Source organism: Monodon monoceros, unplaced genomic scaffold, assembly GCF_005190385.1.
Source record: "Monodon monoceros isolate NGI ecotype Baffin Bay Population unplaced genomic scaffold, NGI_Narwhal_1 Super_Scaffold_3, whole genome shotgun sequence".
Taxonomy (NCBI): Eukaryota; Metazoa; Chordata; class Mammalia; order Artiodactyla; family Monodontidae; genus Monodon; species Monodon monoceros.
Genome location: NW_021703780.1, coordinates 15,104,313 through 15,213,478, shown reverse-complemented (window position 1 = coordinate 15,213,478; position 109,166 = coordinate 15,104,313). Strand labels below are relative to the sequence as shown.

Sequence of the window (109,166 nt, the reverse complement as noted above, 5' to 3'; positions counted from 1 at the left end):
CCTGTCAGGTTGGGAAATGAACAGAAAAAGGTATATATAGATTAATATGTTACCCCTAGAAACATCTATATTTTAAATGAGAATGGTAACCAAAAAGACAGTGTTTCATCCAAAGGAATAAATCTCTAATGGTTGAATGTGAGGCACTGTGGAGAGATTTTGTTATCTCTTTGCACCAAAAAAGTCATCTCTCATAGCTTTTAACAGAAGGCCCAGCCAGCTTTTTCTCCTTCTGCTCCCCCACCCCAACTTTTTCTCTCTGGTCTATGCAACTGACCACACTCTGAAATGCACCTACTGTGCTTTCCTTTCCTCTATGCCCCTCAGCAACCACACTTTTAAGTTTACAGGATCTTTCTTTCTGACCCTAAACTCAATGATGACGTTCTCCTCCCTCCCTATACATACATGCTTAACAAAAATCAAGCTAGCCACCATGTAAGTACCAGAATTATAGCTCTTTACACTAATTTATAATTGACAAAGTGTTCCCATCCAACAGGTAACGGGAGGAAAATGAGATGCAGTAAATTACCTGAGGTCACAGGACTAACTGGCAGCAGGATTCAGACCCAAATACAGACCCCTGGCTCCCAGCAACCCAAGGACTGTTCTGAAAACTACAGAAGAAGAACCTGAAGACCAGAATGACACTGCCATGGAAATGCCCTAAGGCCCCACACCTACACCTCCAGGCCCACAGACTTCCCAGGGACCAAAGGCAAATCATACCTACAGCCAGCACTGGTACCCTCACTTTCACTGGGGTTGGGGGAAGGAGATGGAAGACAGAAGTACTGTACTATCTCAGGCCCCGAGATAGCCCCTGATTTAAGGGGACCTTAAATACTTCAGACAAATCCCACCCTGAGCAGAACAGGACCCAGAGTACTGTTTCCACATCCAGATTCAACCTTGAAAAACCATGAGATAGGGGAAGAAAGAAGAGCCCAAGAAAGCAAAAAATTGGGGCAGTAAAACCATGTTGTTTCCAGATTTCTTAATCCTCCCTGAAGACAGCTCACATAAAAGAGCATTCTAGGCTGCTGTGAAAGAAGGGGAACCACCACATAATTTTTGGGTTTTCACTGAAATCCCCTACTATGATTTAACCATACACCCACCAACATCCTTTCCTCCCATTAGACCATCCCTACTAGGGCTTCTTCTTTGGCCCACAACAGAGCTGCCTTGCCCGTCCTGGGCCAGCCCCTCCTGACACCACACAATAAAGCCTTTGTAAGAGCTGGCACTCCTTCCCCGCTGGGGAGAGCCCAAGACCTGGGAAGAGATTCTCTGCCCTAAACCAGGAAGGAAGCACCTTTCAGCCCTGAGTGCTTCACCATGGAGGAGGAAGTGGTAAAGGGGAATAGGAGAACTGGAAAGAGTTACTGAGAAGGGCCACCCATTTCTGAGAGTGCAGTCCTGTCAGTGGCCCCTCTTAAAACTCTTTTCCACATCCATGTGAAATGCTTTCATCTGAGAGCTGGGCAAGTGGCCCCAGCTCTCTAGGGCACCCCAGTGCCCACACTACCCTCCCCAGTTACACTGCATACCTAGAGATAACTTCCACACAAGGCATCCAAAGGCAGAAAAAGAAGCAGGCCCGAAGCTTATTCAATTACGATCATATCCAGAAGCCTTGTCAGCACAAAGGTGAGGCTGTGGTCGCTGCTGCCCTGGGACAACCGTGCTTTAGCGGTTTCTTTCCGCATGGCCTACCGCTGCCTTGGCATAGCCTTGCTTCCAAAGGCCCGAACAGACATATATGTACCCGTGTACACCGGTATACATATATTTATATACATTTCTGTGTATATATGCACATATATACTTACAGCGTCGGCTCTCGGTATCCTCTGGGGACTGGCTCCAGGACACACACGAATACGAACTCGTGGACGCACAAGTTCCTTACATAAAATGACCGTGGACGCACAAGTCCCTTACATAAAATGACCGTACCGTCTCCGGGTTCCGCCCCCGCGGGTTCCGCCCCCGCGGGTTCCGCCTCCCACTGATCCGAAATTGACGCGTAATCCTTCAAGTGTGTGGCTAAATGGGACTACAAAGGAAAGGAAAAATAACAATACACTATACTTCTGTAAAACTTTCTACCTTTATCAAAAACTTTTACACCTATTACGGTATTGTTTCATTCCTAACTCATGAGGTAGATTGGACAGATGTTATTAGGAGCCGTATTTCACAGATAAGGAGATTAAACTTCAAATACAGTATGTTGGTTTGAGTCATAACTAGAATCCAGGTTGAATGACATCCATGTCGTCCTGCACCAAACAGATATTGCTTAGTAACTGTACAATTAAATATGGTGCAGTTTGAGATATAAAATTCCATGTTTTATTGATATAAACCCATTTTAAGAATTATTGTTGCTGATAATACCCCCTGCAGATCACTTTTTATCTCTATAATTAAAATTGGAGTAGAAGTGAGCAAAAATTATTTGGATACTACCTATCCTAAAAGAGCCATTTGATCTATTACTCTCAACCCTACCTGCATATTAGGAATCAACTAAGGATCTTTTTAAAAATATCAGTGCCTGGGCTTCACAACCCTGAGCATTTGAAGTAGACTATCTGGCGATGGACAGAGCAAAGCAATTTTTTAAAGCTCCTTGTTGGATGTTAATATGCAACCACAAACTTAGTTGGCACGGGAGTATACAATGTCAACCAATGCCAGATCATTTTGTACATTTTGTGCATGTACATGTCCCAGGTCTATAATCCAGATGTCCCCAAGTTTACCGGCTATTCAGGGGTCACCCTTTTCATCAATACTCAAATAAAATGACTAGAGCTACCATCTAACATATGCTGAGAAATCCAATCATCTCCCTGATATTTTTAAGGAGTCTAGGAACCATGTTCTCTTGGTTCATATCACTCCAACTTCCTGCTGTTGCTGGTTTCTCAGTCCTACTTACCATCTTGCTTTCTGCAAATGCTGACCTTTTTCCTCATTCTATCCCCTCACCTTTGGCCACCACCTTCCTACCTCCTTTCAACACCCAAAGCAACTGTATCATTACAACTTCATGGAACAAGCCTTTACTAAAAGCTTAGGTTTAATAGAAGAACACTACCAATGCTAAAGAAAAACTTATCACCGGGTATTAGGCATTACTCTTCTTGAAGCTTCTCCATCCTGTCACAGGGGATTACTGCTGGCTGTTTTTTTTCCCTTAGCCAACAACAACTATTATGTTACCATATTCAACCAGACTTTTCTATCATCCTTTGTCTTCTCTCAGTCCCAGGGGTCCTCACCATTTTTCTACCAAGCTACCACCCAAGCAAGCTCACATTCACTTAATTTTTTTTTTATTTTAACCGAAATGATCCATCCAGTATTTTCCTAAACAAAAAATTCATTACCTTTAACACCTGGCAGAAGCTTCGAAGTTACTGTTTTTCTTTGATCTGTCACAGACTGAGTTTGTAGACTGTGATCCCTTCCCTCACCGCTTTCTTATGTATATATTTATATATGTAATTTATATAGGTGTGTGTGTGTGTATATATATACACATATATATGGGTATATATATGCATATATGTGTATGTATGTGTGTATATGAGTATATGAGTATATATGTGTGTATGTATATGCATATATATACATATATATGCATATATATGTATATGTATATATGTGTGTGTGTGTGTATATATATGTGGCAGGCAATCATTGGCTGTCATGTGGAAGACTGGTTAGAACCTTAGGAAACAAGGGACATGACAGGCAAGTTTTGGAGAGTCCATAGGAAGAGACAACTCCAAAACATGTGGAGACATCTTGAGAGAATTAGGCAATTTCAAGGAGCAGCCAGAAAAGGCTAATTGGTGGGCCAAATGTGAAGTGCTTGAGCGCTGAACCATTAGAGAATGTCCCAAGGCCAATTTCATTTAAGGCAACCTAAGATCTTTCCTCAAGCAATCAAAAATATTTACCAGGAGGGGACCTACGCTCCCAGGGAAGCTGTGCAGTACCAGACACTGAGCTGGGTAGTTTTATCACAAGCCTTCAAGATAGGGTATGATGGAATTCTCTGGCCAAGATGCCTTCCAGACATCCCATCTATCTCCAAATTACAAAATCGTCCTAATCGGTTTTTGGCAACGAAGGAAGGCAGCCTCCTACTCATGACCTTCAGGGTATTAACTAGCAAACCTGGCAATTCTGGACTGTATGCAGTAGTATCTATTGCACTGCTTGGCAGAGTACATAACCAAATCAGGACGATTTCAGAAACAGGGTGTCTTGCCATGAGGGATGACCTAGAATTGGGGAACTACAAGAGAACTAAATAAGTCATCTACTTCACCGCTTCATGAAATAAAGGAACTGGGGTCTTTTGGACGCTCTTGGATTCTTAGTTGCAGAGTTGAGGCAACTTGTCTCCTGGTTTCCTGTTGTGGGATGTTTTGTGAACACACAAGCTGTCATAAAGTGTACCTTTCATTAATCTTTATTCTCCGCAATAGTAGAAGAAGCCTTAAGATGTGAAATGAACTATATTTCAATAACAAAATCATGATGGAAAAGAAGTATGTTTCCTGACACAAGTGCCGTTTCCTTTCTGGCTACACTGCCATCTTCTTCTCTCTTTCTCCCTGATACCATATCTGTCTACCCACCCACCCCCTACCCAATATATATCGCAATGCCTGAAAACAGAGCCTCTCTTCTGACAACTGCCCATGAAAACTGCCTAGAAAAAGGCAATGATTCAGTCTGACCCCAGGATGAATTAATAACAAAACACAGAGCCGTGAACAAAACATGGCCTTAGTTTTGTTAACTTAAGAGATTTTATCCCAGCATATTTTCTAAACTTTATCACCTCTAGATCTGCTACTTGCTCTGCTAAAAATGTGAAAAAAGGTAAATCAGTGCCAACCTTACCTATTAAACCATAAACATTAATTTTCCAGCATTTTTTTTTTTTTTTTTTTTTTTGCGGTACGCGGGCTTCTCACTGTTGTGGCCTCTCCCGCTGCGGAGCACAGGCCCCGGATGCGCAGGCTCAGCGGCCATGGCTCACGGGCCCAGCCACTCTGAGGCATGTGGGATCTTCCCGGACCGGGGCTTGAACCCGTGTCCCCTGCATCGGCAGGCGGACTCTCAACCACTGTGCCACCAGGGAAGCCCATAATTTCCAGCATTTTGATAAAATACCAGGCAATCCTCCAAGGAAGTTTACCTCAAACACACACACACACACACACGCACACGCACACACACAAAAGTATAAACTTTCCAAGCTGGGCACAGTGAAAAATGACAGTGAATTGAGTGGGAGTCAGGAGGCCTAGATATAGTGTCAGCTCTTTTGCTGACTGACATAAGACACCATCCCAGTGGGCCTTGCTTACCTTACCTGAGATCAAGAAGCAGACTAAGAATCCCTAAAGTTCCTCCATCCACAAGTTTCTTTGACTCCATATAATCATACAGATATCCTCTGTGATATCCTGAGTGATGTGACTTAGGTTAGGTCATCAAAAAGGATGGACGTGCCTCCCTGGGTTACCCTGGCAAAGCATATTAAGAAACTGAATATTGATAAGAAAAATTAATGTTGAAAATTAGGGTCACCCTACTTGCCCAGGAACCTGCTTTACTTGGAAGGAAAACCTCAGAAGCTCAGTGGCCGTGGGTCATTATTGAGGCTGTGGGATTCTTCCCTCACAAACCAAGTGTTGCCTTGCCCAGCACATCAGGGGCCTCTTCTAATACTGGCTCAGAGGGCACTAACCCCCTACACTCTGTTTTCCTTAAAATTTTCTTTATAAACATTTAACTACATCCCACCTCTGCTTATCTTAAATGAATGGACCAGGTATGGCTCCTCTTGGTCCACAGCCAGAAAAATAAGGAGACAAACAATTCATGGCTACTTTATGTCTTTCTGAGGAAGGAAGAAGCAGCAGAAGAGAAGACTCAAATAGGAAGACGGCATTGGAAATAATGGAAGAACCAAAGGGGGAAAAAAAGTACTCATAACTTTTGGCTATTACTAAGTCAGGAATAGGTAGTCAATTGGGAAGGAACCAAGCAGTGGCCTCTCTACTATTTATATGTCAGATTAATTATGGAAGCTGATGGGTAAGTTGTATGATTTGCCTAACAGAGTACACACTTCTCAAGTGCATGCATTCAAGAGGCCCTAATACTCAACACATAATTTGGTGCATGGCACTCTGGCAGCCTTCCAACATGCCTCAACTTCAGATATAACAAAAATGTTGAAATCAGTGAGGCCTTAAAGAAGTGACCACATCACTGATAGTAGAATATTTAGGATGTGTTCTTGCTACAACAAAGCTCAAAGGTGGCAGAGGAGGCGGAAGTTCTGTTGTGCTTTTCCCTTTCTCCCTTTCATCTCAGAACTTGAGCATACAGAGTGTTGTGGACGGAATGTTTGTGTCCCCCGCCCCGCAAATTTATATGTTGAAGCCATAACTCCCAATGTGATGCTATTTGGAGGTGGGGTATTCGGGAGATACTTAGGTTTAGATGAGGGCACGAGGATGGGGCTCCCATGATAGGATTAATGTCCTTATAAGAAAGGGAAAAGAGATTAGCACTCTCTCAAAGAGGTCATGTGGGGCTTCCCTGGTGGCGCAGTGGTTGGGGGTCTGCCTGCTGATGCAGGGGACGCGGGTTTCGTGCCCCGGTCCGGGAGGATCCCGTATGCCGCGGAGCGGCTGGGCCCGTGAGCCATGGCTGCTGGGCCTGCGCGTCCGGAGCCTGTGCTCCGCAACGGGAGGGGCCGCAGCGGTGAGAGGCCCGCGTACCGCAAAAAAAAAAAAAGAGGTCATGTGAGTGACAGCAGCTTACAAGCCAAGAGAAGAGGCCTCAGAACTAAACTTACTTTGCCAGGACCTTGATCTTGGACTTCCCGGCCTCCAGAACTATGAGAAATACATTTCTATTGTTTGAACCCCCCAGTCTGTGGTATTTTTTTATGGGAGCCCAAGCTGACAAATACACCGAGACCCAGAAGTCACAGTCCTTCAGTTAAATTCTTTACCAAGGCTTTGGTGCATGACATAGAGCATGGGATGTCTTGAAGCCCGAGTTTAATCAACACCACAAATCAGGTCAAATAAATCCCAAGAGTTGCAGGTTACTGAGTAGAGTTTTCCGGATAAACAGACCTCTGCTGCCTTCTCATTCTTCTGTCTAATTTCCAATGTGGAGTTTCCTTCACAGACCATGAGGCAGACCTGGATTCCTCTGCCGAATCTGACCACTTGGCTTTTCTGTAGCATGCCATTCAGCACTGAGTTACACACCATCATGGACTTGTCATGTTTTGTTTTGTGCCTTAAATGTCTCTTCTCCCTGAAGATCAATTTTAAGCACCTAAAGTGCAGAGACCACATCTCATTTGGTTTCAGCCTCCACAAAGTCCAGCACGATACTTAGTATGTAATAGGGAATCAGTGTGTCTTGGATTTATTGGTCAAATAAAGAGTAACAATTTTTGTGGTCAGGCAAAGAGCAAAAATTTGCTACAAGCCTCACCTGTGTCAGGAAAAGCCCTGCCGGGGCTTCCCTGGTGACGCAGTGGTTAAGAATCCACCTGCCAATGCAGGTTCGAGCCCTGGTCCGGGAAGATCCCACATGCCGCAGAACAACCAAGCCCGTGCTCCACAACTACTGAGCCTGTGCTCTAGAGCCCGCGAGCCACAACTACTGAGCCCATGCGCCACACCTACTGAAGCCCACGCGCCTGGAGCTCATGCTCCTCAACAAGAGAAGCCAAAGCAATGAGAAGCCCACGCACCACAACGAAGAGTAGTGCCCGCTCACCACAAGTAGAGAAAGCCCGCGTGCAGCAACGAAGACCCAACGCAGCCAGAAATTCAATAAATAAATAAATTTATAACAAAAAAAAAAAAAAGACCTGCCATTTTTACAGACAAGATAAAGAGCTCTGCTCTTACTCAGCATCGCAACTAATAGCAATAGTTCCTCATATTTGCCTGGCACTTCATAGCATGCAAAGTGCCTTCAGAATGATTGATTCCTACAGGTTTCTTCCCACCAACCTGGCAAACATGATCCTCATATCAGAGCCCCTCCCGTCAGGGTGAATGGAATTGTAAAATCCACCTCATTAAATACCACCTATCTCTCTCCAATCCCCTCAACCAAATCTAGCAATATTTCCATGATTAAAGTAAAAGCGTGAGGCTTTAAAAGCTCTATTTACTCACAGATAGGAGTCATGAGAGAAATTCTCTCTACATGACCTGGACAAGGAAAATAATTTAAAAAGCAGACGTAATCAGCTTCCTCCCATTCAAAACTCCCTCTCCATTGAGGGCTGACTGGAGCCCTTTGTCCCTAGGAAGGTAGAAGCAGAATCTACCCTGCCGTGTAACCCTACACATGAGTGAAAGGTTCTTGGAGACAGGTACATGGTTTACCTATTTCTTTTATGAACAATAGAACCAGACAGCCTTTAGGGGAAAAATAAATCATAAAAGGGTAACATTGTATTTTTAGCCAGAGGGGTGTATGCAAAAGAGGAAAGACTTGCCAAAATTCCTTTGTCCAATGTTACAAATAAATCTCCAATTTGTTACCCCCAAGGAGTGCTTTCACTAAGCAGGCCACCCCCAAACTGAAGATTCAGGATCAGCATTTTTTTTTTTTTAAACTAAACGAATAGAACAGATTACTTCAACAGAAAACAGAGCACCTCGCAGTCAGAATGTAAGAATCGCTTCATAAAACTTTTGAAATTTTATATGTAAAACTGCACTGGATCTTCTTGTCAAATATATTTCTTACTACAGTGCTGAACAAAAAAAAGTTTGAAAGTTTTGCTCTAGCTGTAGCAAGGTTGCTGGTGGAGTAGTACTGTTTGCGCTCTCTTTTTTCCTGGTATTAGCCCAATAAAAGAACAGTATTGTTTGTTTTCTGATAGAGCAGCACTTGCCCTGAGAGCAGCCCCAGCAGGGTGGTGTAAGCCCTGGATTCTGGCCTATGAATCATCGCTGCATCATTGCCCAGTAGATAGGCCTTAGGCAAGTTACTTCACCTCTCAGAGTCTTTCTTCATCATTCTATAGGGATACCTGCTATTTCCTTCAAGAGTCTCAAAAAGTAATGAATATATTGCCTACAAAGTACCTAGCAAAGTGCCTACAAAGTACCTACAAAGATATTCAATAAATGTGACTTCCTGCCCTGTCCACACTTCCCACCCCACACCACCCCTTCTGTAGTGCTGTAGGGACTCTGGCCTCTGCATTTTCCCACTTTTCTTAGGTGGGGCTCTGTTGACCCTGAAAAGTGCTACCAAACAATCCATCCAAGTCATCTCCAGAAGCAGTCACTGACTCAAAATGAGGCGAACGCATAATTCACTCCAAGTGTTCGGAAACACATGTCTCAAAGAATATGTGAAACAAGACCTCCAGAAGGACTGTTATGTGTCTTGGCTTGCAGAGTAAAGGCCTAAGAGAAATGTTTTATTAGATGAATGGTTTCAGTGCCTTCAGGGGCTCTGAAAAACGTCAGTATCATATTCTAAGCAATAAAAACGACTTCTGTATCTCCTCCAACTGACTCCACATTCCTCGTAATCAGGTGGTTTCCACAGCACCCAGGAAGGACTCTCAATAAATATTAACTAGGGAAGAACAGACCAGGAAAAACTCTACTCTTCTCCTTTTCTGGCTGAGCCATTTAACTCTGAAAGGTCAGAGGCCTCATCTGTTCCTATGGAAACACCCCAGTGAGAATCCAACCCGATTTAGCCCGTTTCCAACACTCAGTGAGGTGTTAACTTTTCCTAACTATGAAAGATTAACTGTCCCAAATTCCAATACCTTGAGGGAAGCAAGTTAATCATAGATGGCCTCCTGCTGTGTCACCCATCCCAACAGTTTTTGCAGCTGTATTTCCTCTCAGAACCTTCTAGCTCCTCCTCAGCAAGAATACTGTCAGTTCTCACCGTCTTGCTGTCTTTCCCTGGCTCTCTCTCCCCATGTCAGTTATTTCCCGAAACCTTCCCCAGGTCTCTTGTCAGAATACTTCTACTTGTCTTTGCATTGCCTGCTAGTTTGTTTATACCTTCCCCAGACCCCTTACTACATTGGGATGTGTGTTACAATGACTTGAAAAGATGCCCATCCTCCCCCACAGACAGTGAGCACATTCAGAACGTGGACTGTGTCTCAACTGTTATCACCCCTCCCCTGAGCTCCATTCGTAACACAGTGCCTGACGCATCACGCACATTCATCGCAGGCTGTTGAACTGGCTTGACCAGAGTTCTCTGGACCGCTTCAGTTGCTCATTTGCGCCTAAAACCAAGTCCTGGGGACTTCTTTCTTCTCCATAATATCAGGAGAGAACATTTTAAGACAGGAAAGAAACAGAAGGGCCAGAGAAAAAAGGAAGCTAGAGACAAAACCAAAAAAACTTCCTTCTGTAACATTCATAGCTGTACTTCGCGGCTCTGTCTGCCACATCTGCCCATTTGCCCATTCACCACCTCCTCAGCTATGCTTGAGAGACTGGCTTTACCTGAAAATCAGCTCACTCACACTGGAGCTTTCAAAGGCTTCCTGGATTGCTAATGAGAATGACACTGCATTTCAATTTAGGGTCCTTTTTACCATAATCTCAGAGCATTATTTAGCTAAAGGACAAAACTTGATTAAATCACACCGTTCAGTTTGCCTCCCAGCCACATTCCTAACATTCAGGTCTTTGCAGGCAGGCTAAGCTGAGACCCTGAAGAAGGAGAGGGTGTCTTGCAAAATTGTGACTGCCCACTCAGCTCTCTCTGTGCATCTACCCTTCCTCTGGTCACTCACAGGCTGGCCTTGCAGCTGCTACTGTCACCAATGTAATGCATGATGTTGCCCGGGAAGCAGTGCTTTTTGCAGCGGCTGGAACAATGTTTCTGACATATGTTCCCATGGCCAGAACAATGACAAGGCTCCTTTCAACTCGCTTTCTTCCCTTGCAGGTTTGGAGAATGCTTGACACAGGGCTCAGGACTGCCCCCCTCCCATCCCTCCCCACCAGGATGCCTAAGGCATTTGCATATGGTGAATCCTCCTGCCAGGCTCTTTACAAAAGCAAAAGAAAGGCATTGTTTTCCTTTCAGGGCCAGGTGGCTTTGACAAGTAGTTTGTTCCATTAACAAGAGCAGCCTGAGGAGATTAGGCAGAAAGGTCAGTTTCCCTCCACAATGATTTCACCCAGCGCTTATTTGAAGAGGCTCAGTAGCCCAGGGGCTCTGTGGCTACATCTGATTTCAATCTGGCCAGCAGTCTGCACTTCTCAAAGGAGGTAGGAACCAAGGCTTTAAACTAGTTATAGACGTTTGCAGAGATCCCACCCTGGTTTGCGCAACTAGGATAATATCTGGGGATTGTCACCTCTATTAGGGTTAATATATCTGGAAAAATACACAATACAGCCCAGACCCCCACATACACGTCCTCAAAAACCAAGGCACAGGGATATGTTTATTCATATCCATCGCGGTTTATGGCACCACCTTGGGCCCAGCTGCTGAAATAGAAGCCCAGAAGTCATTCTGGCTGCTTCACTTTTCCCCATATCTAGTGGGTTAACTCTATCTAAATGGCTCTCTTCCTCTTCCTCTCTTCTCCATCCTGTTGTTGCTAAGCTCTATGCAGCTGGTTGTATTAAGTTCTCTGCTTTTCTTCCTGCCTCTCCCTGAACCTCCTTCCACAAAGCTGTCAGAATAATTTTTCTAACGTTCAAGTCCAATTCCATCACTCCCTTGCTCAAAATTCTTCAGCAATGCCCATTTGTCTTGGAGATAAAAGCTGACTGCTTCAGGTGGCTTCAGGATTTGGTTCTTCCCTACTTGTTCATCCACCTTTATATCCCAACTTCTACCTAGACTCCAGTGACTCTAAATGGTTTTGGGCTCAGCATCCCTGCTAGGCTCTTACACACCTCCAAAGGTGCTCTTTTCCCTAGAATGCATCTACTCTCTGGTTTGTTCCCAGTGCTCAAGACCGCCAAATATTCCATTAACTTACCTAATTTCATTCTGCTCCCCATGACCAAATGAGGACACGTTAGTCCATTCTTATCTATGTTGTTTCCTTAATCGGTCAAGGTTAGCAGAAGTTTGAGAAGTTCATTTTGCCCACTCCACCATCCCCAAACAAGACAACCTTAAGGGATATCCCACAGGGTGGAATCTAAGAGTGAAGACACCCAGGTGGCAGGCAGAACAGAGGCAAAGAGGAACTGGGTCCTTGGTAACTTTGAGTGACTGAGTAAAGCCTGTCGGGAGCCTACTTCACATCTGGACTTTTCAAGTTCATCAGCCAGTAAATTCCCTGTATTGTTTAAGTCTGTTTGAAGGCTGTTCCATCTATTACAATGCAGAGAAACTTATCTGATACAGCAGAAATGAAGAGTATTATCTTTGAACGAAGCAGCTTTCCTTAGAATAAATGATAAAATAATATGAAACCAAGGGAGATAAGCAAATGCAGCATTGAATACAGTCAAGAAGCTTGAATTCTGGACTTCCCTGGTGGTTCAGTTAAGACTCCACGCTCCCAATGCAGGGGGCAGAGGTTTGATCCCTGGTCTGGGAACTAAGATCCAGCATGCCCCATGGTGCAGCCAAAAAATAAAAGCTTGAATTCTAAATAAAAATTTGCCCACAACTTCTAGGGGCCCTAATTTCTTATACTTTATTCTTCTATCTATAAATTGAGTATTCCTACCAACTCCTTCCTTATTTTATAACACAGTTGATACTAATGAAGCCTTGGAAGATGTTTTAGTCTGTTCTGGCTGCTATAACAAAATACCATAGATTGGGTGACTTATAAACAACAGAAATTTATTTCTCAACATTCCTCAGGCTGGAGGTCCTAGATCAGGGTGCCAACATGGTAGGGTTCTGGTGAAAGCTCTCTTCCATGTTGCAGACTGCCAATTTCTAGCTGTGACCTCACATGGTAGGGAGGGGATTAGGCTAACTCTCTGAGGTCCCTTTTATAAGGGCACTAATCCCATTCATGAGGGCTCCACTCTCATGACCTAATCACTTTCCAAAGGCCCCACGTCCAAATACCTTCACCTTGGGCATTAGGTTTCCAATATATGAATTTCAATACATGAATTCAGACCATAGTGAAAGAGTTCTTCTGTTCCTTTGTATATGCATTTAGTCATTAAAAAAAAAAAGACAAAAAAAACTTTTAATGAGTACTTACTATTTGCTTGGTGGTAGGTATTATATACGTAGAAAAACCTGAGACATCCTCTAGGCTAGGGTTTGGCAAACTCCAGCTCACAGGCTAAATCTGGCCCCACTTGCTGTTTTTGTAAATAAAGTTTTATTGAAACACAGCTGCACCTATGTGTTTACATAATGTCTGTGGCTACTTTCACACTGCAACAGCAGAGTCAAGAATTTGCCACAGAGAACATAGACCTGCAAAGCCTAAAATATTTACTATCTGGCTCTTGACAGAAAAAGTTTGCCAACCTCTGCTCCAGGCTATTCACCACTGCTAAAACTTCTGGTTAAAATAAACCTCCCTTTTCTGAAGAGCCATAGTGAAGTATACTCCACCAACTTTTGTGTAACACAGTCCCAAATATCAAATTACACTCCTCCCAAAAAAAGCGTGGGGGAGAAAGAAAAAAATGTTTTTAAACATACATTCAATTGAATGCATTTTGAGTTTCCAGAATTAATTGGTACCGCAAATGAGATGCAGACCCCGTGAATCATCATTAGGATCCTCCTTGAGAGATGGGCAAAAACCACCCCAGCTGGTGTCAATGAAAAACCAAGTGTAGACAATATGACTCATTAACAAAGAAGAGAGGTTTGTTTGTTTCTCCTCCATCCTTTCCCCTGGTGTAGTTTACTTCTCAGAACAATGATTTGATTTCAAGAAACTAGCCCAAGTGTAGATAAGAAAAGTAAACCCCAGTCCATTTCTGAGTATGAATGCAAAAGCTGAAATCTAGAAATTAGGCCCCTGGTTTAATTTTTACTGTATTGGTCTATGGTGACCCACAGGTAAGCTTCTAGCCTAAATATCCCCCTTTTCATTATGCAATAGAGGCTTTTTCCAAGCTCTTTTCAGATGCTAGAGGGATTAACTCCATAATCACTAACATTGTTATACAGTGGAATAGAAATAGCACAGACTATTGAATCCAACAGATACCTGTGTGAATTTGTTTTGGCACTTATAATGTATGCAATAATGTATGCAATATTGAAGGAATATATTCTTCTATTCCTCTTCTCTGAACCGTGATTGCCTCAACAGTATGCAGACACTAACTCGTAGAACTGTTAGAGAACACGTGTGTGGTCACACGTGAAAGTATCTAACACAGTTGCAGGCACAGAGCTGTTTTCCAATAAATGCTGCTTTCTTTCCTCTTCCTTTCAACCTTCTATACCTCAGAAAATAAAAAGCATACCCTAATCTGAACAACAGAATCACAACCTCCTACTATTCTGAGTCTTTCCTGTGTTAAAGGAAAAACAGAAGTTAAAAGTTGAGAGATATAAAGAGATTTAATTGTGTTCTGGGATTTTCTCCCCCTAACCCCACCATTACCTCCTCTCCCAACCCCAAGATTAAACATGAGAATAGGTTTCTATTTCTAAATGAACAGAATGCTGCAGGCATCAATCAGTAGTAACCACTAATGGAAACTTGACCACCAGTACCCACTCCAAGGCTGACACATTTGGATCTAATTGGCAGTCTGCTTTAGAGCAGCCAAAGAATATAGTGTCATACACATCACAGATCAAAGTAGAGGCAAACTTGCTAGTGGCCACGGGGCTTTGATTGCCAAACTTAGGTAGGCAGATCTGTGGGTTTTGTTTAGGGACAGGTAAACGCTCACTAGCTTATTTAGAGAAAACCTCTAGAAGACCCTGATCTAGCTAGTTTGGACCCAAAATATGAAGGTACAAGAAAAAGCATTCAGAGTAGCTGGCCACTTGGGTGGTCAGAAGGAGAGACCAGCTTATGTTCATCCTGCCACCACGTACGTTGGAAATTACTTAATATTCTCTTCTGGGCTTCCATGTAATGAGTGACTTAGGCTTTTCAGTAAGAAATATGCCTCAGTCTCAAGCTCAGAAATGTCAACTATACATAAAAACACTCAAATCCATTATTTGTAGGAGAAAACAAAATTTCTCCTTTTACTAAAAACCAACAAAAAGAATGCTTTTTTCTAATTCCAGCATTATGCAGAAATACCTATCCACCAGAATTTAAATGATAAATGCTCCTATTGAATACTGTTAATCTTTTTAGTGTCATAGCCTCCTAAAAATTATGGAAACCTCTTTCCAGAAAATATATATGCAACACAATAATTTTACACACAATTTCAGTACTGACAGACTTCCTGAGGACATCCCAGGGACCCTCTTGGGCTCTATACTTCCTAGATAAAAGATTACTGTATTAAATCTATTAAACAGAAGAACAAAACCATTTGCCAAATGATAGTTTACCACTATAGGTCTGTCATTACTTCTAATTTATGACAGTCATAGCCAATTTACCATTCCTACAAGGACCTCCAGCTCACCAATCAAAAATTACTGCCTATCTAATATCATCCACTGTGAGAACCCCTAGGAATATCTGATCATTTAATTCATTCATCTAAATATGAACAGACTACTAAGAAACATCAAACATTTGAGAGAAGTCTGCAGCACAAAAGAAGTAAACCATGGCAAACTTTTTTAAAAGTACAGTTCTGACTAGTATCCTTAGATTAGAATAGATATTACACCTATAACAGGATGTTCTGCAAAAGGAGAATATGAATATTAAAAATAATTACTGGAGATTAAAAATATGATTGCTAAGATACACAATAAAATAGAACGGTTGAAAGGTACCAGTAAAGGAAGTCTCCCATAAAGGAGAACAAAAAGATGGAAAACATGAGAGGGAAGGTGAAACATGCAGGATTAAAACAGAGGATTTAATATATAATAGGAGTTTAATAAGAGAAAATGGAGGCAAAGAAATAATAGAAGGAAATTTCCTAGGGCTTAAGAAGAAAACATGTCTTCACATTGAAAAGATTTACCAACTAAGAGGAAGGAGGAAGGAAAAGGACTCATAACTCTAAACATTACTGTGAAAGTTAAGAACAGCGAAAGATAAATCCCCTACAGGCTAACTAAGATATGGAATTAATAATATCTTTAGAATTCTGAGGGAAAAGCATTTACAATCTAAAATTCAATACTCAGCCAAACTCTCTATTGTGAGGGAAGACTAAAAAAATTTCAGACAAGGAAGGACTAAGAAAGTTTGCCTCCCACGCATTTTAGTTGAAGATTTACTCCAGCAAAACAAGGGGATTAACCAAGAAAAAGAAGACAAGAGACACAGGAAATAGTAGATCAGAACCAGGAATAAGAAAAGATGTCTCAGCATGACAGCTATGGAGCTGGCCTAAAAGTATAAGTTGAGGCAGGAAGAAGTGGTGATCTGGGAGGGAAGTCACTGAGGGAAGAGTACACACCATAGAATAGACAGGATTTGAGAAGAGGAAGTACCTGAATATATGATAAAATTCACAAGTGCAATAAAAAAACATATAAAATATACTCAGGGAAAAGCAGAAAGTTATATAACAAAGTCATGTACCAATAGAAAGGAAATTAACCAGTTAGAACAGTACCTTGATGGATTCTGTAACAAAGAACAGAGTAAGTCTCAAGTAAAATACAGAATGATTAAGACTCTTAAAAGTGATAATGATCTAATGATAGATACATGTTTCTTTTTATCAATTAGAGAAAAAAAAGGCAATCAGAAACTCCAGGATAAACAAAAACCAAACAAAAAAGGTATGGAAAATGTAGCATTTTTAACAATTAGTGAAGTATAAGAAAGAACAATCCATTTGAGCATTCTCCTTTAAGTGGTTCTTTTATTAAGGAAATAGAATCATACCACACAGCTTGACTCTAAAAGAAAACAAGTATTTATAAAAATGGAAATATTTACTAGGTTTCAATTTTTAGAATCAATCTCTTGAAAGTGTAACATAAAAGACAAAATAAAAAATAAATATCTGTCTTGAAATGTATTGATAACAATAAAAATAACAGTAACAACAAATATTTAATGAGAATTTACTGTGTATCAGATACTGAACTTAGAATCAGCCTCTATTCCTATTTTATAGGTAGAAAAAGTAAGGCATGGTGAGGTTGTATAACTTGCCCAAGGTCATGCAGATAGTAATGTGTGGGTCAAACCTCCAGATAGCCTGCCTGGCTTTAGAGGCAGTCCTGCCACTATACTATACTTTCTCCTTTGTTTTTACTAAAAATGTTAAAAGTACAACTGATAGATTTTACAAATTAAAATTGGGAGAGGGTGAGGAGAAAAGGAGGAAGGAAGGATTAAGGATGTTAATAGCCTTTTTTACAAAGTAGGGAGTCAAGATACAGTCTAGTGGATGGAAAGGGAAATGGAGGTTTTAATTCTTAAGCTTGGAAAGGTAACCAAGAAAGGAATTAAAAGTAATGATGTAACAATATTGGGAGGAGGTAGGAAGGATAGGAGGGAGTTTGTATAAGTGAGCTAAATCCTCATAACTAGTAGCAAGAAATCAATTCATATTGTGGTTATATTCAAAGGAACTTCCCAAACAAGAATTTGTGGTGTATACATACTATTTAGACTTACAGAGGCACCACTAGATGAACACAAAACCAAACTCATTAAAGGTTGCCTGGGGAGTGGACTAAAGATGGAAAGAAGAGGTCAGAGGCTCTGTTGTTATTATGCTACTATATTTTTAAATTTGATGTTAATATGTGCTAACATGTATTAAAATATGAATTTTATTTTGACTTAAATAAAATAGTTTTAAAAACACATAAGCAAAAACCACCAGAAATACAAGGGAATTGATAAAAATGAGAGCATAGGGGAGAGGGAAACGAATACCTTCCTCTCATGTAGATAAAGTAGACTAATAGCAAACAAAGATAAAATGGAATTGTATAATAGTATTAAGAAGCAAGATTTGATATTCATATATCAAACTTTGTACCCTTCAGAAGAAGAAGATGGTGACACAGGAGGCTCCTGAACCTACTTCCTTTCACAGACATAGCAAATGTACAACTACACACAGAGCAATTTCCTCTGAAAGAAATCTAGAAATGAGCGGATCAACTCCTACACACCAGGCAAACAAGAAAACACCCACATGGAAGTGGGTAGGAAAGGCTGAGATATATTCTCACCGTAAACCCCACCCCTGGCACAGTGACATACAATTGAGGAGGAATGCACAACTCCCAGCTTCCCTCTAAGGAATCAGAGTTTGGACCAAACATCTAGCACACCTCAACTTTTAGGACTAGGACTTCCACCTGAAGGATGACCCCCAAAATAACCAGCTCTGAGAGCCAGTGAGGTTTCTGTCCACAAGACCCACAAGACTATAGCAAACAAAGAAATTGTTTTTTTGGCTTTTCTTTTTGGCCGCGCCATGCGGCATGTGGGATCTTAGTTCGCCAACCACGGATTGGACCTACACCCCCTGCATTGGAAGCGCAGAGTCTTAACCACTGGACCACCAGGGAAGTCCCCAAAGAAATGGTTCTTAAGTGGCATTTATTAAAATATTTTGGGTGCTGTCAAAGTTGTATTGAAAGGAAAAATCATAGCTTTAAATGCTTTTATACCTAAACAAGAAAGAACGAAAATAAGCAAAGCATTTAACCCAAGAAGTAAATAAAGACAATTTAAAAATTAAGTAGAGAAAATATATTTAAAATAAATTAATGAATTAGAAAGGAAAATAAAATTAATAAATCCAATAACTCTTTGTTTGAAAAAACTAAGAAAACAGACAAATATCTGGCTATTAAGAAAAAGCAAACAAACAAAGAAAAACCCCCAAAAACAAAAACAAACAAACAAAAAGAAACAACTGAGAGGAAGCCAGATAAAAACATCATTCTGAGAATCAGAGATTGTTTTTAATTATAAAAGATTTCTCTATATCACTCAATTCTTCACCCTCTCAATACAACAAAACTATTAACAATTGATTTACATATACCAATGTCTATGGAAGAACTTAGGAAAACTGTCCAAGCATTCCTCCAAGTTTTACTTTTCCTTCCTGAGCATCAGTTGATCAGCATGCAAGAACTATGCAGGGACTGCTGAGCCTGCGCTCTAGAGCCCGCGAGCCATAACTACTGAAGCCCACGCACCTAGAGCCGGTGCTCCACAACAAGAGAAGCCACCGCAATGAGAAGCCCATGCACCACAGCGAAGAGTAGACCCCACTAGCTGCAACTAGAGAAAGCCCGTGTGCAGCAACGAAGACCCAATGCAGCCCAAAATAAATTTAAAAATTTATAAAAAAAGAAAAAGAAAAGAACTATGGGGAGTGGGGGTGGGTGGCGGAGGCTGAGCTCTCCTGCTATTCGTTATAGGGATGGCCATGTTGGTCTCTGATCACTATATGCAGCTGTTCCTTTTTTTTCCTCCTGAAATAATGGGTATTGATTAACAAACCGCCAAACTGGCCAGATTTCAGTGTTCTTCCCCTCTCCTCCCTGGCATCTGTGTTCAGCTGTAGTAAGCAGAGCTCCAACAGCGATGTACAGAGAGCAAAAGATTTCCATGGGCAAAGGGCAAAAGAATATTCTAATGAGAAACGGGTTAATCATCCTTTGTAAAATAGAATCACTGAGCTAAGTGATATTGCTAAAAGCTTTAGTCCTTCACACACAATAAATACTAAAGTATATAACATAAGATTACATCAGCTTATCTTATTATCAGACAGAGTGGCAGCTAAGAAAGGGGAAAGACACACCTCACTGCACTTTCAAAGGGAATTCCTTTCCAAGTAAATGAAAACAACATGGTCAATTAACTTCCTCAAAGGACTTTCAGAACTCAGCTCCATTTCCGGTCTTTGTCAAGCTGGTTGTGTACTTTGTGTTCCCAGCTTTCCCTAAAAAAGGAGAAGGTAGCTTGGTTGAAAGCATTTCTTAAACCCTAATGAATTCATTAATGTAAGAAACTCTCCTGTGCTTTCTACTTTCTTATGAATTACCTAAAGCTATTACCTAAAACCAAGTAGAAACATATCCCCCATACAATTTTTCTATGTTTGGTCTGGCTCTTTCATCATGCCCTATGAGTAATTATTATTTATTCTCCGTTTTGTTCCAAAAATGATTTAAGGGAAAAATCCTATGAGTAAGCCTCACATTAATAAAACCTTTTCTAAACTGGATCTAGGTAAAAACTGATAGCAATTGTACGGAGGCTTTAAGATTCAATGTAGTGATGATGTTCAACTAAGAAAATGATAGTGTAATACTTTTTAAAATCACTTATTCTGTAGGTGATATAACCACCAAAATGCTACCGATATATATATATATGTGAAACTGCCATATGTGTGTGTATAAACATCTTTCTCATTTGCTTTTTTTTCCTTTCTCTGGACCAGGTCTTCATTAAATGATACCTCTAGACTAGTGCAGGGTCCCCCTAACTAGTCATGCTACTTCCAGCTTTCCCCCTTGCAATTCAACCAGCACAGTGCTGTCAGATTAACCTGCTAAAGTGTACCTTTGCACGTGTCACCCTTCAAGCTCAGAACTGTTACTCAGCTCCCCAATGTAATAAGAACCCACCAACTCCTGAGCCTGGCACCCAAGAGTCCCTTTTTCCTCGTCATTTTCTGGCTTTCCTCTGTTCTACAAGTGCTTTGTTTCGGCTTAATTAGGCTAGTTATCAATTCTCAAGCCACCTTGCTTTCATTATGCCCCCTCTCCATAATGCCCTTGTCTCCTTCTTTGCAATCACAATCCTAACAACCTTTCAAAGCCCTGATCCAGTACTGTCCCTGTAAAGCTCTAACCAAAAAGTTTCAGCAATATCTATCCGCCTCCACGTGCTCCCAACACATAGCTCAGCCACTCACCTGTCATCTATCAGGCATGACCTGATACGGTTATTCATCTTTCTATAGCCCGATGTGTTCTTTCTCCTCAACCAGACTAAGTCACTTTAGGCAACTAATCGCCACACATTTGTTTGTACAAAGACGGAACTGAATACGTGCTTCATAATGAGAATGGTAACCTAATAGACTTGCCTTCTTCAGTGTGTTCAACTACACATGGGCCATGTCCTGGAGGAAACAAGGCAAAGGTGAAGCATCTTTAAGAAGTGAATTTTACTTAGGTAATTTACAATGTTATCTTTAAAATGAAATCAAAATAATATGGAGCAGATTATAATTTTAGATGAATGTTAAAGACAAAATTAAAAAATAAACAGGTGATGTCAAAAAGTTTCTAGTCCTCAGCGGTTCACTTTGGGCAATGCTTTCAGGTCATTCTCTTCCTTCCAAGGGTGAGTTCGTGTTCTTATATCAGTTGAGGATGTTTATGTGGAAACATTCGAGAAATACCCTGTAGATTATGAATGAGCAGTAAGGAAATAATACAATCATTTCCCTTTTTTTCCCCATTTTTATTTTAAGATGCAATCAACACACATTTTTGTTTTCATTAAAATGGGTAATAGAAATTAAACCTGAAGATTTGTTTAAGTCTTTATTTTACTTGCTTGGTTATGATATATTTGTGACATCAGATTTAAATATTAGAAATGAGTTTTAGTGTGACCATTCTTAAAATTAAATCTCAAATGTTTAAAAGTTAAAATTTTAAAGCATTTTTTGAATATTGATTTAGCTTTTTAGTTTACTGTTTTTGAAATCCAGAAGTAGTTTTGTGTTCTACTTTTGAAAATAAAATTTATTAAGTCTGAATAAAAATTTCTTTGTTCCTAAGTAGATGTGCCCATCCATCCACCTATCTACTACACACACACACACACACACACACACACACACACACACACACGATATAGATAGGTAAATATACTATCATATATACTATCCTATAACACATCCATTAACACATGTACATATGTGCCGTAAATTTAATTCAATTCACAGAACATGCCATGTGTATAGGAAACATAGAGATAAATTAATCAATACCAAGCAACTGAATGTTAAAAAGACTCCTCAGACTGACGCACTCAGAATAAATAGTCCATTGTGTGTTTAAAATAAGGATACTGAGGTTCTGATGTTTTTAATATAAGTACTAGAGGAAACACATCCCTGAAAATTCCCCAAACAACTTTTGTTGTAAGTCTTTTCAGCCATCAACAGCTGTAAACAAACCAAGTTCAACCATTGTTCTTTGAATTTGCTTATTTTAAATAAACTTGTACTATATTTCACATGCTTCTGGAATTATCTATAATTTTATGCCTGGAAGCTTCTTCCAGTAATTACCAGTTCCTTGTCTAATAAGGAGAATTTCCCTTTTGTGTATTATTCTCATGTATATGAGGCTCACAATGGGTGCTAGTAATCTTTTCCATCTTACACAAAAGTTTAGATTTGAAGTGGACTTAGAAAATAATCACTTCCAATTTTCAAGATGAGGAAACTGAGGCCAAGATAAATTGTAAATTGTCCAAAGCCAAAAGGAACTAGTAGAGGTCTCACATCTCCCTCTAGTCTTCCATTTCTAGTCAGGAAAGTGGCCATTCTACTTTAAAACATCTAAAGTGTCTGCTCAGGGTCTGTATTCCTGCATTGGGGCAGGAAAATGGAAGGGGTGATGACCTTGACTTTCAGTGCAGGTCCTTCAACGACAGGCAGCAACTGGCTAACTGAAATCCAGTGCTTTATTGGTCTGACCTGGGTGGAAACACCATCCTGTATTTTAAGTCAACTCTTGAAAGGAGTTGTCCTTCCTGAATCCAACACAAGATTCAGTCCAATCCTGAATCTTCTGAAGGTTTGTTCAGAAAGATGAGATCAGGTTTTCTTCTAAGCCCATGTGGAAAAATCTGTCTCACGTAAAGACCAAGAAGACCTCTCAAGGACGCCAGCCAGAAGCAGAGTTACTGTTAAAACCTTGGCCATGCTAGGCTTAACTGAAAATTCAGATCAACAGTTCCCTTGTAGGAAGCTAGATATTGCTTTTAACTCTTCCCTGAGTTTGTGATTTCTTCTAGTTGATACTATCACGTCTGCAAACTGCTTGGCTTCAAGGGGCAGGGAAACAGAACGGTAAAAAGTTAAATTTCCTATTGAAAATGACAAACATGTTCCCACTGGCCACTTTATAATTTAAAATTATGGAAGTCAGAAAGATGCAGCCAAAGAGGATGTCAAAGAGATCTGAATTATAAGAAGGACTCGACGTGGCTTGAAGATGGAGGGCACCACACAGGAGGCATGAGAACGAACTGAATTCTGCCAACAACCAGTGAGCTTGGAAGAGAACCCTGAGCCCCAAATTAAAACACACTTGGGCCAACACCTTGATCTTCAGCCCAGTGAGAGCCTGAGCTGAGAACCCAACTACATCATGCCAAACTTCCGATGTACAGAAACTGAGATTAATGAATGTGTTGCTTTAAGCCACTATTTTAAAAATTAAAATAATGCTAAGAGGCCCTAGGCTGGCTCATGCAAGATGTGGGTTCAAATTCTAGCTTTGCCTCCAACCCACTTTATGAACTTGTGCCACGTCACCTAGCCCCTGAGTCTCAGCTCCCATCTGTAAATTGGGGGAGGGGCATATTAATAGCTACTTCCCAGAATAGTATGAAGAGCCAATGGAAATGTGATTCAAAATACTTTGCACACCATAAGAAATCTTGTAAATGCAAGTTTTTACCATAAACCTCCCCCCAAGAAAAACTTCTTGTGCTTTTATGAACGCATTTCTTTCTCCACATATCCTCCATTTTAATGGAGCATAAAATTAGCTACATGCTTGTGAAATATTTGTGAAAAAGTGACATGAAGGTATATATATATATATATATATATATATATATATATATATATATATACTTTTTTTTGGCGGTATGCGGGCCTCTCACTGTTGTGGCCTCTCCCGGTGCGGAGCACAGGCTCCGGACGCGCAGGCTCAGCGGCCATGGCTCACAGGCCCAGCTGCTCTGCGGCATGTGGGATCTTCCCAGACCGGGGCACAAACCCGTGTCCCCTGCATCGGCAGGCGGACTCTCAACCACTGTGCCACCAGGGAAGCCCAGGAATATTTTAAATCTAAAAAGACAACATATTTACTGAGGAGGTCATTCCTACCTCACACACATTCACAAGCTTGAAATATATTTTGGGGACCCCACCCCTTAGTTCTCTTTTCTCCTTTGGAAAGAATGTCTGACTACAAACTCATCACCCACACTCACAGCCACAGCACACACAGTACAATGGCTCCCTCTCCTCTCCCCTCCTAACAAAGAACACTTAGAAGCACTTTGACATTCGTGATCTCATCCTATCCTCCTAAGCCTGAGTTAAAATAGACAAAATGACACCATGTGATAAATGGCTGGCCCCAAACCACAGCACCAGTCAAGAGCAAAGCCAGGCCTGGAACTGAAGCCACTTATTACAAGCTGGGTGTCTGTCCCCCAACCCCACACCACCTGGACTAGCAGAAGGCAGGGAGAACAGAGGACATCGCCTGCTGGTTCTGTGCCTGGGGTGTCACAGATTTACCAACACTCTCCCAACTTTGTTCACGTACCCTTGTGGTGCCAAAGTCCAAGGGCCAGGCTGGAATTTGGGACACACCATGCAGGGCAGTGTGTGGATTTCTGGACTTGTTTGCTTTTAGTGAAACAAACTGGCTTGACTTCAAAAAAATCAGTCCAGGGCTTCCCTGGTGGCGCAGTGGTTGAGAGTCCGCCTGCCGATGCAGGGGGCACGGGTTCGTGCCCCGGTCCGGGAAGATCCCACATGCCGCGGAGCGGCTGGGCCCATGAGCCATGGCCGCTGAGCCTGCGCGTCCTGAGCCTGTGCTCTGCAACGGGAGAGGCCACAACAGTGAGAGGCCCGCGTACTGCAAAAAAAAAAAAAAAAAGTTAAAAAAAAAGATCAGCCCAGGCTGATGAATAATCAGATGTCTCACAACTCACCTCAAGAAAATCTTCATGTTTATTTTATCTAAATATGTTCAATAGCATTAATGTCAACCACCCATCCACTCCCTCCAAAAGAAAATATACCCCCTCAAATCACGCCAGGTCAGTAAGGAACCACAAGATAAAATGGCTAACATTAGACTTAATCCGCTTCTCATCAAAAGCCTGAACCCTAGTTATAACACACAGAAAAAGGAAAGCTGATAAAACTGAAAGACAAAGTTTATGCAGAAAATGGAATTCAAAGCACGTCTTTATACAGATCAGAAATTCATAAATTTCATTATTTAGAGCCTCTTTTCTTGCTTTTGAAACTGCCAATCGACTGATTTATTTAATTCTAGGCCACAAAAACACTTTAGAGTACAAGTTAGTAATGTTAATAGGGAAGAATCTGGATCTGAGTTAATCACGTTGAGTCTTGATTGTAAACATTAAAAGGAACTGATGACAATGTACCTCGTATTTGTGGGGAAGAGGTAAACACTTTGGCTTTTGGAGTAAGTACATGGACGCAGCTGTAATTCTAGTTCCAATAGCAAATCAGATACACACCCCTGCATTACTTCTCTAAGGAATCACCATCTGTCTCCTGTCTCCTGCCCTTCTCTAGATGAACCCCAGGGAGTGATTGGGGTCGATCTCAGGGGGTGGCCCTTTGCCCTAGGCGTGTTGTCAGACACACCAAAATACAGACTCTAAATGATTATTTGAAATAACACATTCTTTTATACATACCTCCATTGATGCAGGCAATTGGAAGAGGAGGACATTTTCTTGGAACTCACAGACCTGAGAGTAAAGGCAAACTCAGAATTACTAGCTGGTTTTTTGTTTTTGTTTTTTGGCCACGCTGCTTGTAGGATCTCTGTACCCCGACCAGGTTAAGATTAAACCTGGGCCACAGCAGTAAGCAGCCCAGAATCCTAACCACTACACCACCAGGGAACTCCTGTGGCATTCTTTTTCTATCTGTCACTTATAGTATGACCCCTGGCAGGACATGTACACAAAACTATTGCTTTCTCTATGAAGTAGATCCAATATCTGCCCCACTTATTTCATAATATTGTTCTCAAAAGTTCTTTAAAAAGCATACACAAAAATATATAAATAAAACATACTATAGTTACTATTAAATTGTTCAAAGAAATTCATTTCTTTCTCATAATGTAGAGCTGGATACTATCTTTAGGGTCCAAAAAATACCTAGATTATCTAACAAATGAAAACAATTGAATTACAGGAAAACCTAATTATAATTCTCCACCAAACTCACTAGATTCATAATTTACATTGCAATGAGTTTGCTGGTTAGGGGATTAATTAAAATCACTGCTGTATAAAATGGTTCATTCAATAATTCTTTGGAAATGCAAATTCAAGTTCTGCAAATAATAAGCACACTTTAAAAATGAAATAATGTTGACATTCTAGGAGGCGATTAAGCAAATTAAGAAACGATAACCCAAAAATGTTTTTAAATGATCTTATTTCCTCCAAACTGAATGCTTAGAAAATGAAAATTGAATTATAAGTCAGTTGTAAACCTTTGTGCTCAGGTATCATATTAGAAGCAAATAACATTCAGCAAAAAGGCATCAACACCAGTATAGGAATGTGAGTTTCCAGTTTTGCAGAGACACAAGTCCTAGTTGTTAAGCAACTTCTGGCACTCAACTTCAGGCGAGTCCTGCCTTGAATACTAATCAAATGGAAATGACCTGAAGTTAACCCTCTACCTGTAAATCCTTTCTTTAAAAATCATAACAAGGAAACACATTCCTCCACCATACTTTTGGGAGGTTAGAACTGACCTTAGAGCACACGGAGCCCAACACGTATTTTATAGAACTGATAGCTCTGATGTCTGGCATTTTTTATTAGGATGATCAAAGACCTAAATTATTGGTTATTTTTCTGGATAATGATCAATGCCTATGCAATGGCAGAGTGAAGTATCACACACACAACAGAAAGTCTGCAACAAGTGAAGGCATCACACTTGATCCTATTTTTTTTTTTTAAAGAAGATGTTGGGGGTAGGAGTTTATTAATTAATTTATTTATTTTGGCTGTGTTGGGTCTTTGTTTCTGTGCAAGGGCTTTCTCTAGTTGTGGCAAGCGGGGGTCACTCTTCATCGTGGTGCGCGGGCCTCTCACTATCGCGGCCTCTCTTTTGGCGGAGCACAGGCTCCAGATGCGCACAGGCTCAGTAGTTGTGGCTCACGGGCCTAGTTGCTCCGCGGCAGGAGGGATCCTCCCAGACCAGTGCTCGTCGAACACGTGTTCCCTGCATTAGCAGGCAGATTCTCAACCACTGCGCCACCAGGGAAGCCCCCTCCTATTTCTTTTAAGAAACAAGGTAGCAAGAGTTACTTCCATATATGGTATTGCACATTAGGTTACTTTTTTGTCAGTTCCAAACCTAAGATTTAATAATGACTTGGTTGGCTCCTGGATGATAAAACTGAACGTGTCTAAAAACATGCAGCATAACAAAACATAACACACTTGATTTCCTGCTCCACATTTATTGGGGCCAGAGAGACTAAAACAGCTATTTTCCTCTCAAATACTTGGAAAAATATAATACTACAGCAATTTCTTAAATACATAACAAAACTTTCTGGATGATGAATCAACATGAGATGTAACAGCCTATAGATATCAACCGTAACAGCTTTATAAAATGTCATTCATCAAAGGCATTCTGAAACTATCTTGAAAGCTACACATATACACATATTCTATGTACATAAAGGCATCTGTTCATGAACAGAAAGTCTTTTAGAAGTACTGCATAGGGAAGGCTAAAGTAATACATATCTAGATTCTGTATAATTTTTTTATTTTTTCTTATTTTTTGCGGTACGCGGGCCTCTCACTGTTGTGGCCTCTCCCGTTGCGGAGCACAGGCTCCGGACGCGCAGGCTCAGTGGCCATGGCTCACGGTCCCAGCCGCTCCGCGGCATGTGGGATCTTCCCGGATCGGGGCACGAACCCGTGCCCCCTGCATCGGCAGGCGGACTCTCAACCACTGCGCCACCAGGGAAGCCCTAGATTCTCTATAATTTTTAAGAGACAATTGGGGTTCTAAGAAACGGTGATTTACATTCAAATAAACATGTAGATTTTCAAACCTGAATAGGTGAGATTTTTGTGATGCCAGCGACAAGAAAATTCACACTGTGAATTGTTGGTTTTTCAAAGGTCTCTTTCAAACTAGGGATTTCAAGTGGGGAGCAAACATCCATGGCATGAACAAATAGGATACCTAAGATTCTAAAACTTGGTTCCATGTGGTTTTCCTCTTCACCTCCCTGCCTAATAACAATGGAAAAAATCCCTAGAAGGGGCAACAGCTAAACGTTATGGAATTACATCCAATAGCTTTTCTGGATGGTGAGTTATCCCATCCAGATTACAATGTGACGAAGGATTTGTTTAATTTCTATTTCAAATGGACTACACTACTTCAAACAAAACGATCTTCTGCCACAACATCCAAAGATAATTAGATAGACCCATATTTCTTCCTAGGACGGACAGAGAATCACTAGGGAAGGACAGAGCTGACAAACAGAGGAAGGCGACAAGGGTAAAAACCCTTTCTCTGGCCAGTTATACAAAATGAAAACATCAGTCTCTGTTATCAAAGTTGCCAGCTTTCCCCATTATAAACACAATCTCTAGACTGGCTTGCATCTCACCCTTTGATGCACTGGAGATATAAGTGGGTTTTAACCAACCAACCTATTCCTGTTGATTCCAACAATCTCACACAGGCCAAATAGTTGAGCGCTTTAAGGAAGAAATCACCAGTTTTCAGGCACTTTTCAACATTTAAAAACTTAAATCCAGTTATTTTAAGCTATTCTCTACTTCAGTTCTTTTTTTAAATTATTTTATGTTATATATATTTTTTGGCTGTACTGCATGGCTTGCGGGATCTTGGTTCCCTGACTAGGGATCGAACCCGTGTTCCCTGAAGTGGAAACACGGAGTCTTAACCACTGGACCACCAGGGAAGTCCCTCTAAATCCAGTTATTTTAAATCTATTTGACAAACACTTCCCACTGCCCACAAAAAAAGTAAGCTTTTTCTTTTATAGCATCTCTGTGAGAAGACATAGTCCTTCAGTTTGTCAAGGAAATAATAGCATAGATGCTTTCTTCCACTTTTACTCCAAATTCAGGAGCTCTGCCTCAGATAACATAGAATTTTAGGTTACTTGAAATCAGCCCCTGTTTAAAGATTCTTTGTGGAACCCAGCTTGAAGACTGTATTAATATGGGGGAGTACATTGCCATGACTGACATTCTTGGTACAAAAATTCAATTTCAGTTGAGTTCCTGTGATCCCCTGAGCAGTTATAAATGCCCTGTACTATAATAAGGCAGTGTAAGAAAAAGCAAATTACTCAAATATATATCCATTTATATTTGTACTAATATGAAATACAGTGCTAGAAGAAGAGATTGATTTTTTTTTCCTGAAGTGTTTAGAGTTTCAAAGGAAAATAAAGACACTTAATATTGAGAAATTCCTAATGAATAATTTAAAATATTTAGGGGTTGGTGGCCATTCAAAAGTTTTCCCAGAGTTATCTATGTTCTATACAAACAGTAAATAAAAATGTACACAACCAATAGACGTACTATACATATATCAGATATCAATATGTACATGTGAATTAAAGCTTCTTAAATATACACATCCCCACTTAGAATACAATCCATTACGTAGGCAAAGCATCGTTCTTTAGTAACAGGTCCAGGATAGCAGCAATTTAATAGTCTAGTTACCCAGTTACCTCAGAAAATAGGTCCTGATAGGTCTTGATGTGGTACCCCTAGCTTCAAGGAGAGCCGTCCACTAACATTTAACATGGTTCTCACGAAGCATCAGGTTACTTTGCTAATGGCAACTATAGTAAAAGTTACTGTCTTTTCTAAACTCATTTATTCAAAATCTGACTAATAGAATAATGGGAAAAATAAGCCACAAGGAGGTGATACGAACCCAAACTATTTAAGATACATAAAGCATTTACATTTTGTTTCTCAGATATTTTTTGTTGTTTTATCAGTGCCCTGTACATACAAAAAGTACTCTGATTGCCCTAACAGATGCTGAAAGAGCAAAACTTTGCTGCTGGGAAGAGAGCTGCTCTGAACTGTGTTTGAAAATACATAAACAACTTGATTATCAATTAGCATTTTTACAAACTGGGATGGCACATTGTACTATTTTAAAAGAGTTATGTTTATGAGTCAAAACCTTTGGGGAACTTATGAACTTGTAAACAAAATTTACATATATAATATGCGAAAAATATTTAGGTTGATTTATAATAAGCCATATTAGTCCCAGAAGAATGGCTTTTAAGTAAACATTTACTTTGTGTGTACTATTGGGTAAATCCATTCATGCCCAATGAATAGAAACTCTAGGTAGGCAGCAAGTTATACATATTCTAGATATACCTATGGGCTTTAATATTCACTGTCGGTGTGTACTTGCAGGTCCAATTCTAAATCTGTTGGGGGCATGAACAGAGAGCTCAAGAAAGGTCCCTGATACCTGTGATGACGATTTTGAATCTCTGCCACTTTACCCATACTTCATATAAAACAATCCTGTAGACCACAGCTACTAGCTGTAAGGAAAGTTTATCACCCAGGGGAGAGATACTACATTAGACCAGATTGTTTTACCTGCTGCAGCCCTTTTCCTGGGAAGGGACAACTCCCTCTGCATAGCAGTTTCTCCTGCTTGACACTGAGACCACACAGGAGAAACCTATTGTGTTTCCGCCAAATTCCTGGGGAATCAGCACACCCGCTAACCGGCAGAGGCAGAACCGCCATATCAGCTCCAAAGATAAGCAGCTCTCTTATAATTCTTACAAGAATTACAATTCTTATAAGAATTTCCCCTTAAACAGTCTGATTCTTCCCCTCCTACAGGAGGTTTTCCTCATGCTTCTCATGATGGTCAAATCAACACAACAGACTCTGGCTTCTCAGTTAGCATGTGTGTTGTCATAACTGGCAGCACATTTATTACACCAAGTGTTCATTCAGGCTCCTTGAATGCGGCTGGAAGTTAACAGTCCAGTGGGATCCTTCAGACGACAGCATGATGGTGTGTTAGTTCCTCCGCATCAACCCCAAAGCTTTCCAACACACTCCACAGACATGGCCTGGACTGTTGAACTCGGTTCTCTTTACACAGGAACACACGCACCAGCGCTTGGCCTTTTTGGATGCCGAAAGTGGGCAGGCAAGTTCAAAGTCTGGACACAGAGGCACTTCCAAAGTTTGGCAAGGAGGGGGAGGCGAGTTCACTAAGGGGGGTTTTATCACTGTGCTGTCTGGTATAACCCAGACATCTGTGGCACATGGATACGAACAGAGATCTTTAGGTTGTGGATGGGTCATGCTTTTTCTTCTTGCCCCGACAGGACTTGCAGATGCAACAGATTATACACGGGGAAGCCAGGAGCAGCAAGGGGGAAGTCACCAAGGCAATGATGCCCAACCCCACAAGAATCCCGACCACCTGGAAATGTAGAAGAAAAGCCTATTTCAGCAGTTCAATCTTCCTATGTGTACACTCTACCATCAGCTGTGGACTGTTTGTGTCCCCCTCCAAAATTCATAGGTTGAAACCCTAATCCCCAGTATGATGATGTTTGGAAATGGGGGCCTTTGGTAGGTAATTAGGACATGAGGGTGGTGTCCTCATGATGGGATTAGTGCCCTTATAAAAAGAGACAGCAGAGAGCTTGCTTCTCTCTCCATTCTCTGCCATGTGAGGACACAGTGAGAAGATGGCCATCTGTAAACCATGAAGAGGGTCCTCACCAGAACCCAACCACACTGGCACCCTGATCTCAGACTTCCAATCTTCAGAACCGTGAGAAATAAATTTGTGGTTTGAGCTGCCCAGTCTAGGGTATTTTGTTATAGCAGCTTGAACTAAGACACCATCTCAGGCACATAAAGCAGTTACAATTATGGGACCTTCTAGCCAGTGCCCGGAAGGACAAACCAAATGCTAACTCAGGTTCTGGCGCAAGCCCAGTGGGATCATGAATTGTTGGTGTTGGCTCTCTACCTGTTTCTTCAACAGTCTTAGAGGGATGTTAATAATGGTTACTAGGCTATGAACACTGACTCCCTCAAAAGGAACATGGAAATAAACAAACAAACAAATAAATACTATTAAAAATAAACCAGGACTCCCTTTGAACCTGCCACGTAAACACACAATGATATGTACAGAGGAATCTAAGCCCCAACAGGGGCTCATGGGATTTTATTTTATTTAATAAATTTATTTATTTTTGGCTGCGTTTGGTCTTTGTTGTTGCACATGGGCTCTCTCTAGTTGTATCAAGCGGGGGCTACTCTGCTTTGCAGTGCACGAGCTTCTCACTGCGGTGGCTTCTCTTGTTGCAGAGCACAGGCTCTAGGCGCACGGGCTTCAGTAGTTGTGGCTCACAGGCTCTAGAGCACAGGCTCAGTAGCTGTGGCACGTGGGCTTTGTTGCTCCACGGCATGTGGGATCCTCCTGGACCAGGGCTCGAACCCGTGTCCCCTGCATTGGCAGGCGGACAATGTGTGCCACCAGGGAAGTCCGGCTCATGGGATTTTAGAGCCCTGCCTTTCATAGCAAATATGCCTCAAAGGGCTTTGGGAAGGTCATTCTCTCCATTTTTTCAGGAAGAACGAGCATTCGTCTTCATTCTGCTGGTCACTGTTAATTACTTGGCTGCTCTGTCGCCCTGCCCCTCCACCTCTCCTCTAGGAGACTGTGCTCATGAATTAACTTCAGGCCCCAAAAGTTCCCCAGAACCTCTCAGGCTGGGCTGGGTAAGTAGGGAATGGAGTGGGGAGGATAAGTAGGTGGGCTTTTTAACCCATCCTAAGTCTGGTTTCTCTCACGTTCCTTTCAAGGTCAGGGTACCTGTGTTCGGTTCCACATCACTGAGGCTCTCGAGTGGCCGAGCTTATTCCTACACGGCCCTTTGTCATAATGTCTGAGGAAAATGTCATTCTGAAAAGCAAAGAGAGGTTTCGGTAAACACGCACTCTTGAGTTGAGAAATGGATACGAACCCCGTCAGATCACCTCACTGGAAGCAAAGGCTCTTTCTGGTGATATTAACGACAGCCCGTGGAAACTCCAAGCTGACAATCCTTAGACAGTATCTTAGTAATTTTACAAGTCATCGAGTGAAAACAGATGACAGTTCTTGAGACTCCATTGATTCTAAACAAGATTAATGACCAGACCAATTACCTTTGAAAGGTAGCTCTAGCAGAGGTGCAGTATGGAATGAGAGGACCACGAATGAGGCAGCTAAAAGGCTTCGTAGTCAATCAGCTGAGATAAAATGCCAGTGGCTGAGATGGAGAAGAGGTAAATACAGCCATGAAGAATTAAGAAGGTAACTAACTAGATGGGGAAACAGGGAGAAGAAATCACAGATGAGGGAGAAGCACTGCATAGAAGGCTTTATTGAGGGAAGTGACAACATAGAGATGCATTTTATTGGCAGTTTGGACGTGTTGAACTTGAGAGATACTTGAGACATTTAAGCACTACTGTTCAAAAGACAGTTGATTACATCGATCTGGATTTTGGGGAAAAGACTTGGGAAGCAACGTCCTCGGGCTGAAGAAACCACAGAAGTAGATGAGATTACCCAGACAGAGGGTGCAGACTGAGAAGTGAAGAGGTTATTGAACACAAACATTTAAGAGAGGGCCAAGGGAAAACCTGGAAAGGAAACTGAGCAGTGGCCAGAAACAAAGACGGGAAATCAGAAGAGATGGTATCACTGGAGCAGAGGTGGTTGAGATGTGAAAGGCAGCGGAGAATCCAGGTAAGATGAGGAATAAAGTATCCACTGGATTTTACCCAAAAGGAATCTCTCACAGTCTTGGAAGCATGCAGTCAGGGTGTGTCTAGGTGGCAATCTGAGTCACTGCAGTGACTGGAGTGTCAATGGCTAGAGGCGATTATGCTTATTTGAGTCTTGGCTTCTAAAGGAAGGAGAGAAATAGAATGGCAGTAAGGAAAAGATGTAGGCTTGAGAAAAGTGTTACTCGTTTTTAAATGGGATACAGTTGAATGCGTGGGTAGGTTAGAGAGTAGAGAATGGAAGCTGAAGTCATAGGAGGGAGAAGATATAAATGAAGGGGACAAGTCTCTAAAGTTCCCAAAGCAGAGGACGAGGACTCTCTCATCCTCTGAAACAGCAGAGATGAGAATCAAGGCAGAAACAAACCCAACTCCCCACAGCAAAACTCAAAATCACTCTTTTTGGTGTCTGTCTCAGGCTTGGCTTTTGGATAACCACCCTTCTCCTAGACCCATGCTCTAAAACTTTCCTATAAACAAAGATCAACCCCACCATCTGACGTGGAACACTTGTCTACAGGAAAACATCATTATCCACAAGCCAATGTCCCTTGGCTAAAACTGAGAAAAATGAAACCTCAAAACACAATGACCAGAAGAAGATGCTGTGTATCTAGCAATTTCACATCTGTAGCGTTTTACTCGCGTACCAGAACAGCACAAGTGACGGAACACTGTGTTCTTTGCAACACCATACCCAAAACATATTTCAGCCAAAGGAAGGAGTGATCTGGCACACATATTTATTCCCTTACTCTCTTGCCTCCTAAAGAGAACCTCATGGGCTCAGCCTCCTAGTGGATATGAATCCAATTACTGTTTTGGTTAAACCTGAAGGAAATCAGAAAAGATTTTTCATTTATAAAGCATGAGGGGTGTACAATCGTGAGTCACACCCTCATCCAGAGTATCGTTCATCTGGAATTAGGAGAGGTCTCAAATATCAAACATAATTGTAATTCAAAGGGTTATAATAAATAGGATTTTTTCTAAAGAATGAAAACATGTCTTTCAATCTGACCTGCTGGGCTTCTAGAGTCTAAAATGTCAACTTTCTCCTCCCCAGTGCATACCTCTTCCTGAAATCCTGACATCAAGCTGATTAAGATTCTTACTCACAGATGTCAGCCTAAACAACTTATCTAATTTTCAGTTAAAAATCAGGCATGTGGTGGCCAGCACGCATGCCATGTTAGCTGCACTCACTCGCCGGGTGTGTATAATACTAAAGCACTACACAAATGGCCTATGAAATTAAAGCAAACTAAGCAGTTAAAATGAAAAGTTGAGAAAAGAACGGCCACCCATCCAACCATGACTGAGGGCTTACACCGATATGAACACATCTTATGGGTCCAAATTGCCAAAATAGGGAATATCTATAAGCAACTTATGCCACCCCAAACTGTAAAACGCTAGAATTGAAAAAACTCTCTCCAATCCTTCACATCACCTTTTAACTGTGAGGTTACCATTAGCCTCAGCACTGGACTGAACGGAGTTGCACCTGAATTTGAGAAGACACACTTCACGAATGGCGGGGGAAAAGAATTAGACGAGACCCCTTTATGTGGGAAGGGAACTCTGAGAAAGCAGTAACTAATGATCCTGCTTTCATGCCAATGAATGAGATAGTAATTAAGAGATACCATTTATTTGAATGGCTTTTTTCCTTAAATTCAAAAAGAAAGAAAACAATCTAATCATGGTAGGCAGAATAACTGCTCCTCTAGAGATGCCAATGGCCTATTCCCCATAACTTGTGAATATGTTACCTTACATGGCAGAAGGGATTTTGCGAGTGTGGTTAAAGACCCCGAGATGGGGGAGATTATCCTGCATTATCCAGATGGACCCAACCTAATCACACGGATCCTTAAAGGCAGACAAGTTTTCCCAGCTTGTCGGAGGGAATCACTCTGGAAGTTAAGACCATGGAAGAAGGGTCAGAGAGATGTGATGATGCTGCCTTTGAAGATGGAAAAAGGAGCATAAGCCAATGAATGCAGGCAGCCTCTAGAAGCTAAAATAGGCAAAGAAATGGATCCTCTCCTAGAGCCACCAGAAAGAACGCAGTCCTGAGGACACCTTGATTTTAATCCAGTGAGATCCATATCAGACCTCCAATGGACAGAACTAATGATAGTAAATTTGTGTTGCTTTAAGCCACAAGTCTGTGGTAGTTGGTTACAAAAGCAATATAAAACTACTACACTAATAGTCCTTTACATAATAAAATGAGACCATGCCCCCAAAGCAGGAAATGTCCCTAAAACAAAAGCTTGCCTTTAAAGTTAAGGTGACACACCTAAGGTAATCAAAGAAAGGTATCTAAAGTAGCAGGCTCAGGATGTCTCATTAAGAAAAATAAATTTCTTTGGCGAACAAGAACAGCCCATCAGATACTGGCTGTCGCACAGACACAGGATAGAGAAGGACCACACGGGGAGACTCTTCCAGGTGGAACTTACGTCCAAGTTCTGGAGGCAGTACCAGCAAAATGTGTGCTTGCAGTTCTTACACATCATCTGAGCACAGCCTTCGTTGCGTTCAATATAAACCCGGCACACTGGGCATTGCTTAATGGGGGCTTCTGCCTCCGTCACGAAGAGGGCCCTAGAAACAAAATGAATGAGAAATTATAGGGGAGGGATGGAGAATGCTGCCTGGTTTTTTAAAAAGCAAGGACCGCAAGGTGTGCACTAACCAGAGCTATGGGAAAAGTGGGCTGAATATAATTAATTAATCAGCTAAATATGCTCTTCTAGACTCAACTTTATGGTCATCAACTGAATTCCCAGGGCTCCTATTGGGTAGGGAGTGAACTCTCTTCTATCTGTGCTTGATTCCCCATCCCAGGAGAAGGGTGCGGGTAACAGTAGGAGAGATGCCGATTATTTGTTGTTCAGTTAACTCAAAACAAAGAAGAACCTTAATTTATTTATCTTTGGCTTTGAGTGAATTACATAATTGTATTTTCCACAGCTGATTGAATTCATTGTTTTGCCAAATTAGTCTTTCATTCTCTGAGCACACCCTGTCTGAATAAAAAGTACAAGAAGTCTGCCACACAGTGGAAAAAACAGCTCAGGATCAAACGGGGGGGGGGGGGTAGAGATCATCTATCTAATGATCTGTGCAAATAAACAAACGGAGGGGATTGGAGGGAGTCAATCATCAATTCTTTCAAATAAATGCCCAATATCATTGAATAGACGAATAGGCCAGCAAGGCTCACAGGCTCAAGGGGCGTAGAAAATAAGTAGAACAAGCTGAGGTGGGGGGAGGCCTGGGTGAGCCAGAGCACTGAGTTGCATTTTAGCTACTGTTCATCAAAACCACCACCCAGCACGTGGAAACATCAGTTTCACAAAGTGTGCTCAAACCTATGACTGGATTTGGTGCTCATAATAACCCTACACAGCAGGGGGACAGCCACCGTTTTCATTCCTCTCTTTTTTTTCAAATAGAGAAATGACTCATAGAGGCTGAATGACTTGCATGAAGTCACAGATACCAAGCGACAATGTCAGAACTCAATCCACCTCTCCTCTAGGATCTTTACATTGTCCTGTGATTCCCCGGGGACCTTGCTGCGTGGCAGTGACAATGTAGCAGGTACCGGCTAAGCGGGCACATGCCTGCCACGTGTGTTAGCTCTTTTTCTCCTCTTGATGTGTTTGGTCTGCACTTCAAGCACAGCATCACAGCCAGGTAGCATTTCTGTTCCTGGAGAATGGCTCTCCACACTGCGAGGGTGCTGGGTGATTAAGCCAGCGGGACGGTAACACTGGTATTTCTGATCTTGCTGATGCAAAACAGCCATAGCCTCAAGCAAAGCAAGGGATCCGACACAAAGGTCTCTCACTCTAGGCCCTGCTGCTGCCATAAAAACGCTCCGTCCTAGAAGGTACAGAGTGCATTGCTTCTCATCATAACAAAATCTCAACCTCAGCACTGTTTTTTTTCAGAGCACAACGTACTGAAAGATAAGCTCTCTTTCTCTAGTACTCACGAATTTTAGCAGCCTACTACACTGAATGGCTGTTGTTTCTACTGCTGTGTTCCTTTTGATATGACTGGCACACCTCACAAGCTGGCAAGTGAGTCAGGGAAGAAAATCATTTCTGCACCTCTTCACAAGCAGGAAGAATGAGGTGTATCAATTGTAGGCGGTCACGGTACCTAAGCAAACGGCTGTGGACAAAAGTCATGACTTCCTACGGAGAACCAAGGGACCACATGCCTCCTACCTAAAAAGAAATCAAAACTCATATAGACTCTAACGTCAGCCGTATCTGGAAGATTCTCTGGGGGTAAATAACTAAAATCCCTTTAGACATGCTTATTTGGTTATTCTTTGTTAATAACTTACCAATTCTGAGACACTTCTCAGGAAACCTCTGCAGGGAAATAACTTACCTTGAAATTTCATCACAATATAACTCCTTCTCCAAGCAACATATTTCTAAGAACACTAGTGAATAATCCCAAGACGAAGTTTCCTTTCTTACCCGTGCTCTGTTGGCAGGACCCTAGGCTGACTGTCTCTGCAGGAGACCTCTGCATGCCAAGCATCCTTGCAGCACGAGCAGAACTTCAGGTGGCAAGAAGGGCACTCCACGAGCACGGGCTGTCCTGGCTCACTTGATGCGACGGGGCATACCGTCTGACAGTCTGCGACAGGACACCACGTTCTGTAGGGGTCCAGGTGAACTTCTAAAGCGTAAAGGAAGAAAATGTGGTGGTCTATCTATCTTTCATTCAAGCTTGAGGCTTTGCTTTCTCTCCTACATTTATTCTTTTATAGGTCGACACTTATGGAAGCTTAGTACAGCCAATGGCGATGATTTCTACTACTGGTCTTCACAGTGGATCCAGACCTACAAGGTCACCCAGCCCTGCCACACTTCCCCAAAGTACGTACTCATGGAATAGGCCACCATTGCCCTTATGAACAGATAAGGAGGCTTCTTACTAACCAAAATATACAACTCTTGGAATATTTCTCACCTTTCAGCATTCGAAATAGGCAAAAAGCCCAAGTCCCTTCTACAATTATTCTGGATACCATCTTGGAGAAAAATTGGACATGAAGAACCAACCAAAACAAAAGAAGTCCACAAAAGATTTTGTCCTTTCAGGCACTGATAAACAGGTAGTGAGGTTTCTTCTGTTGTTTAGAGAGAAATTAAAGAAGAAGAATCAAATGGTTTTAGGACCAAACAGTGTCTGGTGTGGCTCAGCCAAGAAGTCGGATTAGCTGTCAATTTGGATATTCTGTTGCCCTGCCAATGTGCTAGTGAGGGACGATTTGTAAAAGACCCACATGCTCTGAAAACAAAAGGTAGGGACCTTCACAGGCCATAAAATGATCATACACCACACTGGCTAGATCCATGTGGCATGCAGAAAAGAAGATACGGTTTGGGAGATGTGCAACTGTCTTTCTATGCGAGTGTTTACAAATCTTGTTCAGTTTTCCATTTTCTAGTCAATAACAGACTCCATATTCTTGTCATATAACATAACCTTTAGTGGAAAATATCATGTGGAAAATGATGTTATTTAAGAGGTAGAGTAGCCCTTTTTTCCCTGAACCAATGTATTTTGCAAATTTTGAACTGATGAGATTCTAGTTTCAAATCTCTTAAGGCTTGCGATTCTTGGAAATTTCCATGCAAAAAGCAAAAAATAAAAACCCCAAAGAATGGTGCAAAAACAAAATGAAGGTATTAAGTATGAGCTTAATTTTAAAGGTAATAATTTTACAAATTCAGTACCGGGGGGAAAAAAAGTCTGAAATCTTCCAGGAAACACTGTCTCCAATAATGTTTCATCTAGAAAATGCAACAATGGGACCTATGCTTATTATAGATTTTCATTCAAAAAGAGCATCCTTAAACCTGTTTTCTTATCTAGTAATTCTGGAGGGCAGGAACTAGAGAATGATGGGCCAAATACAATCAGAAAAGGGAAGCTCATAATTCACAGGTCCTCAGGCTCCGAGAGGTGAACCCTCTAAGATACCCGAAATTTTGGGACAGGATGATTAAAATGTTAAGGAGACACTGACACACATATGCCTCAAGACCTTGACCTTTGATTTCCACACCATTTATGTTTTCTCCCGAACTCTTTAAACTGCTTTGCAAATACTAAGCCCAAAGAAATGAAGTCTGGCATGTAACTTAGCACTAAGGATTCCCACCTTAAATATCTACTTACCATTCTAAATCACAGGTCTTCTAAAAGTTTGATGATAATGGAGGGAAAGGAAAGGAAAATTAAGAGATATTATAAAATTTATAGCATCCCTACCGATCACCTTAAAAAGATTCAAGTATGCAACCTGTCTTCATAGCTCTAATCAATTAAAATTATTTGGTGGATGTTCTGACTTGTTTCTACCCCCTTATTATTTCAGGTATCTGGGTGGCACAATAGAAACAGAAACAATAAATAGGGGAGCAATGAAAGATTCTGATGAACTCCTATTAACAAAAGGGCCTTAGTATGCAGTGCAGCTATGACACACAGTCCAATGCAAACGCTAGGGAAGAGTCAGAGACACAGAAAACAGAGATCGTCTGTAGTTTTCTCCACTATGACAGTACATAAATGACAATGAAAAGGAGTGTGGAAGGAGAGGCAGAAGCGAGACATTACAGGCTTCTACTCATTTCTTTCATTAGAAGTCTTGTTCTGTAGGAATAACCTATAGAGCTTAACAAACACCAAAAGTGGAGTTACTAGGAGGTGGATGTGACTCAATTCAGAAATGAAATTGGCTACTCCAGCCAATTCTAGTGTTATCTACTCAATATCTATCCTTACCCCGTCAACCCTCCTTACTGAGAACTCTTATCTATCTCTATAGAGGTGGAATATTCCAGAGACTTGCTTTCTCCGCCTTCCCTGCAGCTAAGGCTTGGGTATGTGACACGAGTCCTGCCAACAGGAGGTCCACCAAGGGGTTGCTGGGACAAGATCTCTTCCCTGATACAGGGGGAAGAATCGTCCTTTGGTCTTTCTGCCTTTGAACACAGCCGTTCAAAGCTGACTGAAAGGCTACTTTCAGTCTGGCATATGAACAACAGACTAAAAATAATTTTGGAACTAAGCTGTCCCCTGGAAAATCATTTACTTTTTATAACATTGATATATATTCAAATTTCCCCTTTGTTTCACCTTCTTTTCCAAATATACAGTTCTCATTCTGTGCTTTTCCTTCCCCCTAAAAACCCCCTCTCTTCTCTACCAAGCCGTAGCCTATCCATTCCTAAAGGACCTACTTTCACGTGCTTGTCTTAATTTTTGGAGTCACAGAACATGCATCTTGTTCACTGCTGTTCTCTATTCATTTCGTAAAGATGGTCTTTCTCTCTTCAGACTGTAGGCAAGAGCTATTTCTTACTCTATTTGTGTGCTCCAATATACCTGACACAGTGATGGGATGTTACCTATTGATATAAAGTAGTAATTCCTGGGTTTTTCAAAAGCACAGACAGACTGCTCTGCAAATAACTGATTTATAATACATACAGTAATAATACCATCTTGAACTGCCTTGCACCAAAATTCCCTTCTGGGACTCTCATCAATAGATGTGCACACTAAAATCATCCAATATCAGTCCTGGTGTTGAAAGTATGTCATGATCTATATTAGACCACAGATCTCCACCCACCTCAATCAGGGCTCTCTACATCTGAAAAGATGTCAACTTGGCAAAACATGGGCTTTTACATATAGCACTTTCAAAACTAAACCTCTTTTATGAAGTGTCACTTACAAGGGCAATGATGAAAAATGTTTCTAACATTTAAATGAATAAGTACCCCTTCTAGAATCCTACTTTCTCTCTATACCTAACATTCATTCACTTCCTATCTCATCTTAATCCTTGGGTGAGCGATCCACATTCTCTGATTCCCATTCCTATCCCCTCATATCCTCCTTAAGTCTTTAAAACAAAGTTTTTACTCCCAACACATTAAATAAACTGCTCTCTGAAAGGTACAACTGACATCCCTCTAGTCACATCCAACAAATGTTTCTCAATCCATCTTTTATCTGATACTCTTCTTGTAACTCTATCTAAGGCACTGGCCTCTCTGTTTTCTTCCCACAATCTTCCTTTCCCCTTTATCATTAATACTGCTTCCTTTGCTCCAACGATGGATGGTATCTAAGACTTAGTCCTAGATTTTACTTATTTATAGAGCTCACGCCATGACTAAGCCTCAACTCTCATTTTAATTTGGACTATTCCAAATTTCTTCCTCAGGTCTGACCTCTTGTGATGATAAGACTGAAAATTAGACAAATGTCTATTATTCATTGTTCATTCAACAAATGATCAATTTCAGCTACTTACTGGACACCCTGTGTATAGAGGCTTTGCTCCTGGGAAATCTCACAGTATGAGAAGGGAAAGAGATGTTTAAATACAATGTAAAAAGTAATAATAATAAGCTATGTAATAACTGACAAAACATCTCACAAGATAACAAAAATAAAACTATTAACAAATATCTGTGAACAGATCTTAGGGGATGGAAGTAAGAAAGATTTTAAAATACAGAAACATTCTTATATACAGAACGTTTTTTATGCTTTTTTGTCCAAGTATCCACAATTAAAGTTTCCCCTTTTAATCAGCTCTAAAATCAGAAGGTAAAACTAGTCCCTCCTAATCACAGTACAAAGCAGGTGACATGCTGAGATGAAACACAACGAGATTAAGTTAGAAAGAGCTAAAGCATCACATAAACACAGATTAAAAAAAAAAAAGAAATCCCTGGAATAGCAATTCTGTAGGTAGCCAGAGTTTACGAGGTGTAAAACTGAAAGAAGAGTCTCCTTCCAGATATTAGAATAAAGATTCTGCACTTAGAGGAAACACTGAGCAAGGATACTGGCAGTCACCTCCAGAAGTGGGTTCTTGCCAGTTCACAAGAACCCACTGCATCTCTTTCCAACTCCATGTTCAGCGACATCACACTGGCTGCTGGAAATCAGCCACAGTGGAAGTATTTACACCACAGAAATTGGTAAGCACTGTAAATCAAAGCCTTCCCCACCCCCCTGAAATCTGTTTACATCATTGAAAGCAAGCCAAACTGAGAGTGAACACATAAATATATAAAACCAAGTCCAGCACAGACAGGTATGGAGCACCGGGTGGGAACGTGAAGGACAGAACTCACACAGCACAAGGAGAAGTCAAAACTGTAATAGAAGGGATGGTTCTTTCAAACAGATTTGCTGATCAACTCTTCCCACTTCCTGAACATCCTATATACAGACAGGTATTTACCCCGGAAGTCACATTCACAAATGTCTACCTCTTCTTCTAAAGAGTACTTAGTATTTGGTTATATATTCTAGTTTACTATTCATTAACTGCTTCTTGCATATCTGTCTGGGTTCTTCAACTCCAGGGAGAGCTACCCTAGAGGACAGGCTTAGGTTCCACTCAGAAACACAGCACATCACAAGGAGGTGTTTCTGGGTCTCCCTAGCAGGCTTCCAAGCCCCCCTCACTAGGCCAATCAGTACCATCAGATGGGATGCATTCACTATATTCCCCTCCATCCCAGCGGATCAAAAAATTTCCTTTTATAAATGCAGGGGGGCTCGGGGAGAAAAGGAAGACCAGATATCTACTAATTTAAACCAATGACTTCTCTCAAACGGGGCCCCCTTCTCCCATCAGCCTCCCTTTTAAATAATTTCAATAAAAAGAAAGTCCCGCTAGTTAGAATCACATGATTAAAGCCTGGAGAAATGTCTATCCATACAGGAGGTACCCACAGTAGCAACACAATATCTTTTGTTTATGGAACATTTGTTTTGGGGCACAGATTTTTTTTTTTTTTTTACACAGGTACTTGAGCGTGTCCTACAACTTTTAAATACTGCTCTGCTTATGTAAAAGATACTTGCCAAAAAAGGTGTGTCATTATTGCCTTCTTGATAAACCATTAAAGGCAGAGTAAATGACTATCCTGGTGGGTAGGAGGGTAGGGGATGGGGTGGGGGCAATCTAGCCAAATTCATTAAAGTCCTCTCAGTTCATATTTCTATGTTAAAGTAAGGAGCAAACTAAGTTAGCAAGGAGTTAGGGAATGAGTATTCAAAGGAGTAGTGACTCAATTTCTCTTACTGGATGTACAGACGGGACCGCAGAGATTTCTCCCTTATAGTCAAACAGCCACACGCTGCAGAAATTCATGATGGACATTTCTGAACGAGAAGAAAAGGTACATTGGTGTTTCTGGGCCTGAAGACACGAAGAATACTTAATGTGTTTTTCTCTCTGCCTTCTCTATTTTTGATTCATGACAGAGACGGCTCAGCTCAAATGCACACTTTCTACTCTTTCAACTGGGTGACTACAGTATTAATTTGGTTAGAATTGGGAAAGATAAGCCTTTGGGACTGTTAACATTTGTAAGAACCAAATGATACTGAGCAAACATCACTTCTGTTTTTGAGGGTTTTTTATAGCTGTGCAATTTTAAAAATCACATTTAAGTCTATAAGTGAGAACCGTGAATACGCAGCCAACCTACACATGGTGTTTGGTCTGAAAGATTTCCAACTTTTATCCAAATAATGCAAAAGAAGGGATTTACACAGGTAATAAGGCAGTCCAGTCTTACACGGAGCTAAGTAAGCAGAGGGGAGCAGCACAGGAAATAATCTGGGGATAGTCGTCAAGGGTCTGGTCGCAGATGACGACGATAAGGCCTAAACGTGGTGAGAAGCCATTGGAGGAGAAGGCCATTTTGATCAGGGGAGTGCTGTGATATGACTTCCACTTTTAGAAGATTATTCTGGCTACTGTAGGAAAAATAGGTGGTAGCAGAACGAAGTGGCAGCACAGAGATCTAGTAAGAGGCTATTGCAGTTATCTAACCCAAGATGATACGTCTAATCCAAGATGATATACGTTAGAAGTGGAAGTACTAAAAATGTGGAGCATAGTCTGAAGGTGAAACTGTCAAGATTTCCTGGTAGAGATGCAGTTGGATGTAGTCACCCAGCTGACAACTACTGACCTAGACATGTACCTGGAACATAGTATTCATTGAGTAAATGAGTGAAGCAACGTAAGAAATAATATCTGTAGGGCTTCCCTGGTGGTGCAGCGGTTGAGAGTCCGCCTGCCGATGTAGCGGACGCGGGTTCGTGCCCCGGTCCGGGAAGATGCCGCGGAGCGGCTGGGCCCGTGACCCATGGCCGCTGAGCCTGCGCGTCCGGAGCCTGTGCTCCGCAGCGGGAGAGGCCACAACAGTGAGAGGCCCGCCTACCGCAAAACAAAACAAAACAAAAGTATCTGTAGATCAATTCCCTATGGTAATAAAAGATAATGAAAGCATCTATGGCAAGGTTCTATATTGTTCAGCCCTGCGTCTAGATATTTTCAGAGAACAGACACAACTCTTCAGAGAGATATTTGTATAGGGCATCTTGGAGTCTCTTGGAGAAGAGCTTCCCACAACAGAACAGGGATCTAGACATACAATTCTGGCCAGGTTACACTGAAAAGGGATCTGAATACAATATGGCACCTGTCCTTCACATTATCCTTCAGCCTGGCTCCCAGAAAAGCAGCTACAAGTAAAAGTCAAAAGAAGCTAAAAGAGTTGTCTTGCTTTTTTTTAATTATTAACATTCCAATGTGCCATTAAGAGCACCATTTTGCTTCATATACCTTAGGTAACAGAGTATACCACAAGCAGGGCCTAGAAGCCAGAGTGGTAGAAAAGGTGAAAAAAGCTGAAGAGCCATCAGAAATTGGCAGCCCCGGCAGCTAACAGGACTTCCCAGAAGCCAAGCCAAAAAGGAACGTATTAATGGATACCAGGGGGTAGCCAAAGCGCTATCACATGAACAAGAGCTGTCTTCTCCTCCACACCAATCATCTGAGAGGAGTTTGAAGGGAAGGAGAGCCCCTGGGTTGAACGGGGGACTTTCTAAAACACTTTTTATTACTATGACTGTGAATTCAATTCTACCTCCTGGCTTTGGGCTCAGGAAACACAGGTATTATGTAGATAAACAAAATGCACATTATCCAAAACATTTAAGGTTCAGTTTCTTCCTCCTCCCAATTTCTCTTCCAAAGATGGAAAAAAAAAAAAAAAGAACTGATGCATATTCAAATAATTTCTTCTGTATCAGCAGTGATGAAAACTTTCTGCCGCCTTGAGATGGGGCAAAGCTCAGAAACCTAGAAAAAGAGAACAGTACCCTCAACACTTTAATATGGACATGATGGAAAAGTGATTAATTGTAACATACTTACATCAGAGACAGACGAAGTCACAGACTTGAACTGGAATTTACTTATGAAAATTAGAATTGATTACTGAAGTAAAGCCCCACGACTATTTGATCTTCAGATTCTGCTTCTTCATGTAAATTACATAAGGCAGGAAATGCTATTTAAAACTATTTTCTACTTCTATACTCTGACAATTATTAGGACATAGACACATTCCAAGAAAATAAAACTGTCGTGAAACCTACAGACCACGTCTGACCCCAATAACTGTTTTCAGCTTTCAAAAACTAAACTCCAGACCCTTGGTTTTCCCCCCTGGAACTAGATATGTGAAGCTTACTTTTTATTTGGCTAGATATTTTCTCAGCTAACACAAGTTGTTTTTCTGCCATCTTCTACCATTGTGAGGCTGTACCAAAAAAGACATCGGAGGCACGTTTATTATTGTGGGAAATGCCATGCACTCAAGCTAATTTAATTATCAGCTGAGCTAAATCAAACTGTTTTAACTTTTACAACCCACTGCATTTTTAATTATGCCAAAATTAATTTGCTTTCCACTATCTCAAAGAACAAAGGTCTTCTGCAGCTAATTAAAATGCAATTAAACTAAACTGACTGGAATTAACATCTGCTATAGTAAATATACCCAAACAGAGATGGCCATCAGCAGGGGGGTTGCTCTCAAGATAGCTGATGAGAACCACAGCATTTCAAACTTGGAAACAACTTTTGAGGTTATCTAGCCTAACACTGTTATATTGAGACCAACAGAAGTTAGGAGTCTGCATAACACATGGTTAGTGAGTATGTGACAGGATCAGGCCTTTTTACTCCTAGAATACCATTATTTATGTAAAAACATAATCATGTTATTAAATAGATTTCAATCCCCCCATCACCATGGGAATCTTTTCTCTTTGAAGCAGCAACTCTGAATGCTCCATCTCAGCAAGTCACAATCTCCTTGGAGGTGTTCAGAGAAGGCGGATTGATGCTTTGAGTAAGAATATACTGTATGAAGGAAACTGATATGATAGGTGGGGTAAGGAATTTGCCTTGATTATCAAATTTCTATACAACTGTCTAGAATCTAGGACAATAAGGAAGGAAACACACTGAAAAAGATGTGAATAAAGATGAAAAGAAAACAGAGTGATATTATTGTGCACTCACTCCAAGACGTGATCTGGGTTCTGGAAGATTCTTTCTTAGTTTAGTTTAGAAAACTGGGGACAAGCTTTGGGGGTGGTAGTGATGAATAACAAGAAGAATAACAATAATGGCATAATAATTCATTGAATGCACTCTGTGACATACACAATATTAACTCATTTATTCTCTACAGCAGCTCTGGGACCATCATTCCATTACTATCCCCCTTTTATAGATGAGGAAATGGACTTGCAGAGAGGAAGAGGAAAACACTTATGAACACTGTGCCTCTTATTCAGGTCCCTTTAGAAATCTCACCCAACTTCTAATAAATGTCTTTTCTTGCAGACACTTCAGTTTTTCAGAGGAGAGCTGTAACATCTAGAGGGTGCTGTGTTAGGTTTAAAACTGATCAACAAAATGAATGGGATGGTAAAGTTGAAGAAGTGTGAAGCCAAGGAGAAAATCTGAAAGCACAGAAGAGCTTGGGAAGGAAACCCTAGACTTAGTCATACATTTACCACAAAGCACCAGAAAATCAGGCTTAAAAAGAAAACACACACACACAGATGATAAGAATGAGCTTGTGATCAGAAACTATGAAAAGGAAGGTGACTAATGAGAGATGGGAGGTGTTAAAAAATAAAACTGAACTCATGATAAAGTCATTTAGTATCACCCAGTCTTAAAAAGTAAAAACACTAAAAGAAACCAAATAGCTACACAGGAGCTCTGGTGAGATAAGACCTTAATAATTAGATAGAAATGATGGAGTGGGAGCATCTCACCAAGGGCAAATGCAAGAGCAAGATGAAATTTGAAGAGCCGTCTCATAAATGTTAAGGCTCAAAATGAAAGGAGGCTTTTGTAGGGACTTCCCTGGTGGCGCAGTGGTTAAGAATCTGCCTGCCAATGCAGGGGACATGGGTTCGATCCCTGGTCCAGGAAGATTCCACATGCCACGGAGCAACTAAGCCCGTGCGCCACAACTACTGAGCCTGCGCTCTAGAGCCCATGAACCACAACCACTGAGCCCACGTGCCACAACTACTGAGCCCACGCACCTAGAGCTCGTGCTCCACAACAAGAGAAGCCACTGCAGTGAGAAGCCCATGCACCAGAACGAAGAGTAGCCCCCCTTGCCCACACACAGCAGCGAAGACCCAACGCAGCCAAAAATTATTTTTTTTAAAAAAGAAAGGAGGCTTTTTGTGAAAAATGCTGAGAACAAAAGAGCTTTCAAAGAAAAATGGAACCATAGCTTGAAGCCACATCTGGAATTGCACCTGGCACACACAGATACTCAGTACATAAATAAGTACATATTGAATACATGAATGAATACAGTAGGATTAACGGATGATAACAGGAAAATAAAGCCCTATTGTATTCACTTTTTTTATGAAGGAGAACAATAATGGCATTTAAACCATTTGTAAGAGTCTCTAGCCACTTGGTAACTATACAAATATCCAAGAACAGACACATTCACCCACCAAGGAACTGAAGCAACTTGCAGTTACAGTAAGTAAAAAGGATCACGAAAATTAGAAAAAAACTCTTAAGGACTAGAGATGCATAATCTTAACTCAACTTTCCAAAAAACTAATTTGAAAAAGTAGGTTCTGGAAACGAGACAAACAAAATTCTAGCCTTAATAATCAGACATGTGCTTTGAGAACCAGAAGAGAGTAAAGCAATAATCACTAACACATGCCAAACTCAGTATTCCCTTTTCTTTGTTAATACTGGAAGACAGACACAGAAAACCCACAAACACAGCAGTAGCCAATGGAAAAATCACAGATGGATGAAAAGTGGATTCACAGAATCCACAGAATCAATGCCAAGTTGACACTTCTCTGCTTTGTGTAAACAGAGTGGTGATTTGGGACCATTTCTGTTCAAAAGATCTTCCCCACAAAGATGCAGATGAAAACAAAGACACAGAAGACAAGCTAATCATATATGTAACATAATGTAGAAGAAAACTAAAACACTGGATGACAAACTAAAAACTAAAAAAGAACTTGGTAGGCAATAAGAATTGGACAAGACTAATGATAATTTTTCTTACTAAGATATAGAGCTGCCACTAATCTGATTCTACATTTTTTTCAGAGTAAAAACAATCTCTCCAATTCTATCTGAGTCCAGCCAATGAGTTTTAGTTTCCACCAGTTAGTCATTTAACCCATTCATAATATTAGTATTTAATACATCTCAAGATCCCCTCTTAAAGAGTTCCACATAAAATATTTTCATGACATAGACCTCAAAGTCACCTAGCTGGTAAGTGTTGAGTTAGAGGTGAATACGAAGTCTATTATGTAAAACGGAGGTATACAATTTAGATAAAGATTATTCCTATCAAGTAAACTGCATTTACTTAATTCTTACTTGGAATTAAGAATTATTCTTACTTGGAATGTTATTAAACTTATTCTTACTTGGAATGTCTATTTTCTAACAATAATTATTTATAATGGATGCTGAGGAAGAATTACATGAGTACAAATTGCCTTCCAAAATCACCTAAGATCAAAACGTCTCTGGGTCTCAGTTTCCTTTTTTATAAAATGAGGAAGTTGAACCAAATCATCATCAGATTTAACAAATTTCCAAATTTAAAATACTTCCATACGGGACTACCTTGGTGGTGCAATGGTTAAGAATCTGCCTGCCAATGCAGGGGACACGGGTTCGAGCCCTGGTCCAGGAAGATCCCACATGCCACGGGGCAACTAAGCCCATGTGCTCTAGAGCCCGCGAGCCACAGCGACTGAGCCCACACACCGCAACTACTGATGCCTGTGCGCTCTAGGGCCCACGTGCCGTGCCTAGAGCACACGTGCTGCAACTACTGAAGCCTGCACGCCTAGAGCCCGTGCTCTGCAACAAGAGAAGCCACCGCAATGAGAAGCCTGTGCACCACAACAAAGAGTAGCCTCCACTCGCTGCAACTAGAGAAAGCACACATGCAGCAACAAAGAACCAATGCAGACAAAAAAATCTTTTTAAATAAAAAATAAATTAAAAAATACTTCCATCCTTTACAATAGTATAAATGTCTAATTAAATTACAGAGTTTTACAGTTTGGCAGTTCCTCAAAAACTAAACATAGAATTGCCATATGACCCAGCAATTCCACTGCTAGCTACGTACCCAAAAGAATCGAAAGTAGGGATTGTACCCCGATGTTCACTGTAGCATTATTTGCAACAACCAAAAGGTGGAAACAAGCCAAATGTCCATCAACAGATGAATGGATAAACAAAATGTGGTATATGTACACAATGGAATATTATTTAGCCATAAAGAGACGTTCTGATACATGCTACAACATGGATGAACCTTCAAAACATTATACTAAGTGAAATAAGCCAGACACAAAAGGAAAATACTGTATGATTCCACTTATTTGAAATGTCTAGACTGCAAATTCACAGGCTAGAAAGTAGATTAGAGGTTATCAGGGGCTGGGAGAAGAGGGGAATGGAAAATTATTGTTTAATTGTTATAGGTTTTCTGCTTAGGGTGACAAAAGTTTAGCAAGTGGATGGTGGTGATGGCCGCACAGCATCGTGAATGTTCTTAATGCCATTGAATTGTACACCTAAGATGGTGAAGTGGTAAATTTTATGTTGTATTTATTTTACAATAAAAAATTATAGAATTCAAAACATTTTATAGATGAGGAAGCTTGGACACACCTATGTGGTCCTAAGCAAGTCTCAATCTCTCCAGTTTTCAGTTTCTTCATCTATAAAATATGAATAATAAAATCAGTTGTCAATTCATGGCATCTGTATGGGGCATCTGCCTAGAACTTGAGAGAAAAAATAAATTCCATGTATGAGTAAAACTATTTGATCTATAATGCATCAGAGATATGGAAGACCACCTATAAAAAAAGACTGACTCCAAAACCTGCTTAACTTGTAACCAGACTGAATATATTATCACATCTAATGAAGAAATAAGACAGAAGTAGGGTTGAAAACAAGAACCTCGAAAAGTCCAAGTCACAAGGCAAAGTGTGGTAGCATCTATCCAAGCACTATCCGGGGCAGAGTAAGAGTCCTGGCCAATAATCTTCCATATGCACCTTGCATATGACAAGGCTATTCCTATTGTAAAGATGGATAGGGCACTTACCTGCATATTACTAAGCGAAAGAAGCCAATCTGAGAAGGCTACATACTGTTTGATTGCAATTATATAACATTCTGGAAAGGGCAAAATTATGAAGACAGTAAAAAGATCAGTGGTTGCCAGGGGTTAAGGGGGAGGAAGGGACAAACAGGCAGAGCACAGAGGATTTTCAGGGCAGTGAAACTACTCTGTATGATACTGTATTGGTAGATACATATCATCATAAATGTTTCCAAACTCACAGAATGTACAATACCAAAAAAAATGGATGTGGCCAATTAATTTCAAGTGTTCTCATCCCATTGACAACAAGACAATCATAACATCTATTTCAATATGAGGATATCTCCTAGAGAATGTTATGATTGTCTCATCTTAGAAAAAAGGGAACAGAAGCAGAACAGTGAATATACTTTAAGTTATTAGCATTTTTATTACCAACAACCTAATATTTTGAACACTGAGACACAGGAAGTACTCAAGGAGGTGTTTTATATGTATTAATTCATTTAATCCTCATCTGAACCCCGTGGTATAGGGACTATTAATATCCACATTTTACAGGTGAAAAATTGAGGTACAGAAATTAAGGTCACACAGCTAGTAAGGGGTGGAGCCTGCATCCCCACACAGGCTCTTAGCCACTATTTTTAGAATACACTAAAAATTTATATTCATCAGTGAGAACCAACTCACAGAAAGTTTTAATTCCTGATACTATTAGAATCTAATTAATTGCAAAAGACATTTTATTTAATAAAATGTTTGTAAACAATGAGGAATAAGGCCTGCTACTGACAAGATGGGGCAATGTGTGGGTGGGGAGGAGGTCGATGGTCTGGAGGAGAGATGCATCTGGGGCAAGGGAACCCTATAAACGGGCTAAGCCCTGGTTACTGAGTGGGACTGGTGAGATTGACAGGTCTCACCATTTAAGAAGTCTGAAAATCCAGCCTAACTCCTTTGACTTCCTCCAGGTAAGAGCCCTCAAATTATGGCACTGCTACCAGCCACATCCATCCACAGGGTTAATGCCTATGTTCCAGCAGTAATTTATTTTTATAATGGAGGATATTGGGATAAAATGGGAAAATGGCAGGGCAGATGTCTGATACCATTCACCAGCATCTGATGTTATAATGCTCAACCTAATCAGCCCACGTGGATGGATTAGGGAGGGCCAATATAAACTACCCCATCATTAATTCCTCTAGTTAGCTCAGAATCTACACAGGACAGTGTAGATGGCGTATCAGGCTATGTCTTCATCCATTAAACCTAAAATTCATTTGACTCTTCTGGTTCTGATTCTATGTTCCACAACATCCTTTTTGCATCTTCCTATAGGGCAAAAATGTAATTCAAGTAATGTAGTCCAAGAATTTTTAAATAAACTCCATATATCAGTCTTATAAATTTAGTTAAATGATATACCCATGAGAGATGAATCTGCTTTTGGCTTGCTGAAAAAAAATAAGCCTGTGAGACTGAACCAAACTTTGGTCAAAGGTAGTGAACGTCATCCTGCGATTCTCCTGTGAATATTCCTATTCTTACCCCCTTTATGCTCCACATGCTCTTTTTTATTTTTTCATGTAAGAATTATCTGTCAGAGTAATTGCAAAAATTAAATGAGATAAATTGTTTACCAAATTTACTGGCACATTAAAAAAAAATGTTCATTTCTTCCCCTACCCTCTTACCGCTAGACTTTATTAATCCAGATTAAAAAGGTAGCAATCAGAAAACTGTACATTCATGCTAGATTACAGTTGATTTTATATACTCAACGAGGCCTATGAGTTCCAGAGGAAACAATTTTCTTCTACTTCTCAGATATGGAAAAGTACACCAAAAAATAATTCCTACAGATAAAAAGGCAGTACAAATAGAAAAGCTATATAAATTACCCCAAGTCTAAAGTCAGAAAGAAAATTAGTCCAATACATTGGAAATAGCATTAGAATGATTACTCAGCCATCACTCTGACTGAACAAGAACAAACGGTGACTATTACAATGAGCAGTGAAAATGTTTGGATGGATGAATGTTTTGAAGTGATCTTCAAGAGCAGGGAAGCTGGTGGTAAAACCCATTTTGAGGGTCACTTTCTTTGTCGTACTGTTATTGTGAAACTACCCAACTTTTGCAGAACTTCTCTCACGTGAGCCCAATTAAAAATACAAAACAACCAACATAAGGAAAGTTCTGTTTCCTGCCAGTCTGCATTTTTTTTTTCCTGGCTGTGGCTGAGAAAGTTGAAATTTTATGTTGCAATTACCATTTGTCTTTTTCTGAGTACCCTGGTGGCTTTTCTGACAGCTCACAGCTGCCTTAATCTTCCACACAGGTTAGGATTAAGAAGTCACATGTAAAACCACATTCACCATCAGGATAAAAAGAAGAGTGTTTACATACCTCGTTCAGATTTTAACCGCTGATAAAGCTGAAACTGATCCACAGATACCAAACAGGCAATCTGAAAGCAGAGACATTTAAGAGGTGAGATTTCAGTCATCACAGAGCCCTGAGTTACCAGTCTTTTTATGATCCCTTTTTCTTGTTTGGCTTACTGTATCCTCTCTATACCAGCTGTCCACAAACTTCTTTTTCCTTATACTGTTCATGCAGTAACAGAAGCAGCAATTCCCAAATCATCCCCAGTCCTCTGCCATGGCTAGGATTCGCTGCTCAAGGCATCAGTTACAGAACTCAGTGATCACCTCCTGTTCTTTTATCAGCATCTAACAGGACCAGACAACCAAATTTTTGGACTTCCCAAATTATCTGGGCACGTATACAAATGATACTCCTCTTCTCTTTTAAGACATTTTTATTTTTATTTATTTTTTTGCGGTACGCGGCCTCTCACTGTTGTGGCCTCTCCCGTTGCAGAGCACAGGCTCTGGACACGCAGGCTCAGCGGCCATGGCTCACGGGCCCAGCCGCTCCGCGGCATGTGGGATCTTCCCGGACCGGGGCACGAACCCGTGTTCCCTGCATCGGCAGGTGGACTCTCAACCACTGCGCCACCAGGGAAGCCCTTAAGACATTTTTAAAAGATTATAGTTCTACTGGACATCATTCTTTAAACAAAGCCTGAAGATTCAAGTGTAGGGAGTAGCTGGGGTGACTAACAACAAAAAAAGATTATAGTTCTAATCTAAGAACTAAGACTAGGCTAAGATAAGCTAAGACTAAGATCAGGTAGATACTGTCTCAGGAAAAATGAGAACTTCATTAATCACCTAGGAAAGAGTACATTCTAAGCAACAGAAAAATCATTTCTTCTGACAAAAATCACCTCATGGGGTCTTTGGTGATCATTCATTGCCATCCATGCCCTGGTAGAAAAGAAATGCCTGAGATATTTCTTGTGGCTAGACTCCCACTTCCATTTCAGATGCCACTAGGAAAAAACAGTGATTCACATCTAACTAAATGACATTTCAGATTAATCATTTTTAAATTGCATTTCAAAGGCAGATGCAGGAAAAGCTAACTGCTCTTAAACTGGCATTCTAAAAATAATAATTCCACTGACGTCAACATATAAATATATTGACATTGCTTAAAAGACTTGTAACTGAGAAAATCAAAGGACTTTAGATTAGGTTTTCAGACATTCGGCAAGTTGATAAAGGACACAGTCTTAGCCTTGGCAATTCCAGCTGTAAAACATGACATATTTTTGGTATAAAATGTATCTAGATGAAAGTTCTTGCAACTAATGGAAGGAAGTCTGCTTTGAGAAAACCCTTAAAAATGAGGCATCTAAAATGTTATTTAACAAATATATTTTAAAAGGGAATGAAAACAATTCTCCCCCTCACAAAAAAATTCAACTTGTTTATTTTGCAAATGAATTAAACTAAGTTAGCTAAAATGTATGAAGAACCACAAAATGGGCAAGTTCAGTCTTCTATGTGCCAAGTAAAATCTCCTAAAATGTAAATTTAGTTATAACATTTTTTCCAGTTGGGGGAAAATGTTGCATTTTCATCTGGCACCTTAAATAAAAGCTCCTTAGCAATCACTGGAAAAAAAAATCATGGTTAATTTTACATGATGTGTATTTTACCATAATTTTTTTAAAAGTATGGCTAGGCTTTTCTCATACTGAAAGCCAGTTTTGTTTCATCTGTTATAATACTATGTGGACATCTTTCCTGAAAGACAAAGGTGTCTCAAATAAAATGCAGAGTTGGAGACAGAAGGTACAGGCTCGTGAAGAGATCGGAGGCATTAAGAATCAGAGTATAATTCTTGACTTAGTCACTGATTCACTGCAGGTGGAGGACAAATACTCTAATACGACATAAACTTTTGGGCCAATGGTACTTGGGGAATGATATCATCTGGGCCTGAGAGACCTCAGTGATATTCTAGAAATCTATTTTTAACAACACGCCCCCCCCCCAAAAGAAGCTACTTGAGGTCTTTGATTCTATGGGACAGTCTTGTTTGTACTCTAACTGCCACCACCTAAAATAGTTTCTGGGCTGATGAAGACCTTCTTCAAACCCCTGAAAGGCAACCCCTAAAAATTATGATTTTTTTCAATGACAAGCAATTTATATAACAGCTAAGTCCAACGGAGTTGATGGAAGACAAAGCAAACAGGAGATATTTTAGACACAAATGAAATTCTAATGAGAAAAAGGACAGAAATTAATGCAGTAAAAAGTCAACAATGATAGTGATGGAAGTTAATTTTAAATTAGAAAGATAAATTTCATCCGAGGACACATTACTGCCAACAGGGAAGTCAGAGGTCTCTAACTTTTTGTCTCTTACTCTACCTTGTATCTCCTATTTATTATTTTATAGCTCAAAGGTTTGTATGGAATTAGGTCTTAATATGGTATATTAATTTTTCTATTGAAATGTGTGATCAAAAAAGTTAGTTCCATCACTTCTCACTCACACAAAAAGTTAGTTCCATCACACTCACTGTTTGATCCTTTTGGAATAAAGTTAACACAAAACACACCAGTCTACTCTCCAGCCCCTACCTCCTGGACTTCTTTTCCATATACTCATTGAGAGTCTATTACAGGCAAAGCATTGGCTGGAAGCTTGGGATACAAAAGAGGACGGAGATACCAAAGCTGACTTCAAGAAACTTAAATTACTCAGGAGGCAATATGTACATATAAGTTTAGAAAAAGATCTATTCCTTGATCTTATCATTTTTTAGATTTCATAGATTAGAGGTAATTTTCTGAAATATTTTTATATACTTTGACTTTAGATGAGAGAAAGCTGAACCCAGTTAAAAAAAAAAAAAAAAAAAAGCTGATCCAGAGTATTAAATTCCTGGTTCTGTTACTATTTGGAGCTAAGTTATTATTGCTCGAGGTCTTTACAATTATAAAATTGAAATAAATGTGTTAGGATGATTACTGAAGGTTCAATCAGCCCACAGGTTAAGGGGCTACTGCTTAGAAAAAAGAAACAAATCAAAAGGACACTTAGATTGATTGCAAAACTGAAAATCCTAGAGAATAATAAAAGAGATTATATATAATGAGGTGTCTTATGTATTCAATTATCCTCTTCCTGCCAACAAACAAATTCCAAATCATTCAAAACCACACCAAGACACCTTTTTATTTTGAAATAATTTTAGACTTACAAAAAGTTGCAAAAAATTGTATAAAGTTCCTAAATGCCATTCCCCCAACTTCTAATGGGAACACCTTACATAACCATAGTTAATTATTAAAATAATAAAATTTACATTGATACAAAATAATTAATCTGTAGTCCATATTCAAACTTCACAAACTGTCCCACTAATGTCTTTTTTTTTTTTCAGTCCAAGATCCAATTCAGGATACCACCTTGCATTTAGTTGCCACGTCTCCTTAGCCTTCTCCAGTCTATGGAAGTTCCTCAGCCTGTTTTTGGCTCTTATGACCTTGACATGTTTGAAGAGTCCAGGTCACTTATTTTGTACAATGTTCTCCAATGTGGGTTTGTCTGATGCCTTCTCATGATTAGGCTGAGGCTCTGCATTTTTAGCAAGAATATCACAGAAGTGATGTTGCGTCATCAGGAGATACATGAGGACAATCTGTCTCATTACTGTCGATGTTAACTTTTTAACTAGATTAAGGTGATATCTGCCAGATTTCTCTACCCTTTGTAACCAGCAAGTATCCTGTAGTGAGATATTTTGAGATTCTGCAAATACACTGTTTTTCATCATACGTTTTCCCACTTATTTTTGTATCTATCAATAATTCTTGCCTATAATAATTATCACTGTGTTACTTGCTTAATAATGATTTTCTATTTCCATCATTCATTTCTGCATTTATCAATTAGAATTCTATTATAAGTAAGAGTTGTCCCTTATCCCTCATGTATTTGTTTATTCATTTATTTATTTAGGTCGATATAGACTAACATGGCTTATTTTATTCAGTGAGTTCTAATCCATTACTAACCAGACTCATATTTCTTAGAAACAGAAATTTCTAAGTATTTTCTCATCTATTGAGAGAACTCCCCCCCCAAATCAACTACTATAATATCCTGAACTTGATTTAAAGTGATTTTTCGTTATTTGTCCTTTGAAATTTGTACTAACCTACCTGTTAAACAAAAATTTTCCTCTCCTCCTATCCAAAGACCACGTTTTCTTCTCATCACTATTGAAACTTTCCAAAAAGAAAAAAAATTTTCATTCAAAGAGAAGGCAAATTCAGTTTCATTTTAATAGAATAAAAACAATAATATCAGAATAATAACAACAAAAGGCTACTAATTACCTGCAATCACTGTCTTTTTTGTTGCTGTTGTTAAAAATGAACCTGGGGGTATTTATTCAATACCCAGTTCCTACTCTGATGAAAGTCTTCACTTTTTCACCCCCCTCCACCTACAGCAGAGCATAGGCAGGGAATTCAGAATATACGTGTATGTGGGGTGCTGGAACTATTATATATAACAGTTAATTGGATATAGCTAAAATCCACAAATGAGAAGAAACAAAAAGGCACACCCTTGTGGACCATTACTAACTATGACCATAATATTTGAGCAGACATCACCACCTACATTGACACAAACCCTACAAAAACCAAAGGAAAAGAAAGAGCAGACAGGGAAGCCTGCTTGCCAGAGAAGCATTAATGCTACACAGTGTGTTCTCATTATATTGATAAATACAATATATGCTGTCTTTTAGTTAGAAAAATAAAATGGTTAAAACACAAAAGCTAGGGATTGGCTTTCATGTATGTACTACCCATCAAGGTCTGGAAAGCCAGGACAGAAGAGGGAAAAAATAGGCTGGACTTTACTTAGGTTTGACCCTTTAAGTCATACTTCTGCTATGGTTGCTCTTAAAAATTAAAGGAACAGGCTGAACATAGAATACAAAAGATCAGTAGATCTGGAGATGAAATTGACCACAGAAATTGATCATTACAGCATGTCAAGGTTTTGGCAATTTTTGAAGGGCTGTGACTTGCAAAAATACTGGTAAGAGAAATAGTACTGGCCTTATGGATAAGTGCCCTATCACATTAACACAGAAAATAAGAATGTTTCCCATCACAACCCAGAAAATAAAAACTGGCCCATCCACCCATTCATATGACTGTAATAAACCAAGCTCACACTAGCTATCAAATCCTAGCTGAAAAAACAAGAGGGCATCATTGTCTGAGAGCCGGAAGGTATGGCCCATTGGGGGAAGCAAAAGATGGAGGAGACCTGGAATTCCAGGGCCAGGAATCTTTCAGAAAGGGCTGCTTTCGCTCTTCTTTTTCCACCTGTTCTGCAGAGGCCTCAGTACATCTTCCCACATCATCCCCCGCCTCTCTCCCTCAGCCCATCAATGAGTAAAAGGGGTATGCCCACGTGCACATCCACGTGACACGTTCACCCCACCGCTGCTGACTCTTCTTATATTTGCCTTTACTTAAAGGAGAAGCTTAGAAACATTACTCTCCACTTATATGCAGTTTTTTAAAAAATTATATAGCTGTAACTTTTTTTTAAAAAAAATCATTTATTTATTTATTTTTGGCTGCATTGGGTCCTCGCTGCTGCGTGCGGGCCCTCAAACGTTTTAACTATGTTCTAAGACAAAATTCAGCTTGGAATCTCAAAAACATCTATTAACTCCAGCATGGCAGATTCCTTTATCCTGTGCCACCCCAAAGTTTTATTCTTCTCCAGCCAACAGGGAACACAGTCAAAGGTTGTTTATAGACATGCTCAGTCCCTTCTCATTCAGGTCCTTAAACTACAGACACATCGATATGGACACTTGCCTAGGCATCCTCATTTTTCCTCTGCCCCAGCTTCATACTCAGATAATGGGGGGATAAAAGAGTTAAATGAAAAGATGGCAAGTGGAGACAGTGCTAAAGGGTGATTTGGGGGGAACAACTGGATCTCTTATAATTCCAGCAGCCTTTACATAAGCCACCGTAAACAAACACGTGATATGAGTAAAAACTGTGTTTATTTTGCAAATATAACTTCAAATTTCTTGGCACTCCACTCCTCCATCCCCCCATCCCAGTCCTTCCACAGTGCCCCACCCTAAATCCCTTCCTATATCAATTCTGGAGCTCCCGTTCTTGACAAGAACAGCTGCACCCATTCATCCTCTGGGTATGTGCTGTGGCACCAGCAGTAAAGGCAGGTCATGTCAGTGCCCCAGGACCTGGAAGGAGTATTGGTGGGTGAGAAGCTGTTCCCTGCCATCCACTGCCAGCTGGCAAGGGGTAGAAGTTCAACTTCTCAGGCCGTGTAATGGTAGGTATGTGCTCCACTTAAAACTTTTTTTTTAATATGTATTCTTTTAAATTTATTTTTGGCTGCGTTGGGTCTTTGTTGCTGCATGCGGGTTTTCTCTAGTTGCAGCGAGTGGGAGCTACTCTTCGTTGCAGCGCATGGGCTCTAGGGCGCGCGGGCTTCAGTAGTTGTGGTGCGTGGGCTCAGTAGTTGTAGCTCTCGGGCTCTAGAGCGCGCGGGCTTCAGTAGTTGTGGTGCGTGGGCTCAGTAGTTGTAGCTCTCGGGCTCTAGAGCGCAGGCTCAGTAGTTGTGGCGCACAGGCTTAGTTGCTCTGCGGCATGTGGGATCTTGCCGGACCAGGGATTGAACCTGTGTCGCCTGCACTGGCAGGCGGATTCTTAACCACTGCACCACCAGGGAAGTCCCTCGCCACTCAAATTTGACATGGCCCAGACAAATGGGTCAGGTTCTCCCTGTGGTGGTATGTTACTTCCCTAACACAGTAAGGAAACTGCTTAAATGAGTCATCACCTTTTTAACAGGGCTACTAACTTCAAGCAAAGGCCTTGCCTGAAGAAATGCTATCAGGACCAACCATCTGTGTCCTGCCTTTCATAATTCCATGTTGGACAAGATTCCTGGATCAAGTGCATTCGAAACGCCGCTGAGCAACAGCTGAAAGTACCAGATGACGCAAGTAAGGTTTTCCTTTTCCCCCGGGGTCCCAGTAATTGCGCCTCTAGGGCACAAGTCCTCCAGTCACTGACTCCCGCCAGCTTCCATGACATTGAAGGGAAGCTGCCCTTTCTGCTGTTTCTTACGTAAATAGTATTTGGGTTGGGCATTGAATGCTTTGCTGATGAAGCTACTCCTGATAAATAGAAGTGAAGGGGCAGAGCCACAACTGAGCCAATTTGGGATCATTACAGCTTGCAGGAGACACACATATGAAGCACAGTCAACTTTGTGAGCTAGACCTACATAGGAAAGCATTCAGAGGTGTCCTTTGAAGATGAAAATTTTTATACTTACACACATGTTGTAAGACAATGAACGGTGAAGAACCATGTATCGTACTATAAATAGCTACAGCACAAAGGGAACCTCAGCCTTAACCAGAATTATTCTTAACAAGCAAAGTACATTTATGTGTTACCTATACAAATAAATACTTTTTTAAATGATGGAAGAAGCAGTCATAGAGACAGAATCCAGTCGAGCACAATGTCGATAAGCCCCATTGTGATATACTCAATAATATCTAGATTAAGAGCTACATGACAGAATAATAATAACTGTATATGAGAAAAGCTTGAGGTCAAGTCAGAAAGGGAGATGGTACAGCCCAAGCTCATGTGTATAAGGTATTTGCTTTGAAAGGAATAGTCCCATATAAACTGTCGAAGCCACCAATAGCTCCATTATAACCTACTCATTTCTCAGTTCAAAAATGAGAGACAATCACCACCACCACCACATTTTTTTACTCTGAAAAAAAAAATAGTGGCAAGTTAATTAAGAACATTTGATTACTATAATTCATGCCCATCTTCAGTCAGGCTCTTAGCCAGACCTACGAGTACAGAAACGGTCCTTTAATGTCTTGGAGTGTCTCTTACTTACCTAATGGGAAACAGACTTTGGAGAATGTAAGAAGTACCATAGTTTAGTTTGGAGTATGTTTTCGTTCTGTTTTTCAAATAGCCTTTTGTCATTTTTAAGAGCCATTATGGGTTTATTTGCTTTTAATGCAGGCTAAAAGTAAAATTGTTTTTCGAGTAAAGCTGGGTAAAAGGAATCAGCACTAGGGAAGTGTGAATGAGCACGTGAACAGAGGGAAAAGTAAGGATTAAGGAGAAGAGAACTACAGGGGAAGATGACCAGGGAATGTCTATACTAAGAAAACCAGAAAAGTTAGACTGTTCTAGAGATCTCTCAGACAAACCATGGCCTGTCTTCATTCATCTGTACAACATTAGCCCTAACATTTGATATCCAAAGTGTCAATGGCGAATGGTTACCATTCATTCAAAGTCTAGAACGCCACTATGTAATGAGCTTTCTGCAAAGATGGAAATGTTCTGTTCTGTGCTGTCTAACCTGGTAGCCACAAGCCACATGTAGCTACTGAGTACTTAAAATGTGATCAGTGCAAACAAAGGAATGAATCTCTAACTTTAATTTTAGTTAGATGTAAATAGACACCTGTAGGCTTATCTAGAAGAGAGACTGGGATTAATTTCAAAGGCTTGTTTAGAAACGTCACTTCATTTATGTTTAATAGATTTTGCATACATGAATTAAATAAGATTCCATGGCAGACACGGCTCTTGCTGCCTGTTCCGTCTCACACTTTTTCCTCTTATAATTATCTGGCTCTTTATCAGTATAATGTCTCCCTGCTAGATCAGAAGCTCCAGGAGGACAGCACTGGGACTGTCTTATTCACCTCTCTGTCCTGGCCCAGAACAGGGCCTGGCACATTGTACACTCAGTAAAAAAAAGGAAGCATACTCCCTGGAAGGCTTATGTATAGAAAGATGCTCCTGCAGATCTGGGTCTCATTTTAAAAACCACTTCCAAGTTGCACAGATCAATAGTATTCTTGGTAGATAACCTAATTTTTCCCCATTTTAATTTCCTCTACCCATTACTCACACAAAAGTAAACATTTCTCACCACAGGATGTACATATTCAATACTGCCTTTTTATTTTAAAAATTCAATTTATTTCATGATTTTCCTAAAATGAACAACTTCTAAACCATTATGTATTCCTTTTATTCTTCCCCCCAAAACACTTCAAGCTCAATTGTACCACTTACCCGATATTTCATAAGCTAAACACAGGGCGCTCAGATGCAGATTGGTTTAAATATGGTCTATAACATCTTTCTGACTGCTTTGCGTACAAAGCAAAGGATATGTATGTAAAGCATATATATTTGTATACAAAGCATATGTGTGTGTATGTATCGTGTTTACGTATCCACATACATACATATCCACACACCTATATCTCTATACACATATATGCACTCTATTGGGCTTTCAGTTATCAAGTCCTTTATCATGCATTCTATTTATCTACCTAGTTCTACTCTTAAAGCCATGTAATTTGTCAGAAAGTATTGGATTGGAATTCTAGCTCTTCTGCTTTTTAGATATGCACTCTTGGGCAAATTACTTAGACACTCTGGGCTTCAGTTTTATAAGTTTGTTGAAAGGATTAGATGGTATACTGGCTAAGAAAGCAACTACATGAACACAGACAAGATTTAAAGTGAGCAGGGCCACAAGGTTAAAAGCAGATTTAAGGGCAAGCTACTAATCAGGGATTGAAAAAACAAAGGAAAGAGATACATCACAGTCTTAATACAGTGGGAGAAGAACTCACTCAAAAAAGACATTTCCATGCCTGATAAATATTGAATGAAAGGCCTTTCTCTGCTCTTTGGAAATGGTTCAACTCAGGCTACCTTTGCAGAATCACAATAATTTATATTATCTATAACCGTGGCTAATCTGTCACCTTATCTGACTATTCAGATAAGGCCACTGACTATTCAGCCTCCAAACCTCCCATTTGGTAAATTTCTAGCACCTTAGCCTATTCTACAGCTTCTTCAACAATCAGAGGGCATTTAGAAATAGAACCAAAGTAAGTAACAGCTTTAACAGTTTCTATAAAGAATCCAAGGTATGTAGCAATAAAGTACTCCTTTAAAAAGTTAACCTCTGGGGACTTCCCTGGTAGCACAGTGATTAAGAATCCGCCTGCCAATGCAGGGGACACGGGTTTGAGCCCTGGTCCGGGAAGCTCCCACATGCTGTGGAGCAGCTGAGCCCGTGCGCCACAACTACTGAGCCTGCGCTCTAGAGCCCGCGAGCCACAACTAATGAGCCCGTGTGCCACAACTACTGAAGCCCACGTGCCTAGAGCCCATGCTCCGCAACACGAGAAGCCACTGCAATGAGAAGCCCGCGCACCCCAACGAAGAGTAGCCCCCGCTCTCCACAACTAGAGAAAGCCCGTGTGCGCCCAGCAATGAAGACCCAGTGCAGCCAAAAATAAATGAATAAATAAATTAATTAAAATAAATAAGTAAATAAAACATGATCTTTAAAAAAAAAAAAAGTTAACCTCTGTATTTTGTTTCTAGACTCCCTGGCAGAGAAGTACATAAAGAGTCAAGATCGTAGGAAATCATGTCAACAGGAAAGAGGGAAAAATCAGTGCAGTCATCCATACCTCAGCTTCCTGTAGGGTCCCGTGGTTTAGGCACACCATGTCAGGGCAAGTGATGGGAGACCCACATCCTTCTCGGATTGCCAGCTGCATGTACTGTTTCAGACACTAGGAGTTAAGAAGAAAAAAAGACAGATAATTACCCACCACATTACAGAAGCACCAAGGTTATATAACCGCCACTGCCTCTTCTTCCTTAATTGGCAGACCTAGGGCTCTTGTACTCAGGAAACATAAGTTATCATGAGTGTGAATAATACTAAGAGCCATCACTCTGGAAAGAATGCAGAGACAGGTAATTAATTATGTATGACTTCGTCTTAAGAATACTGAGTTTATCCAAGGCAACAAGTCAATGCCTGTATGCTCACACATTTTACCCACCATAGATTGGGAAAAGGAGAAATGTTCTTTTGCACTAATGGCAAAAGCCTTCTTTGTACTTTTTTTTTTTTTTAACTTACATGACTTCCCGGTTCCATTTTTACACAGTGGTCCTCTCCCTCAAAATTTCCCGGGAAGTAGAACTCTGTGACCCTCGTGCTGAGCTTGCCAAACAGAATCAAAATAAGATTAAGGCACTGGCTCCCCTATGAATACTCTCAATAGCAAATACACCTGGAAGAAGAAGTGTCAAAGACAATTTGGGAGAATGAGACCTTTCCAGAACTATAGGCCTTGGTAGATGCTATGATGAGGAAGTTTGAGGAGAACCCGGGGAGAGAAAATATTGGATAGGAAATAAGAAATCCAGAGAGAAGAAGTAGAACACCGTAGACAAACTTGGTCTACTCATTGCCTGTTGCATGTGGATCTTGGGCACTGGGTGGAGAAGTGAGTCAGACTGAAAAGGAACTGAGAACATTATGAAGACCTCTGACCCCTCCCTTCTCCCTTCCAACCCATCCCCACAGGCCCACAGGGAATTAAAAGGCATAGTTCCGGGAGATCAAACTCTTAAGAAATTCAAAAGCTGGCTCCTCAATTTCTACTAATTTGCTTATAATTGGTGAGCTCTTTTCTATATGCATGATGAAAAACAATCAAGCTCAAATGTTTGAGGAAGACACCCCCCAAAATACATAAGCGTCAATAAATTAATGACTCTTACAAAGTAATGATTAGTCATAATTTGGTTCTGATTTTTACAACACTATACATTTATGTATCAACCTGCTACATTAAAAATACTGCTGTCGCACCTTTTATAAAAGCTTAACTAGTAAATAAATCCTAATGACATAATTGTGAAATCTTTTCCTTCCATTGACCATCTTTATGCATTTTCCCTGTCTGAAAATAAAACTATCACAATTGTATTATTTCAGAAAAACAATCATGCATTTATCTGATTGAAGTTACTGTTACAGTGTAGTAATGAATTAATGACTAAGGCAAACCATTTAAACCATATTTTTAACTCGGTAAATACTTAAAAATTCCCTTTTCCAAGGAGTCAGTTTTTTATCACAGAAAAAACTAGAAAATATCCTAAATATCCAAAAAAGAAAAAGGCATCAATAGATTATACTAAAGTCATGCAACAGAACGCTGAAGAATCGAGAAAAGTATTTTCAAATGATGTTTAAAGACATGGGAAAATGCTTAAGATTTAGTATGAATTGGGGAATAAAAGATGATTTAGTATGAATTGGAGAATAACCAATATCTGAGAACAGAGTCCTCTTAAGTCACTCTTCCCCTACAATTGACCACGTATAGATATAATATTTTAACTTTCACTTTTTTGCTCAAGAGAAGAGTGAACAATCACTTGCTCTAGGAGTTACTACGCCAGACAAGGTCTCCAGTACGAGGAAGAATAAGAAAGCAGTAGCAAGGAAATGTGGGGAAGAACTTCAACGTACAGGCAAAACTCGAGAGGAACTGCAAAAGTGGCTAAGAAAAATAGTGTCACACTAAGGGACAAATAAATGAGTAAATGATGTGAAGCCCTGCCCACCCAGCTCTGCTCCTGAGGACCTCTCGGCCTTCCAACTGCCACACAGATTCCAGCGTTCCTGCCTTGATCTCTCCCGCTGCCACTTGAAACTGATGTAGAAAGAGTGAAAATGTATGGTCTCTAGGCTCAAAGGGAAGATATCTGAGAAAAACAAAGTGAACAGTATAATGAGCGTCAAATCCCAAAATCTGGGCTCTAGCCTCAGTGCCACTCTATCAGGTGACAATGGGAACATTACCTAAACCATGACCCCGACTTGCCTCCCTTAATTTTTAAAATGGGGACAATAATACCTGTTACGGCTACTTCACAGGGTTTAAAACACTCATACGCACAAACACAAAGCTAAAATTTTGTACATGGAAGCCCTTCGGAAGTGTGCAAAATGCAGAATATTTAGTCATATTTCTACTGCATTTCACCTGGTCTCAGACTTCTAAAAACTTTGCAGAGAAATGTTAATCCTTTAGCCTTCTAAGATTATTCTTTCTCCACTCCCTTCAGGAAACCCGTTAAACCACTTGTGGTAGAGAAGCTCCATAAACAGAGCAGATATTCATAAGAGAACATCACACACACCTCTATTCAATCCTCTCTGTAGAACTATTTATCTGCATCTATAGAAAAGGCTTAGAGTTAAATAGGAACTAAAGAGGCTATGTGAGTCTTTATAGGCAAAAAAAATCATCTCAACTTATACTGCAAACTTGTAAAGCTGAAATCTAAGTTTTCCCAAGAGTTTATAATGTATGTTCTATTTGCTAATGTAATGCTCTTAGATACACTGCAACCAGGATACATAAACCCAGTAAATTTTGAAGCTTCCCACAAAGACTCTCCTGACCGCAATATTATCTGACCTGTGCTTTTAGGACAGAAGTTAGAGGTGTATACACTGACTACAGTGTCTAAGTATATAACTTTTTTTTTTTTTTTCAATTCTGAGAAACACTGCTTCAAAATAGAGATTCGTAAGTGTATGTTGCTAAGTGATGCTACAGCACAGGCACTTGACACTCCCTCACTACGGGCATGCATTTCTATTCAAAGGCAAAGAGGGAAAACAACCAGCCCAAGTTACTGCCTCTTACTGAATTTTCAAGTAACTTAGGTTCATTATATGTCTTCTATTAGCTTTCACAAAAATTTAATCTCAAACCCTCCCTCTCTTCTTTAGTACCTCTGGCTAAAGCACAAAAGAACCATAAGCATTCACATGAACCCCTGTGCACGTTACACAAATTAAACCTACGTACAATGGTTAACAATTCTGGGAGAAATGGCACCTAGCTTGTAAATACAGAGAAACACAGAAAGAGAAAAAAGAAAACTACCGTCATTTAGTCACATTAAAAAAAAAAATCACATTCCATTAAACAACAGGATTAAACAAATGTCTAACTATGCAATTTTCATAACAGCTAACAAATTCTAAGGGAAATGTTTCAAAAATTGAACTTTTCAAAAATCTTTTTTTTTCACATCTTTATTGGAGTATAAATGCTTTACAATGTTGTGTTAATTTCTGCTGTACAACAAAGGGAATCAGCTATATGTATACATATATCCCCATAACCCCTCCCTCCCAACCTCCTTATCCCATCCCTTTAGGTCATCACAAAGCAGCGAGCTGATCTCCCTGTGCTATGCAGCTGCTTCCCACTAGCCATCCATTTGGTAGTGTACATATGTCAATGCTAGTCTCTCACTTCATCCCAGCTTCCCCTTTCTGCGTCTTTATTCCTGCTCCGATGACCCAAAAAATAATGAAACAATTTTTTCTTTTAAATCGCCAATATTCCATTTAGTTTGATAGAACATAGAAACATCTTTAGGTCATTAAGGGTCATGTATAATAATGATTGTTCCTCAAAATCATTCCACAGCCCTCAAGAATTCAGATGCGATCTAACCAAGGATTTAACCATCAAACACCTGGTGAACCAGATGACGTGTCTCTTCCAACCCTGAGAGCCTATGAATTATGTACAGTGGAGTCTTCCCAGAAAGGGGTTTCTTCTAGGCCCTTTTCAGGGATGTTATTTTCCAGTTGACCAAAGGGCATTCTTCATTAGATATTCTCATCTATTAGGTGGACAAGGCAAAAAGGGCTACAACATTCAGACAAAGCTCCTATGTATCCACCACAAGAATTATACACACACACACACACACACACACACACACACACATCAATATATTTACTATACAACTGCTCATTCTGTTACTACATTATAGCTTTCTTAAAGGTTTTTTCCTTTTTCCAAGAAAAAGCATTACAATGAATAGTTGATGGAACTGGATTCTAATGATCAAGATTGAAGTACGAGCTCTAAAAGCCTCCTCTGCATCTTGGGCAAGTCATTAACCTCTCTCGCTTCAGCACTCACAGTTATAAGATGGGACAATACCACCTGCCTAGCCTACTCTCAGGGAAATGGAGAGTCCTCCATGAGGATAAACACATGAAAATACTCTGAACAGTGAAAGAGGAACGCAAATGTACAGAAGAAGACGATGGAATAGAAGTCTCTGAACTTCAGGCAGGCACGCAGATATGAAAGCCCCAAAAGAGATGTGACCCCAAGAGGGTGGGGAGGGGAGGTAAGAGGACAACAGGCATTGTTGGGAGAAGAGAGGTAATGAGTGCCATTAACTGAAAGTTTAAATTGAGCCCCAGGATCGTGGACACTTCTAGGTGCCGGTACTGGGGTTCTGAGGTCAAATAAAAACTGGCAGCCCACATGGCTTGAAGCTGAGTTGGTGACCTATTGACTTAGGGTTTCTCATCCCTAGCTCAGCCGTGGGTGGGAGAGAAGGTGATGAGGGGGAAGTACTTGAGGTCAAAATCTAGACAGGCCTTGAGTAAGTGTCTGTTTTGCTTTTTATCATTCCTAGTACAATGCTGTACACTAAAATGGATATTTAATAAAATGCAGACTAACACTTCTCGGCCTCGGTACACAATTACATCACAATGTCTCAAGTGTGCTCTAAATAACATCTCTTATTGAAGCCAATATTCTGTTTACTCCAGTTCAGACTATGATGTGTGTACATGATCCAAGAATAATGCCTTCTTTGTTGGATGCCGTTGAGCTAAATTATTAGTACAACTCAAGATGGTATCTCTTCCAATTCAAAAAGCCTTTTAACACACCCAAAGTATCCTGGCTTGGAAACATATAATGGGTTCAAAAAAATTCAAATAAATCAACAACCCATAGCTAAGCAGTAAGTTGTTTCCTGGTACAGCATGATCCTAAAACTTTTTTCTTACAAAACCCCTTTCAGAAACCTTGACTTTTCACAAATATGATATTCCTAGTGACGGGGATCACCTTCATACCCCTTTGTCAACTACACAGGACATCAGAGGACTGATAGGAAAACCTGGTACCAGATGACTACAAAGAAGCCCCAAATCAAACAACAAACCGTAACTAATATTAAAAAGAGACCTTAGTTTTACATTTCTCATCCTTAAGCTTCTCTTATTCGAGAAAGCCTTCCTTGCCTTGGACCCCAGTCTGATGCAACGCCCAGACTGTCTGCTCTCACAGCACCTTGATGACCAGCTAGCACAGTACTTTTCAAACTGGGTGCAAAGGTGCATTCTTGGGAGCTCCCAAGTTCTCCATGGCTAGGTTTTTTCCCCCCATTTTATGTTTATTTAATGGTATTAATAAAAGCAGAGAAGACCCATTTCCACTCAATGTCAACGCTCACACTTGTGCTGGTGGGGCAGTCCTGTTTTGCCAAGCAGGAATGCTTTCATTGTCACAGGCTGATGAGAAAACAATGGAAGTATCTGGGCCAAGTGAAAGCTGTACAAATCAAGATTTTTAGTGATTCCAACACAGAAAAGTGGCAAGATCACTGAATTACCATTTGTTCACTGGAACACACCAAACTCAGAGCCTAACTGTTAAAAGTCGTTTAGTGGAAACTAAACATCGCCCATCACATTACTGTTAACTTAAATTTTATTGGTCTATAATTTTAGTTAATATTTAGCTTATGCATTTATTCTGATGTTCTTGTTGTTTGAGATAGAAGTTTAAGGTGCTTATCCCTTGTATTAAGTTTTATCAGTTTAAGTGAGTTTAAAATTATTTTTATTTTAGCCTATCTCAATATTGGGGTTCAAGTTATTTTCCCCTTCAGAAGGAATCCCTACGAATCCATCAAAAGGAGGAGAACAGTGTCATTCTCAACGGCAGTGGGGCTGGTAGTTTGGCATTTTCCCTTGAGGATGTATTAGAATATCAAGCCCTCCAAAGAGAATTTTGTAAACTATACAACCGCCTCCTCTCCTCCAATTCTCCAGAAGACTCGGATTTTCCTCCCTACTTGCCAACATTCCCATCAACACCTTAGGTAACACTAGATGTTAACAATTGAAGCATGTTGTACATGGAAATCATGCAGCGATTATCATCCTACATGGCAGGAGACTGTGAACTTGCATATCTCTCCAGTAGCCCAGACACCTTCAAGGTCTGGATCCTGTCTTACTCCTCTTCATATCCTCTGGAACCACCCATCACAGGAGCTGGTACATGGTAGACACTCAGACATCTGTGGGAGCTGGAAGCATGAATCTACCACCTACCAGCTTTGTGGCAAAAACTCCTTCTGTTCCAATCACTGAAACAGAAACCCACCCCACCTGCGGCATTCCTCTCTTCTCTTCTCCTTGGACACATATGAGCCGATACCACCTTCCAGGGCCAACTCCACTGTTTTCTAGTTCCCATTCCCTGCTGATTTTAAGGAAATTTACCCTATTGATCATCTAGTTTCTTTCCTATGTCTTGAATATTTCCCCATGTATTGGGTTCTTCCCCAGCAGTTAAACATGCCTAAAAATATCCTACTTAAAGAAAAACAGTAATAAAGCAGCAAAGAAAAATAGCCGTCCCTTACTCCTATTGCTGGCTGTACACTGTCTTCTTCATTCCTCTCTTCAGTCAAGTGTGTGAAAGAGCTGTCTGCCCTCACCTCCTTCACCAGCCCCATCCCCATCCCTCCCCTACAGTTTCACTGAAGTGGGTGCTAAAGTCAGCAGCCACCTCCATGTCACTACATCCATACACATGTTCTTTCTTCCTGACCTCTCGGTGGTCTAAGACCCAATGAACCCACCCCTACTTTCTTGGAACTTTCTCCTCCCTTGCCTTCAGAATTCCACACTTCCCTGAGTTTCATTCTTCCTCTCCGGCCATTCCTCCTCAATCTCTTTTACTTCCTCTATTCAATTTTTAAATGCTGGAATTTCAGGATGGGATCAAAACTCTTTTCTTTCCACGCTTTCTTTTTGGTCACCTCACGAACTAGATATAACTAGTTATTTATTTGGTCCACTGCCTATTTGTTCTCAGGTCCATTCCCCACGTCCTGCTCTGCTCCGTAACGCAGAGAATGTACTTCCCAGGTTCCAGGGAGACTTGGCCAATGGGAGGCATTACTAGAAAAACTAGAGGGTGGGAGGAGGGAAGAAGCCTGGGCATTTCCACCTCCACCCCTTTGCTTTCTGTACTGACCTCCGACAGTGGCTGCATCTCCTGCTCCTCCTGGGCAGGACCCTTCCCCACGGCTCTAGCTCCCACAATGGTTCTAGCTCTCACCAGATACTCTAACTCCTATTCTAGTAATACCTTTTCTTCCTCTTGTCCCCTAGCTTCCAGGGGAGTGATGCTTCCTGTTGTTGCTAATATCTAGGTGCTTCACTGCCCTATTTGGCTTCTCGGTCCTCCATCACCTTTATAACCAATCACCTGAATGAAACTTCCTGTTCTGAAAGTCCAGGAGTGATTTCCATTCTCCTGGCCAAATCTCAACCAATAAATCAATGAGTCCCAAATTTACCCTTCCAGGCCAGGTCTCTCCACATGTGCTCCAAAGCTGCTCATCAAACTGGGTACTTAGCATACTGGGCCCTGAATGGCTCATAGGGACCTCACACTCAAATGCAAAGCTGAATTCATGATCCCCTCCCCCAAATCCCATCCTTGTCCTGTGTCTTCTATCTCTAGGAATGGCATTTCCATGCACGCTGTTGTACAACCCAGAAACCTAGGAGTTTCTGGGTTGACACCTCTTTCTCTCTTACCCCTATATCCAATAAATGCCTACTACACATCTTCACCTGGTTGTCTAATCACAGCCTCAGACTTGACTTAGCAGAGCTTTGGAATCCGCTTGCCCCATCATATCAACACACATGCTTCCCCACATCCCCAGGCTTCCCATCTCAGTGACTGGAACCAATTACCTACTTGCGGAGCCAAAGCAAAAACCATCCATCCCTGATTCCTCTCTTCCTCAAACTCCACAACCAAAACAGGCCCCAAATCTAACCACTTCCTACCACACCCACTGCAATTCAAGTCACCATCACTCTTTCAAAGACCCCTGCAAGAGCTTTCTCAGGGGTCTCTTGGCTTCTACTCTATAGGGCAGCCAGAGTGCTCTTTATACATTTTTAAAATAAAAATCATATATTATTTTCCTGCCCCAAACCCTCCAATGAATGTGCACCTCACTTAGATTGCCCCTCAAACTCTCTACCATGCTTCACAAGGTCCTACACGTTCCTATTCCAAGCTACTGCCCCGACCTCATTCCTACAGCATTCCTCCCTTATTCTGGGAACATGTGCCTTCTATTTCTCCAACAAGCCCAACTTGTTCCTGTCCTAAGGCCTTTCTTGGTATTTGCATTTCCTCTCCCGGGGATGCTCTTCCTCCAGATGGCTCACTCTCACTTCATTCTGGGCTCTGCAGAGCACAGAGGCCCGAAGAAAAGGATATAAGACAAATGTTTCTATAGACAAGAAACACTAGAAACTACAAGATCCCCATTGGGAAGGGCAGCTGTGATATTGTGATTTATATTAAGAAAAACATACTTGGTCTTCATCCTTTTTCTAGCACAGAGCTTCTAAAACCCTTGGAATTTCCTAAGTGGTAAGAGAGAAAATTGTGTCTTTTGTTATGTTAATGAAATGACTTTTTTTTACATTTTTTTAAATTGGACTATAGTTGCTTTACAATCTTGTGTTAGTTTATACTGTAGAGCAAAGTGAATCAGCTATACGTATACATACATCCCCTCTTTTTTGGATTTCCTTCTCATGTAGGTCACCACAGAGCACTGAGTAGAGTTCCCTGTGCTATACTGTAGGCTGTTAGTTACCTATTTTATACATAGTATCAACAGTGTATGTATGTCAATCCCAATCTCTCAATTCATTCCTCCCACCTTCCCCCTTGGTATCCATACGTTTTTGTTTGTTTGTTTGTTTTAATAGAAATTTATTTTATTATTTATTTATTTTATTCATTTATTTTTGGCTGTGTTGGGTCTTTGTTGCTGCGTGCGGGCTTTCTCTAGTTGGGGCGAGCAGGGGCTACTCTTTGTTGTGGTGCACAGGCTTCTCATTGCGGTGGCTTCTCTTGTTGTGGAGCACGGGCTCTAGGCGCACGGGCTTCAGTAGTTGCGGCACACGGGCTCTAGAGCACAAGCTCAGTAGTTATGGCACAAGGGCTTAGTTGCTCCGTGGCATGTGGGATCTTCCCGGACCAGGGCTCAAACCCGTGTCCCCTCCATTGGCAGGCGGATTCTTAACCACTGCGCCACCAGGGAAGTCCGGTATCCATAGGTTTGTTCTCTAAGTCTGTCTCTCTTTTTCTCCTTTGTAAATAAGATCAACTATACAAATTCTTTCAGATATTAACTGATATGCATTAATATATGATATTTTTCTCTTTCTGACTTACTTCACTCTGTATGACAGTCTCTAGGTCCATCCATTTGTAGGTCTCTACAAACGACCCAATTTCATTCCCTTTTATGGACGAGTAATAGTCCATTGTATATATGTACCACATCTTCTTTATCCACTCCTCTGTTGATGGACATTTAGCTCACTTCCATGTCCTGGCTATTGTAAATAGTGCTACAATGAACATTGGGGTATATATGTCTTCTTGAATTATGGTTTTCTCTGGATATATGCCCAGTAGTGGGATTGCTGGGTCATATGGTAGTTCTATTTTTAGTGTTTTTTTTTGTTTTTAGGGGGGTTTTTTGCGGTACGCGGGCCTCTCACTGCTGTGGCCTCTCCCGCAAGCACAGGCTACAGACGCGCAGGCTCAGTGGCCATGGCTCATGGGCCTAGCCGCTTCGCGGCACGTGGGATCTTCCTGGACCGGGGCACGAACCCGCGTCCCCTGCATCGGCAGGCAGACTCCCAACCACTGCGCCAACAGGGAAGCCCTATTTTTAGTTTTTTAAGGAACCTCCATACTGTTCTCCATAGTGGCTGTATCCATTCACATCCCTACCAATAATGCATGAAGTTTCCCTTTTCTCCACACCCTCTCCAGCATTTATTGTTTGTAGATTTTTTTATTATTATTATTGTTATTTATTTATTTATTTTTTTGTGGTACGCGGGGCTCTCACTGTTGTGGCCTCTCCCGTTGCGGAGCACAGGCTCCGGACGCACAGGCTCAGTGGCCATGGCTCACGGGCCCAGCCGCTCCGTGGCATGTGGGATCTTCCCGGACCGGGGCACGAACCCGCGTCCTCTGCATCGGCAGGCAGACTCTCAACCACTGTGCCACCAGGGAAGCCCGTTTGTAGATTTTTTTGATGATGGCCATTCTGACCAGTGTGAGATGATATCTCATTGTAGTTTTCATTTGTATTTCTCTAATAATTAGTGATGCTGAGCATCTTTTCATGTGTTTCTTGGCCATCTGTATGTCTTCTTGGGAGAAATGTCTATTTAGGTCTTCCGCCCATTTTTTGATTGGGTTGTTTGTTTGTTTGATATTGAGCTTCATGAGCTGTTTGTATATTTTGGAGATTAATGAAATGACTTTTGGAATGCCCCCAGGTCACCTAAGGATGGGGGGCTGGTTGCCAGGGGAACCAATGCTATGATTAAAGGATTAGAACTTTCAAGTCTCAACCCTCAACTTCCAGGAAGGGAAAAAGGGCTGGAAGTTTAATTGATCACCAATGGTCAATGATTTAATCAGTTGTGCCTATGTAATGAAGCCTCCATAAAAACCCAAAATGATGGGGTTCAGAAAGCTTCCTGGTTGGTAAATACGTGGAGATTTGGGGAGAGTGGTGAGCTGGGTAGGGCTTGGAAGCTCCGTGCCCTTTCCCATACTTTGCCCTATGTATCTCTTCCATCTGGCTGTTCCTGAGTTATATTCTTTTATAATAAGCCAGTAATCTAGGAAGTAAAATGTTTCTCTGAGTTCTATGAGCTTCTCTAGCAAATTAATCAAATCCAAGGAGGAGATCGTGGGAACCTCTGCTTTACAGCCAATCCGTCAGCAGAAGAGTTAACAACCTGGGCTTGAGACGGCGTCCGAAGTCTGTGGAGGGAGTCGTAGGAATCTACATCTGAGCCAGTGGTCAGAAGCCCAAGTAACAACCTGGGCTTATGACTGGTGTCTGAATTGGGCAGGTGTGTGTGTTGTTGGGGGGGGGGGGGGGGGGGAGTCTTGCACAACTGAACCCTTAACCTTTGGAATGTAACACCATCTCCAGACTCTGCTGGTATCCGAAAATTGGTTGGTAGTACGTGGGGAAGGCCCCCACATACACACACACTGGAACAGGGTACATTAACCCCAAAGAGTAGCCTTAAGGAGAAGAAGCCCTGGGTAAAAGGAAGAAGGGTGTTTCAACAGGAAGGTAGTGAATTTCAAAGATAACACTCACCAGCCTTACTATTCAAATACGTTACTGAAAATGCTTCTTAAACGTTAATGTCCATTCGAATCACTCAAGGATCTTATTAAAAATGCAGATTCTGATTCAGTAGATCTGGGGTGGGGTCTGAGATTCTGCCCTCCTCATAAGCTCCCAGGTCTTACTGATGCTGCTGGCACACAGAATACACTCTTGAGGAACAAGGTCTAGTAACAAAGACTCTCTACATTGGGTGCTTTATAGAATCACCTGAGGAGCTTTCCAAAAGTCCAATGCCCAGGCCACACCACAGACCGATCAACTCAGAAATTTCAGAGGGAAGGACCAGGCATCAGTATGTTATACATGCATGTATATGTACTGCTATATGTACACGTGTATATTATACATATATATACATATGTGTATTTTATATATGTATATATGTTTTATTGCTTTTATTCAATGGCTTTTAACATAATCGCAGAGTTGTACAACTATCACACATCGACTTTAGAACATTGCATAATCCCAAAAGAAACCCCATGCCAACTAGTAGTCACTCCCCATTTCCCCCCAAATCCTCCCACCCCAGGTTTAGGCAACGACCAGTCTACTTTCTGTCCCTATGGATTTGCCTAGTCTGGATATTTCACATAAACTGAATCATACAAGATGTGGTCCTTTGTGACTGGCTTCTTTCAATAGTATATACATGTTTTCATTTCTTTTAGGTCTATACTTAGGAGTGGGTGTGGTATACGATAACTCTATGTTTGTCTTTTGAAGAACTGCTAGGCTATCTTCCAACTGCGTCATTTTACATTCCCACCAGCAGAATGAGGGTTCCAATCTTCTTCAGATCCTCACCAGAACTTGTTACTGTCTTTTTTATTCTAGCTATCCTAACGTGTGTAAAGTGATATCTCACTGTGGTTTTGATTTGCATTTCTCTGATGGCTAATGATTTTGAGCACTTTTTCATGTGCTTATTGATAATCTGTACACCTTCTTTGGCGAAATGTCTACTCAGATCCTTTGCCCATTTTTAATTGTGTTTTTACTATTGAGTTTTAAGAATTCTTTATTTATCCTACATATGCCCCTTATCAGAAATGATTTGCAAATACTTTCTCCCATTCTGTAGGTTATCTTTTTACTTTCTTGATGGCATCCACTGAAGTATAAAGGTATTTAGTTTTGATAGAGTATAATTTTTTTCCTTTTGTTCATGCTTTGCCTAACCCAAGGTCATTAAATTTTTTCTATTTCCTATATTTTCTTCTAAGATTTTTTTGGCTTTAGCTCTTATAGTTAGGTCTATAATCCATTTTTGAGTTAACGTTTGTCAATGGTGTGAGGAAGCAGTCCAAATTCATTCTTTTGCAAATGGATATCCAGTTGTCTAAGCACCATTTGTTGAAAAACTATTCTGTCCCCTTTGAATTGCCCTGGCACCCTTGATGAAAATCAATTGACAACATGAGAATTTACTTCTGAACTCTCAATTCTATTCTATTCGTCTGTCTGTCCTTTTGATGGTATCACACAGTTTTGATTACTATAGCACTGTAGTAAGTTTGAAAGTAGGAAGTGAGTTCTCCAACTTTGTGCTTCTTTTTCAAAATTGTTTTGGCTATTCTAGGTCCATCAAATTTCCATATGAATTTAAGATCAGCTCGTCAATGTCTGCAAAGAAGATGGTTGGGATTTTGATAGGAATTGTGTTGAATCTGTAGATCCGTTTTGGGGAATACTGTCATTTTTAATAATATTAAGTCTTCTAATCCATGAAATGGGGTATTTAGTCTTCTTGAATTTCTTTCAACAATGTTTTGTAGTTTTCAGAGTATAAGCTTTGTACTTCTTTTTTAAATTTTATTCCCAAGTATTTTATTCCTTTTGATATTATTGTAAATAGAATTGTTGTCTTAATGCCATTATCATATTACTTTGCTAGTGCACAGAAATACAATTGGTTTTTGTATTCTGAAACCTTGCTGAACTGGCATCAGTATTTTTAAGCTCTCAAAGTGATTCCAACGTGCAACCAAGTCAGAACCACTAGGTTCAATACCATCCATGCCCTCAGGTCTAATGAAGGAAAATATGTCCATCATCACTGCCTTTATATCATTTTAGAAAATTCATCTTCATAGAGAATACATGCATCAACTAGTTCCAGAAGAAATAGTAAAGGAAGTCTAAAGGGGAAGTTATATATGTAAATTATAAATATATATAAAAATTTAAAGTATCTTGAAACACTTTACCTTAAAATAGTGCTGTTACTTTTTCTGGAAAAGGGTACTCAGATCCACCCCGTAAGTTTGAGAACAGTCATTCAATATGGTAGATTAAATCTAGGCCCCAGTTAAAAGTACCTCCAGTTCCCACCAAGCAAGAATGATCAAAAGCTTCTATCTTGATCTCAAGTGATCATGAAACATTTAAATTAAGAAACTTGGGGAAAGTAATAGCTCTGAAGATAAATCCACTGGAAATGCTGCAGTCCCGTCAATCCTCACAACGAAGCCAATTAAATCTGCTAACCTGGAAGAACATTTCAATCAGAGCAGGGAGCGGGCACTAGGAGCGCTAAGACCTGCTTCCAACATGAGTAATTCAATAACTCTTCAGTTGACCATTCTGAGGTTTTCCCTTTTGTCTCACCTGTGCTGCCCTTCTTAACAGAGGCAGGCCCCAATTCTAATACTAGTTCCAAAGGGATCCCTCTGTGCCAGATGCTATCTTATGACACAGTACACCCAGAAAAGCAACCAATGGTTCCAAGAGAAAAAAACAACAACAACAAGAAGGCTTGCCTGCCAAGTTTACATCCATCCATTTCCTCCAAAGAAACAATACACCTCAGAACTGCCAGCCCTCAGCTGGCCCCAGCGCCCCAGCCAACAGGCCCAGGACAGGCAGTGAGAATAAGGACATCCCAGGTTAAACATCGGTAGATTCCACTGAACTCATTTATCACTTTCTCCCTCCTCCTCCTGTGTCCCTAAAGAGTCCCTATTTGAACTCTCAAGCAGCCCTTCTGACTCTCTCGGAATGCACACAAGGTCTCAGCAACACAGAAAGGAACAAATCCCAAAATAATAAAGGGTCAAGAAACTCCTTTAGCCATGACGTAAGACTAAGCAAGTTATCTGTGTAAAATACAACCATTCAACCAATCTAAGCAAACAACTGGAGAATGCAGTACTTACATTCTACAAGAGAATTCACAGTGAGTATTAAAACTATATCATACAGGAAATTCCCTGGTGGCCCAGTGGTTAGGACTCTGCGCCTCCACTGCGCGGGGCACAGGTTCGATCCCTGGTCAGGGAACTAAGATCCCTCATACTGCACAGTGTGGCCAAAAAACAAAACAAAACTACACAATACAAAAGACAGAAGGATAAATTAAAGGGATGGACAACAGATGTGTGACGAAGCAAGAACAGTAAAAAGTTAATGTTAGAATCTATGAGGTGGTAGGAATATAGATATTCATTGTTAAAATTCTTTTGTCTTGGGCTTCCCTGGTGGTGCAGTGTTTAAGAATCCACCTGCCAAAGCAGGGGACAAGAGTCCAAGCCCTGGGCCAGGAAGATCCCACATGCCACAGAGCAACTAAGCCTGTGTGCCACAACTAAAGACACAATGCAGCCATAAATAAATAAATAAATAAATTTGTTTAAAAAAAAATTCTTTTTGTTTTGTTTTGTTTTTTAAATTAAGGGTACTTTAATTAATTTATTAATTTATTTATTTTTGGCTGTGTTGGGTCTTCGTTTCTGGGCAACGGCTTTCTCTAGTTGTGGCAAGCGGGGGCCACTCTTCACCGCGGTGCGTGGGCCTCTCACTGTGGTGGCCTCTCTTGTTGCGGAGCACAGGCTGCAGATGCGCAGGCTCAGTAGCTGTGGCTCACGGGTCTAGTTGCTCCACGGCATGTGGGATCTTCCCAGACCAGGGCTCGAACCCGTGTCCCCTGCATTAGCAGACAGATTCTCAACCACTGCGCCACCAGGGAAGCCCTTTTTGTTTTTTTTTTAAAGGATTTTTTTTTAACATCTTTACTGGAGTATAATTGCTTTACAATGGTGTGTTCGTTTCAGCTTTATAACAAAGTGAATCAGCTATACGTATACATATATCCCCATATCTCCTCCCTCTTGCATCTCCCTCCCACACTCCCTATCCCACCACTCTAGGTGGTCACAAAGCACCGAGCTGATCTCCCTGTGCTATGCGGCTGCTTCCCACTGGCTATCTATTTTACATTTGGTAGTGTATATAAGTCCATGCCACTCTCTCACTTTGTCACAGCTTACCCTTCCCCTCCCCGTGTCCTCAAGTCCATTCTCTACGTCTGCGTCTTTATTCCTGTCCTGCCCCTAGGTTCTTCAAAACACATGATAGTGAGCAACTCATATGTACTTCACTCACAGAGTGCTCTGCAAATACTTTGGACCAGTGCATCGGAAACCCCTGGAGGAGGAACTGAAACACAGATCACAGGACCCCATCCCCAGAGTTTCTAATTCAGTAAGTCTAGGGTGGGGCTCAAGAATGTATACTTCTAACAGGTTCACAGCTGCTCCTGATGCTGCTGGTTTGAGGACCACTGGCCTAGAACTAAAATACTCATTACATGAGAGGCAGGTGAAAGGAGGAGATGATGGCAATAAGAATATTTGTCGAGCTCCTATGATAGCTTTGGTATGCGTCTTAAAATTATCTCGTTTAATCTTCATAGTAACACTGAGACGGAATTAGTCCCACCTCACACAAAGCAGTTTGGTAACTTACCCTAAGTTCCCATGACTGGTAAATATAGGAACTGAGATTTAAACCAAGGTCTAGTGGAGACACAGCCTTTGCTTACTTCCCCCCTACCTCACCATGATTTCTGCCATTAGAACAAAAGCAGGAGAAAATACTGGAATCTTTATAACTTGAAAACACTACTTTTGTTCCATCTGAAGGTTACTGACCCCATAAACCACAGAATTATTCAAAAACTAGACACCATTCCATATTAAAATGATCTGCATTTCATACCATAGCCAGGAAACTTTTACAGCTATAAAATATTTTTTTCCAGTTGCTTTAGAGTCCCTCATTCATTAATTACCCTCAGCACACAGGAAGCACTTGGAAACAATTGGAAGACTGACAACCTCTAGGGAATGCCAGTAACTCTACAAGCATGATGCATGAGGGGGTGAAAGAACACTCATCTTTGAATTAGGAAGTCTGGGCTTGAACCCTGACTTCAGTTTCAACATCTAAATGTACATTAAGTGTACTGCAAGCTTCCAGGTGTGTAAAACAGACCTCTTAATCTCTCAGCACTTGTTTTCCTCAAATAACTTGCCTGAGGTCACACAGTTGAAAGTTCATAGCACACCCCTCAATCCCTTCAACCTGGGGCTATGGCCACCAGTGTATTCAGATTATACATATACTCTCTGGTCTCTAGAATTCCTTGGATTTTTAAAAATCATTTGCTACTTACATCTTCTTTGTACTGACTCACCTTTTATGTACATAAAAACCAGTTGTCAATTTTACATTAGAAAGGCCATTGTCCAGCTTTAGAAACTTTTAGGATTACAAAAACCTAATATGGGCCTCATCCATTGTTCATGCTAACAAATGAAATTTAGGGAGCACATACTATGTGCTAGGCAGTACATTATGTATTTTCACAGAGATTGTTCTTATTTCGTCCAAACTACCCTATGATTCAGGAATTAAGAGTATGGATCTTGGTCAAGCAACTTAATTCTGCACTGGTTTCTTGATCTGTAAACTGCAGGGTAAGAGTAAATGGGGGAAAAAATAATTATCTTACAATATAAATATTACATAGTAGGTACTCAAATGCTCTTGCTTGCCCTTCCTTGATTTTTTTTTTAAGGTAAATAAAGAGAGGGTCAAAAAGATTGAATTAAAACCCTACATTCACGTGGCTAATAACTCACAAACTCTTTCCAGAAGAGGCAAACCAAAAGGACCTCCTTACTGGGGGTGGGAAATGATTCAAAACCACTGAGGCTTTCAGTTAACACAGAGCTATTTACTTCCATAGAAACGGGGCACTGACTGTGTCCAGCCTGATTCCGAGAGGTTCCATGCATATCTGAAATCCATATCCTAACCAAACTTTGATTAACTTAAATGTTCAGAAAATGGTGTTTTAGAGTTAATTGAATTTTCTAGTTAACTCACAACCTTTTCGGCTGCCACTTGTCTAAATTTTTAAGTTTCTTTTCCTACTTAGTAACATCTTGTCGCTGAACAGAGTTTGTGTGTGTGTGTGTGTGTGTGTGTGTGTGTGTGTGTGTGTGTGTGATAACACATCTCCCACCACCTTAAGCCCACCGCTATGAGCGTTATTTTTTCATTCATTCATGTCTCCTATGTGTATACTTTTCCAGACAGGGCCCATTTTTCTAATTTGACAGCACTGTGAATACCAAGGTATAAAATCAGCTGAAACTGTACTGGCACTGGACGAGCCACATATTTTTTAAAGATAGATTCATGAAATGAGTTTGTTTTGCTGCAATTAACTTCCTCCTTTAAAAAAGGAAGCATGGATTAAACAATGAGATAGTATGTTCTTTTCACATATCAGATTAGAGAAGGTGAAAAGTTTGAGAATACCCAGAGTGTCAAAGAAGGGGTTTTTTTTCTACACCATTGGTGGGAATGTAAACTGACACAACAGTATGGAAAGGCAACATGGCAACACGTGATGATTTAAAATGCACACACCTTTTAATTAGGCAATTCCACTTCTAGAAATTTATCTCAGATATATTTTCATATTTATGTAAGTACAAAAATGTTTATTTAAAACAGCAAAAACTGGCCCATCATTAGGAGGGACCTAGTTCAATAAATTTTGATATGGCCATACCAGAGAGCATTATGCAGCACTTAAAAAGGAAGGTAGGTCTGTACATTATTATATAGAAACATGTCCACAAAACACTAGGTTCAATTTGTAAAACTCAAGTTACAGATCCCATTTCTCTATTACGTGATGTGCATGAATATGTATCCATCCATGTGTTTCTATACATTAACAGAGAAAGAATCTAGAAGGGGGTACAGGTGAACTGTTCATATAATCAATACTTTGAAAGGTTTTTAACTTTGTTTTAAAACCAGCACATGTCACATTTAAGACTAAAATTTAATTTTTAATTTAAAAAGAAGAGAACAAGGAAAAATGGAATAGAAGACAATAAGTAACTGATATTTCACTCTATTTCTAATTAAATTCTCTACCCCCATCAGCATATATGACACTGGTCACCAAAACCTTTGCATTTAGCTGAGGTCTAAGACTGAAAGCCATTCTGAGTTGACAACTGAAGGGAAGAGAGAATTCAGCCAAGTAGCTTTTTCTTCTCACTCTTCTGTTGGGGGCCTTCATTTGCCTGTTGGCTTCCTATTTCTACAAAGAGATAAAAGAGGAACAAAAATCTTCCACATGTCACACTGAAATTACCGCCAACTTTGAAGAAGGACTTGAAGTTAACTGGAGTAGTCATCTGGTCCCGGCACAGTTGCCCATGCCTGTCCCGGTACTTTTGGAAACTGGCAGTTAGGTGAATGATTTGCTTGGGATGACTGATTGGGCCTCAGAACATGAGTACACAAATCCCAAAAACTGTTATACTAGCAAACAGGCAGTTACTGTATATCTACTTCATGATCTTCAAAAATAGAGATTTTTTTTTTTTAATTTATTTATTTTTGGCTGTGTTGGGTCTTCGTTTCTTTTCGCGGGCTTTCTCTAGTTGTGGCGAGCAGGGGCCCCTCTTCATCGCGGTGCGCGGGCCTCTCACTATCGCAGCCTCTCTTGTTGTGGAGCACAAGCTCCAGACGTGCAGGCTCAGTAGTTGTGGCTCACGGGCCCAGTTGTTCCGCGGCATGTGGGATCTTCCCAGACCAGGGCTCGAACCCGTGTCCCCTGCAGCGGCAGGCAGATTCTCAACCACTGCGCCACCAGGGAGGCCCCAGAAATAGAGATATTTTTTAATGACTGATTTGGGTCATGATATGGATGAAATAAGTTAAAGTACTTAGAATGATGCCTTGCACTAAGTTGGATAAGTGCTTGCTGCTATTATTATGACAACAACAATGATGATTAACGACACCTAATTACCTTCCTGGGTTTCTGCCCTCAGTGAACTTCAAGTCTAGGTGGAAAAATAAAATGGATCTATGCCAAACAGCTAGAGTACAAGACAATACAGATATTTGTATGAAATCTTTTAAATCAGATTTTAAATGCTTTCAGAGAGAAGATGATCATCTTACACTCAGGTAACATAACTCAAATGTTACCAGGGTAAGAACCATGTTTGAGCTTTTCATCAACAAATCCTCCCCAATCTAGTGTTCTGCTCGTCAAAATAAGTATTTGTTGAATAATGAGCAGACGTATGCCCTGACCAAGCAATGAGACATCATTAGAAATTGAGCAGGCGGAATAAAAAAGAAAGAAAAGAGGACAATTCTGGGTAGGAAGAAGTAAAGACCTGGAGGTATGAGGTACCTCACACACAAGAAGTAGCAGAGGAGTTGGGTAAACACTGCAACAACGGTTCCTAGAGGAACTTGAATGTTAGCACTAAGGAGTATGATTCAGATAGGATCACGTGAATCCCTAATGATGGCAGTGGCATCATGACAGCAACATTTTAAGAAATCTGAGAGTAGTATCCAAATGGATAGGAAGGAGGAGAAATTGGGGACATGAAAATAACTTAAATACTCCATACCTCAAAAGTACAGTCTACCATGATAAATACAGCATATGTTGACCAGGGTGTTCTCTGAGCTCTACCCACCCGCCCTCCTTCATCCTGCTCCAGTTCTGGGCACTTTCAGACCATTCTCAACCCTATGCCAAAGCCATCCTCCCCACCCCACACCCAAACAAAGCCTTCCAGTGCCTCCATAATGCTCTTCAACATGGCATACAAGACCCTGCTTGCCTTTCCAGCCTCCTGCCCAAGAACACCCATACTTCCAACAACATGTTCCAGGGATGTCTTTCAGTGGGGTTCCTCAGTAGACCTCTCCTCCTCGGTTCTGTGCCTCACACGTGGTTGCCCCTCCTCCCTGTAGCACGTCTATCAATCAATCTCCTATTCATCTTTTGGCCTTATCCCCTCAGGAGACCTTCCCTGACCTCCTCAGGAGACCTTCCCTGACCTCCTCAAGTCTAGTTTAAGAGGGTACCCACATGAACCCTCAGCACACTGTACTTCCTCTATCAGTGGATCTGCTTCCCACGTGAAGGCTGGACTGATTATACCTTATGCAGACAATTAGCACAGTGGCTGGTACACAGTAGTAGCAAATGGAAGAGTAGAATCAGGACTTAGATGGGAATAGACTTAGAGGAAATTGGAATACAGGTGATACTTCAAAAGAATAAACTTTGGTGACTCAGTGGATGGAAGGGAAAGTTCTCTCATTGGACACCCACTTTCTTTCTTCTTTCTTTCTTTCTTCTTTCTTCTTTCTTTCTTCTTTCTTTCTTTCCTTCCTTCCTTCCTTTCTTTCTTTCTTTCTTTCCTTTCTTTCTTTCTTTCCTTCCTTCCTTCCTTTCTTTACAGCTGTGTTCGGTCTTTGTTTCTATGCAAGAGCTTTCTCTAGTTGTGGCAAGCGGGGGCCACTCTTCATCGCAGTGCGCAGGCCTCTCACTATTGCGGCCTCTCTTGTTGCGGAGCACAGGCTCCAGACGCGCAGGCTCAGTAATAGTGGCTCACGGGCCCAGCTGCTCCGTGGCATGTGGGATCCTTCCAGACCAGGGCTCGAACCCATGTGCCCTGCATTGGCAGGCAGATTCTCAACCACTGCGCCACCAGGGAAGCCCTGGACACCCACTGTTGCCCACTCTCTGGTCATGATTTGCGTGTTTGGTCAGCCTATCACATTCTGCTATGCGGTTCAAAGAATTAAACACTGGCAAGGTATGCTTTAAAAAAAAAAAGACATATAAGTGTAGATTACCAACATACCATCTGTTTATAACCTTCTTTGTGAAAAAGAAATTAAATCTTGGTCCATTTTCTAGAACCACCCTGCTACCCTGATACCATACGCTTTTCTAAAAGAAAGTAGAAAAGCCTTAAGTACTTGTTCAACCAATGATCAAAGTCAAGAATGTTGGGCAAATGAAGCTTGTTCCAAAACAATTGTGTCAACTGAACCAGGGGAAGGGGGAACAAATTTATTAACATTCCCACATTGGACAGAGCCCTGTGGGTGAATTTTTAATGAGTAACCTTGTCCTTGCCCTCTAACAGAAAGATAACCTTCATTCAAATAATACAAGGCTAGTGAATAGAAGAAAAATTTGATTTCAACCAATTTTATTCTAGAGAACAGAACTCATACTAATAAGTAGAATTTATATAGAAACAGGTTTCAAATCAATGCAGAAGAAAAAGATAATTCAGGATTAGAATTTCCAATAACTGAATAGCTAGTGTTATGGTATGTCCCAATCCTGGATGTTTTCAAGCAAAATCTAGATGATCACACCAAAACCAGTAGAGCTATACATGCTAGCTGTATTCCAGGCACTGTACTACATGCTTTATCTAGATCTTCTCTCTAACCTTAAAGGATGATTTATTATTATCCCTAAATTATATAAAAGAAAATGAAGACTCAGACTATCCATAGACATAAATGGCTATCACCTGCTGGTCCAAGCCACTATCAATTCTGGCCTGGATTATCATATTTACCTTCTAACTAGTCTCCATGCTTTCACCCCTGCCCCTGTAGTACATCCTCTACACAGCTGGCAGGGTGATTGTGATGGTTAATTTTATGCGTTAACTTGACTAGGCCATGGGATACCTGGGTATTTGGTTAAACATTATTTCTAGGTGTGTCTGTGAGGGTGTTTCCAGATGAGATTTGCATCCAAGTTGGAAGACTGAGTACAGCAGATCCACCTGCCCCCCAACCCACCATGTAGAGGGGCCTCATCTAATCAGCTGAGGGCCTGAATAGAACAAAAAGGTGGAGGAAGGGAGAATTCCCTCTCTCTGGTTGACTGTATGAGCTGGAACATTGGTCTTCTCCTGCCCTCAGACTGGAACTTACATCACTGGCTCTCCTCTTTCTCAGGCCTTCAGACTCAGGGTGGAACCACACCACTGGTTCTGATAAGTCTCTAGCTTACAGTGGGTCATGAGACTTCACCTCCATAACTGAATGAGCCAATTCCTTATAATCAATCTAAGAGAAAACAGAATCCTAATAATAGAACCAATAAAAGATATGTATGTGTATATATATGTACGTATATATATATGTGCTCTTACATATATACACGTACACACATATACATATATGTAAGAGCATGTGTACACACACACACACATATCTTTTATTGGTTCTGTTTCTCTGGAGAACACTTATTAATACAGTGATCCATTTAAAACAACATTAGATCCAAAATAACCCACAAAAAATAAAATAAAAAGGGGGGGAAAATTACATCATGTTACACTGTGGGTTAAAACCCTCCAAAGGTTTCTTTCTTTTTTTTTTTTTTTCCTCCAAAGGTTTCTGTTCTCACATCAACCTAATGTCGAAATTCTTATCATAGCCTGCAAGGTCCCACCCACAAACACCACTATCTCTCTGACCTCATGTCTGATCTCCCTACACACACACACACACACACACACACGCACGCACACACACACGCACACGCATACACATGCATGCACACGCACACTGGCCTCCTTGCTGTATCTGAACATATCAAGCACACTTCCAGCTTAGGACCTTTGCTTCCCTCTACCTAAAACTCTCTTCTCCCAGGCATCTATACATCTATACATTTGTTCCCCATGTTCTTCAGGTCTCTGCTTAAATACAGAATAATGTATTTTCTGCTTAAATAATAAACAAATAATAGAGAATAATGTATTTTCTGCTTAAATAAATAAACGCTTAAATAAGTCAACCCTCTGTATCCGTGCGGTGGGCAGGTTGGTTGGTTCCAGCACCCGCGCCAGATAACAAAATCCACTGATGCTCGAGTCCCTTAGACAATATGGCCTAGTACAGTCGGCCTTTCACATTCCTCAGTTCTGCATCCGCAGATACAGAGGGCTAACTATAACACCTTGGCAGTGAGACTTCCCTGACCATCTAACATAAAATAGAAACCCCCTCTCCTTCAGCTTTCCCTATCCCCTTCCGTCTGCTTTGTTTTTCTTCAGAGCACATATCATCTATGACTTCTGCATTTACTTATTAGTGTCTGTGTCTTGCACTAACCTGTGACCTATTTGAAAACCAGACCTTGATCTGATTATTTACGACTGTATCTTCACCATCAGAGCTGTGCATGGCACAATAAATCTGTTGAATAAATGAAGCCCAGACAACCAGATCTGAAATCTATTCTCTTAAATGTCAAGCCATTCTGGCATCCAGGAAAGGAACTTCTTTCACTAGGAAGGCAGGGGCATTAGATCTAAGGTCCCTTCCAATTCTAGGACTATGATGCCATGACACCATCATTAGGGCCTTAAGAGCATGGTTCTCTCTGCTGCTCTTTCCTTTGGCCACATTTTACCACTTTCCTCGAATAAGTAAGTGGTAAGCATTAGGCAATGGATGAGATCATAGGTCCAGGAAGCCAGCTCCCCCTTAAGTCATCCCTAGTCCATTTCTCATGCTACTACAGCTTGCCCTTATTTCTCAGATGCTATCTGACCTGCAGCCACTCAGTTGTCAGTGGAAAAAGAGAGTATCAAAATTTGTGTTTTTACACCAGTGGCTTGACTGCCAAATATACAAGTCATCATAGTTTTATCATTAAAACTCCAGTCAAGCATAAGCAGCAAGAACATTGAGGTCATTTACAAATAAACAAAGACAAAGATAAATTTACCAACTCACCATCGATCGTCCAAGATAAAGTTAAGGGAAAGCATAAAACCAACCCTGCAAGCCAGGCTATATTTTAGTACCAGAAACCAACAGAGCAAGAGAGGGCTCTGAACTGGCAGAATTTACTTCTGTCTATTTAGTACTACTAGAAGACATGGGAATCCAGGGAGCTGGAGATTTTAAAACTTCAGGAAAGGCTGGCAGGTCACATGACCAGAAGAGGGGACGGAAAACTGTTCCATAACATTGCTGGAGTAAGATGCCTCATTATTTCCTGCAGTCCACAGAGTTCTCAATAAAAGACCTAAAAATGATACTAGATTAAACATATCAAGCCAGTAAGTAATTATATTACTATATTCTTATTGGGGGTCAGCAGCTCTTAAACGTTAGCTTGAGACACTTTCATCTGAATCTTTTACATCCACCAGAAATGTGCTCACCTATTGACTTTCCAAGTTGTGTTGGTTTTTGATTTTTCCTATAAGTCCTACTGCTAGGTCTTCAGTTGAAACATGCAGCCATTAGCCACTCTTTGGACAGATCCAACAGAGAAATTTCTCTTTCTCAACCCTAACTGCTAATCTGTGGGTGTCTCAGAATAGTAGTGAGTTGAAATCACCTATATAACCACCTTTTTTTTTTTACCATCTTTATTGGAGTATAATTGCTTTACAATGTTGTGTTAGTTTCTGCTGTATTACAAAGTGAATCAGCAATATGTATACATATATCCTCATATTCCCTCCCTCTTGTGTCTCCGTCCCACCCTCCCTATCCCACCCCTCTAGGTGGTCACAAAGCACCAAGCTGATCTCCCTGTGCTATGTGGCTGCTTCCCACTAGCATTTGGTAGCGTATATATGTCCATGTCACTCTCTCACTTTGTCCCAGCTTACTGTTCCCCCTCCCTGTGTCCTCAAGTCCATTCTCTACATCTGTGTATTTATTCCTGTCCTGCCCCTAGGCTCTTCAGAACCATTTTTTTGTTTATTTTTAGATTCCATATATATGTATTAGCACACGGTATTTGTTTTTCTCTTTCTGACTTACTTCACTCTGTATGACAGTCTCTAGGTCCATCCATCTCACTACAAATAGTTCAATTTCGTTTCTTTTTATGGCTGAGTAATATTCCATTGTATATATGTGCCACATCTTCTTTATCCATTCATCTGTTGATGGACACTTAGGTGGCTTCCATGTCCTGGCTATTGTAAATAGAGCTGCAGTGGACATTGTGGTACATGGCTCTTTTTGAATTATGGTTTTCTCAGGGTATATGCCCAGTAGTGGGATTGCTGGGTCATATGGTAATTCTACTTTTAGTTTTTTAAGGAACCTCCATACTGTTCTCCATAGTGGCTGTATCAATTTACATTCCCACCAACAGTGCAAGAGGGTTCCCTTTTCTCCACACCCTCTCCAGCATTTATTGTTTGTAGATTTTCTGATGATGCCCATTCTGACTGGTGTGAGGTGATACCTCATTGTGGTTTTGATTTGCATTTCTCTAATGATTAGTGATGTTGAGCATCCTTTCATGTGTTTGATGGCAGTCTGTATATCTTCTTTGGAGAAATGTCTATTTAGGTCTTCTGCCCATTTTTGGATTGTATAACCACCTTTTTATAAAAGGCTAATGAGGAAGCAAGTCAAGCCTTTACACGATTTCCTTCCTCTAAAACATTTTTCAAAAACAGAACAGCTCAGCATACTGACAGAACTTAGGAAAGAGAGGAATAATAATGTTAACTTACTAGGGGTTTGGGACTGTGCTAGTTGCTGTACGGGGATTCTCATTCGATGCTTCCTACAACACTCTAAGATAGATACTACTATCCACTACTCTCCCTTCATCCTACAGGTGAGAAACTAAGTTTCACAGAAGCCAAAGAACTTGCCTAAAGTTATACACCAGTAAACAGCAAAGCCTGAACACGAGCCTGGGTTTTCCTAGCTCTGCGTCTGCACTTTTAACCACTATGAGTGCGACACTGGAAGGGAAGAATGGAGGTGGGAATAGAAAAATGACATTCCTTCCTCCTTATGTAGGTATCGGTTAGAATCCAGGAAAGAACCACTGCAGGTTCTTTGCTTCATTTGAAAGTTACCAGTCCGTGTGGGTGCGCATGTATGTTTGGATGTACTCAGAAACATACACAACGTATGCACGCACACACACTGCAAATCTTCCCACACTGTAAATGTCTCCCAGGCTATATGTGGGCCTTGCTTAAAGGTCACCCAACAGGCCCCAAGGAAAAGAAGGGCTTGGTTTAAAAAGCTTTATATTTCCTCTCACTTTTTCAAACACTGGAAAATCCATTTGGCTCAGAGAAATGAATAGTAAAAGGAGTTCTAACTACTTAGAGCCAACAAAACATAATGGAAAAAAGGCAAGAATATGGCTGGACTTTATTTTCTTTTTGCTCAGCACATCCTGTCTTTAATCTGAATGGTAAATAGGCCATGCCAACATACTAACTCTTTTTAGGTGAAATTATCTAGGTTATGAAAACAAGCAACAACTGTGTTTTCATTATTCGTGGCTGACAGAAATAGCTTCCAAAATAAATCAGAGAGGCAAATATTGCTCACAAGGGAGAAACCCACAAATTTTCCCTCCTTTGATAATGGATTTTTGTGAATTTTTTTTTCTTTCCCTTGAATTATAATTGTGTGGTATTATCTGAAAGAGTGTGTTGCAAAAGCTAGAAAACGGGAATTTGAATTTTCATATTTGCATTATTTAAATCCATGGGGGAGGGTGGGGAGAGAGAGAAAGAGACTTTTTCCATATTATTATTAATTAACATCCCTGAGATATTTAACTTTCAAGTACAACAAGTAATTTTATAACACCTCTCTCTGTAACCCCACAATATCAACTTCTTTGGCTCTGTGATGCACCTAATGATTCATGACTTAAGTCATGCTAGTGAGAGCTCCACCCATTTTTGTCCGTGTATTTAGCTTCCCTCGCTTCATACTATACTTTCTTCTCTATGTTAAATCTGAGCAAACAGTCTAACAGAAACCATCTTCTCAAATAGAACATGGTAAAGCTTCTTTTAACAAGAAACTAGATACATCGATGGATTATTTGAAGCAACATCTGTCCCCTTCCTTTCTCTGGATGTCATTTAAATCAAGAATTACATCCATAGGGTAAGTCAAAGCGGCATTCTTCCATGCACTGGTTGTGGGGAAATTAATAGGTATTCCACTCAAAAAAAAGGTGGCATTGGTCAAACGGAAATGCTTCATCAGGAGAAGGTCAACAGGGTCCCTTTGCTTTCTTTCTAACCACAAGATTTCACAGAGTCTCTAAAATGCAATTATGCTTTACATGCCTCCAAGAGAGGACTAGAAAACATACACGTTTCCAAGCTAATTTGACTTGGAAACAGAGCTGGAGGGTCATGGAACACCCTTGGGTTAGGGAACACCTGCTTAAGCGCCAGGTCTGAGCTGGCCTACAGCCAACGGTCCAGTTAGACACTGTCCATCCTGTACTCTCCAAGCACACTGATCACACTGTTTCTTAGGGAAAGCAGGACAAGGACAGAATGTATAAAGAGCTTTATTGAAATGATGAAAGTATATAAGTATAGCACCATCTCTAGCAAGAGAACCATTACATTTGGACATTCTCCTCATGGGAGAGGGAAGAGGGAGCCATCTTAGCAAAACCATTTTAAATATATGGCATGCACAAGAAGGCTTTCCCAGCCAATAATTGGAAGATGTCATCCAATCGTACTTAAAATTGGGAATTAGTAGTATATAGCCTATTAAAAAATGTCACAGGTTTCTTTTCAGCCTTGAAAACACAAAACACATTTAATATCTTTAATTTGAATGCAAATCAAAATCTAGGGGGATCAGACACATTTTTAACTGGTATTTTTAACTGGTTTTTAACATCAGTAACCCTCAGATACATTTTTAAACTGGTTTTTAAAAAGAAGAAATAAGAGCTCTAACAGAAACGTTAGAATAGTATTTCAGGTGAGTCTGGTATCAACTGCAAATTTATAGACACTAATGTAGTCAAACACATACAGCTCACTATTTTGGCAGATCATAGAAAATGGGGTATTGGGAAGCCAGGGAAGGTTAATGTTTACAGCGATGAAAAGTTCCCAAGTTGGAGGGATACCAACAATACCAAGCCATTTGTCTTTCTGCTTTTAAGTACTCCCCAACAATGAGGAAGTATGACTCTAAATGACAGAATAATCTAATTGTATTAACTCCTACCCCCAAACTGCTGAAGGAGAAATAAGAAGCAGTTGTGCTGTCTTTAACTGGGAACTAAGATCTATGGAAACAATAATATGGCAATGGCAGCAATCTGTGAGTATGAAACACAGCCTTTGCTTGTCTGTGTATTCCTTATCCAACGTTGACGCACAAATTTGAATTCTGCTCTTCGAGATCTCATTGCAAAAGGTGAATTCCATATCCTGCTTTGAAACATCATTAACCCTCAGACAAAAATTTCCACTCTGGCTTTAACCGAATGTTGCTTCTGACTCATTTGTTTCAAGGATTAGCAAAGGTCCTGAAGCGATGTGAGAAAGTCAAAGAAAACAGTTTTGAAGCACAGCACTCAGAAACAAAGTAAGACCAAAGGAAACTGAAGCTGCCCCGTGATGACAAGGCCATTTCCTTACTTCCTGTGAAGCAACACACGCTGACAAGATGAGGAAGAACCAGCATAAACATCACTTACTGAAGCCTCCTTCTGTCTACCCAACTATCAGTGTAACATCCTGGTCCCTACACTCCTAACCTCCTGCTCTGCTTTTTTTCTAAGCCCCTATTACCCACTAGTATGTAACTTACCTACTTAGTATGCTAATTATTTATTATGTAACTCCTTTGATAGCATGTAAGTTCCTAAGAGCAAGGATCTATGCTGGGTTTTGTTTCTTTAACTGATAAATCGCAGTGCCTAGAACAGTTCCCGAAACACACAAATGCTGCTCACTAGATATATGTTGAATAAAGGGATAAATGATACTATTTCTTTGCCATCTTTGGATCCTACAGTTGAAAACATAAGGAAAGGATTTTAGTCACTTTCCTTTTTACCTAAAAATTATTGCAAGCCTTCTCTCTGTGCTAATCGTCAATCCAAAAGAATTTAAGAAAATTGATATAAACTAGCTAGAAAATGTGTCATGTTAGTTAAATTAACTTAGAAAAAAGAGACGGAGCAAAATTTATTTCACCTTAACTGTTTTTTTTTTAAAAGTATGCTTAGTAAAATGTCTTTTTATAAATTATTCCAGTATTTCCTAAATGATTTCTTTCTCCTTACTCCCGTTGATTTAAGCACTGATCACTGTATCTAAACTGGTCAATTTCCTTCACAAGTCAGGGGTATTAAACCCACATTTGGCTGGTGATTATTATACTTACTGTATAATAAATATTAACAGTCTGTCCATACAAGGCCTACCAAAGCAAAGATAAACAGTGACTACTGTAATTTAGGCATAAGGCCCTCCCTCCCCTCTACCATGCTGAAATGCCCAGCACTCTTCCTAGCTGACTCTTAATCCATCCTTAGTTTAAAAGTGTAGCTAATTCAAACACACAGGACACACAGGAGAGAGGTAGGTACCATAAATAGAGGAGAGATCATTTATTTCTGGGCCTATGAATACAGGCCCAGAGTAGCTATATCTTGCTACTTTTTCATTTTTTCATGAAAAATTTACCAATTTGTTATTTGAAATTTCCCAATTGGGGACGCAAACAAGAATGTGCTGAGGCCCGAAGTAGCCCACAGGCATCAGTTTACAATCTCTTGTTAAGGCCTCAGGTCAGAGAGCACTGCCACCAGGAATCCCCCTCCCACTCCTAAAGTGGGTGAGGCACTCCTGCGGTATGTTACCTCTAGCCATCCCTGATTTCACCAAACTCTTGTATAGTTCCTGCAATGTGTCCATCTTTTCTGTGGGGATTATCTTACTTATCTTTATATTCCCAGCATCAAGTGCCTAGCACAGAGTAGGAGCTCAAAAAACCCTTTAATAAATGAAAATTTGAACAAGACCACCTGGTTCACACTTCTAGTAGTCCCCGTGAACCCATCAGTCCATTTCCTATTTTTCTTCTTTAACCAACCAGCCTTCAGGGATACATGCAATCAAGGTCACGGGCCTTGATACCAAGTGCCAAACTAAGAGACAAGCCCACCCCTGAAGATCTTAGGGTTATATTTGTTATGAGGAATAAGCAGCATTCGGCATACTGTGAAAATAGGAAAAAAAATTTAAAAAGGAAATTCGACAAAGTAAAACAGCTGTATACCATGTGCTTTGTAGGAGACGAGCAAGTACATGAAGGAAAATTCAGCAAATTGCTACCTGATTTCTCCATCATTCAAGACACTTGATGAGCTTCTTACAGATGATAGTTAACTAAGGCATGTTTAAAATGTCTATTTTGTTCCTTAGCTAGAGCTTTAAGAACAGAAAGATGCTGCTTATTCAATCAATAATTAAACTTCATATACATGTTACACTTTGCCTAAATCCCAGTAAATATCGGGTTTACTACTCAAGATAGCATTTGGAATCATATCCAAATGTGGAATTGCTCTCCCAAGCAGAATCATATTGTAGCAAACTTTGGCTTCTCAGTAAGTCACAGAAGTATATCCTGTATTTTTACAATTCTTCCCTTTGTATTTTCTCATGATGAAAGCATCAGGGTAAACTTACAGCTGTGCAAAAGATGCACCGGCATTCCTGGAGCGTGGTCATCTTGTCCAGAGACTGTTCACACAGGCAGAGTTTGCAAGTGACGAGGGGGGCCAGAGCTAGGTCTCCAGGTGTGGGATTTTCGGCAGCGGTCATGGTGAGACAGTGGAGCCTACCAGCTGAGCCCATCAGCCTGTCTTCAGCGTTCTTCAGTCTCCTCAATCCCTACAGGAAGGCCGAAAGCAGAAAATATTATATCCATTGACACAGCTATTGTTTAACCAACACATCTGGGCACCAGCAGGGCAAATCCTCACCCTCAATGATCTAAGTGTACAGTAAATGCACTTCTAAGAACCATGGATTAGAGAGCTTATCACCTTGGCAACCTATTCCTAGAGTCCTGAAATGTAAGGTGACCTCACTGTCCTGACTCATATCAAGTCAACTATGGAAATTAAAAGACTACTATGAACAAACACACCATTTAGGAATCACATTGCTATGATCAATTCAACAGATTCAAAGAATACTTAAAAAGAGAATGTCACTCAAAAAGTTAAATACAGAATTACCATATGATCCAGAAATTTCACTTCTGGGTGTACACCCAAAAGAATTCAAAGCAGGGACTCAAACAGATACTTGCACACCGATGTGCATAGTAGCATCATTCACAACAGTCAAAAGGTGGGAACAATCCAAATGTCCATCAACGGATGAATGGATAAACAAAATGTGATATAAACATACAACGGAATACTATTCAGCCTTAAGAAGGAATGAAATTCTGACACATGCTACAACACAGATGAACCCTGAAGACATTACGCTAAGTGAAATAAGCCAGACACAAAAGGGCAAATATTGTATGATTCCATTTATATGAGGAACCTAGAACAGTCAAATTCACAAAGACAGAAAGTAGAAAGGTGACTACCAAGAGCTGGAGGAAGGGCAAATGGAGAGTTATCACTTAATGAATACAGAGTTGCTGGTACAATGAAAAAGTTCTAGAAATGGATAGTGCGATGGTTGGACAACATTGTGAATGTACTTAATACCTCTGAATTACAGTTAAAATGGTTGAAATGATAACTTTTGTTATGTATATTTTACTCCAATAAAAAAAATTTCAGGGCTTCCCTGGTGGCTCAGTGATTAAGAATCCACCTGCCAATGCAGGGGACGCGGGTTGGAGCCCTGGTCTGGGAAGATCCCACGTGCCGCGGAGCAACTAAGCCCGTGCGCCACAACTACTGAGTCTACGCTCTAGAGCCCACAAGCTACAACTACTGACCCGTGTGCCACAGCTACTGAGCCCTCACGCCACAGCTACTGAAGACCGCACGCCTAGAGTCTGCTCCACAACAAGAGAAGCCACGGCAATGAGAAGCCCGCACACCGCAACGAAGAGTAGCCCCTGCTCGCTGCAACTAGAGAAAGCCTGCACACAGCAACGAAGGCCCAACACAGTCAAAAATAAATTAATTAATTAAAAAAATTTTCAATAAGGTGTCAGTGTTAATTGTGTTCCTTCACATGCATTATTTCATTTAATGTTTTGCAACCACAATGATTATTTCCTTCATTTTATAGATGAACTGAGGTCCTGAGAAGTTAAGTAATCTGCCAAAGTTCTCAGAGCTTATACACGGCACAGCTAAACTCAAACCTCCATCTTCTGAGGCCAAGTCCAGTGCCTGGTCCATTACACAAGAACTGCCTCACAAGTGGATACTATGTGGAGGGATGTAGCAGGGAGAGAGAGAGATATAGGAAGAGGGAGGGAAAGAGAGAAAGAGAGAGAGGTGAATTCCATGACTACGGCTATCATAAGATCACTGAAGAATAAAATTTGTCTCTACACATAGCATGACTATAGGAAAGGATATTTCTACACCAAAAAATAAAAATTATAACCGAAGCCCTTCCACTAGATTGTTTTTATTCAGAATATCTTTAAAAGAGGTAAGATAATTGTGAAAATAATTTCCCTACATATACATAGTTTATATCACATCAAGAAATTTCATGTTCTGATTAAATAAAAGCAAAATCCTTAAGTTCTTACTATTTTAACAGAGTATGGCCAATTCTAATAAATTTGGCCATAGAAATAATTGTATCCTCTCCCCCCAGAAGAACCAGACTCTCTTCCTCCCAATTTTTGGGCAAAAGAAATTATTTTACATATTCAGCATTTGTTATACAGCCCCACAGCGACTTAAGTCTCCATATATTAGTACAAAAGTACTAAAATATGGGAGAAAAAAACAGATTAGATTAGAAAGAAAAATATCTATGAGATCTAACTGCACTAACTTTCTTAGTGGCACATCAGAAAGAGTCAACAGTTTCTAACTCTAGTGCCCTGAAGTGTTTATGGTTTATCACCTACTCCTTAAGTAGTAGTAAAAGACTTGATCAAAAATAAATTAAATAGGAAGCTAACCAATGACTGGCTTCCAATATGATAGATATTTCTCGGGAAAAGACCAATATGGTTCAAGACACAGTATTCTTATTCAATTAACTATTGACGATCTATCATCCAATAGCAAATTAAATTCAAATCAACCTGCACATCAAATCCAGGATTTTAAAGTTAAAAAAAAAAAAAAATCCCTTTAGGGTCAATTAGGGGTAAAAGTGAATGATTTTACTTCTCCCCTGTTCCCAGTTTATACTTAACACAACTATCGCCTGTTTTCTTCTCCAAGACTCCCCTGTTGATAACATACATCATCTTATCGAAAACGTCTTTTCATCTCTATTTTCCCAACACTGCTCATACAACATATTCTGAGTTATTTTCCCCCTCAAAAAAAGAAATCCCAAGTCACACATGAAGAAGAAATGTAGCCAGTAAATGCTTCCTGTGTAGGGAAGATGGGAAATGACACAGGCCAGAAACATCCCACACCACAAATGTCAATTACACTAACAGCCCATGTGGAGGAAGCTGTTGAGAATAGATAAATCCTGTTGTCCCAGCCTAGGCAAGAGAGAGAGGTGTTCTTCAAGAAAGTCATTTTTTTCTCACAATCTATTTTTCAGAAGGGGACATTTAACAGGCCAACGTACTTGAAAAACAAAGACATAATGGGATACTTCTTAAAAGGTTATCTCTGGGACTTCCCTGGTGGCACCGTGGTTGAGAGTTTGCCTGTCGATGCAGGGACACGGGTTCGTGCCCCGGTCCGGGAAGATCCCACATGCCGCGGAGTGGCTGGGCCCGTGAGCCATGGCCGCTGAGCCTGCGCGTCCGGAGCCTGTGCTCCGCAATGGGAGACGCCACGGCAGTGAGAGGCCTGCGTACCGCAAAAAAAAAAAAAAAAAAAAAAAAAAAAAGGTTATCTCTTTGAAATAGTCTTCTTTTGAAGCCAGGGCGAGAAGTTGTGTGAATCAAGGCCATCTGAAACGTAATCTTGTCCCTTGCAATATACATAAGTTTTTACTCAGTTTGTGAGTTACATGCCTATAGGCTATGAATTCAAAGTTATAAAAATATCTATCACCTCCAAAAGTTTCCTCCTGCCCCCTTTATTTATCATTGTTTTGTGTGCACCTGATTAAGAGCACTTAACATAAGATCTACCCTTGGCAAATTTTTAAGTATACAATACAGTATTGTTAACCACAGGCACCATGCTGTTCCATAGGTGTATACTTACTGCTCAACTCATCAAATTCTATACATTAAATATGTACACTTCTTGGTCTGTCAATCATACCTCAATAAAGTGGCTTAAAATTTATACATATAAATTTAAACTATATATATATATTCTTATAACATAAAAACTTTTTACAAAGCAGAGACCAATTTTGTTTTAAAAAAAATTCCAAGCATTCCAATCAAGGCAGAACTTGTGACTGAGACAGAGGAAAGAAGTCACATATTTCATCTCTTTGAGAGCTGAACAATCCAAAATAATTCTTCAAAAAGAAGTGATTTATCTTTCTGTCTACCAGAACCCCAGTTCCCCAAAGTGATGGCTTATGAATATTTTTTAAAGCAGTGGAATTTTATAAAAACAAAATCTTAAGCACCCCGCCTTTGGATAAAAGAGATAAGGTAGACTAGCACCAGCTGAAACAATGCTGGGAGACCCCGTCCAGGTACCCTTGACCTTTCCCTTCAGCAGCCTCCCAGGCACCGTCATGGAAGCTGAAGGCTTCACCACGCACAGTTCGAAAACCAGCCCTTTGGTTTTCACTCTGGGCAAAATCAGTAACGAATGTTTTAGAAATAAATGACACACAGTAGCACGTCATAGAAAAAGAGTAACAAACAAGAAATCTGTTCACCATTGATTCATTAGAAATTGAGCCCTTCAAGCAATAGTCTGGGGAATCCCGAAGTCTTCTAAACGAATCTCCCCCGCACTTGAGATGTTTGTGAATGGCTCCAAGGTGTCGTAGTGTTTCTTCATTTATGTCTTATTAAGATTCACTGGTCTCGGGCTTCCCTGGTGGCGCAGTGGTTAAGAATCCACCTGCCAATGTAGGGGACATGGCTTCAAGCCCTGGTCCAGGAAGATCCCACATGCCACGGGGCAACTAAGCCCATGAGCTACAACTACTGATCCCACACTCTAGAGCCCACAAGCCACAACTACTGAAGCCCGCGCGCCTAGAGCCCATGCTCTGCAACAAGAGAAGCCACCACAATGAGAAGCCCGCGCACCGCAACGAAGAGTAGCCCCTGCTCGCCGCAACTAGAGAAAGCTCGCATGCAGCAACGGAGACCCAACACAGCCATAAATAAATAAATAAATAATAAATTCTTAAAAAAAAAAAATTCATTCCTCTCTACAACATGAAACCACCACTGGCAGAACTATCCCCCCGCCCAAACTACTAAACTAAATGGCAGGAAGCATAGAGGGGTGGCCAGAAGATGACCAACCACACACTCGCAGTTCCTCCTGACCTGCTCACGGAACCAACATCCTCGTAGGTACACTGACAATACACACACTCCCCTCCAGGTTTCCAGAAAAGTCTTCCTTCCAGAGAGCCAGTAACTCACTCTTACTGGCTTGCTCAACTTGTTTTGCCTCACACTTCACATTTTACCTAAAATAAGAAAGTGACTTGAATATTCCATCCTCCTGCTTGATTTAAAATGGTAACAATTATAATTACTTTTACAGCTATTACAAGTGCGACTGAGCCTCTTTTTGGATGTCAAGAACCCAATGAGAAAAGAATTTTGGTAGCGAATGTAAGAGCCATGTTGGAAAGAAGAAAAACGTGACAAGCTAACTTCAAGTTCAAATGTTCTAAAGTTGGTGGCAGGGTTGAGGGTGGAGTGGTGAGGGCAGGCTTCACCCAGATTGTAGAAGTCTCACTTGCTTAACTATAAGTAACCACATAAGAGGACAGATTGGCTGGGGCATGCAAGGAAGGAAAGCCACTCTAAAACATCTGATTTTGCACTAAATTACCAGGAAAGGGGAATCAGCAGTTCTGCCTACTCTGAGTGTCTCTTACCCTACAAAGTATTCATTATATGAGAAGCAACCACCTTCTGATAGGAAAGAACAGGACACTTTTTCCCTCTTGTGTTTTCATTAGAATTGCCAAAGAAAGGAATACTTCAGAAACGGTGCTGGAAAGCTCAGGATGTATAAGGAATTTTCATATTCTGCTGGCGGCCTGAAAAAGCAATCTGCTCCAAAAACGCAGTGGGTGAGAGAGCCAACCTTCAAAGTATTTTTAACTAATGTAGTTTATATCCGTTTCACTACCCAAAATCATAGCTGTTATTCCACTGCACAAAGATAACATGATTGGAGAGGATAATGTTTTACTAGGATACTTGTCTAGTTATTTAGGAATTTTTACACCATCTGTAAAAACTTTAAGATTTAGATAAATTGGTAAAGCACAATTAAAGGGAATAAGAGAAAAAGAAAGTTAATACAATGAAACAGCTGGATGTTACTTATGTAATAGAAATATTAATTTATGTAAAAAACCAGTTGATCTGTGGTGAGGGGTCTTAATTCCAGGCCATGATATGAAAGTCGAAGAGTTACTCAAGAACAAGGGACAAAACAGAAGAGACACATGAATGTTCTCAAAATGTTTACATGCCCCTGCAAGACACTGAGTCATCCCTGCAAAGTATTCATAAAAGGTATGAATGCTTCACAGTGACAGGGAGCTAACAAAGGGAAGCATTTTCAGGAAGGGTAGGTAGTGGGGAAGGTAGGGCTGAAGTGCTGCCTGTATAATGGAGAGAGATTCTCAGGAAGCAGAGCAGAGATACTCTAGCAGAGCAGAAAGAAACAGTAATCCAAAGGTCCCACCTCTGCCTTGTTAGGAAAGCCCTCCCAATATCAACTAAGACTGACATGTTAGGCAACCAGCTCAACACAATTCAAAAATTAATATTTTGTTGACCTTGGCATTTCTACCCAATGCAATGATTTATTTCACTGCTGGTTCACGTTCTTGACCAAAGCTATTAGTGACTCAAATGGTACTGACTGAACCTAATAAAGTGCTGACCATCATCAGCCATTAGCCACTTGCTGAAATTCTACCCTAATACAGTTTGGAATGGAAGGTAGACCAGCTGGCTGGTAGAGTACCAAGGGCTATGGACATTGGTGGTAAGTGAGGCAAGGGCTTATGCACACCTCCATACTGGCCAGTGTTGTGGTTCTGCTCCCTTACTACATCTTTGACCCACTCTCTGGCCATTCATCTGGCCACTCAGGGACTAGATGAACCAGTGCACAACCAGTAATATCAGAAAAACAGTTCTAATACATGCCTTGAGAGGGCAAGAACAAATGGGAACACAGGCAGCCTCACTAGTAATCACAGAAATGGAATTACTCAAGTATATTTTATGTCTATTTAATTGCTTTGTAAAAGAATGAGTAGATGCATGGCATCACACATAAGATACTTCATCATTATGTGAAAACAGTGAAACACATTAGAAACTATTTTCTAGTACAGTCGTCCCTAGATATCCATGGGGGATTGGTTTCAGGACCCCTGGCAGATACCGAAATCCTCAGATGCTCAAATTCCTTTTATAAAATGGCCTAATACAGTTGGCCCTCCGCACCCGCGGCTTCTGCATCCACAGGTTTCACCAACCACAATGTAGGACCCACCAATATGAAGGGCTGACTGTAAAAACAAACCCAAGGAATGCTTAATTCTTAGCAATAATGGAGGTAAATATTCACCTACTCAGGCTTTGTGAGGTGGTAGCATTGCTGCAAAACACTGTTTATCACTGTGATAGAAAAGGGAACTTCGGTTTTCTTCCCCACTGTTTCACAGCTTCATTCAGGGGAAATCAAGAGATGAAAAAATATTCAGTCTAAAATTCTTTTAGTTTTAACATCTTCATCTCAACAGGTTCCAGGATGTCAATAAGATTATAACTCTGTAACCTGGAGACCCGGTTTCTTCTAAAAATGGAACTGATATGCAAATATATCGCTACTAATTTTTTTGTGGGTCAAAAGGACAGACACTCCCTTAGGAGGGGAATCTTAAATATTACCAAAAACTGTTTTCAAGGCAGTCTCTTTGCTATTTGAAATTATGTAATGAATAAAGCCCATTATTTTAATAAGATCTATTTTTTCTAGCTTTATTGAGATATAATTAATACAAAAAATTGTATAAGTTTAATGTATACAATGTAATGATTTGATATAGATATATTTTGTGAAATGATTACCATAAGGTTAGTTAACACTTCCATCACCTCAGTTACCATTTTTTTAAGATGAGAATAATCATATCTAATTTTTATATTTTTTCCTACAAAATACATAGGAGAAATATATGAAAAGACACATGAGATCACGACCAACAAAGTACATGATATTGTGATAAGCTAACTCTAAACCTTACAGAGTACAGGGCATCTGGGATGTCAAGTTTTAACATTTACAAAACTCCTATCCTAAAAAGCGCATTTCTTTTTTCTTGCCTTCTTTCTGTATTCTCATTACCACTGCGAGGTAAGGCCCAGGAGGCGGAAAACCATTCCCAGCTTTCCTAACAATAAAAACTTATCAAAGAAGGTAGGAGTGAATATGAGAATAACAGCTCAATGATATTTTGGGCATTGTAATTTTATATTCATCATTGTAGGTCCCTCCTCAACACCAACGCTGTGCCCTGCCCGCCTCTTATTTAATCAGTGGGTCCCTTGCCTCCCACAATTATTCATACAGCCCTGCTGAATAATTGCCTTCCCCCTGCCTGGCATAACAACAAAGCTCAGAGGCAGGAAGGAACGCCACTTACAGGCAGGTCAGACAATGATGTAATTAACAGATCAAGGAGAAGTGTTATTTCAGAAAGCCCCATTGAGCAAGAGACAGGCTGAGCTCCTGGGTTATGACACTACCAAGAAACTACAGTGCCTAAAGAACGAATATCTAAACCAAAATGTTTTCTCCAAATGAATAAAAGCATGTGTAAATATTACCCTCTCCTGTGAAAGTTAAAAGTTGTATACAGACATTTTATAGACACGAATTTAAAACCAGTGTGGGAAAAGAACTCCTCCATCCCACACCAAGCAAGGTGCAGGGCGTGTATTTTTGTACATCTTTGCCAAATGAGTTTCTCAAGGAATCAAATACAGAAAAATGCAAAACGCAGAAAATAAGGTCAACCCACAAAGAATTGAATTCCATACGTTAGGTGCTATGGATGTAAAGGTGATTAAACATAGTCCCCACTTATAAAGCATAAACTGGTTGAGGAGGTTGTCAACAGACAGGTTCATATAATCATACACAGGACAATTTGTGGGTTTATAGCTTCAGCCACAAGTCCAACAAAAAAGAGAAATGAGATAGTCTTGTTCTATCTTCCCAAGAAAGACAAAGAACCAGTTGACTTAAGGTCTGAGACTCAAACTCATGACTGCAGAGGAATTAGAAACCACTGAGACATAGCTTTCAAAGCATGTTCTTTTTTTTTTTTGCGGTACGCGGGCCTCTCACCGTTGTGGCCCCTCCCGCTGCGGAGCACAGGCTCCGGACGCGCAGGCTCAGCGACCATGGCTCACGGGTCCAGCCGCTCCGCGGCACGCGGGATCCTCCCGGACCGGGGCACAAACCTATGTCCCCTGCATCGGCAGGCGGACTCCCAACCACTGCGCCACCAGGGAAGCCCCCCAAAGCATGTTCTTTAATAGATACCACAAGCCATGTGATCAGAAGTATCCCCAGCTATGAATAAGAGAAGTGTATTTCACTTATATTGTTGTGTTTTCAATTCAAGCAAGGGAGCCAATCACAGATGAGAAGTTTCTCATTTCATGTTGCGAAAGCATTGATCACTTTCACTCTCTTTAATGTACAGTTTTCCATTTTTTAATAACTACTAAGGTATAATGCATTGGGTTTAGGAGTATTCATCCACCAAGTAAATAGCAAATGCCAATGTTAATAAAAATAAAATGTTAGTGCAAGACCTCCCACATATGCCTAAAGGTGAAAAAACAAATTTAAAATTAAAATAATGAAATAAATTAACTTAGGTGCTCTTATGCCTCTTTAAATTACTTAACACTCAGGTGACATCACGGAAACATTATCAAAAAAAAAAAAAAGCCCAAAAAACAAAAACATAATTAAAAGGACAAACATCAAAGTATTTTTCATTCTCAGGTAAAACAACATGAATTAAAATTACTATTCTAGTCCAAAGTCACTTTCACTTCCAAGCTTATTCAAATTCTTTGAAGGCAGAGGCTACATCTTATACATCTTTATATACTCAGCCTCTAATCACTCAATACCACAGTAGATAACTTCTCTAATGTACATGGAGGAGAAGAAATACTCAGGGCCTGATTCTCATCTGGATTTGTTTCCAGCAATTCAAAAGCTGAAAATATTGATAATTTGTTATAGCTAAGGCACTTCAATAAATTAAGGCAGGCATCCCTGAAAAAAAGTCTAAGTACTCAAGAGCAGTGGCTGCAGATACCAGCTCCCCAAAGCTCAGCTTGGCCCAATTCCCGTCTCCGAAACAATCAGTTGCACAAAGTAGGTTTAGTCCCCAAACTGTCTGGACTTTGTTCCTCCACCAACATCTGGGTTCAACATGATTCCTGACCTCTACCTCAAACTAGAGATTTCAAACACTAAGAACCTCACTCAACAGGAAAGTAATACCATAAGTCAAGGCCAGGGGAAACACAGAAGCCAGGACCAGCAGAAACAGTACAGAGAAATGACTCTGATGTCCTTAAAAATGTTCCTAAACGTCTAAAATATTGAAACAACTTTTCAAAAAGGAAAACTTAATATAAATTTCTCAGATTAAAATATTTGTATCATTCAAGAGAAAGACAGTTTCCAGAAAGCTAAATGGTCTTACCATTTAAATAAAATGAGCTTTTCTCTTTCTGATAGCGCATACTTTCCCCTCTGCTGTAGGGTTTGGCTCTGAAAACCTGGATCATAATCTGGGAGACCCAAAAACTAATTATTAGGTTTAAAAAAAGACATGTCTTAAACTGACCTAGTTTGGAAGCCTGGATGCCTTTAAATTGCCAATGAACTGAAACCATTCATGAGAATGGGGCTTTTGAATGCTGAGAATGTTCTTTGGGGCTCAGCACAAAGATATTTGGCACAGATGACTGTAAATATTTGTAAAACTCTGGGTAAATGGACAGTGTTTGACCACACTCCGAACTCACATCCAGCACAGTACTGTAGAAGCAAGTTATCTAGGGTGATTGGTTTGGGGGTGGGGCGGGGAGGGGGTGGCTGTTGGTTGAGGGTTTTTTTTCCTGTTTGTTTTAAATAAAAAGCCAAGCAATTCAATTCTGCTACTGGACATCTTTTTACATTTTCTATACCTTGAGTTTGTTTACTCATCAAGACAGTTCGAATTTATTTTCTTTCCCACTTTCCTAACTTTATGCGCAGCACAAAGAATAAAATCCCAGTCACAGGTGTGCAAAAGGGAAGACAGGAGTTTTATGAAAATGTGGCCTTGGACTTCCTAATACAATTCTCTCCTCGTGGCCTTGTGGATCTGCTATAGATGTCTTTCTTTTTCTCGCTCTCTCTCCTCTTCAAGATAGCTTCAGAAATACTGAAGGGACTGTTACCCATGAAAAGGACTAGGGTCGAAAAGGGAGGACAGAGTAAGGAGGAGGGACCAGCAGAGGAATTAGATGTGAAAGGGACTGGGGACCAAGAGGCTCATCTCAGTGAAAGCTACAGCAGCCAGATACTTTAATTAGCCAGCAACTCAGTGAAGACTGGTTGGGTTCCTTTTGCCTCTTACCCACACCCTAAAAACTGAGTCATCTCAAACTTCATTTATTTTGCTTCTGGGACTAGATTCCCGCAATCGGCTGCTTCAGAAACATTAGATACATTGTTCTTTAATTCATACCTGGCAACGTTCAAATAAACCTCCAGAAATGCCAATTCAGAAGAACACTGCTAGTCCTATTGTGAGCCCCAGCTAATGTTTTGAAAAGATATGTGCTGCAGACAGAAATAAGAAAGTGAGACTGTAGTGCAAGCGTGAAGACAGAGAACATTTTTCCAGAAAGGGGAAATCATTTCTGAGAAATCCAAATGTGAGAAGTATATGCTTCAGGAGCAGACTTACAGCAGAATCCCTGAAACTAGTAAGAAAAACAAAAGGTACCCTGGAAGGGGTAAGCTAAAGATACCTTTAGTCTGCTGATACAGGAATTGGTTTCATTTTAACTTAAACTTGAGAACAGCAATATAAGATCAGAGTTTCACCCTGTTTTATCAGCAGTTACACGACAAAATAAACAGCATAATATATGACCAAGATCCCACAGATAATAAAATATCTTATCCATATCTAGGTATGTCAACGTATTGCTGTGCATTTCCAAATAGCAGAAGGCAAACATCTGAGATTATGCCAAGTTTGGTCTCCGCTGAAGACACTGCGAGGTTTGATCTAATCTGGAATTTTGCAATACATTCTGAAGAGACTGTTTTATTAGAAATTAAACTCGTTTCTTTTTACCTTTACAAAGGTATCTATTTTTTAAAGTTACCAGGTGTTTCAGGCATTCAGAACGAATTCAGTTCTGTACCTTTTCAGCACTGGAGGCAGAAAATAAAGCTAAAAACCATGGTATCAGAGACAGTCTCCCGTCCTTTTTTCTTTTCTTAGTCCAACCCCACTGCTGTCTTGCAATGCCTGCAGCGTTTAAAAAGCTCGCTAAACCTACCTGGCAGGAGAGCTACGTTCCTCCCGGCCGCCGGGCTTCTCAGCAGACTCCCTCGCGCTCACCGCCGGCCGGGGCTGCTCGCACCCCGGGGAGGAGGAGTTGTTCCATTCTCTCCCTCTGCCGCTGACAGCGTCGCGCTCTGCAGGACTGCACCAGGGCTCGGGCTCCCAGACTTACTGGGCCGGAGGAGGAGTACCTGTAACCACCTCCTGCCTCGGGGCACAGCTGCGATGCCCGGGAACCTTGCAGAGCGTGGGGCGCCGCACGCCAGCAGCAGCCCCAGGAGCCGCGCGTTTATTTATACAGGAAGCTCAGGCGCGGCACTTCCTACTTCCCATCTGGGTCGCTCTTCAACTGCAGGTGATGGTCTTAACCCTGTCTGAACCCGGCTGCCAGTGCGCCCGAGCAGTCCCGCCCTCCTGCACTCGCTCCACTTAGCAGGACCTCTCTCTTGTCCTTCTTGGACGGCTGCTGCAGAAATGCCAAGCAGGGTAGCCAGCAGCAGCCCCTAGTGTTCTTCCGTCTGCCCAGACAGGGGCACTTCACCTACTGGCTCTCAGAACTTGACGCTTCTCTGCACGCGTCCTCCCAGGACGCCCGTCTCCCTCCTTCCCAGCTCTTTAAGCCTCTCGTTTCTACTTATAACAACCCAGACCTGCCTTCCCACCTTGCCGGAAAACTGTTTCTGTAGCAACACTTCCCATGCATGTTTCATCCAAAACACATGTACTTGATTTGTCCTTTTGCATCTAATGATAAAATTAGATCGCAGGCAAATCAAATCAGGACAGTCTCAGTTTACCTCATATAATACAGGCACACTTTTATGAAACAATGATTTTGCTGGAAGTGCTTTGTCAACAAATTATGTGGGGA

At 40.6% G+C, this 109,166-nt stretch overlaps 1 protein-coding gene across 2 annotated transcripts; it reads right to left on the bottom strand.

Annotated features, from left to right (window-relative positions):
* Window positions 1-25,097: 25,097 nt before the first annotated feature.
* On the bottom strand, window positions 25,098-108,540 carry RNF144B (ring finger protein 144B). Of its 2 annotated transcripts, XR_003796605.1 has the most exons (9): window positions 108,291-108,540; window positions 96,065-96,268; window positions 64,682-64,786; window positions 54,088-54,148; window positions 38,575-38,779; window positions 36,532-36,676; window positions 33,102-33,191; window positions 30,845-31,691; window positions 25,098-25,915 (listed from the first exon to the last, which is right to left on the bottom strand). XR_003796605.1 is itself a non-coding variant. In XM_029242122.1 (8 exons), exons 2-8 carry the CDS (start codon window positions 96,230-96,232, stop codon window positions 31,551-31,553), a joined length of 915 nt encoding a protein of 304 aa, XP_029097955.1. In that variant the 5' UTR covers window positions 96,233-96,268; window positions 108,291-108,540; the 3' UTR covers window positions 27,638-31,550. The 2 variants fall into 2 exon arrangements, 1 of the variants encoding a protein (XP_029097955.1); XM_029242122.1 differs by lacking the exon at window positions 25,098-25,915 and having other exon boundaries at window positions 27,638-31,691.
* Between the last annotated feature and the right edge of the window lie 626 nt (window positions 108,541-109,166).

What these genes read in the sequence shown, in the direction of transcription:
- RNF144B (XM_029242122.1), bottom strand. Translation starts at nt 96,232, where the DNA reads ATGGGCTCAGCTGGTAGGCTCCACTGTCTCACCATGACCGCTGCCGAA. An exon ending in ACTGCCTCCAGAACTTGGAC is followed by an intron (nt 33,192 to 36,531) that starts GTAAGTTCCACC and finishes TTTGCTTTTCAG; the next exon opens with AATGACATTTTCCTCAGACA. An exon ending in TGATGTGGAACCGAACACAG is followed by an intron (nt 31,692 to 33,101) that starts GTACCCTGACCT and finishes CTACATTTCCAG; the next exon opens with GTGGTCGGGATTCTTGTGGG.